Source organism: Haliotis asinina, chromosome 4 (assembly GCF_037392515.1).
Source record: "Haliotis asinina isolate JCU_RB_2024 chromosome 4, JCU_Hal_asi_v2, whole genome shotgun sequence".
Taxonomy (NCBI): domain Eukaryota; kingdom Metazoa; phylum Mollusca; class Gastropoda; order Lepetellida; family Haliotidae; genus Haliotis; species Haliotis asinina.
The window spans coordinates 60,085,907-60,198,203 of record NC_090283.1 but is presented as its reverse complement, the minus strand read 5'-3'; the positions used below and the strand labels follow the sequence as shown (position 1 = coordinate 60,198,203).

Sequence of the window (112,297 nt, the reverse complement as noted above, 5' to 3'; positions counted from 1 at the left end):
AGCCAAACGGGCTATAGTGTTGACGTCTTCATACCAACCTTTGTAAGACGACTAACGTCACATTCAAGTTAAGAATCATTTGAGGTATTTCACCATTATCGTCATGATCATCTCACCGAAAAGATATCATGAAATATGTTTTTACTTTCACAGCCCCAAGAAGGAGTAGTATACGGTATCCTATTTAGGGTAATCAGACGTAAATACGATTACAGTCATACCACGCCTTAGGTAAATAGACTTTTTACTCCTTATTAGGCGATAAGATCCTTTTTATGTCGTTGATATATCATCCTTCCTGAGTCAAGCAATAGCTGCTGCAGAAGACACAATAACTCTGTAAAGAGGCGGACGAAAACCTGCAAATGGCGGTTGTACAAGCAGTCTGTCTACTCCTGCTGCTGTTCATCTCACAAGCTGATGGTCAAGGTAGGGAAACACTGCTTATGATGAATTGTAAGAAAACTCTCCTTTAGCCCAAATTATAGTGGTTGCGGGATTCAAAGGGGTTCGGATGGAGACTTGTGGCCTTCTGAAAAGTAATAAAATTATGTATTTTAAAACGAGGCCATTCAAGGTCATTTATTTTGTTTATGTTTTCAGTGCTTTAGATCGACTTCTTGAAGGGCAGAGCCCTCATTCTCGAAACATTCGTATACTTAAGAAGTTGTAATTTTGATCGTTGCCATTGTGTTTAGATTATGCTTATGAAGTTTATAGGGCTACGAACGTTTCGACATTAGCTAGCCAGGTGTGTAGCCGAGTAGTGTAACAGTTGGCATTGTGCTCGTGGTTAGATGTTGGAACTGTCAGATAGATATGTTTGATGTTAACAATGTAATTATGTCCTTCTCATGCGTTTTTAGAAGAACCACAGCTACAAAATTACAGCCACTCAATTAAAAGGATATTGTAGTTTAGATATCGGATAAAACCTATAAATCTTTATGGAAAATGGTATAACAAGTTATCAAGTTCATGTCGGGAGTCCTTGAAATATGTAATTTGTATCTCAAAGTTAGGTTAAAACGGAAACAATATGTAGGAAAACAAGAATGAACGTCCTGTATTCATAAGTTAGAACGGACAGACGTTTTTACCAACATCCCAGCAAAGTTCATAGTGTAGCGTATGTTTATGGTTATACACTTTCTCAGTACAGTGCAGCTTCTACTATATTTTGGATACGTAAGCTCAAGTCTCAAGTGCTAACAGCTGAAGGGATGATGTAACGCGAGCTAGGGTCCATGCAGGAAGCAACTGTAACAGCACTGTAACTGTAACAGCACTGTAACTCTCCAAGGTCCCTAGTCACTCATTTAGGAGATAAACATCATGTGTTGGCCAATTTCCGGGTGTTATTGAGTATTTGAAGCACGGTAATATTTCATTTGAAACCTCCGGCGTCAGCCTCAAATACTCAATAACACCCGGAAATTGGCCAACACATGATGTTTATCGACATTGTAAACGAAAAAGTAAACCAAAGGGGTTTTACTGTCTGCACTCGTTTACATCGAGTATGAGTACAGCAGTAAAGTGTCATCAGCTGGCCGTTTCAGCTGGTTCCCATGGTAGCATCTGGAGTTGCTCATTTGTGACGTCATTCTAACTTTACGTCACAATATGATTTGAATGACGTCACCACTGTTGATGACACAACAAAACAATTGTTTACGTGTAAATACGCAGTGAATAGTCTTGCAGTTTCCGGGAATCTAATACCATTTGATCATGTTTTTCAACCAATCAAATTACAGAACACTGATTTATTTACAATCTCCGTTAACTGGGACAATTGCTGTCGCCGACATTTTGGCTGTCGGTGATTTCAAATTTGATATCAAATCGAGGTATATCAGAGCAGATATTCTAAACAATACTGTACCTCATTGCAATCAGTATCGACCTTCAAAAGTCCTATTACAGCGTCGAATGCAAACATCTGGTTCTATGATGGGAGGACATATTCTTTTCATTTAAGCTTACTACAAAAGTTTATCCAAAGAAGTATTGTTACATTCAGTGTCATGAAAGAACTAGAACATACGGGTTAATTTTCTCCTTGTTATGTCGATGGTTCAACAAGCAAAACACAAAACTCACGTTTAGATTATGTCGGTAGAGTCAGAAAATTTATGTTACTTTGTGTTTGTTCTGAGCGTTTCTTGTGGTAAATTAGATCCACAAGATAGCTTATCTTCATTGGCTTATTCATCTATTTTCAGTGTGTAAAAACATATAGTTTCGTTAACATTGATTTGTCTTACAATGTGGAAAAATATGTTCGACGTCAATAGTGATTTATTAAACACATAATCACACCTTACCGTTATGACTCAAAATCTAGCATCCTAGTTCAGCTTGACTTGATCAAGTGAATAATATTGCATTGCATGACCGTGTCACAACTGGCTGGGTCTATTGTTGTAAAGGGGTGCATGTGTGTCGGATGAGTGTTAATATGTCCGAACAGTGGAGGCAAGGTCGCCGTTTAACATTATCTGCTCCCCTATATTATGAAGTTAACTCGTCCTGCCGTGTGTGCCATTTGACCTCCCGGGTCACCCATGCATAGAGTAGCTCAGGTTTGTGTTAACAAAGACATCTAAAAATTCCAGTTGTTTAGTGGATTGTGACAAGGTTGTATTATTGAACGTTGAAGTAAACTTCTAATTGTTCAGATGTAAATTAACAAACGTAAGATGGACCTTCAGATACTATTAGTATGTTTGAGTTTTACTTTTATTCTTGTGTAAAGGAGCTTGTAGCTGAAATAATCCATCGAAAACATTGATTAATTCAATTATGTGCATTTACGAGTGTTTGCAAGCACGTCATCAATGTAACACAAACTACTTCATTACCCCGAAGGATTTAGGGGTTTTCAGAACGGTTTAATTAATATGATAAAAAAAAAACGTCATACCATTCATGAAATATGATATAATCATTATCTGTTCTCGTCACGATATGTCTGAAATATTGCCAGTGTGCAGATAAATAAACTCAATAAATAAACTAATGGCCAAAATCTGTTATGGATAAATCTTATTTCTTATTCTTTGAAACACGACGTTTCGTGGTCATTTCAGACCCCTTCATCAGGTAAATTGACAGTTGAAACTATGACGTCGAACCTATGATGTCATAACTGTGCCATGACGTCACAATGCATATGACATCACTATCACAGGGACGGGTATAGCATAAGTGTCGTTAAGAAAACTTGACCTTTCAATTTACTTACATGATGATGATGAATTAATGCTACAGTTGAAAGTCAATACACAGTGATGATGAATCATACCAGATTTGAAACTTTAAAGTTAATAATAATGTTTGCTAATTACACAATGATTTTTTAATTCACTACACTCATTAATATTTTTAGTCCCATCCTTAGTTCGAACCCCCAGACTGAAGCACTTAATCGCTGGAAAGCAAACTCAGTAACGCAACCAATGCGTCTGTCAGATGGTAGTATAGATCACTGCGTCCCAAAAGTACTCAAATCTGTACTTTCCGGAAAGAGTGTAATCCGAAATACAACGTCTATGCGTTACAGTTTTAAAACCGGCCACTTTTATGCAATAAAACAAATGACTAATAGTTGACAGTTTCCCTGATTATATGTGTCTACTTACATCAATTCATGTATTTTCAGCATGTGAAGGCGCTGGAGTCGTGTGTGTGTCCTCAAACAATTGTCCTAGCTTTGGAAGAACAAATGGTGCTTGTGCTGTGGGGGTGTGCTGTTCCGGTAAGTAACTTAACCAGTCTGTCGTCACAGCAATATACCACCAGCAGACATGTGCGCGCGAGTATTTTAGTGAACTTATGTTGCCTTGATGGGTAGGTACATCTTACCCCTAGTCAAGTTGGGTTTATTGACGTGATCCGTGAAGGTTTGAATTGATCCCTCACCACCCATGCTTGTCGTAAAAGGGGATCGGGTGGTCAGGCTCGCTGACTTGGTTGATACATGTCATCGTATCCCAACTGCGTAGATCGATGATCAGTCTTCAGTTGTCTGGCTTGTCTGGTCCAGACTCACTGATTCACGTAAAACTAATCCTACTATTCCGTGTCAACGTCAATAAAACGCTCATTTGGACGTCTTAACACTCTATTCCTTTGGCCATGGATGTCGAGCATGAATTCGTCAGAAAAAAGATCTTACTCCAAATATCGATGAACATTTGCCACTGATGCCTCTGATTTAAACGATCCAGCTAGGAACCATGCAGGTAGCAAACGCCCCACAGGTCCAAGTATGCAAGTTGTCTACAAAATGTCTGTATACTGAGGCAAAAAACAAACTTCACAAAATGTAATTTTAAAAATAATGAGTATTTTTTCTCTGATGATACATCTATGTATCCGAGATGGGATCCCTATTTTTCGACTCTACAGAACCGTTAGCTTAACCCACTCAAACCCATCCATTCCTCCTGCAAATGACGTTACTGGCAAATCAGGTTTTACACGTGCAGTCGATCAAATGATCTTCGCATTGAAGTTTTCATTTGCACGTGTTTGCATTGGCCTCAAGAATTGAAAAACCACACTTTTAAAACACCGTTCTAATGGGACTCTAAATGCCACGACTGTCAAATGTGCAACGTGAACGTGCCGTTGGCATTTTGCATGTGGGAAGATCAGTTATTGACGTCGCAAGAGCAATGGGATGCAGCCGTTGTACTGTGTATGACTTGCGAGGTCGTCTACAGCAAACTGACACCACTTCTGATCGCGCAAGGTCGGGTCGTCCACGTGTGACGTCACGAGCAGAAGACCGTCAAATCCTCCTATGTCACCTACGTGACAGATTTCTGCCAGCTTACTAGGGCTGAGATGTTTACAGGTCGACTGTCCTCACAGACCATTCGAAATCGGGGCTGCCAATCTCCATTCTCGACGTCCATATCGTGGGCCAATACTGACGCCGTTTCATCAACGTCAACGTCTGCTGAGGACTCAACGTCACCTCCCATGGACCCAGAGAGACTGGAATCGAGTCGTCTTTAACGATGAATCCAGGTTTAGCCCCAGACGGCGTGTGGTGTGTGGTGCTTTCTGTGGGAACAACCATTCTCTCAGCTGCTGCTTACCGCGACCAGGTGCTCTACCCTGAACACGTTCCTTTTATGGCGGGTCATGGCCCAGGTTTACAGTTCCAACATGATAATGCCCTGCCGCATACCGCGATGTTGACATGAACTTTCCTTCGAAACGCTGGAATCAACGTCATGGACTGGCCAAGGCCAACGTCAAGGTCCCCTGACCTTAATCCAGTAAACCACGTTTGGGATGCACTTGGGAGAAGGCTTGGAAACCAACCTCAGAATTTGCTGCCTTGCAAGAGCAATGGCGCAGAATCTCCAACCCCGTGTTCACAAGCATCGGGCAGTCGATGAGGAGACTGTGTTGGATGCGCGGGGCGGCCATACACAGTATCGAACTGAGAAATTTCGAATATTTATTCTTTTAAGTTGACACTCTGTACACCCATGTTTTGGAACGGCGGTGTAGCCTAACTGAACTGATTGTGGCACTGCCAGTGTATCGAGTGTGTATCACACAGAGCTCAGCAATGAAATAATAACAATTTAACCATCTTACCATCTCTTGTTCTTTTATAGTGCCCAGTAGAAAGAATGTGAAGTTTCTTTTTTGACTCAGTATGTATTGTATCGTCTTCAATAGTTAAGCTGTTTTAAATTTAGTTACTAGTTAATTGGCTCGTTTATGACGATACATCTTTCACAATAATCTCTATGGCTATCAAACTGAAGGTACTTCTCGAACATAAGTAGTAGTGCTTTTATTGTATTTATACCGTAACATTTTTCGACTTATCTTCTTATACGTTCGTCATATACATGGCGCGCTATCCCTCTCTCTTTTGATCTTCTCAAACAACCGATACACACGATATAGTTATAAATTTGCATCTGTGATAATTTAGTTGTTTTACTTTCTTTCCTTGCTAGATGTTTACAATTTACTTTTAATTATTATGAACCTATCACTTGATTTTATCACGATATTGCTGAAACATTGCAGATTGTTACTTGAGTCTGTTACTCACTCACTCACTCTGAAGAGTGTTGCGGTGACACGTGGCCATCGTGAACGTAAACATCGTCATCGTCATCGTCATCGTCGAAGATATCGCGTCGTCTTGGCATGTCCTCTTACTCTCGTGATTGCAAATTAATGTGTTTGCCATATACTTGTTTAATCTCCAAAATGTTCTTTAATTCTTGTCATAGAACATAGAATTCTGCTTACAGGATATCCGTGTTAATCACCAACTGTTGAAAAACCCTACATGTTATTAAACTTTCCTCATTTCAGTTGCGTTCACCTCAACTGCCACCCCGGCCTTAGATGGTGAGATATTTTTTATCCATACTTTTCATTCTAATGCGACTGTTCCATATAGCCTCTAGAGTGATGCCAGTGGAATGGTCACAGGGACGGTATACGTGTCAAAAACTCTGTTTTAATGGTGTTTTAAACTAGCTTTAAAGTCAAATGTGTGATGGCAGTTTTTAAAGAAAGATTTCCAATTTATTTCTCCAGAAAAGATAGTCAGTTGATTCTATACAAAGTCCAGACTTTACGGAATGAATGTCCGCACATTTATACTGGCATTTGTGAAATCCAGCCTTGCAGCAGTTTTCTGTCGATAACATCAAGCTGACAAAACAGAGAGTGATTTTATCACTTATTTATATTCATGACAACAATCGTTTCATTACGAATCTCCTTTGCAATACATGAGTACATGTGCAGCCAGTACCTTTAAACAGTATGGAAAATGTGGCAAAATTTAGTTTAGAACAGTTGCCTTCAGTAAGAGGCTATATGTACACCAGTGAGGCTAAACCTTTGATGGAAAGTACAGTTGTGTAAGTGCCTTTTGTTGACAGGTATTCATCATTCATTTAAGTCGACAAATATATATTTTTAACATAAAACGTTCGGACTAAGGTATGTCTGGAATAGTGGCCATGCGACTTCACATTTTAACTCACTCACATAACACAATTATTGGAGGATGCCTCTGATTTTTATGGATGGACAAAGGTGTGGTAACCCTGCGGTTTAAGTGTTCGCTCGTCACGCCGAAGACCAGGGTTCGATTCCCCACATGGGTACATTGAGTCAAAATTATTTCTAGTGTCCCCGGTCGCTATTTTGCTAGAATATCCACTCAGAATATACAACCAGGAATTATTCAGACCAAGGATATCGAACTGTGTTTAAATGATATGATGGGTTGAACAGTCACATAATCTATGTTTTTATGTGTTAAGATGTCGTTTGGTGAATGCAATATAGACATGAAGTTTTATCAGAAATAATTTCTCAGTGTTCTGGACGTGAATGAGTTGGGTCCAATACTGACTGAAACAGTATTACAATTATGAAACAGACACCCGTTAAGATTCGGGTTTGAACTGTAAACCATGCTTGTCGTAAGTGGTGACTAACAGGATCGGGTGGTCAGACACGCTCACTTGGTTGACTCATGTCATCGGTTCCCATTTGCGCATATCGATGATCATGCTGTTGCTCACTGGATTGTCTGGTCCATAGTATGATTGCCCATGCCATACAGCCTTTAGGACACGAGTGCTTGAAATATCAATAAAATAATTTCCGATTTAGTACCGAAATCGTCAAATTGGGGGAAAAAAGCCAAATCTATTTTTCAAAAATAAGGCTGGCTACCCGCCGTCTCCGCATAAGAACGCAACGTCATAGAAGAAACATGACGTCATAGCATTGTTCATGACGTCTCGTCAAAAGTCAAACTGATATTTTGAAAGATACAAACCCCGATATTTTGCATATTTTCAGCATGCAACCTCTCAGGCATCAATTGTGTTGCCAGTGGTACCTGCCCCAACCCAGTAGTTACTCGCCAGTGTCCAAGTGGTCAAGTGTGCTGCGTTGGTAAGTAATCCAAATATTTAGTAGAAAAATATTCATAGTTCTTTATTCTGCCAATTAGACTAATAAAGATTGTGTATTTATTAGTCAGCCAATCAAGCTTTTTAATTGTCATAATGTTTTGTATGGAATATAATTAGATTGGCTAGACGTTTTGATAGGTGAAAAAGTATTACTTGGTCATATCCCGTTTAATGTTGTGTTCCTTTTCAAGTTTCTTTTCTTCTCATGATAAAGCTCGTACGTTACTCACTGAGTAAATTCCACAACGTTTTATAACTCGAAGGATCTTTTCATCAGTTTCAATTGTAAACTGTAAATGTTCAACCAAACAGATTTTATCTGCTGAATTGCAGTTGATTGAAAATTGGAAAAGAAGTAGAATTGTACAGTAGCTTTTGATAACAATGTTTTAACTTACGTCGATGTGACTGACAACTGATATTATCAGTGCTAAGTAATGCAGCTGGAATGTCATACTTGTCATTACGGTATGACAGTACTTGGCAGACAACCGTCATTTTATTGCTTTCCTATTTGACATTGTTCTAATATTTGGTTAGTGTTATTTTACAACTAACAGTAAGTGATGGGTTAGCTCCTGGTTAGGATTCAGGTAGGATTCGGACAGGAATTACTTGGGTCTCTTAGAGTGAGTGAGTCTGTGCTTGAATGGACAAGTGTTCCTTTATTGTTTTCCAATTTTCTTCACAAACTGTTCGATACAAAGCTTGTGATGAAACTTGGGGATGAATAAAGGAAGCTGATGTGATCGCTTATCTTTCCCCTCAGTATATTTAACGTCACATCGGCAACATCGCAGCCATATCATGACGAAAACATTTTAGACAATACAAAAATGAAATCACTGCAAAGAGTTCACCTGTTAAAATATTAGCGTATCACAGATATGAACATAAAAGTAACATGTCAAACTGAAAACTGAAAGAAGACGATACAATATAAAACACGGGCTATAGATTGCCAACAAGTTGCAACAACTGAAGGTAGATCATCATACTCGGGTCCATGGGTACCCTAGCTGGATCCCCCAGTAATGGGTTTGGGTAGCTGGTGGTCAGTAGTTCGCATTATGATGATATTGTGCCATTTTATTGTTTGAAATGATTAGTTCGAAAGTTGTGATATATCACTAACAATGTTTCGAACAACTGTGTTGTTGACGGGACCATGTTGCGTTTTGTTGAATGTTTTCTGCTTGATTTAAAACCGTACTTCCCTTTTTGGTTTTTCATACAAATAATTTAGTACATAGTCATAACTTTCTTTGACCGGTTTAGTTAAACTTGGTAATAGTCAGTTCGATGTTGTCTAGTTACAAGATCAAGCGTTTACAAATAAAAAATATATATTATAATAAATAAATATTTCTCTCCTGTTGAATACTTGCTTCCAAGTTTCATGATTTGAAAGATCTCTTTATCAACGCCAGTTCTCATTTAATGAGGATTTTCTTTAAAAGAAGTAGCTCTGTTCCGTAGCTTTTTAATAAGTGCGCTTTTTCTAAATGTTGATGTAATTGATAACTAACATTATTTTCTGTGTAACATCATGATGGTGACTTGCAAGCCATTTTTATCAAAGTATATCCAAGACAACCGCAGTTTCATTGCTTTGACATTGTCTTAATATTTAACTAGTGTTCTCTACAGCTACCAGTGGTTTAAAGTTTTGTTTTACATCCGGATGAGGATTCGAGCGGGAAATACTGTAGGTCTCCTCGATCCCACATAATGTGGTCTAGCGATCTGTAGCTTCTATGTTGATTATATTATATATACTGTTGATGTATATGTTAAAAAGAATATTTAAATTTTTGAAATAATAGTTGTTTTTTTCTTGAAGGTTATGATGTCTCACGTAACACATAATCATATGGTATATAACATTGATGTATATGTTAAATAGAATATGTATTTTTTTAAATGATTAGGTTTTTTTTGCTCGAAAGTTGTGACATTCAACGTATGATAATGGTAAAGCGTCATGTCCTTAGGGAGATATATATTGTATTTAACTCTTTGACTGGGTCACTGTCGTTCTTGTGTAAGATCTGAACCCATGTTCCACCTGTCCTGTTGTGTTCTTTGTTGCGCTCGAGTAAAGGATCGGCTACAAATTCTGTTCATTTTAGCGATGACAAAATAACATTTATATACATGTAATAAACGTACCAACTTACTTCAGTCAAATGTTCTTGACTTGATTTGTTACAATATTCCACACTGTTTATAGGTACCATTTGCACATGACTTGATGAACTGTAAAACAAATTCGCAACGTTGAAAAGATTATATTTATGACTTCGATAACTGATGAAACTTAGTGAACTTTACAAAACTTTACGCCAAAACGCAGCTGTTCATATACACATTTGCACAGCAATTTGACGCATGATCTTCGGACACTTCATCTACATTAGGTTTGCAGGTGGTCCCCGGCGTTAGTGGAGAAATCAATCTTCGATGTAACCATCTATATATAATGCTTTAAGTGTGTCTGAATTTTAGATGGGTAGTATATAGTGCTAATACCCAGTCTTAAGAAGATTGCTCAAGTGAACTCTGAACGCTGTATGCAATGCACTGCTGCACAGATGAGATTTTGAGTTGTTAATCTGGATTCGAATATGCTGAACGTCTCTGCTGATGGAAGAAAGAAGGGTAACTTGTTCTTAAGAGTCGAACCGACAAACTGAAAAGACCCATTACAAAATGTCCTGGTCCGGCTGACAACTGTCTGGCACATGTATTTTTGTGATGACCTCAGATGTCGTGATGTTTGAAATCCTTGCACAAAGTCTGAGGGGTAACCTGGTGCCGTGTTGTGCAAGGCTTTGAACATCAGTGTCAATATTGTTTAAATGGAAATGTTGTCAGATGATTAACCAGTGTAATGTCATCAGAACAGGTGTTATAACCTCTGTCTTCTTTGTGCATGTCACAACAACGGCAAAAGTAATGTTAGTTAGAGTGTTAGGCCAGACCAATTTCATTTCTTGTTTTATGGATTTTTGTCCTAAGTCCTAAACGCTGGGACAAAAACAAATCACCAGTCAAAGCAATATTACGTTAAAACATTAAATGTACACTTTTGGTAATTTATGAAGTGCGTATGCGGCAATTGTTTTTCAAAATCTATTTTTATAATGTAAACATTGGTACGTAGGCTTACATTTTTGGCAAAAAAACCCATTAGGATTATGTTTTGTGAGCGGGAAAAAATATCTTTCAGTAAAATAAGAAAATAAAATTGGTTTGGCTGAAGCCCTCGTCGAATTAGACACCTGCAACAGAAGCTGCCCTGGAAAAATGTAGGTTTGTGTGTTGCAGATGAATGCTTTTAACATCCAAGTCATCTGAATTAATTTTTTGTGTCATTTCAGATCCTACTGCTGGCATAACAACGTTCGGGACTAATATTCCCCGTAAGTTACAACAATGTTTACTTGCATTATGAATGAGATACATAGGGTAGGTCAATTCACAAAGTGTCGTTGAAAACAAACAGCTACAGACAATCACCGAAACGTTAGAATCCGGGTTGGTGCCTAGATTAAGATGTTATTGGCACAGGGTGGGGACAGGGTGCCAGGTTAGGGAACGTGATAAGTTTATTTTGGCCTTTTTGTAGTCGATGTCTATATTCATGTTTCGCGTACATTACGAGGAAGACATATTTTGTGGATGCACCTTTCATGTGTCGTTTTAATGATTTCTGACACACGTTCACAAAAACATTTTGGGATGCGTTTGCGCGCAATACACAGCAATCACGACATGATTCCCGGAAGACAGACCTAAAAGAGAGACCGCTTGGCACAACACATTTTATGGTTGGTTTCATAAGGCTTAATTTAAGCTGTACCCTTGAAAATAATTGTATGTGCCCAGATAAATAAAACAACATTAGATTTAGAAAAGGTTATCCGACCTCTGACCATGGGAGAAGAAAAAGATATTTTGTCCCTTCATATTTCGAAAAAAGCTGTCGATAATATATGGAGAAAGGAGTACAGTCATAAATTTGCAATCTCTAATGCTCACCAAGAGCATTCTCTTTATGCGAGAAGGCTCTAAAAGCTACTAACTATATTGTATCAAAAGCTGTATGTTATAATCTTAAATTATCTATCGCCTGCCAACTTAAGTTGTTTGATTCTTTTGTGATTCCAATCTTAGAATAAGGAGCTTAAATATGGGGCTTTGAAAATTCAAGCATCATTACAAACGTTCGTGTAATGTTGTTTTTTTAAAAAGAAAACTACGTCGAGTAAACAAATGTACTCCTCATGACGTGCTGTATGCTGAGACTGGAAGGAAACAGATTTGTGTTGATATTCGAACAAAAATTGTATGCATTTGGACCAATTTGACTTCGGGCAAATCCTCAAAGTTATCTAATGTATGATTTCTTATTTAATGCTTCTTATAGACCACCAGATACTAATAAGTGGATCTCATGTATACATGATATCTTAGTTCAAATGTGATAATGTAGAATGGATAAAGCACAAGGTAAAGAATAGCCTCATTGATTTGTTTACACAGAAGTGGGACTCTGATTACCAGTATCATCTCAGGGTACTGATTAATCTGCTAATCTTAACACCGAGTGTATTGTTCCTGCACTCTGCTGAGACTCTGAGTCAGCTCATTAATTAAATAGGGGTGGACGGCATGGGTCAGCTCATTAATGAAATAGGGGTGGACAGCATGGCTCAGCTAATTAGTGCACTCACAGAGTCTATCTCATGGGAGTGAATCTTAGCAGGATTCCAACACAGGAATTGCCTCGAGGGAGATTGCTATCGAAATATATTGAAATGAGCTGCGTTTCCTTTTTGGAAGAGTGTATATATAGTACATAATGATATAGTGGTGGATTTGTTTGGACAAGACGAGTAGAACTCACTTAGTGAGCTAAATGCCAACTTTCATCCTATACTATTTAATCGGCACTATCAAAAACACACCGGCACCATACAAGACCTTCATCTTCTCAAAACAAATTTTGTGTCGAATGCAACATTCAGATATTGAACAACTTTTGGACGATGATGTACGTAAATCTGTACCCAACATATCTACATCAGTAGGGTTATTTTCTAACAATATATTTATATAACAATCAGGCGTAAGAGGAGAACAACGTATACCAATTTCTGTTCCCAAAACTACCTGCGTTGAAATCTAGCTGATTGTCTTCAGCCACTACATCTTACGTCACTGTCACCATCGAGGCGGCAAGATTGCTGGATAGCGCTGCAATGGAGACCTCGATTCGATTTGATTTTCGATACTGGATTCTCAATTCGATCATTTTCGATTCGATTCTTCCAAACAAAAAACATCAGGTTTCATTTAACTCACCGAGTTTATTAAGCATCACACTGAAAACTTTTTTCCAAGAGTTGACTAGGAAATCAGGATTGTAAATGAAGTAACCTTTTTCAAACAAATATATATATATATGATATATGACACAGAACAACTCTTTGGCGAAGTGTACTGGCAACATTTCTCAGTGGACAATTAGCCAGGCGTCAAACAATCACGTGCCGTCTTACTTCCGTGCTCTAAACTGCTCGAATAAAACTTACCCTCTTGCTGCGGGGAAATGATATAAACACATGTTCAGATATCGAATCGAAATAGTGACAATGATTATCAAAAATCGAAACTATCATGAATCCTGCAGTGGAATCGACATGTACCATCCGCACATATGTTTTAGAATTTTTGTTTTTACATCTACTTTATTTCAGAACTAACGACAGTCACAACGACCTTGGCACGTAAGTTATTCCGATGCCTACGCAAGGAAAACACATATAGAACACAAGTTCTTAGATATTTGTGTTGATTACATACTTACATAATATAATAGTTCTTGTATTTTGGTGTCAGTAACGTTTTTATATGGGAAAGTGGAAAAATATCAGTCTATAATAATGAACAGTAAACACAAGGACTGATAATTCAGAACAAAATACGAGATATGAATGATAGTTAAGTCACCCACTCAACCTTCTAAAGTAAGGAAATGAATAAATATCAGATTGTTGGTTGCTCAGTGAAACTGCCATGGTTTCGGTGTGTGTTTACTCCTGAAGTAGCTTCTTTGTTTTGTTGTTGTTTGATGATAGTTAAATAAGAGAACCACACCAGTTGACCATGATGTCATTGTATTGATTGGTTAATCCTGTCTGATGACGTCACACTAAAAATAGATACACGCCTGTTTCTAGCGATTGTGCAATATCTGGGAAAGCCCCACGTAGCTATTAATAGGAGTGCATTCTTTTAATGAGAAGTAAGTCACATAATGAACTTTGAAAGAGTTAAAAAAGCTAGGTGATTCGATACGGAGAGTCGAGAAAGTACTTATAGTGTTAGCTTATAAATATGGGTTTTGTATTCTTTTGCTTCATTAAACACGCAATCATGCCAGCTGAAGGATGGGAGGACTATTTCTCCACTATGTACTTTAATCCCAAACATCCAGCATCTTTTGCAGGTCCATCACAATTATATTACATCGTTAAAAGGGAAGGGAAAGTTGGTATATGTTTACATTGCATCAAGAAGTGGTTAGCTAACCAGGATGCTTATTCTCTACAACGTCCATTGAGATATAAGTTCAAACGTAACAGAGTGGTATCTACAGGTTTGGATTCACGTTGGGACTTAGATCTAGCCGATGTATCCAACATAGCCTCTGGCAATGATGGAGTCAAATACTTGCTAATAGCCACCGACGTGTTTACACGGTTGCTATGGTTGGAACCCCTAAAAAATAAAACCCCGGATGCAGTCAATAAAGCATTGAAGAAAATATTTTCCAGAGCTAGTCTACCACAGATTATATGGTCTGATAAAGGTCGAGAATTTGATAACAGGAAAGTGAGATAGTATTTTAGAAGCAAGGGTATCACCTTCCATGTATGGTCATACCCTTGCTATGGTTCTATCATTTAACTATCATGAGTTGTGTTTGTTCCCAATGTGTTGGATACAGGCATACAGAAGAGTATGTGTACGTAACAGGTTGCGGGTTGTATAGAGATGTAATACATTCAATGGCAATATCAACATTTCGTCTTTAAAACATTACAAAATTGACCAGGTATAACCGTATGTAAAGCCAACGACGACTGATTTTAGTACAGCGTTGAGTTGTGGCTAACCGTCAATGGAGCATGTCTTTTATAGAAAGGTTAAAAAGTTAGAAACATATCACAAACCTAACATCTGATAAGGATTGCTGAAAGCATGATGTGAAATATGTTTTTGATCCATACTGAACACAGCAAATTTTCGAAAAAAATGAAATCTCATGTAATTAAGCATTCATGTTTATGTCTTCTATTGAAAAACTTGACAAATAGCCAGAGTTGCGTTTCTTTGCTTTTCAGTATATTGTCTAACTAGTCCAGGTGAAAATGTAAATGTTTTGGATATTTGTTATTAAAGTTTTAACTTTAAAGAAATTAGAACTTAGGAAGGAAAAGTTGAAATAGAAAGTTGAAAAAGAAAGGGATTTTAGGATTACTATGCATCTAAACACATGTCATGATTACTATGTATCTAAACACATGTCATGTTAGGATTACTATGCATCTAAACACATGTCATGTTAGGGTTACTATGCATCTAAACACATGTCATGTTAGGATTACTATGCATCTAAACATATGTCATGTTAGGATTACTATGCATCTAAACATATGTCATGTTAGGATTACTATGTATCTAAACATATGTCATGTTAGGGTTACTGTGCATCTAAACATATGTCATGTTAGGGTTACTATGCATCTAAACATATGTCATGTTAGGATTAATATGCATCTAAACACATGTCATGTTAGGGTTACTATGCATCTAAACACATGCCATGTTAGGATTACTATGCATCTAAACACATGTCATGTTAGGATCACTATGCATCTAAACACATGTCATGTTAGGATTACTATGCATCTAAACACATGTCATGTTAGGATTACTATGCATCTAAACATGTGTCACTGGACTGTCCAGATTGCATCATTCACATTTACGTACTGCCTCCAAAAGACGCGGCCTACATTTTCGACCTTATTCAACATTAGTTTACGACTGTCTTAGCGCTAAGAGAGCTTCTAAAATCTGGGCCCTGGAATATTGCTGAGTGCGACGTTAAAAACAAAGAAAGTAAACAAAAGTGGCCAAAGCTCATGTTTAAATGTAATATGAAACCTGCAGTGGAATCTACATGTACCGTCCGCACATATGTTTTTGTTTTAGGATTTTCGTTTTTGCATCTACTTTATATCAAAGCACTTCTTCATTTCAGCACTAACGACAGCCGGAACGACCTTGGCACGTAAGTTATTCCGATGCCTACTTAAAGAGAACAATATAAGAAACACATGTTCTTAACTGTTTGGGTTTATTATATACTTATGTTATATGATTATGACATATACTACAGGACAGGTGGGGACAGAAGGGTAGATGGGGAAAGGAGGGTATATGGGGACGAGTTTAGGGTGGGGGATAGGAAGTTAGGTCGGGGCAGGAGAGCAGACGGGATAGTGCTAGGGTGGGGACCGGGGCATAGGTGAGGACAGAGGAGTAAGTAGGGACAGGAGGGCAGGCGCGATGATGTTAGAGCGGGGACAGGAGCATAGTTGGGGACAGTAGAGTAGGTGGATACATGAGGGTAGGTATGAATAGGAGCATAGGTAGGGACAGGAAGGTAGGCGGTACGATGCAGGGACATGTGGGTAGGTGGGACGATGCAGGGACAGGTGGGTAGGCGGGACGATGCAGGGACAGGAGGGTAGGTGGGACGATGCAGGGACAGGTGGGTAGGCGGGACCATGCAGGGCAGGTGGGTAGGTGGGACGATGCAGGGACAGGTGGGTAGGCGGGACCATGCAGGGACAGGAGGGTAGGCGGGACCATGCAGTGACAGGTGGGTATGCGGGACGATGCAGGGACAGGAGGGTAGGTGGGACGATGCAGGGACAGGTGGGTAGGTGGGACCATGCAGGGACAGGTGGGTAGGTGGGACGATGCAGGGACAGGTGGGTAGGCGGGACCATGCAGGGACCGGTGGGTAGATGGGGACAGGAGGGTAGATGGGACGATGTTAGGGTGGGGACAGCAGGCTGGGGTGGGGACAGGGAGTAGGTTATGTATAGGAGAAAACACGCCTCCGACTTTTTTGTAGACAATGTAAAACCGGAGGAGAGAGATTTCCCGACCCCGATGGTTGTACATTGTATACCAAAACCGAGGACATATATGCCGTCAATGATGGGTAATTACAATGTAGATGATCATTTAACGAACCTACGAAACAATAACTGAAGCGCGCGTAAAATCACTTTAATACCAGTAACCATAAGTAGATAAGTTAACCCTTCCACCTTCGTCGGGCCGGTGGACGTGTGGTTGGGCATCTGCCTACTGATGAGAGAATTGCCGTTCCACTGTCGCTTTGGAAAACCTTTGTATTCCGAGTTTAATCTCGAGCGATGTTTTTCAATTGATTTCAAACACTCATGATTGTATAATTTGAGTGTTGATGTTCGTATCAAGTTAGGAAAAGTAAAACCTGGGAAGCGGTCTTACTAACGAAAAGTAAAACCTGGGAAGCGGTCTTACTAACGAAACGTAAAACCTGGGAAGCGGTCTTACTAACGAAAAGTAAAACCTGTGAAGCGGTCTTACTAACGAAAAGTAAACCCTGGGAAGCGGTCTTACTAACGAAAAGTAAAACCTGGGAAGCGATCTTACTAACGAAAAGTAAAACCTGGGAAGCGGTCTTACTAATGAAAAGTAAAACCTGTGCCTACAAAACAAAAACCTCAAATGCGGTTATTCTGGGAAAACAAGAGATGACCTAATATATAGTGAGAAGCACACTTTAGGTTTATATGACGGGAGAGTTGGTGGGACGATGCTAAGATGGGCTCAGATATGTAGGTTGGGGGCGTGGCTAGGGTGGGTACAACAGGCTGGGGTTGGGACAGGTGAGTAGGAGGGACAATGCAAGGGTGGGGACACGAGACTAGGGTGTGGACATTAGGCTCGTGTGGGGAAAACATATACTCCCTCACTGATGAAATTAAGCATAGAATTCGCGCTTTTCCATCAGGGTTAATGGAACTACTGTGATTTTGGTGTACTGACAAATGCTGTTATATTTTGCTTTTTAGAGTGCAGTGGCACCGGAGTCGTGTGTATTGACCAAAGCAACTGTAACCCGCTTGGACGTGTGCCTGGACAATGTCCCAGTGGTCAGGTGTGCTGCTCCAGTAAGTAGCATCCAGCAGTATATTCTGTTACAGCTAAAGTGGATGGAATCATCCTGAAACCACCCTCCAGTTATCACAGATGAGGGGGCCGCTGCAAATGGTGGTAGCGTGCTGATTCCTGAAGCACGGGCCATTGTTAGGTTTTGTTGTCGAATGACGTCACAGCAGGGGATGTCACGCTTCATATGACGCCATAAATCTGGTTCCATGACAGCCCGGTGGTTGTTGTTTGAAGCAAACTTACAGTACAATTTATGATACTGTTTGTCAATTGTTAGATACAAATTTCATTCATTTTAGCTGTAACCGTGTTAAAGCTGTTTTTCAGGGCATTATCATCATTGGCAGAAGCCCAAGGTGTTTTTGTCGGGCAGTTAACTGAGGACCTGGGGTTTCTGCAAATGATAGTGCCCTGAAAAAAAAACAGTTGGTCAGTAGAGAAGAAATATGATTGGTTGACGGAACTACTTTTCATAAATCAAGTTCACTGACAGCTTTTTCCCATTTCATTGATAATTAGAACGCGTTATACTCATATATTCCTAGATTTAAACGGGAAACTACATAGGTTAAAGAATGTTTTAAGACATTATTTGGCAATAAACACTCTCTGACAATGGCGTACTACATGAAATCATATCCGGGCACAAAAGTATCATTAAACATTTACATGTATTCTTCAGTTAATGAAGAAGAACATCAGTCCATCAATATATTGTTGTCAGACCAGACCTTTCAACTCCATCACTCTGTCCACTTAACATCTGCCTCTGACTGCCACCATGACGTCACAGTCTCTGTCGCAAGCCGTAAATCTTCATTCTGTGGATATATTCTCAGATCTGTGGATATATTGACACGGATTCCGACCTGAATTATCCTTCTTGGAATGAGGTGATTGTAACATGCCTTTCACACAGAACGAAATGTTGTTTAATCTAACAAGTTGAGTTTCTTGACAGAAAACTTTTTCTGTCATAACTCTAACGTACTCTTCACAAGTAAAATCACATGGCCTAAGTTCACGTCGTGTTTCAAATGCACACTCAACCCTCCAGTAACTCTTACAAACTACAGGTTAATTAATGTGACATTTTAATCAAACAAAAAATACATCCTCATAACGGTATGTATAATTATCTAAAATAACGCCTAATAACTATAAAATATCCAATAAGTCACCGTGGCAACACAACAGCGACAACACTGGCATCTTCTCCGATGAAAGCTGCTATTGCTTATCTGTGGCTGACGTGAGTACTAGGATCTGACGTCACAGAAGAGAACCAGTCCCCAGACCTGAACCCAATAGAGCATTGTGGGATGAGACCCAAGGACGCCTCACTGACATTAGACCAAGGGCGACAACTACGCACATCGTTCTTTGGGGTGTGGACTCGGATTCCTATGGCCTATGTAAATCGCTTCGTGCACTCTATGATCAGGAGGTGCACTGCAGTTGTGAATGCAGACGGTGGTCACATCCGATATTGACTTCGGACCCTGAGACCTTATCGGTGAATAGGATGTGGCAAACAACACAAAATACCTTAATAAACGAATGTTTGTCAAACAGTATCTTTTTTCTCTCATTGACATCATTTGCACGAAGTTTGGTTAAGCTATCCTGATTTTTCAGGAGATATGATTCGGACCAAGTGTGACAGACGAACGCAAGGACGGATAGAAACTCGTTTCTATATAACCCGCAACGTAGTTTTTGCGGGTGATGATAAAAAAGATGAAGGCGGCCTACGCGTATTTTGCAGTGATCTAAATGATGGGAGTTTGTCATATGTACAGGGAAAACAATAAAAATGTCACAAACCTTTTGGAAAAAGCTACAAATTTGGCTTAACAATGTAGACCCTCATCTTTTATGACACCATATGGTTTGATACACACACACACACACACACACACACACACACACACACACACACACACACACACACATACATACATACATACATATGTAGTATTAAGAAAATGCATCCAAACACAACCTTGCCTATAAAAGACTCCGAAAGTAATATTCTTTGTGGAAAATTGTAGATACAAACAAAATAATAAAACAGAACACTTCAATCATAAATGAAGCCTTCTCTTCCCAGTACGTTGATGAATAAAAATATGTAATTTTTGGACAATGATTGGCAAAAATCGTACCCAACATATCTACATCAACAGGGTTATTTTCTAACAATGAAGATAAAAAGCAGGTATACGAGGAGACGAATGTATTCCAAATTTCTATATGTGTTGAAATCTGACTGATTGTCTTCAGACACTATATCTGCATCGCTGTCGACAAACTACGGGCTCATATGTATGCAATTAAAACATTTTTCTACGATTTGACAGGAATGTAGATGATGTAGCCTTCTCAAATAAATATAATATGATGTTTTGAACACAGAACAATACCATAGCGAAGTCTTTTGGCAACAATTCTTATATTGGATAACTGTAGTCAACCAACCACCAATCGCCTTGTCTCAGCGTTGGAGTCAAAATTACGTTCTGGCTGCGTGGAAATAACTCGAATAGATATTCAGATATCGAATCGAAATAGAGATAATACTTATCAAAAATCGGAACAAAGGCGTCAATTTGCGATTAATCGAACCGAATTGTTGCAGCCGTAATTATGGGATGACGACTGTTGTCATTACCTCTCGCTACTTTCAGAAATAAGAAGAAGATCTTAAATGTTTTCATTATTACATGTGTTGAGTTAATACAAGACTAGTCTGTCAGTCTCACCCTTAATTTCTTTTATATACAAGAGGCGATAGAAGACTATTATATATTATATATTAGAGAGCTCAATTCAGTGACAAATCGTGCTATTTATTTTCAGCATAGAAGCTTCTGCAATAGAGATGTTATCTGTGATCTGTATCCAACGTAGAGATATTAATGTGCTTTCAAAGATTATCTCGTGTGGATCACATTTTCTGAACACACGTTTAGGTCAGCTCTTTCAGAATCTCCTTTCAGGCTGCCTTTCAAATGATTCGATTTTCATTACTGACCGCTTTGAATTGGTACAATCACCTTAAAGTGATGCTGTAATTATAATCTCCTTCTCACATAGGGATATTAATGTGTTCCCAAAGATGGCTTGTATTCTTCATCATTTCTGAAAGCATACATATTTCATATAACTTTTTTACTAAATCAATGTATTTTAGAAGGGATCGTTTTTTACTTTACAGCTGCCCTGACGTCAACCGGCCAGACAGCACGTAAGTAAATGTTTGTGCGTGCGGCTGACAACAGGACTGTCATTTTGTTCGTTTTTTTCTCTCAATTAATAGAAGGCCTCTTCGATACTCCAGCATGCATAGAGGATACTAAACGACTTCCTGTGTAATACCATTTTCATTAAACGAGTTAATGATTTGGTATCAAACGAGAGAAAAGCTCGTTTGATACCAAATCATTAACTCGTTTAATGAAAATGGTATTTCACGGAAGCGAGTTTAGTATTCTGTTTATTACTCGCCAACATAAATCGACAGAAACTGCGGCGAAATTGCCTACAGTGTGAGGACTCTAAGCTTTCAAGTCAAGCAGGGTCTAGTAAAATCGCGACATAAACACTAGCATTGTGACGTCACAACTTTGAACCATTTTGACGTCATACGTCAAGCGGTATTACACTAGTGTAATATTGAAGTAAAAATATTACACTGCACAGTATCTTCAACGGGCGAGTAAGAACATGGGGTATTAATTTGCTGTAATAAGAGACCTAGCCAGGCGTATGCTTTTCTATCATATCGGAACGTTGCAGAAGTTCTCTCAGATCCAAACAATGAGACCATATATACGATACGGTCAGAATACAGATTATATAGTCTGACGTTGTCATGTCAGGATTACTGTGTATCTAAACATTACATTTGTAAATTTGTTTCTTGCGTGATAGAATTCTTGTGAGCATAACGTTTAGAGAACACCTGATAGTACATGTATAGTACATGTACATCAACAACAAGCCAAGCGTAGAACTGGTCTTCTAACCCATGCTTGCTGTAAGAGGCGACAAACGGGAGAGGGTAGTCATGATCGCTAACAAGGTTGACACATCATCATATCCCATGTGCATAGATTGATGCTCATGCTGTTGATCACTGGAATGTCTGGTGCAAGCAGGATCATTTACATAATGTCGCCAAACAACTTTCAATATTGCTGAGTATAACAACAAAGAAAACAAAAACATTCACAGCTCATGTTTAAATGTAAGATGAAACCTGCAGTGGAATCTACATGTACCGTCCGCACATATGTTTTGTTTTAGGATTTTCGATTTTGCATCTGCTTCATATCAAAGCACTTCTCCATTTCAGCACTAACGACAGCCGGAACGACCTTGGCACGTAAGTTATTCCTATGCAAAGAAAACACATATAGAACACAAGTTCTTAGATATTTGTGTTGATTACATACTCCAGTTATGTGATAATGCCATATTCTTGTATTTTGGTGTCAGTAACGTTTTTATCTGGGAAAGTGGAAAAATATCAGTCTATAATAATGAACTATAAACCCTGCTTCGTCAGCAAGTGCGGATGGTCATTTAACAAATTTTCAGGGCGTTGGTTGCGCACCCCTGCAAACCCTTCCTCTGGATCAGCCTCTGGTCACGTTCCCATGGCGTAAGGTCTCACTCCTGAGTTAACTCAATTCTGGATCATGGAACCAGTTCTCATTTTCAGCATGCACTATCCCGGGCGTCTCGTGTGTCAGCAGTGCTAGCTGTCCGCTGTCTGTCCCTGGTTTTCAGTGTCCAAGTGGTCAAGTATGCTGTGCGGGTGAGTAAGCCAGAGACCATAACAGATATCTTGTTCTGCCAGTTACTTCCTTTGCAGTAGATTGTATCTAACCTGTAAACCACGTTGTTGTTAGAATACAAGACATAGACGTAGATTTATTATTTATTTATTTATTATTATTATTTATTATTTTATTTATTAATATTTCTGTAAACAATTAAAAAAAATGTATAATTGTGTGTAAAGCCAACGACGACTGTGATACTAGTACATGTACAACGTTGAGTTGTGGCTAACCGTCTATGGAGCATGTCTTTTATAGAAGTTAAAACGTTAGAAACATATCGCAAACCTAACATCTGTTAGAGATTGCTGAAAGCATGATGTGAACTATGTTTTGGATCCATACTGAACACAGCAAATTTTCGAAAAAAATGAAATCTCATGTAATTAAGCATTCATGTTTATGTCTTCTTTTGAAAAACTTGACAGATAGCCAGAGTTGCGTTTCTTTGCTGTTCAGTATATTAATCCTGAAGAAAATGATAATGCTTTGGACTTGGTTAAGTTTTAATTTTAAAGAAATTAGAACTTTGGAAGGAAAAGTTGAAATAGAGTGTTGAAAAAGAAACTTTACACACACACACACACACACACACACACACACACACACAGAGAGACTCGCTCACACACACACTCACTCACAGACACACATACGCACGCACACACGCACGCATGCACACGCACACACGCACGCACGCACTCACAAAGCAACAACAGTCCAAGCTGCAAGAGATATAGCGAGGAATATGGCCAAACATTCGGACTATGATATTGAAACTGTACTGTGAAGCTGTGAGATAAAGACTTTTCTGACTTGCTTGAAATAATTCACAACCGTTGGCGCTACGTATTGACGCTGGCGTAGATAGAAATTGCAAACTCGCTTTTCACATCCACATTCCTGACAAGATGAGTTTTGTACGAGTTTAACCATATCATAATCATCTGTTCACGAATCACTATGGGTGAGTGAGTGAGTTTCATTTTACACCGCACTTAGCAACAGTCAAGCGGGGGTAAATAATATAATGAGGACAGGACGATCGAGCGATCAACAACATGAGCATCGATCTGCGCGAATTGGGAACCGATTCAACCAAGTCAGCGACCCTGGCTGGCAACGAGATCTCGTTAGTCACCGTTTGTGGCAAGCATAGGTTGCTGAAGACCTATTCTATCCTGGATCTTCACTCGCACGAGGAAGTAATGACATCAGGCTCCTGTAGAAACATGAGCACATCATGCTACTGTTGTGAACACATGAAACAGGATGGTCAGTTGATTACGTATGGTACAGGAAGTCAAACAGGAAATTGCATGAGGCATAATATTTGTCACTGATTTGTCAAATAGTCCTGCACTTCACTCTTCATGCAGAAGTCGCATGTGGGTAAATCAGCGAAAGAAATGAGCTATCTGTGATTACTGAAGATCAGATCACTCATTTACCTGTAACTTTACCACCTTCTGTTGTCTTCAGTTGACCATCTTGAACCACAGTTCAAAACGTACACTCTTGGATACTCATAAACTGCTCTTGTCCGCTAAAGGTTAAGCCTCTTTCCATTTGAAGGAGAGTGGTAGTTCAGTCAAACTGAACTTTGTGATGGTGTTTTGCCAATTTGCAACGAGTCAACAGCTACATGTGAAGTTTTGTTAGAGGGTTTGTGACTTTGTAACTGATGTGAATTTGAAAACAGATGTCTGCGTTAAGGTTGGGATTGACGCAACGCTAGCTTATAAAAGAAAATCAGTTGGCAGGGTTAAATATTTGAGTGAACCTGCTGCTTGCCATGACCATTATGCCTAATGCCATCTGACAAACAATAATTTGATTTGTGTTGTAAACCGTAAGCAAATGTCGCCTGAGAATGATCCCAGTTACTGTTTTGTTTTTCTTGTCACATGGATAATTGTGATAACACTATCAACTTTTCAGCTAACAATTTTTACAAAGGGGATATTAAATAACCATCACAGGATAAGGAGTTGTAAGTGAAGTAAATGTGGAAGAGGAAGATTCTTGAAAACATTCACTTCAAGGCTAGCATTTAGATGAGGTAATTTGCACAGCCAGATGGCCCTCTGGAAAGGAATGGGGACTTTTCATGTTCCACATTCACAGTCAGTGAAAAGTTCATTGATGAAACTAATTTGGCAAGATGTTTGAATCAAATGGTTGGCAAACAAGATTTTATACACAGCACTGAAAACCCATTCCAGTCTTGCAAATTTTAATACTTTACACTTGTATTATGTCACGTAATGAGTTTATGCTATCATGTGGAATTCAACAAAGCTTCCAACAGAGTTAAAATTTTCCCGAATTCTAAACCAAGAGTCACCGTGTTCTGTAATTTGACTGGAAAATCGAATGTATTCCATTCCCAGAAATTGTTAGACTTTTCACTGCGTATTGACACGTATAAATATCGCATACAATTGTTTGTTCGTCGTCAGCACTGGTGACGTCATTCAAATCATGTTCTGACGTAAAGTCGGAATGGCGTCACATGGTTACCTTGACTGGGTAGCATCTGGAACTGCTCATTTGTGGCGCCATTCCGACTTTGTATAAGGATGTGACGAATACTACTGAGACTAAGTTTACGTAGACTGAAATGCAACCGTGGGAATCAGGTGAAAAGTCAAGCTGATGACACTTCACTGCTGTACCCGTACTCGAAGTTAATGAGTGCAGAGAGTAAAACCCGTGTGGGCCTTTTGGTTTACTTTTGTGTTTACGGCGTCGGATTCATATGAATTCCCGTGCTTCAAATTCTCAATAACACCCTTAAATTGGCCAACACATGATGTCTATCCCCCAAATAGACCGCGAAATCAGCGAAAAATGCTACACTGACTACGTGCTTAATACAGATATACCATTTGAAGAATTAAATTCTCCAATTGAAATTCGTAAACACAACATAACTCAAACTGAAACTGATTGTCTTATAGACGTATTTGATCTACTTGGGCCTACATATGTTGAACATTTTGATTTGATTTTATCAATAGGATTATTACCGGAAACATGGTTGACGGGCTCTGTCAGACCCGTGTACAAAGTAAAGGGAGTAAATCAGATGACTCCCATATCGATCAATTACGATACTCAACTGTATCGGTAAACTGTTTACTAGCATACTGAATAACAGACTCAACACTAAAACAAATAATCTATTAACCCCGTTTTTTAGGAATGACCACTCAACAAATGATCACAGATGTTCTGTGCCTTTTACTGATTTTTCGAAAGCGTTTGTATGGAGGGACTATGGCATAAGCTTCTCAACAATGGAATTAATGATAGATTCGTAACACCTGTTCAAAATATGTATGTTAATAACAACTCTTGTTGGATTACGTCTTTTTTCACTCTTGCGTGCGCCAAGGTGAAAACCTTTACCCTCTTTTGTTGTGTCCTGGACCTGGAGGAATACCTTGCTAATTATGGCTGGTAAAGTCGTGGATATTGATATGAACATATGTACTTTGTTTATGTCATTTATGATACTACTTTATGCATATTGTAACAGGTGTCATCTCTAAGTAAACCTAGATAAGACACAGGTACTTGTATTGATGAGCGGCCCAGTATAACATTCCAAGCGAAAGTTCCACTTTGGAAATAATTTGATTAAAAATGTAGATGACTTAGAGTGACTTTCAGCCGAAACAGAAGATATAATAAGCAATAAAAACCTTCAGAAAGCGCATCTAAAACTATGCTTTACCTTTTGAAAAAAATAAGAAATTTTAATGCATAATTGTTTACTGAAAGTAGTTTACTTTATGATTTCACCGACCTTTTTTTATGATACATGAGCATATGAAACTTTACAAGGTATTGGGGAGATTCATTTCTGATTCCTTAAATTATCTTTTGGTCTACCAACTCTACCAAAATATATGGCATTTGGAGAACTAATGAACATTCTCATTAATATGTCAGCCGCTAACAGTGTAATCTGGTACTGGTATAAACAGAAATTCTGTTGGACGTTCTCCATACTATCAAAAATGGTTTATGATTATGCACTTATCCGAATCCCTACAGAATACGAACATGATATTTCGTCGAAATATATTAAAAGTTTACTTGATAAATGTAATCTGGCGTCTATATTACAAAATCCTGCAAATATTTCATGACAGGGTTAAGTTCTCAAGGTTAATCAGTTCTGAAAGATCATTATCACCAAAGCTGGTAAGCTGAGATAGAAAATAGCCCCGAGAAATTAAATATCTTTCGATTTTAGAAAATTATCTCCCACTGTCCGCTTACTGTACCACTTTTAAAATATTGAACATGGAACCGTAACCTACCCCTGGAAGTTGGCCGATCCCGACACCTCAATCTCGCTGGATCACTAGCCTGGCGCCAGAGCCAGCTCGCCCACCTCTGCATAGGATTGGTGTTGTGGTAACTGCTTTGAGGAGATGTTTCGTATGTTTAAAGAAAATGCTTTCTCACTTTGAGGTCAATTAGACACATTTGTTACCACATATTAACTCTCTCGAGCAAGAACATATAAGCGGCCACCTAAACCACCTTCTCTGTTTCCTATCCAGAATGAACAAAATCAACCCCACAAAGTTGTGTGGCAAGCATGAATGCCTACAACAATGCAGCCACAACTTGTGCACAAATTTAAGGACTTTTCTTGAGTCTGTTATGCAAGACTTGCATTGAACATATTTTGATCCGGTTACAGGAATAAAAAACAAAATAATTCTTTAAACTCATTTTGAGGTAGACATGCGGATGACATTAAATGATGTATCAGTGGATAAATAGATGCCTGCTGACATTCCAAAGCGTTTCATCACTTACAACTGCCACCACAAGCAACTCATTGTGATTCCAAACCCTCATGCTCATGATATGGGTGGAAGCGTAGAATACACTCATTGAGGTGATATTTATGATGATTATTGAAAAGAAAGTATATGTTTCATATGACATATATGTTGAACGGATGAACTCTTACCATTTCAGAATCTATAACAACAACAACGACCATGCCACGTACGTTATGAAAATATCTAAAACGTATTCATTCAGTTGTCAGATAGGTCAGGGGGTGCTTAACTAAATGGACTAATGATCATGTATTCCATTCATACAGAACTACATGGGAGAAGTTCTTTTACATTTCTTAATTCTAAATGACACTTGGAAGCATTGAGGAGATGTCAGCACTGAGAAATGGTTAAAGATGTAGATGTATGTGTATGTAACCATTCTTTGATTCACATTAATTCAATGTCACATAGTTCCGTTCATGACAGTAATCCTTATTATCAGCCTGCGTTGTCCCTGGCCTCGTATGTGCTGCCAGTGGCACCTGTTCTTTTCCCTTACCACTTCGCCGGTGTCCAAGTGGTCAAGTTTGCTGCGTCGGTAAGAACTCCTACGATACGAAGTTTACCAGTGGTACATGGAAATTTATTCCGCTAATCACTTTGCTAAAACTGATTAAAATTTAGAAGAATGAAATAGACAAGATCATTTGCTAGCGATCTACTCCATGTAAGTTAAATGCAGTAACATTTCTAGGTGCGGGCGTTGAGGCCTTGTCAGACCTATGCACCAGGGTGAACATGTTTTGCTTTAGATTTAGATTCTTAAGTGTAAGTGAGAACATGAGACATTAACTCACGTGTGTGTTTTTAGCAGCTAATCCTTATGGATGTAGTAACCTTATTTTTGTCACTTGATGAGGGAGTTTTGGAGTTTGGGTTCCTTCTATTTTTTGTTACTTGACGAGGGTATTTACATAATTGACGGTTCAGTGACAAAATGATGTTGGATGCCATTCCCTATTTGGCTTTGTATCATACGTTGTCCTCGAATAGCCGGTGTCTTTATTTGATGGTGCTTCCTAAACCCATACTGGTAAATGAGTCAGTGAATAAGTGTGGTATATGCCTCTTTAAGCATAAATGCAGCAATATCGCGGTTAGTAAAGGCTGGGGGTTGGGGGTTGGGGGTTGGGGGTTAACCAGGACACAGTGTCACACCCATGGCGGGAGTCAAACCCGGGCATGATAAGCGAACGGCTACCCAACCGCTCACATAGTGATGGATATCTTATGGATATGGTATTGGTTTTGGTCACTTTTATTTTCGTTACTCTTTGAAATTTTAACACGCTACTGAATAATTGGGCTGTATGTTTTTACCGTGTCATGAGCACCCCCGATCACAACGGAGATAACATTTCATATTAAAAACAATACTCCGGGAATATTTTGCATCTTGACATTTCACCAAGATACTAGTAACCACAAAGGGCCAAGATAAACATAAATATCACTAGTATTCATCTGTGATAAATATGATCCTGATAAAATTCCACCAAGGCTCCATGACATAATTCATTTTTATTACTCTCCCGTGGAAGATACTGCAGTGTAATATTTTTACGTCAATATCAAACTAGTGTTATATCGCTAGACATATGACGTCATAATGATTCCCAGCTCTGACGTTACAATACTTATGCCGCTGTCGCAATGATTGTAGACCTGACTGGCGGAAAACTAACAGTCCTTACACGGTAGGCAGTGTAATCGCAGTTTCTATCAATTTGCGTTGGAGAGTAATAAACAGATTACTAAACTCGCTTCCGTAAAATACCATTTCGCTCGTTTGATAACTAATCATTAACACGTTTGTTAAAAATGGTATTATACGGACGGTCGTTTTGTATCCTCCCAAGGATTGAAATACAGGAATCTTTATACCATGTTTAAATATTCGCTGAATTGAACATTTTTGTCAAAAGTGATCTTCAAGAGAACCCTGGCTTCTGGTTATGAAGAAAAAGTCATCAGCTGTGAAGGAATAGACGTGTCACGCATCCATGTCCTTTTTTTGTTGGTGGTGTTTGGTCTTGTTCGTAGAGTGCAGGTCAGATGAAGTTAAGCGAGGTTTGTGTACGCCGAGTGTCCCTAGATTGGTGATCGTGGTTGGGAGCTTGAGTCTTGAGAGTTTTTAGGACTTCTGTCCTGTCCCACAACACAGCAGCTATGCGATCATACGTTAGGCAAATGAGTTTGTTTCAAAGCTGTCCCTGTTCACCCAGCGGAAAATGAGTGTGTCGTATGAACATTAACAATCTAGCGCCTTACTGGCAGTTTGGGTTATCCAGGGTTTCAATGCCCATCATGTAGTATGCTCTCAGAGCATGCCCCTGCAGGCTTGCAGTTCAAACCTACAGAAGTGGCCCATTGTTAATTATCACTGCCAATAGTGTGTGTATGATGTTCCAACTGCGTATGTTAACATTATCCGAACATAGCACTATCTGAATATAATACTTAACAGAAGCTTAAAGAAACTTGGAAAACCCTTACAAAAAGTAATAGAAATATTTTTAATGATGCACCTGATAAGGTTATCTTTTTATCGTTTTAAAGATATTAATGGGAAACAGAGTTCAGATTATCCCGAAATAGACCGCGAGGACACAATGACTCTGTGCTTAAAACAGATATATTATTTGAAGAAACAGATTTTGCAACTGAAATTCTTAAAAGCAACTAAAGCTTCTAGAACAGACCAAACTGAAACAGATTATCTTATAAATTTAGTATAAATTTAGATTAATTTGATCTACTTGACACTAAATATGTTGAATATTGTGATTTGATTTTATCAACGGGAATATTACCGAACGCATGGCTGACAGGCTCTACCAGACCTATCTACAAAAATGCAATAGAAAGGGAGATAAAAGAGAACAAAACGTATATCGAACAAACAGGTGTTTCAATCAACTGTTCACAACCGACTAAACACCTTTCTTGAAACATGTAATATGTCAACCACTGACTAGACGGGTTTTAGAAATGATCACATAACAAACGATAACATCGTTGTAGTGACTTTGTTGTACTCAGTTATTGATTTTTAAAAAGCGTTTGATAATGTTTGGAGGGTTGGGTTATGACATAAAAGCAATGTCATGTTTATAACACTTGTTCAAAATATGTAAGTTAATAGTCAACTCTTGTGTACTGTGATGTATGTCGGATTACTTCCGGTTTCACTCTGGCGTACGCCAGGGTGACAACCTTTTCCCTCGTTTGTTCTGTGTAGTGATAAATGGCCTGGAAAAATACCTTACTAATAATGACTGTACATTTGTTTGTCGTGGTAAAGTCTTGGATATGAACGTACGTATTTCATTGGGATAGTACTGTAGATGTAGATGACAAAGTCCCATTTGCTGATCCACTCCCTGAACTAAAAAGAAGAGACAAAACCCTTTGCTCATTAATAAGAAATTCCTACCCAAATCCCGTTGATTTTACAACTGTGCCTGTACCATTTTCATATATTTGATGCAGGAGTATTGCATCTGTATGTTGTTGTAAATAAATCGTTTCTGAACCAGACAATCCAGTGATTGTCACAAAGCGATATAATGACAGAGATGTGTTTACTAATCACTATGAAATAGTGATAATACCAGGTGTTCTCGAAACGGTGAGGATGTCCTGAACCACCGGTGGCACCCGTCATAAGCATATGTCTAGTCATTTGGTGCACCTGAAATAAATCGGAAATGTATGGTGTAAGCCTAAGAGGAAAATAAATCTAACATCATTTCTGTCACTCATGCATGGAATTTGGAAATTGTCTCCACATGTCTACCATACCTCAAAAGGTTTATTGAGGCGTTAAATGTTGCATCCTTGATCTAGCAACTTCTGAGCAAGAGTGGCACGACGCTCTTTGAAATCCTGATACAGACAGCACGATTGTACCTCAAAAGGTGTGAAATGTAAACAGCAAAAACTGGAGATGTTTGAACATTGCTCGATATGAAAGGGAAGTTGACCATTGGAAAGTTGAAATCATTGCTTTTGCCATACAGTCTTGTGGAGATTTGTTTTGTCACTCTGAATCTATACACATACATATAAATATGAAACAACTCAGGTGGTGTCACTTATCTGCTTAATTTCATGTTCAGGTTGGGCAAATCAGTGGTAGGCAGGGACAGTTCGATGGTTACGGAACGACATTAAATCATCCATGTATCAACAGTTTAAGTTAAACGTCATGGCCAGATGTAATTGTTTGCATTTTGCCAGTCTAAGCAGAAATTGTGATCGATATGCATAAAGAAACAGATCCGCGTGGATGGGAACTCAATCAGTGAGGACTCCTGCTGCTGACCACATGTTTTATCCCCAAATGTCGCAAAGGTGTTATCAATGAAAAAGTTCAGCATTTCAAATATTGTTTACGCGGTAAAGATTTTGACATCTTGTCCTGAACTCTGAAGATAGAAATGTAGCTATATACTTGTTTACCACAATTGTTTGCAGATGTCTCCAAAATCAAGGAATAAAGTTTTTCTTCAAGTTTGTTTTGTGGGATAGTGGTATAAATTTTGAAATATCAAATGTTTTGACAGAATTTAACTCCGTCCGTTTTCTAAGATTCTAAAAATGTAAACAAATCCTTTGAATGTTTGAGAATCTATAATGGTGTCAATGAAACCTGACAGGATATTGAGATGATTCATGTGCCATTTTTTACTCTAACTAGTGGTCAACGCAACTCTACTCCACGTTAAATTATACGGTGTATGGTGAACCACAGAGAGTTCCCCTTTCTATATTAACCACTAAAAGGGTAATCTGTTACGGGTATAAGCTACATTCTTCTGGAACTACTCCCAAACTATCCAAAATTATTCATAATTATGCACTTATCCAAAGCGCTACTGAGGACAAATAAGATATTTGGATACAAAAATATGCTAACTGTGGTCTATCTTTTATATTTCACAAGCGTGTAAATGTTACATGCTCATCATGGAGTATCAACTTTGAAAAGGCAATTTCACCAAAGCTAGAAAGTTGAGGCAGAAAATAGCTCGAAAGGTGTCTATTGCAACATTTCCCGATTTTACAGATTTATCTCCCCCTGCCCATGTTACCAATTTTATAATACAGACCCTGTAACTATAACCTACCGGTTGCATTTGGCCGTTGGTATGAGACTGATAGTGAAAGTAGAACCTGCAGTCTCTGTACATCCCATGCTGTAGCAGATGAATTTCATTATTTACCTAAATACCAAGGTTTTTTTAGAACAAAGAAATAAATCTATTCCTATTAAACACTTACCTTTTCCAAATCCAGTGACTTGTGGAAAGAAAATTACTTTTGAAAGCAAAATACCTGAACGTATTTGATAAAAGTGTTAAGAAAGATTAAAAAATTATGTTCTAAACTGAACCCACTTTTGTATCAATTTGTACTTTCTGCCAACTTGCCTTCATGCATTATAAATGTCAAATAATCTTTCCCATGTGCCACCAAGACTGATTCCCCTTGAGAAGAAAAGAGTTTCTGTGAACGAATGCCAGTGTCCATATATTACCAAAGTAACACTGTGTGGTGCAATACTTCATATTTTATATGTGACAATTCACAATGGACAAAATCAAACCCACAAAGTTGTGTGACAAGAATGGATGCCTTCACCTCTGCAATAGCAAATGTGTCCCTTCATTTCAAGCAATATCTTTTTTAGCAACAACCTCTGCTGTTTTAATTTCAAACATTTTAAGGACATTCCAAAAAAAAATCCACAAAGTTGTGTGGATAGCATGAATGCCCGCAACTCTCCAATAGTCAGTTTTGATCTTTCATTTAAAACTATATCACTGCAGCCACAATCTGTGCTGCATTCATTTCACACCTTATAGGACTTTTGATAAGCGTGGTATGCAAGACTTGCATTGAACATATTTTGATCTGGTTATAGGAATCAAGAGCAAAGTAATTCCTTAAAACCATGTTAAGGTTGACATGCGGAGGACGTTTCCTTACCTGATGTATCAGTGGGGAATTAGGTGTCTGCTGACATTCTCAAGCGTTTCCCCACTATAGCAAACAACTGTAATCATTACTAACTCATTGTGATTCCACAACCTTATATATGATATGGGTGGAAGCGTAGAATGCACTCATTCTAGTGGTATTTCTTGTGATTATTAAGAACATATCTGGTCAATATAACATATATTTTGAATTGATGACTGCTTACCATTACAGAATCTGTAACAACCACCACCACAACAACAACGACCTTGCCACGTACGTTATAAAATGCCAGAAAATACTCATTCGAGTATCAGATAGGTCAGGGGTTTCTTAACTAAATGGACTAATTATTATGTATTCCATTCATTTACAGACCTACGTGGGCTAAGTTCTTTTACATCTCTTAATTCTAAATGATACTTGAAAGCATTCAGGAGATATCAGCACTGAGGTGTGGTTAAAGATGTAGATTTATGTGTATGTAACCATTCTTTGATTCACATTAATTCAATGGAACATAAATTTAGTTCCGTTCATGACAGTAATCCTTATTATCAGCCTGCAATATCCCTGGCCTCGTGTGTGCTGCCAGTGGCACCTGTTCTATCCCCTTACCGCTTCGCCGGTGTCCAAGTGGTCAAGTTTGCTGCGTCGGTAAGAACTCCTACGATTATCAGTGGTACATGACAATTTACTCAGCCACTCTGGTTAAAATGTAAAAGAATTAAATGGAAAAGATCATTTGCCAGCGATCTACTCCATGTAAGTTGAATACAGTAACATTTTTAGGTGTGGGCATTGAGGCCTTGTCAGAGCTCTGTGTACCAGGGAGAACATGATTTGCTTCCGATTTAGATTTTTCAAAAGCTATACCGGCGTGTAGGTTAGAATATGACTCAAGAATAAGAGAATATAAGTCACGTACGTGTTTTTAGCAGCTAATCTTTATGGATGTAGTAAGTTAGTTGACAAGAAGATTTACAAATCTGACCGTTCAGTGACAAAAATGATGTTGGATGACATTCCCTATTTGGCTTTGTATCATACGTTGTTCACGAATACCTGGTTTTATCTTTATTTGATGGTGCTTTGTCCATCTTGGTAAATGGGTGTGTGAGTGAGTATGGTTTTATGGTTTCCGTTAGCAATAATCCAGCAATATGTGTGTGTGTATGTGTGTGTGTGCGTGTGCGTGGGTGTTTGTGTGTGGGGAGGGGTGGGGGAGGGTGTAGGTGACTGGGAGGGGTTGATGGACACTAGAGAGAACCACATGGGGAATTGAGTCCGTGCCGTCAGCATGGTAAGCTGACGCTTTATCCACTGGACTAATGATATGTTTGTATTTGAGCAATCGGATGTACCTTAAGCATTATTTATTCCTTATGTATATGGTATAGGTTTGGTCATCACTGCTGAGGAAATAGTGTGTACCTTGACTTTTGTTCACAATTAGCACCATGAGAATAGATAATAGTCTGTCCTTAAGATAATGTAAGTTCTTCATTGTCACCAGGGGGACATGGGTTGATGTACCCTCGATGTTTGTTTACGAACATAAACAAACATCGAGGGTACATCAACTCTTAGCGAACATCTCAGTCTTAATTTTGAACTGTTTGAAGCATGGTAATTCAATGTTATTTGAGATAAAGAAGTACGACCACGAAGTACCGAATGAGTTGCCATTGGCATCTTGGTACAGAACAGTTTACCTCGATTGTAAATGGGGTATATTGAAAATAACAGAAGAGCGTTCAGCCAATCAGAAGGCGACATTTGTCTGAGGTAAGATAAATATTGTAATCATACATGTCAACAGTATTCATGATTGGCTTCTTATGGACCTAATAAAGAAATGCCACCATGGCTCCAAAGTATGACATAAATATCCTTTTTTCTTCTTGTGGTGTGTGTGTGTGTGTGTGTGTGTGTGTGTGTGTGTGTGTGTGTGTGTGTGTGTGTGTGTGTGTGTGTGTGTGTGTGTGTGTGGTGCGTGCGACTGGATATTCTAAGAATCTAACAGTACTGTTACGCTTTATGCATGTGATCATTAAGAGAACTCTGACATGGATCCCATCCATAATATGCAGCACAATTCATGAGGTGTGAGTCAAAGGTCGTGTCACTCATCTTATTTATCATTGGTGCTGTGTGGTCGTGTGAAGAGAGCTTAGGTCACAAATCAGGTGAAGTCAAGCAAGGTTGGTCACTTGGAGTCCTTGGATGGGTTACCGTGTTTGGAAGCTTGACTAGTGAGCGTTTCTGGGACACCTCTGTGAATCACCTCTGTGGTCACACACTCGGCAAATTAGTTTCTTCAAAGTCCCTGTTCACCCAGCAGAAAATGGGTACTCGGTGGTATAGGTCACATCACCATGCGGTGCTTCACATGCAGTTTGGGGTATCCAGTTAGTAATGCCCATCATGTTGTATGCACTATAAGAGTTCAGCACTATAGAAAAGGCCAATTATTACTTCCAATAATTTGTGTATAATGTTCCATTCATATGTGTTAACATACGAGTAGCCATATCCGAATGTAACACTCAAATCTACGTTCTGCTGCCAATAACAGTCTCAAGTTAGAAAAGTTCCAAGTGTCATTCTATAATAATGAGAAAGAACTATGACAGGCTACTTACCTACTCTCTTGAAATCCGTTTGAAATAATGACAAATAAACACCAATGCGGTGTTTGGTGAGTCTGCAGTGTCCATATACTGTCAAGATAATATCGTGTGTGTTGCCAGTGGCACCTGTTCTTTCCTATTAGCTGCGGCCGTTGCTGCTCCAAAGACACCATGGTTATCTCAAGTAGACCTCTTGATGACCTTTGTCTGTCATCAACACAGTATTGTTGTATCGGGCCCATAGGTTTGCGATGGTATGTGTGGGCACACTGAAGTGCCCAGCCACCTCTTGCTGCGATGTCCGTCTGTGTAAATGGCCGATGGCCTTGTTTTGTTGAGCTTCTGTCAGTCTTTTCTTTCGCTTGTCGTCTACAGGGACTTGAAACAATGCATGTGGTGTACCGTTGATGTGGATTTTTAAAGCCTACAGTCATAGGCTTCAGCTTAGGGCGATACAGAATTTCACAATGCACACGTATTTTTCAGGTAGGGTTTTTCCAAACGTTATGTCGTCGGCAACCAGTGCCCCACATGTTGGGATTTAGCATGGAATGGTTTGTGTCACATATCTTCCTAATTTTGCCGAAGTCAAGCTTCTTTTTTGAGATCATATAGGTGGCCGTCATAAACCCCTTCTCTCCTTCATAGTTTATAGGCGATCATTCAAAATGAACTAAGCTGTGTGACAGGAAAGTCTTCAGCTCTGCAATAATACATTTTGTCCATTCATTTAAAGGCACAGTGTCTCGCATATTTGACAATATTTTGGTCCATATGCTCTCACTTTAGGTTCGCATCGATCCAATAACATAGTCATTGAAAGTTCGAGGTGAACAGCTGCTAAAGTAATAACAGCTGCCATAAATGTAACTATGTAATGGAATGTTAACTATTGCTCCGTACATCAAAAGCATTTGTCGGTGTTTGCCGAACTGACCTTAATCACAAGTTGCACTATAGGATAATCGTTGAGATAAGAGACTTCCACTATCAGTTCACTTGGAACAAAGTTGGGTGGCTAGAGGGCCAGAGAGTCGATTTGATGCAAAGTTGCATTAATCCATTCAAACTTTCAAAGTTAATATCTAAATACGTAATATTTTCCGCAATGCATTATCTGGTAACTTCGATGTGGGTTGAAAACATTAATAAGAGAAATGCAAATGTTTTAGAGAAGTGTGGCGTGAAAGCGTTCCTTTTATTGCAATTTTATATATACCTCTGATGTTTTCATTTCACACATTTTAAGGACATTTCATAAGTGTGGTATGCCAGACTTACATTGAACACATTTTGATCCAGTGACAGGAATCAAGAACAGGAAACTACTTTAAGACCATTTTAAAGTTGACATGTGGAGAACGTTTACATAACTGATGTATCAGACGGATATAGATGTATGCTGACATTCCTTGGAGTTTCCCCACTTTAGCAAACATCTTTAATCATAAGAAACTCATTGTGATCCCAACACATTATTATATCGGTTGAAGCGTAGAATGCACTCTTCAGGTGATATTTCTTATGATTATTAAAAAGAACACATCTGGGTCATATAATATGTATGATGAACTGATGAAATTTTACCATTTCAGCTACAACAACAGCAATACCAACAACAACGACCTTGCCACGTACGTTATAAACATGTCTAAATGATAAATAAATAAATGGACTATGTACCATGTATTTTATTCATACACAGAAATACATGGACAACGCTTATTTACATTCCTGAATTCTAAATGACAATCAGAAGCATTCTGGCGACATGAGAGCATGATCTTGAGGAATGATTTATGCGGAGTCTTTGATTCAAACTAACTCGATGAGACATTGTTCCGTGTATCACACAAATCCTCATTTTCAGCCTGCAATCTCCAAGGCATCGAGTGTGTCACCAGTGGCACCTGTACTATCCCCTTACCGCTTCGCCGGTGTCCAAGTGGCCAAGAATGCTGCGTCGGTAAGAACTCCTACGACACGAAGATTACTTAAGTTAAATAAATTATTATTTAGCTGATCACTTTGTTTGAAAGTGATTAGATTTCCGAAATAATGAAATTGGCAAGCCTGATCGACGGCGATCTCTATTACAATTACATGGAGCAGGCGTTTCCGGTTTGACACAGTGTGTACCAGGTTTGAAATATATATATTTGCTTTATTTCGGTTCTTTTTCTTGTACAAATTCAGTGTATATTGAAAAGCACAAAGTCCAGACATTTCCGGGAATGTTTATAATAATCATCAACCAGAGTATAAGAGAGTATGAAAGAAATACAAAGAGTCTGAAATAAACTGAATTGATAACATTTTCAACTAAAGAGCATATGACATGAAGACGAAAAATGTATAAATGATGGTGTGCTACAATTTATCTACGAGTTGTAATTATCTAAACTGTATCAATTCTGAAAAAAGGCAGCAGTAAAGCCCTTCCTAAATTTCCAAAACGTTCCAAGCCTGATAAACATCATCTTACCAAATTCGGATTTTTTAAAAACATATTTCGAAACTTGGAAATTTTTGGAAATATGTTATTTCCAACTTGTACACATTTGGAAATCGCCATTTTTTCCTTGTGGAAGTTTCGACCTCTTTTTAATGTGTAAAATTTTTGCTGGTCTGTTTTGCTAGTATTGATTCGAAAATATTGTACTTTGTGATAATAATGATGCTATGGAAGGGTGAAAATAATGGGTAGATACTGTGGCAGATCGTTTCAACTTGGCACTTCAAGCTGTGGAGGTGGAATACTTATCAGGACGATTTCGATAAGTGTCATGCAACACCTAAAAATGTGTGATCATGGTTTAAGTAAAACGTTTAAGGTGTAAGCGAAAAAATGAGACTCTTACAAAAAGTTGTTTTTTGGTGGCCGCGCGGTGAATTCGAACTTCGCCATTATTTTGCTCCACTAACAATAGTATGCCGTTCTCATCATTATCTCCCCTGTCGTTCGACTGGGTCATGTGATGACGCCGCAGCAGATGTGATATCGAAAGCTGATGCGACACATTTATATGAACTAGTGAGCAAATCAGTCCAGAAGTTACGGAAAATATTGGTGCTTCCTCGGAGTACCATTATCGACTTATAGCCAGACTTCAAGCTGTCGGAAGTTTTCAGCGCAAGCCGGGATGAAGACGTCTCGTAAACTCTCTGGAAATGACAGACGACGACTAGCACAACTGACGGCGGTGCATCCAAACTGGTCGACTGAACAACTGGCTTTAGGAGGTACTGGAGTATCCGAATGGACTTAAGGTGGAGTTTAAAAGAATCATGCGTAAGAGGAACGCATGCGTACACACGTCCGCCCAAACCAAATCTTGCTTTCATCGGAACTGCATTCAGCAAGTGGAACTCCCGGCCGCTTCACCACATCTGAATCCCATCGAAAATGTCTGGCAAATCATCCAAGAAACAGTGAAATAGTTGGAATCGAAATACATTGCAGACAGGAAACGACTGATTCTTGAAACGTGGTATGAGCTATCTCACAGAAAATCTTGTAAATTCCATGCCTCGGAGGATTCAACACGTACAGAGCTTGAAACGAAAGGATGGACTGGCTCACTACTGACTTGTCATGAACGATTTAACAATGCATTGTCTACACCAGTGCCAATTTTCAAATGTCTATGTCAATTATTAAATCAAGACGTGGAATCAAGACTTCTCTCATTATTTTTTGGCTCGATACTGTGTATTATCGAAAGGATGTAAAATGAACCGCGAAGTCTCAATTTGTTTACGTGAGTGCATGTTTGTATTTATTTACAACAAACACGCACCATTCAGCAAACAACAGCAAACGCATTTTCAGAATTTACGAAACATGGGGATTTATAACTCCAGTAACCGTATTTTGCTGTGTGAGGATTTAAAATTGGGATCAAAGAGACCATACGTGGGATGCATGCATCCAGAGTGACAAATCCCCGAGATCACTTTATCTGTAGGTGTCACAAATTCAGGATGGCGTTCCACTGCTTTATTCAAGCTCATTACAGTCACGGTTCTACAGTTACAACTCACATTCACGATGTCTTTCTACTATTTCAGCACAACCTACAACACCTCCGCCAACTACTTGTAAGTATCAAATATGTCAACATCCAGGGCATTTAGAAAAATACCTTGAATAGTCATGCATGCATTTTTACAGTTACAACTCACATTCACGATGTCTTTCTACTATTTCAGCACAACCTACAACACCTCCGCCAACTACTTGTAAGTATCAAATATGTCAACATCCAGGGCATTTAGAAAAATACCTTGAATAGTCATGCATGCATTTTTCGATCCTTAATAGCACTAAGTTCAAATCAGATATTCAGCAATTGATGTAAATTACTCAAATTAAACACCCCCATTCACAATGACTATAGAATTGAGCTCAATGTATTTTACCATTTTAGCACCGCCCACGACCGGACCATGTAAGTTTCACCATTATTCTATTACATATCAACCACGGTATGTCTCTGGTGATGTTTTAAACAATGCATGTTTTTTTATAAATGTGTTGCAAGTAACAAGCAAGGTCTAGATTTTCGAAGCTCTCTTAGCTCTATGACAGTCGTAAGTGCCATACATTAGCATTAACTTATAACGATCTTAGCGCTAAGGGGGCTTCAAAAATCTAGGCCCAAGACTGTTACGTCTCGTAGTTCGTTGGGTTCACCTCACTCCAAAATGTGTCCAGATATATGATATGTAACTGACACAAATGTCAGATTATTGAAAACTATTACTGCTGATGAAATAAAGCTATCAATACATATTTGAAATGTCACAGAAGTATCTATCCTGGTTGTTGTGCAAATGGCAAAATGACACGGAAAACATTATTTAGAAAACACAGAATAGGAAAATAAATCCAAAGGTTCCTCCAATTCTGGTTCACCTGAAGAAAAAGATAAGCAAAAACACAACAACATGTTGGAATGTTCAGTATCTGTTCGGTAACACTTTTTTTTTTTTTTAAAAAAAAAAATATGAAAACATCTTTCCTTTATCATACATGGCTGCTTATATGTGAGAGACACTTATGAGTCCAGGATTGAATGACAACACAATGTGATGAACACTTTGGTATGTGCCTCATAAACTGACGTTGCCAAACAAACATTACTACAGACAAAATATGAATTGTAAATACCAAAATACATGGACTATGTTCATTTACATTTCTAAATTCTAAAACACAGCTGGATGGATTCAGGAAATATGAGCATACGGACTCTATGGCACCAGAGCTTGCACAGTATCCATTAATGTTTATACAGAGGAATGGCAAAGGGTGTAATTGTAAGTAAATGTTTGCATTCTTTGATTGACATTAATCCGAAGTAACCGATTTCATTTGTCATAAGAATTCTCGTTTTCAGCCTGCATTGGAAGTACCATCTCATGTGTTGCCGCTGGTACATGTCCCTTCGAAGTCCTTCGCGATTGTCCAAGTGGTCAAGTTTGTTGTGCCAGTAAGTACAGAAAGGAATGAGTGAGTGGATTTAGTTTCACACCACTTTTAGCAATATACTAGCAATATAATGACACCATAAATGAGTTTCACACATAATACCCATATGGGGAATCGAACACGAGTCCTCGGCGTCACACCATAGAAAAGGAAGGTTACTAAAGTTGCATAAGATACTATTGAGGTGTCCATAGTTCTTGAAAGTGACAAGATCGGATCGGAAGCAACCATCATCATTTGGGTACACGTCTATTCAGTTTTGGTAGGACTAATGTCGTCATGCTCGAATTGCACCACATTGTATGTTTCATGGTATCAGTGAGTGAGTGTGAGTGAGTTTAGTTTTACGCCACACTCAGCAATATTCCAACTATATGGTGGCGCTCTGTAAATAATCGAATCCAGTGATCAACAACATGAGCATCGATCTGCGCAAATGGGAACGATGACATGTGTAAACCAAGTCAGCCAGCCTGACCACTCGATCCCGTTAGTCGCCTCTTACGACAAACATAGTCGCCTCTTATAGCAAGCATGGGTTGCTGAAGGCCTATTCTACCCCGGCACCTTCACGGGTCCCACAAGTTACGAATTGAACTGAATGAGTTTTCTACCATTTCAGTACCACCTACGACTACACAAACCACGACTACGCCACCCCCGACTACACCACCCCCGACATGTAAGTTTAAACAATGTCAGCATCCAGGTCATTTAGAAATATTGGTAAATTGAACTGGAGTAAATATTCTACCGAAATTAGGCAGATTGTTTAAACATAATTGTGTACTTAATACTACGTCTCACTCCCACGCGCACTAAGATCATTTGTCACATCTTTGAGATGTGGATCTCTAAAACTAGCCTTAGGAAGATTTACCGTCCCTCCAACGCCAGAGGATCAACATTACTTCAAACTATGCAACACTCACCGTGACGAGAAGACGAGAAACGTTTTGTCACATGTCGTCCGTTCTATGGTGACATTAAGTATGAACTTCTCTCCTGATTATCCAAAGAAATGCCTTATTTTGATCATTTGGATCCCAATGACAGTTTCGCCTATTTATTGTGGAATATGGATGTTAATAATAAAGACGTTGATCCATAAAGTTTGTCCTTTTCTGATTGTAAAACATGCCACATGAAGAAGATATTAAAATGGCTAAATTAATTCTTCGAGTAGTTTTAAGAAGAAAAAGTGTCTTCTTAGTGCTATGCTTCCATCGTCTGTTAGAATTCTGAATGTGTATGTGGTACGGTGTTTACAGTGTCCTAAAGGTCAACGTTGGCTGCATGTTATGGTATGGTGGGTTATATGTCTAGATTTTATGGATGTTCGTATACATGCTGACACTCCACAAATGAAATATCTCTCTCTCCCTCCCTCTCGCTCCCTCTCTCTCTGTGCTCTCTCTCTCCCTCTCTCTCTCTCTCTCTCCCTCTCTCTCTCTATATATATATATCTATCTATCTTAACTTTTGTCTTGACTATAGTACCCGGAGACATGTACATTCTTCTTTCATACTTTGTTACAAAGAACCACAAAATAAAGTCAAAAGGTGTCATGTTATATATGAGCTACGAACAGAATGTCTCACAAAGATAACAAATCATTATACATTATACTGTCAAGACAGAAATTTTGTTTTGAAACATGATGATTTCAAAAGTGTTTACCACTGTCTTACAATGACAACCTCAGAACAAAACGTTCATTCCTCTAGCATTCACGTACTTCCTGTGAGATTGAGGACCATTCGTCAGAAATGATAGAAATTGTGAATGAAGTCAACTGGGAAAACATCATGTGAAATGCGGCTATGTACATAACATCATCACAGCATTTAAAAGTAGAATCATTTAGGCTAGAACTAAGCATTCCTATTCACAACGACTGAAGGATTGAGATCAATGTGTTTTGTCTTTTTAGCACCGCCTTCGACCAGACCACGTAAGTTTCACCATTATTCTATTACATATTAAACATTGACATGTTTCTGATGATGTATAAACAGTGATCATTTTTAGAATGAGTTGCAAGTAACATTCAAGACTGCTGTTTCTTTGTAGTTCATTGAACTCATGTCACTCCAATGGAATGTGTCAATATGTATGACAAGTAAATGACACAAATGTCAGCACGAAGGATAATTTATAAGTACATGGGCTATTCAAATTGACATGTTGCAACCCACAGGACATTATAATAAAACTGCAGACTATCTGAAACTATATCTGATGGTGAAATTAAAGCTATCACTACACATTTGAAGTCTCACAGAAGTGTCCTTCCTGATTGTCACACAAAATGCCAAATTGACCTGGAAGACATTATTTCAAACACAAAGAATAGGAAATTGAATCCAAAGGTTCCTCCTTTCCTCGGCTGACGTTCAGAAAGTTGGGAAACATCTGAAGAAAAAGATAAGCAAGAGCACAAAAACAGGACAACACAACAACTTCTTGTAAATTTCGATATCTATTCGTTGACGATTGAAAATCTGGTATTACATATTATAGCATCTTTCTTTTGTCATAAATAGCTGCTTCATGTGAGCGCTGTATCAGATCTAGCTATGAATGACAATCCAATGACGAGGTGTGTGTCAGAAACTGACTTACCGGCTGACGCAACGTTATTACTGCAGACAAATCATGCATTCTTACTAACATTCTTAATGTCCATTAATGTTTATATAGATGAATGGTTGAGGATATAACTGAAAGTCAATGTTTACATTATTTGAGTGTTGTTAATCTGATGTAACTGAATCCCATCTGTTTTGAGAATTCTCATTTTCAGCCTGCATTGGAAGTACCATCTCGTGTGTTGCCACTGGTGCATGTCCCTTCGAAGTCCTTCGCGATTGTCCAAGTGGTCAAGTTTGTTGTGCCAGTAAGTACAGAAAGGAGTGAGTGAGTTGGTTTAGTTTTACACCGCTTTTAGCAATATTCCAGCAATATAATGACACCATAAATGAGTTTCACACGTAATACCTATTTGAGGAATCAAACACGATGAGGAGTCATACCATAGAAAAAGGAAGGTTACTAAAGTTGCATAAGATATTATTGAGGTGTCCATAGTTCTTGCAAGTGATAAGATCGGATCGTGATAAGATATTCAAAGACATGAAATGGATAGGCCCATTCGGAAGCAAGCATCATCATTTAGGTCCACGTCTATTCAGTTTTGGTAGGACTTATGTCATCATGTTCCAATTGAAACACGCTGTATGTTTCAAAGTATCAGCATGTCATAATTATCTGTAGAAAAGGAACTGATTCAAACCTGGCATTAACTTACCACATGTAGCACTACAATCTCCCCCTCAACTAAAGTTATTAATTGTATGGAAAATCAAGCTACAAGATAATGAGAAAAACTCGGTTTATTCTGATAAGCAGACGTGGCAAAAAGTGAACTTAAAAAAAGGAACAGATCCAAACCTCACGTTAACATACCACATGTAGTTCTACAAACTGACCCTCAATGGATAATTAAATGGAAAACCTAAACTAAAATATATCGAAATTATGTTTATTCTTAAGAGCATGTCAAAAGACCTGATTTTGTCGGGACGAGTACTATGGTAGTTTGATGATATCTACTAAATTCGTTTAGATCACGTTTAGATCACTTTCCACCCATCCATCCCTTTATATGGCCCCTACTCATAGGTGCGAAAGGCAAATCTTTCAAAACGTTGATGAGGCCATTTACAAAATTTGTGGTATCAGTGACAGAATTTATGTTAGGGGTCATTCGCTATTTGAATTAGTACAATACCTTCCACGTTAAAGATGAACGGTTGACTAGCCTTGCATTCTTTTATCACAGTTGCCAAAGCTTGGAAAGAACATGCTAACCTTTCCGTAACCCCCTCCCCCCAAAAAAAAAAAACCAAAAAAAAAAAAAACCAAAAAAACATGGCACATCAGCATTTGAAGGTGATTCCTATATGTATGTTCATGATATATTCGGAATAGTACTGTCAACTGTGCCTTCAGTGGCGATTCCTTAGGGATGAAGATAATGTTTGGTCTCTTTTACTTTGGTTACTTTTAATTACAACTTGAACTGAATGGATGTTCTACCATTTCAGTACCACCTACGACTGGACCACCCACGACTACACCACCCCCGACATGTAAGTTTCAACAATGTCAACATCCAAGGAATACAGAAAAATACATTGAATAGAAATGCTTACATTTTTCAATCCTTAATAGTACTAATTTCAACTGAGATATTCAACAATTGGTTACAGGTGGACGCTTAAGTGACATACCATGTTAGTGAAAGTGAGGAAAACGTTTCAAACAAATACATCATGAACTAAGTATTATAAGTAGGCACCACTGCATTGATTGATCAGTACATCAAACAAATGGATTGGTGTAAGTGACAGAGTCACTGAAAGACCAATGCGTTAACAGAGGAAGTAATGTACCTCAACCATTGCTTAGCAGCAAGAAATCAGCTAATCCGGCAGTCCGAGGCTACACGGGGTGACTAAACCTCCAGTACAGTCTACACTGAGGTAGCTGTTTTGTAGTGCAGGTTTTGAACGGATGGAAGGAAGTAGGCTCGATAGTGTTATCCACCTGTGGTCTAAAACTAGAGGAAATACTGGGAAAGGAAAGTAGTGAAAATATTTGAGGGAATTGAACTAACAGACGTGCTAACACTATCAACGCAAAGCACATGCTGGGTAATCAACAATATTAAAGGATATCTTTCAAATATTTATAAACTCAGCAGGAGTAAATGATATACCAAAATTAACACACACAGATCACGCGCACTAAGATCATTTGTCGCAACTTTGAGGTGTGGATCTCGAAAACTAGCCTGAGGAACGGGAAGATTTGTCGTCCCTCCAACGCCAGAGGATAAACGTTACTGCTAACGATGCAATACACATTGTGTAGAAGACGAGAAACGTTTTGTCACTTGTCACACGTCGTCCGTTCTATGGTGACATTAGGTATGAACTTCTCTCCCGATTATCAAAAAAGATGCCTTAATGTGAACATCTGGATCCCATTGACATTTTAGCCTATTTAATGCAGAATGTGGATGTTAAAATAGCTAAACTACGAGGCGATATAAAAAAGGTTCTAATTACCACCAAGACGTATTCCGAGTCGAAACTGTATTTTGATTTCTTGTCCTTAAAACGTCTCTATCCAGAGTGACATATTTCTTCCAACATGCCTTGACCTTGAGCAGACCGCTGAAATAGGGCCCCTTAATTTCAAGGAAAACTACCACTCCACCTCTTTAATGACCTCACTGGTATCGTCAAAATGGAGGCCACATCTTGGCTCATCTGTCAGGGACATACGATCGGTTTGAAAATTCCTTTTCCATCTCACAACGGTATCATAAGATGGGCTATATTCACCATAAACAGATTTCATCTCCTGTTGATTCTGTCGGGCAGTGCAACCCTTCAGTTGCAAAACCTTGATAACACTGCATGACCCAATCTTCTGCAAGCATGGGATTACTCGAGTTTAGGATCAACTACCAGAAGATTGAATAAGGTTAAGTATGTAGTTTCTGGTACCCCAACTAGAGAGGGATCACTGATGTTACCTTTTAATTTTCAACATAAGTCCTCAATAAATTCATGGCAATAATTAGAATTTTTGGGAAACCCCACAAAATCATGCAAGTGACCTACTTAGTGATATGCTTCAGTTGTCTGTTAGAATTCTGAATGTGTATGTGGTACGGTGTTTACAGTGTCCCATAGGTCAACGTCGGCTGTATGTTATACTGTGGTAGCTTGTCAGTGTAGATTTTATGGATATTTATGTTACTGCTGACACTCAAATCAATAATTTCTTTCTCTCTCCTCCTGTTCTCTCCCCAGTTCTCTCTCTGTCTCAACTTCTGAACTTTTGTCGTGATTATTTGACCTGGAGACACGCACATTCTTGTTTTGCACTGGATTCCAAAGCACCACCAATAGATAGTCAAACGGTGATATATCGTAAATGAACTACGAAGTGAATGTCTCACAAAGATTTAAGACCCTAATGAATTATACTGTCAAGTAAGAATTTTCTGTTTTGAAAAGTGATTTTTCAACAGTGTTTACCACTGCCTAACATGACAAACTCAGAACAAAACGTCCAATCCTATAGCAAACACGTAGTCAAGCTTCCTGTGAGGTTGAGGAAATGTTTCAGAAATGAGAGAATGTGTGAATGAAGTCAACCGGGAAAACATTATGTCAAATGCGGTTATATACTTAACATCATTATAGCATTTAAGAGTAAAATCATTTGGACTAGAACTAAACATTCCCATTCACAACGACTGAAGAATTGAGATCAATGTGTTTTGTCTTTTCAGCACCGCCTTCGACCAGACCACGTAAGTTCCACCATTATTCTATTACAAATTAAACATTGGCATGTTTCTGATGATGTATAAACAGTGATAATTTAGTGATAATGTAGTTCGTACTTCACTGAACTCATGTCACTCCAATGGAATGTCTCCACATGTATGACAGGTAACTGACACAAGTGTCAGCACGATGGACAATTTATAAGTTCATGGGCTATTCAAACTGACATGTTGCAACCCACAGGGCGTTATAATAAAACTGCATATTATCTGAAACTGTAACTGATGGTGAAATTATTCTATTCGCAAACGTTTTTTAAACCAGGTGTTGCATATGACAACGCGCTTCTTTTGTCATAAATTGCTATTATATGTGAGAGCTCTAAGACGTCTAGCTATGAATGACAATGCAACGACGAGTATGTTGAGGTGTGTCTCAGAAACTGAGTTACTGACTAACGCAACATTATTACTGCAGACAAATTATGCATTCTTATTACCAAAGTATTTGGACTATGTTCATTTACATTTCTAAATTCTTGATTTGATTTAGGAAATATCAGCTTAGGACAATCATCGCACCTAAGCTTCACTGTATCCATTGATATATAGATATAGATTAATAGATATAGATGAATAGCCGAGGATGTAAATGAAAGTGAATGTTTGCATTCTGCAAATGGCATAAATTCGACATAACTGAAATCTATCATCCATACAAATTGTCATTTTCAGCCTGCATTGGAAGTACCATCTCGTGTGTTGCCACTGGTGCATGTCCCTTCGAAGTCCTTCGCGATTGCCCAAGTGGTCAAGTTTGTTGTGCCAGTAAGTACAGAAAGGACTGAGTGAGTGAATTTAGTTTTACACCGCTTTTAGCAATATTCTTGCAATATCATGACACCGTTAATGATATTACACGTAATACCCATAAGAGGAATTGAACACTTCGCATCACACCAAGGAAAGGAATGCTACTTAAGTTGCACAACATATTATTGAGGTGTTCATACTTCTTGAATGTGACGAGATATTCAAAGAAATGGATATACCCATTTGGAAGCAACCATCATCATCTGGGTAAACGTCTATTCAGTTTTGGTAGGACTAATGTCGTCGTCATGTTGTTATCTGTATAAGGGTGAACATAAGCACATGGAAAAACGAATTGCAACACTGTATGATTCATAGCAACTTAACATATACTCACGGCTTTGGTGTGGACATTTCAAAACTGTGGATAGTCAATATAAAATTTTCTTTGAAGGCAGTTTCAAAGACACTCATATTTGACACTCAATTGTACGTTGTGATGTGAAGTGGGAAGCAAAAGGCTTAACTAAAATAATAAAAAGAGGCATAGCACGAAACACTGCCACATAAATATGGACACATCTTATGCTTGGGGTACTTCAGCAAAAGGACCCTAACAGGCAATTTACCATTCAGTCGAGCTATTTATTGTTATGGAGAGTGTAGTAACAGGTGACATTTATGTTAATGAAAATAATATAACCCATTCGTAAGTTACTCAAATAAGGCTCCAAATGTTATCGTTTAGCAACAATTCCATAGTGACTTCCCAGTTGAACCAGTCTCCGCTCCCCCCAGTCACACTGGTTAATATTATCACTTCAATCTTATATACCCTCTACAAAAAATATAAAGATATTTTACCTACCTGTATAACTTTACAGACCCCAATGATGTTATATATAATGTCTTTTATGTCATGTGTAAGTTATCTGGGAAATGAAATGGAATAAACAAAATATATAACATACAATTAAATCTCTGTTGATCATGGTGATCTACCTTCAGTTGTTGGCAACCTTTAGCTCATTCTTATATAGTATTTTCCTCTGTGGATATATCGTTTTAGGTCTAACCACTAGTTTGTCATTCTACTCTGTGATATTCAAGTTAGTTTTACTGTCCTTCTTTGACAGTGCGAGTGCTATTAATTCATTTGTATTTTTACAATTAATCGTTCTCGTCACGATATGGCTGCAATACTGCCGATGTGACGTCAAATAGTAACCCCCTCCCTCACCCACTCACTCCCTCCCTCACTCACTCATGAAACAGAGGAAACCAGTGAGGTCGCTCCAAGTGTTTAGGAGTGAAAAAGTCTTCACAGCGCTGTGTTACAAGGGGAATGACTACAACCTTTTGTTACACTAATAATCAGAATTTAAGAGGCCAATAAAACTGAACATTTTATAAAGGTTTATGTTAATTCTTATGCAGAGAAAACAAATGATTCTCTGATTGAGAAAGAGAGTAAATTATTATGGTCTTATTATGACACGAGATATATACACATGCACAAAAGGTAAGTGCCACTATTTTCATAGTGTCTTGATTTCACCACTGAAGATCAGAAATACAAACTATAAATGTTTATGACTGAATCAGCCTTCCACAGATTCTTGAACCTAAGATTGTCAAGATATGACAAGGAAAACGTTCTGCACGTGCAACTCCATTTCCCTACCATCTGAATCTTAAAATCAAGTTTCTGTTGTGAGATTCTCCTTTCACTTTAGAGTTAGAAAATCAGTCATGGTGAGGAGAAAGTTAACTACCGCTGAGAGATGGCGGATGATAGGCATGAACAATGCTGGCTAGGATATTAACAAGATGCATTTAAGGACAGCGCCAGGAGTCATTTGTGAAAGGAAGGAACGCAGGCACGCACGTCGTTGCAATCAACGGTTTTCCACTTTGATGATTAGCCACTTGTTGTCTTATTTCATATTTTTGAAGGAAAGTTTCTTCCTGTATTATTTTAGTTTGGGTATTCCACCCTGCACTTTTTACCGAACACGTTAATGACACATTTTGAATGTATGTACCTTGGTAGGTTTGTGCCAAATATTACAGGCAGAGGGGAAATCGGAAAGCACTAAGTGAAAGTTTATCTATACAATATGAAAATTTAGGTTAAATAATAAAAGAAAAGGTTAAGAATATTGAATGTGCATTATCATAACATACTTAAGCCTGTATGTTGTTATCAATACAAGTTGGCAGATAAATGATGGACACTTAATGTTAGAAATTTAGCCTTGGACATGTTTGGATAGAACAAGGTGATGAATTAACGTCTAAATGTACAGGTGGTTTCTAAAAGATGTGTGTTGATATTAATGGTCAAGTGTCACATAGCAGATGTACAAATATATTCTAAGTTAAATTTTATCATACTGTCCAATCGTATCCTTCGTCTGAATCATATTTATTACGTGTCGATGAGAAAACATATGGAGTAGATGTAGTAATCATGGATGAATGCCTGAAGAAAGCATAGAGCAAAATATACTTATAACTTTCTAAAATATAACTTTAGAAAGGTTGTGTCCTGAATCAAACCCGGAAAAAGTGATCTTTTTAGCTGTTTATATCAAAGATTAATGTCCATCTTATACATTCGGTTAATTTAGATTTACCGAAATCTCTAAGTTATTTGGGTGGAATTGACATTTAAATTTTAAAATTAATTTAAATTAATTGGTACCGTTTGCAGATAAATCTTAGTCGTAGGTACTGGGACATGATAGAAGAATCCTTTAGTATTGCTTGCGACTTGGGTGCTAAAACTGTTATACTGGAAGATGCCGCCATCTTTAATATGACACAAACCCGGACTGAAAACGTTACGAAAATGTTTAATTTCACCCAGATCATCTCTGAACCCACAGGTTTACCGGCACTTCACGAAACCTGATCGATTTAATGTAGCCTAACAGAACTAATTGTGGCACTGTCAGTGTATATATCACACAGATCTCAGCAATGATATAATAACAATTTAACCATCTTACCATCTCTTGTTCTCTATGGTTCTCTTACGAAAAAATATGAAGTTTCCTTTTTGACTCAGTATATATTTCCTGTCCGCTAATTGCTCATATCAGACATAACCAGTACTTCTACCGCAATGGATTTTTTGTTGATGAAATACTCTATGACGAAGGTGACTTATCCAGTACTGACACAGAATTACTTCTTGAATCCATTTATCATTTCATAATTAACTCCAAACATGTTGTTAATAAGGCACAAAATACAATAAGTACTAACTCGTTTTGTTCGTTTTGAAAATTTTCTCGTCGGATTACATCTATTTTTTGCACTCTCTTAATGTGTTTAGTAAGTACTTTTCCCTCTGGAGAGTTTCGTGTGTTTGTAATATGGGCCGTGGGCCTAATTACGGAAATGATTCTGGATTCCTAATTTGATTTGTACGACACATTCCTTGTTGTAACGGTGAACAACGGACTAGCTTTTCCATTCACTTATCCATCACGCCCACCCGGTATCATGATAATTTGATAGAAATCAAATACTTGATAATATCTTTTTTTAAATTCAAGATTCATTCTTAAGATATATTCGGAATTTTACAACCGACTGTATTTTTGTAAAAGATTATTATGGATGTGGTAAATGTTTGTTCACTTGTATTAATGTCACTTTTAATGAACACACAGAGTAAGAAGTGAACTGAATCGTTTTTTCATCGTTTCAGTTCCGCCCACGACCACAACGACCACGACAGGTAAGTTTCAAAACTGTGTACATGAACGGTAGCCCAAGAGCCGGAGATAGTTTACAGATATTTCGACAAATCTCTCTAAATACATAGATAAGTAACTGCATGAACTGTGAACACGCCAAGTTGTTCCCATTGTCATGTCCTCATATAACAAACACGTGAAGATCCGGGTTAGAACTGATCTTTAGTAACCCATACCTGTCGTAAGAGGCGACTAACGGGACTGGGTGGCCAGAGTCGCTGATGTAGTTGATACGTGTCATCGTATTTCCATTGTCCATTGTGTATATCTATTCTCTGGGATTGTCTATCCCAGATTTAATTATTTACAGACCGCCGCCATATAGCCGGAATATTCTGAGTGCGGCGTAAAACAAAATTATCATTACATCAAAGCCGGGATTCCATGTGCATGTGCTTAATGTTTGGTACCTTTTAGTTTCGTTACCTTAACGTCAATATTTAATATTCGTCTTAAGAATTGAACTGTATCGTTTTCACATTGTTAAGCACCGAGCTAAACGACGACCACAACGACACTGTCTATGTAAAGGATAGTTAGAAAAAAGGATAGTTACGACACTATTTTCAAATTTGACATTTAACAATTGGTTGCAAATTGTGCTGTAAAATCTGTTTCCGCAGAAGGACTTGTTGTAGTTTATAGATAGTCTCGACAAATCTTCTGCAAACAGATACGGAAATATTGTATTGTAAATGTGCACTTGCTAATATTGACAAAGTTTACGCATCACTTCATTATTAATCAGAACATCTAAGAATTGGTAAAACCGAAGTCTGGGATTCTTTGTGCATGTACTTTTTAGTATTGTTTCAGATGAATTAAAATGAACATTTGTCTTAAGGTTAGAATCGTTTTTATTTCTCCGTTTTAGCGCCAACCACTGCTGCAACGACCCCACCAGGTAAGAAGTACTGTGGACATAAAGGGCAGTTGGACAAATACTTGAATGTGTACACTTACATTTCTCAGTTGTTGGTGACACCAATTTGAATAATGAGATGTTTAGCAACTATGGTTACATGTTACATAGTTACGCATGGTTACATGTTACATATTTACACATCACTTCATAACATGGTTACTTTATACAGGGGACGGGTGTCCGGGGTGCACAATGGACGGGGGTCCGGGGCAGATAGTCAGGGGGCAGTTGTTAGGTGGGCACTATTCCGGGGAATGTTAGCCTGATACCAAAGCCATCACACACCCGTGAAGACCGGGTTAGAATGTACCTTCAGTAACCCATCCATGCCGTAAGAGGCGACTAACGGGATCTGGTTTCCAGGCTCGCTGAATTGGTTGACCAATGTCATCGGTTGCCAATCGCTCAGGACGATGCTCATGCTGTTGATCACTGGATTGTCTGGACCAGACAGACCCGCCATAATTAAGGCTGGGATATTTCTGACTGCTGCGTAAAACTAAGCTCCCTCCCTCACTCACTGAAACCAATCATTAGATTGAACAACTTTCTACTAGACTGTGCGACTTGAATACATGCAGTTGTCTTTGTTTATTGGGTTTCAAATCAGGATAATTTAGGTATTGAAGACAAGTACCATTTTGTATTCATTCATATGTACATACCATATGTATATCGTGAAAATCCGAACATGTATTAATTTAGATCTATTCTATCAACGTATAGTGTACTATTTTTAAAACGTTTACCTAAATTCTTACGTCGTAGATATGCATTAAGAGAGAGTATATGTAAATCCTGAGTTGATACCATATATATACACACACACACAGACACACACAGACACACACAGACACATACACAGACACACAGACATACAGACACACACACATATATATACACACAATTTTGGTCGACAATAATATACATAATGTTATGTTTGGTGAACTACGACAATATTCCAATTTATCTATATATAAAACTGTATATATTTTCGTATTCTCTTGTATTTGGCACGAGTTTGATCTGTCATTGATGCTATCCCAGCAGTAAAAGATATATACCCTGCAAATTGGCAAGTCATCTGTATCCAAAAGCCGCTTAAACATTTGATCATCAAGTCATCACGTCCAGGGGGCGAGTGGGTAGTGTAGTGGTTAGAGCGTTCGCTCATTATGCCGAAGACCCGCGTTCCATTCCCCCCATGGGTACAATGTGTGAAGTCCATTTTCTGGTGTCCCCCGTCGTGATATTGCTGGAACATTGCAAAAAACGGCGTAAAACTAAACTCACTCACTCACCCACTCATCACATCAGTTACATCCTATAAAAAATAGGTTGATTATGTTGACGGTGATGTACTGCCGAATGGTACAGCATTCGGAATAAACCAAGGTGACGTTATTCACCAAATCTGCCATTCTGAGAGACCATTGCATCATGCGTACATGCAGTGTGTGGAACTGAATAGCAATCCAACCGACACTTTCGGATGGATGAAGTCGGACGGTCTCAAATGTGAAACTAATGGCTTTCTTATTGCTGCTCAAGGTCAGTTACTTACCAATTTACGGAGACTGTCCAACACCTTGTCAGTGGATGCACTTCCTTGGCACAAACAGCATATCTTAAGCAATATGATGGCACGGCTCGTTGCTTTCAGTATCGTCCTCACCATGCCTGGGCCCGAGGCCCATCCACGGTACAACCCTGAACATGTCCAGGGCGTCATGGAAAATGACAGCTTTAGACTTCATGGGAATGGGCCCATATTCTACCTGAGAAGAATTCCACCCAACAAACCTGATCTTGTCCTTTTTGATAAAATCAGCGACTGTATTTATATCATTGACTTTTCTGTCCCGTTTGACAGCAATGTGATTGGCAAGATTCCGGTAGAGCATGATAGATATGCGGACCTCGCCCTGGTCGCTTGGATGCCAAGTACATTGTTGTGAGACTCTCCATTAGTTGGTAACTTCTGGGCGCGCTTGCACAGAGCAGTCTTATTTACGATCAATCTTAAACCCCACAATCATCTTTGCAATCACCATACAATTACCCTAATCCACTTGTCTTAAGACAGCATGGATTTAAGATCGCAATCTTAACTAAGATCGAACTCTTCAAAGTTGGAGGTAGGAATTTCTTAAACTCGACTCCTGTCTACAGTTGTCTGTAAGTGCGCATAGCATGTTGCGCAGACGAAAACGCGGAACTGGTTAATACACACGACTGACATTCCTTTCACAAATCTTTGGAGGTAATGATAATGTGGAAGATAACATATATAATCACTCGTGCCTCGTGGGTTAATCTCGAATTTGTCTACATTCTAATTTTATTTCTGAACTTAGTATGTGATACTGCGCCCACAGAAATATCACGTTTTATGATATTGAAATACAAACAAATACATTAACAAACTTTGGTCTTGAGTTATTGACCTAATAATCGTAGAAATTAGAAGATACCATATAAACAAAATTTCGTAAGATATAACACCTCAGTGTACCATGATATGTCAATGGCTGTCAATGGAACATAGTTTGATATCTGGTCGGTGTTATTTGGAGTAAAATCCCAAATATATCCCACAAGGATTAGATTTGTAAAGATATGAAAGGATGACATGATGTGGGAGTGTTTTGGAAAATGCATGACAGGGAAATATGAAAACGATATTACTTCGTGTGTGTTTTATGTGTTATTAAGTATTATCCACAGTATGCTAATTACTTTACGCTATTTTGTTGATACTTAGTTCTTCTTTTAGTTAAAACACAAACACAAACCAAAAAAGAAAAAAAACAAAAACATTTTACGCTACGCAAATTTCACGTGCCTCAGCAAGTGTGTCTTCCTGTTTGAAGAATACTTGTATTATGTTTAAAATGCACAAATTAAAATTCTTGTCGCTCATCAGTTTTGATTTTAGATCTTAGAATTAGTAAGAAACATAATTTTGTACGTTATTATCCAACTGTAGATTATTTTAATAATAAACTAAGACAAAATCATTGACACGAACATGACCGAAAAGAAATATATGTGGAGATCTGCGACATAATATTCACTGCGTTTGGGCATGGCAGATTTTATGGCAACATCATGATATGCAAAGGGAAACCACTCCCATCTTGCGTAAAAAACTAAGATTAGCTGTCCTTGATTTATTGAAAATGGCATGGCCCCTACCAATCGCGTGCAGAGAACTTTCGTTACTACCCTTTCCTCGATAATCAAAAACGTATGGCGTTCATACATTTTCCAACACTGAATGGGGTGAGAATTGTACTTTATGATATCGACTCAATAATGCTTTTGTTCACTACCGCAAATAACGATATTGCTGACTTTAAATCGATGTTGCATTCTCCGTGTCGCTGAAGTGTCGAAGCGAATCATACAGTTTTATGCAGTATAAAAGCAATCTCCAAACGTAAAGCTAATTATTTGCATGAAACTAACACCAACTTTTGCTACAGACTACAATGATCATAGCTCCTTAGAGTTGGTTCAGACCGACTGAAGGTTTTGATTGTAACTTACAATGACCTTAGCCTACAATTCTTTTGTGGAAAAGGCGATTGTAGCCGAAGCCTAAGATCGAGATATTTTGATGTACAATAATTGTAGCGCTTTAAGATCGTTTTGGGTCCTGATCTCTTGGCGCAGATCAGCAGTGTCCCTGGGTTCTCCACCGGGAGCACAGCCCTTCTGACACTCTGGGTAATGCAGAAGGCTGCATTTTTGGGAGTCTACATGTTCTCCGAAAAGTTCTGGGTTCAAAGTGGGATCGACTGCGTTTCCTGGGAGAAGCCCCATTCGCTTTCTTAGCTGCGTTTAAAGGGGGCACAGGCCCTGAGTTGATGATGAGCCTAACCAGCCTGACTGCCAGGTTGACCCGAACCATCTCTGCTGCATTTCCATTTTAATCTGTACACATACAATGTCAAAATGCCCATTCGTACCACTACTGCCATCAGTAACATGTCCAGATATCTCAGTGCTTTCCATACACATGATAAATCCTTAGACATTAAATTCCTCAGTAAATTTAATAAAGTCATGGTTCCTCCAATCTTAACTCGAGAAGTTGTTGGCGGTCTATAGCCTGTTTTCATATTGTATCGTCCTCTATAGTTGAATTGTTTTAGATTTAATTACTAGTTTTAAAATCTGTGATAGTCTAGTTGCTTTACTGTTCTTCGTTGACAGATTTGTTACCATTCTCTATTATGCATGACATTAATGGTGCTCGTCACGATGTGACGTTAAATGTTAACTCACACACTCTCTTAACTATGGAGATTCGACACTTGTTTGAAGACTGAAGGGAGCATCAGATGACCATAGTTGCTGACTCGGTTAACGAGCCTGTCGTGTTTCCATGTGTTCACTAACTGACAAATCTTCAATTCCAGATTGCAATATGCCCGGGACGTTCTCGTGTGTTGACAGGGCTTTGTGCAATACGAATGGAATCCTTTCGTTTAGACAGTGTCCCACTGGACAGGTCTGCTGCGCTGGTAAGTACTACTGTCACAGATACCACCCCACAGGGATACCAATGTGGTAAATGTTTGCAAAGAACGGTCATAAAAATAACTACTATGAAAGCAGCCAATGCACACCTTGGAGACGTCGAAATTGGTTATTGTCCTTCACAAAGACTGCTTATAGTAAGACCTACGGTTAATAATTTGCCGTGACAAAAGGTATAAGAAATTCGCTCAGCAAAATGTAACACAGACAAGTCGAAAATATTCAATGTTATGTATTGAGAAGACGGACAGAAAGATAGAACGATTCACAATAGAGGTTTCTAATACAACGCATCTGAGTCAAATCTAAAGTAATGGGTCACAAATATAATATCAACTCACCAAAGTCTTTGTTTTCAGTGAGAAACAGTTCCACTAAATTTTTCACAGCGAGCTGTCATAAATGTAGGCCAAGCGTTGAGGAAGAGGTAGACAAATGTAGGTAGGCGGAATGATGACACAGCTCCAGTATTACTCCGAGCGTAAGTCCGTATGTGTGTCGTCAACACAACAACCGGCCCTATATATACAGTCACTGATTCTTGAACGTTCGAGCACTTACTACATATCATGGTATTCCAGCTGCGTGGACAGATTCGATACGTACACATCGAATAGCCTTGACAACAGTTGCGGCGTTGAACAGCGTAAAATCAACACATGGATGTTGTTATCCATTAAGTTCGCCTGAGACACATGAAATTTGTTATCCATTAAGTTCACCTGAGACACGTGGAAGTTGTTATCCATTACGTTTGCCTGAGACACGTGGAAACTGTTACCCATAAGTTCGCCTGAGGCATGTGAATGTTGTTATCCATTAAGTTCGCCTGAGACACGTGGAAGTTGTTATCCATTAAGTTCACCTGAGACACGTGGAAGTTGTTATCCATTAAGTTCGCCTGAGACACGTGGAAGTTGTTATCCATTAACTTCGCCTGAGACACGTGGAAGTTGTTATCCATTAAGTTCGCCTGAGACACGTGGAAGTTGTTACCCACAAGTTCGCCTGAGACACGTGGAAGTTGTTATCCATTAAGTTCGCCTGAGACACGTGGAAGTTGTTACCCACAAGTTCGCCTGAAACATGTGGATGTCGTTATCCATTAAGTTCGCCTGAGACACGTGGAAGTTGTTATCCATTAAGTTACCCTAGACACGTGGAAGTTGTTATCCATTAGGTTCGCTTATTTATTACATTTGACATATGGAGGCAGATCATCACTGATATCACTAACCACGGTATGTGAATCTTCATGCCAATAAGGCTGTGTCATTTCTTTCCACAAACTCGAATCTCTTCTCGATGACAATGAACACATGCTATTCTCATACTCTATTGTACTGTAATATGGTTCATTCTATTATAAAGGTGCAAAAATGCCTTGTCCCTTTTAAACGTCCTATTCTCGTATCATATTTGGCAAATATAGTTCACTCTTCCCCAGTGTGCTTTGTAATAAAGTATACTTTTGCCCTGAACTATCATAATTAAAGCTCGAGGACGGTAGCCCATGGTATTGTGACGTAATTCAAATGTGTTTGATTTCGAGAGGCAGACTAGAATGGCGCAGTGACACGAAGGCATTGTGACGCAACGCAAAAGTGTTTGATTTCGCGAGGCAGACTAGAATGGCGTAGTGACGCCAAGGCATTCTGACGCAAAAAAGAACATATCATCGTCTGACAAAGTACTGTCGGCGCCTTTGATCTTTCACCGAAACATCTTAGAATGTACTCTATATTGTTCATTATATTATAATTGTAAAACGATGTCATGTCCCTTTTAAACCACCAACTGAACATTGCTTTGTTATATCCAAAACAATTTCATTTCTGCTTCAGATGTCTTCACTTTATCACCGTTCACTACAACAACGACTTTGGCACGTAAGTTAAATATAGAACAACTCACATCAGCATTTCGTATGTCTCCAAACACCTTATGTATTGTTTCGGAAGATATGTCACAGTGAACATGTTTTTAGGAACGAATCTATCATTTCAGCATGCAACATGCCCGGAACCTTGTCATGTGTTGCCCCCAATGCCTGCAGCACCGGTGGAGTCCTTATGTTCCGACAATGTCCAAGTGGTCAAGTGTGCTGCTCAAGTAAGTCAGACAACACACGAGTGAGTGAGTGTATGTACGTGCGTAGGTGAGTTCAGTTTCACGCCGCGCTCTGCAGTATTCAAGCAATATGATGGCGGTTTGTAAATGATCGCTGCTAGGTCAGACAATCCAGTGACCGACAGTACGAGCATCAATCTACGCAAATGAGATACGATGACATGTGTCAACCAAGTCAACCCTATTAGTGATCCCGTTAGTCGTTTTTTACGACCAGCGTGTGCTACTACCAGTGAGATCAGGGTTAGAATGGGTCTCTATTACTCACCCGTTGATATCACTTTTTAATAATTTTACAAAGTGATTACACATTGTGTAACACCATTACATGATGTCGTATGTTTGACGTCAATGTTATGACGTCACAATGCTAATACCTCTGTCACAGTAATATTAGACCTTGGTTGACTCGCGGATTGCAGATGGTCATCACACTCGTTGAATTCTTAGGAAAGGAGTACTTTGCTCGATATTGTTTTCCTAATGTTGAGTGAGTAATAAATAAAATACTAAACTATGCCCAGTGTGACACCATATTTATGAAACTCATGAATGGTATCGGTATCTATTCACTTGTTTCATAAATATGGCACTACTCGGGGCATAGTTTAGTATTCTCTATTTAGCAGCTCATGCCTGCCCTAAAAGGCGGCTAACGGGATCTGGTTGTCAGGCTCGCTGACTTGGTTGACTCATGTCATCGTATCCCCACTGAGTAGATCTATGCCCATGTTGAGGTTCTTGAGAGCCATACATGAGAGCCATACATGAGAGCCATACATGAGAGTCATACATGAGAGCCATACATGAGAGTCATACATGAGAGCCATACATGAGAGCCATACATGAGAGTCATACATGAGAGCCATACATGAGAGCCATACATTGGTATTCAACTATAAAACCAAGTATTATGGACACCTCTCTTTATTAAATGCAGAACGTTCCTGGGCTTTAACATGCCCCTTCGTCAGGTGAACGTTGTGTATTCACTAAATAAGAAATTGACATTCATAATATTTTGTTCAATGCCAGATGCTCGTGATGTTCCACTATGTAAGAATACCCCAGATGCGAATCCTCTTATACCAACAAACAACGGCATGAGACCATGTCCAGACGGGATTCCAGTACTGATGCATTATCAGCATATTGTGACAACAAATTAAAAAGATAAATATCCATGTTTGTGGAACACCTAATTGAAGAATATCTCATACCCAGATCATCTTCCGTTTCAGATTTTTTTACTATCGCAACGACAACAACGACTTTGGCACGTAAGGGAAATCAAGAGAGATGAGTATCGAGAGATTTCAATATTAAGTCTGCTATAGTGGAAACATTGTTTGTCTTTGATAACGCGTACACCTTAAGCGTTGTTTCGAAAGATTTCACTCTGTGTATTATTAAGAGACCTGGACAGACCTTCTTTTCTTGAAAGAATCTCTCATTTCAGCTTGTAACATAGCGGGAATCGTTACTTGTGTCTTCGATGATTTCTGTCCCCCTGTCGGACGGTTACCTCGGCAATGCCCAAATCAGCAGGTTTGCTGCTCCAGTAAGTCCTGTATTTCTATATTTGTAGTAAGCGCGCGCGTGTGTGAGTGTTTGTGTGTGTGTGTGTGTGTGTGTGTGTGTGTGTGTGTGTGTGAGTGTGTGTGTGAGTGTGTGTGTGTGTGTGTGTGTGTGTGTGTGTGTGTGTGTGTGTGTGTGTGTGTGTGTGTGTGTGTGGTATGACTATGCAAGAGAAACAATTCTTGTGGTGGCGACAGTCAACCACGACAGCGATTGCAACATACTGTGGTAATGAGTGCCGGTTTAGAACGCATCCAGCGCACTTACTTTAGTGTCGCCATCACCACGGATGTGACGGGTCGGTAAGGTGGAATTGTGGCTAAAGCGTCCGCACGACCCTAATCCCACATGCGTATAATCTGTGATGGTCATTGTCGCTGTGATGTTAGTGTAATATTGCTATAAGCGATATGAAGCCCACCTCATGGCCATGTGAAGGCGATATGTAAGTTACTTAGTTTGGACCAGGCAATTCAGTCACTGACTTCACGAGCAGGCGAGACTTTCATGTTCAAAACAGAAACAAACATTCAATGTCAGACCGAAAAGAAATTTTAATGTTTCTTCTTGTTCAGATTTGGTTCGACAGATATGTATCTGCGCATCCTCGAAACATTGGCGTTTGTTTTTTAGTTACCTACGAGTCCGAAAATATCGGGATTCTTATTTTCCAGACGATACACTAGGGCAAAATATCACTGTCGTGGTGACGTGACGTCATGAACAATGCTATGACGTCACGTTTCTTTTGTGACTTTGTGTTCTACATATCGCGACAGCGGACAGCCAGCCTATATTAAATTTTGAAAGTGGATTTGGGTATATTTACCTCAATTTGACGATAGATTATCATATTCGCGCTTAAATATCGGTAAATCCTAACAATTAGGCACTCGTATCGTAAACAGTGTGTAGTGTGGGCATTCATGTAATATCCTCTATTTATGACACTCCCAGTCGTGAAAAATATTTACAAATGAAGAGTAATCATTTTTTACAAATGAAGAGTTATCAATTTGACCCGACGGAAGCCGTTGAGGTATCTTGTTAAGGAGTCAAATATTGAACCTGTTTTCCTTCTATCAGTTCGATTTACAGACAGAATGATTGATTATTATGTTTCATCATTAAGGATCTGGGGTGGCCTAGTGATTAAAACGTTCACTTGTCCGGCCGAAAACCCGGGCTCAGGCAACCGCTCTCACTCACTCAGCACCAGTTGTGCCGAGTGTTGGTTCTCGTTTCAAGTTGACTGTGGCGTTAGATTACACATATTCACAGTACTGTAACACTATGTTTGATGTGTACTTTAAAATTTAACGGTATATTTCAGCTGCCTTTACTGTTCCGGCATTGTAAGTAGAACCATTCTTGTTAAAATTTCATTTTTTATTATAATTGTTTTTCAATGATCCGAACAAAATAGTTCACTGATAGCTAAAGCAATCTGGACCGACACGTCACCAAATGTTGTTAACTATGGAGACTTTTCTTTGCAAGGATATTAGTACATCGGTGTTCATTAGAGACCAATGAGTTTTCAGACAACTTTGAGTATATGTGTAAATACGCACACAATATCCAAGATTAAAAGGGGCAGTGGAGTAGCTTAATGGTTAAAGCGCTGGCATGTCACGCTGAAGATTCGGGTTCGATCCCCCACATGGGTACAGTGTGTAAAGTTTCTGGTGTCCCCGTCGTGATGTTGCTGGAATATTGCTATAAATATTTTATATATTCACAATGCATTTACTTCAGGTGATCTCTGCCTCCACGGGACAAAGAACCCAAATACAGGTACGAACTCGTACTCATCTTGGCTATGCATGGGTCGATTTGAACTAATATACTGTTGAAAGTCTATTAGCGTTTTGCGTGAGACACCGTTTTGCTGAGGTCAGTTACAGTTACATCACAACAGAGGCCTAAATAATCGCTTGTTAGGCATCAGTCGTCATATAGCTGGAATATTGCTGAGTACTATACTCGTCAGCTCGCCATGAATAAATTGCAAAAAGAATTATACTCTGTATAAACGTACGTGTTACGCACAAATACATTGATAAATGGAGTCCTGTTCGTTTCGCAAGTCACCATTCCAGCTAATTTAGTTTGGTTGTAGTTTACCGAAGCCCCAGCGATATTCCAGCTTTACCCTTGGTTGTAGTTTATCGAAGCCCCAGCAATATTCCACCTGTAAGCTTGGTTGTAGTTTATAGAAGCCCCAGCGATATTCCAGGTTTAAGCTTGGTTGTAGTTTATCGAAGCCCCAGCAATATTCCAGCTTTAAGCTGTCACAACTGAATAAGTTTATCATTGCTAAGGGGGCGCACCTCTCTCAGTTGATTTGTCAATATGTCCGAACAGCCGAAACAAGGTCAGCGCTTGTCCTCGCAGTGTCGATAAATCTCTAACGATGTCCTATCTTTCTTTAAAACGAAGTTAGCAGGGAGTGATATCAAGAGTCAATCGGACTGTGGAAGAAACCGAAGTCTGTATGTTGTAATGTTAATTCTCCAAAACTAGATTGTACATGACTTTAGAAATAATTCAGTTGAAACATGAAATCATTGTTTTTCCTGAAGTGTTGTGTTCCGGGACAAGTTCTGTACGAATGTATATGTGCATGTTTTGCACGAACGCAACATCAATAACATTTATAACTTATCCCCTATGTGATAAAGATAACTCGACCTGCAATTTGTACTGTTTGACCTCCCGGGTCATGAATATGTAAAGTGGCTCAGGTCAAGCTGCAAAAAGCTGTAATTATCATTCATAACACACCGGATAATCGGGTTTGAATTCTCGTATTTTTCAGCAACTCAAACAACGGTTAAAGGACTGACAGCAGCAATGCAAACCCAAGATCACACGCTATTGATTGTCTGTATATACATACCTATGAATAAAGAGGTATATCTCAGTTACGTCCTTTGTGTTGATGTTATCACCCTTGTTTAACACTACAATCGGCAACATCCTTTGTGTTGATGTTATCACCCTTGTTTAACACTACAATCGGCAACATCCTTTGTGTTGATGTTATCACCCTTGTTTAACACTACACTCGGCAACATCCTTTGTGTTGATGTTATCACCTTTGTTTAACACTACACTCGGCAACATCCTTTGTGTTGATGTTATCACCCTTGTTTAACACTACACTCGGCAACATCCTTTGTGTTGATGTTATCACCCTTGTTTAACACTACACACGGCAACATCCTTTGTGTTGGTGTTATCACCCTTGTTTAACACTACACTCGGCAACATCCTTTGTGTTGATGTTATCACCCTTGTTTAACACTACACACGGCAACATCCCTGTAATATGGTGGCGGGCTGTCATTATGAACATCGATCTACACAGCTGGGATAAGATAATGAGAGTGCCAGTGAAGTCAGCGGGCGTGAACAACTAATCGTGACAGTCATCACTTCCAACACTGGCGGTTCACCGACCCAGCCATGGACTGAACAATGGTGGTCTTCACAAATTGTTTTCTGTTTCTTGTATTTTGTTAATACGATTTTTTATGCCTCGCATATTACCCAAATATTTTTTTATGAAAAAAGAACGTCGACAGAGGAAGACCTTTTCCAGCATACAGTAACGTTAGTTAGGATCAAAATCGTCGAAATATTCGTCATCCAATATACCCAAATTTAGATCTTAAAGATTTCAAATTAATTTGGTTGCTCAGCTGTGCGGTGTTCAAAATCTTTAGACTTCGCCTCTGTAAAACAACTTTCGTGTCTCGAAACTGCTCAAATAAAGTTTTCGTTATCCAAAAGTAAAGATGGACATTGTTTTGGTGATATACACTGTAGGTCCGATGAAAATACTAACATAAAATTCTAATCACGTGTTCACGGACGTTTCTACAGTAGGTGAAGGCGCAACATATGCCGGGAACCAGGATAGAGATACAACTTGTAACGGTTTTTGTGAAGACCTGTCGTCATGGATTCATAATAAACATCTCACATTGTACATGTCTGTTTGTCCAGCTGAATGTTTAAATTCTTCCGATCAAGGGACACAACCCGTCCTCGCATATCGCCAGTTATGAAGAAAGCACTGCGAAATAGTAACACCATAATATAAATCAGCAATCAACATTACACAGCTCTTCTCAGAATCACACTTTTACATCTACATTTGTCCAACAGAACGGTCCTATAATCAGCCGTTGCAACGTTTTTGCGTTGTGGGTAGGGTGTAGATTGGTAACGTCATGACAACGTCATCACAGCGTTAGTATTACGTCATTTTACAACGCTATGTCACAACATTATGTGAAAACGTTGCAAATTTACATGGAAACGGTACGCTTTGGGCTCATCCAATGTTATAACAATGCCACACTTTGAGATTCTTCATTTACTTTTAAGCTACAACTTCAGAAAACAAAACCAAAACAACATGCAGATTGACGAATAAACAAGTGTGCTTTATTTCTGATGCACTGTTCCCTACTGGGACAACTGTTCAGTTGTTAACGTTAAATAGAACGTTAACCCCCTGGATGCCACAGGGACATATATGTCCTTCCTCTACATACCTCACTTGGAAGTCCAATAAAATTCTAAATATACCACGCAGATATAAATACTTCACAGTTTTGAATTCTGCGGAAAATTCCCAGTTTATTGATACATCCACTACCATCTCAGACCAAGCTAAAGTGCTGAAAATCGCCTTTCAAAATAGGCTTCCTCGTAAATGTCGCCATTTTTCAAACTGTACAAAATCGAGATTCACAGCGTTATTTGCAGTATGTTTTGAAATGTGAAAATCGGATAATTACTGGGAGTAATGAATTTCAAAAATAGCATATTAATGATCACTGATATCAAGTTTTCATGTAACCAGGAATGATAATTCTGAAACGTCACCGATGTACCCAGAATCGGTTGGGATGTTTTCGAAAATACACTTACACGAACGCCGAAGTGCGCTTTCCGCCATATTGGATAGTGTTTACAAAATCACGTTTCGAGAAGGCCGGTGTTGAGAAGCCCATTACATCATGTATACTTCATAGTTAGCTGCGACAAATGCATCATTGAATTCCCCATATATCTTAGAATCAAATTACAAATGGTCTTTGTCACCAATATCAACTGTCTAAACAAAACGAAACGAAATACATTTAGTATGAAAACGAACGCTGTGCTCGAAAGACAGCGCTTGACTGAAATGTAAACAAAGAAAAATTCCAATTTTACACTGCCTAGCATTTTCGGAAATTTCCCAACATCCAGCCCTCTAATCATTGCTTACAATGGCTCAATACGCTTAGTATATTCAGGGGAAGAGTACCGTGGCACAAAATAGCAAATTGAAAATAGATACAATGAAATAATTTGGTAATTCATAAGAAACTGTCAAACTTTTAGTGCAGCGTGACGCCATGACTGACGCAAAATCACGCAGAACAACGGTACTTATCGGCATTTCTGGCTTGTTCCGTCATTTACAATGTAAACGATAAGAACATATAACAATACACAGATAGTCAGAATAATTCTGATTACTTACATCTCACATTTATATACAAAAGATCCCTGAATCAAGCAAAAAGTCATCGCAAAATCCCGTGTACCCTTCTCAGCGAAGCCGCCATTTTGAAAGAAATCGGTCATCGGTAGTGATGTCATACGTCAACATTTTTGCACATATTAGGCAATTTCTTTGAGGTGAAGGTCGGTTGAACAAGAGTAAACACAATGCCCATACCATTCCGATTGCACTTATAGTATTGTGATGTATATTTTTCAGATATTTTTTCATGAAACTGATTTTAGTATCTACATATATCCATGTTCAACACCATATCATGTGTGGATATAAGGTATCCGTTTTTATTCTTTGAAAGCTTTTGATTGTTTGAATAATATCTACATGGGAAATTGACTCAGTAAGTGTATTATACCACATTTTAAGCCTCTACACAAGTGTTGGAAGATCACACGTAGCCATTACTGCAACATGTGCTTTAGTTCACGTGATGTGCAATATTCAATACGTTGGGACAAATATTGCAGTTACATATGAACAGGTTAATAAACAGCGATTTAATTCCAACTTAGAAGTAAAACGGATAATATTAATGAAAATGATTTGTACATTTTATCAAATGTACGGGCACACATACTACTGTTTAAAGGAATTGTCTTGTTCATTGTATTGGTTTGTGTCGTTTTTATAGACAAAACTATTATGAATATTAATTGACCAGGTGCGACTTTGTCAAAACGTTTCATGATTCATTATCATTGTTTTTCGATAATAAAGTCAATTCAAATGCGATTAAAATATATCTGATGGCAGAATGTCTAACTCAAACAATATTTATACGGAAATTGTTAAAAATATATACATCAGGTCAAGTCTTAATTTGGACAAGCATTACGTCCATTTTCTAATACTTCTTTACTGAAAAAGCGATCTCTTTGTACCTTTCATTGCATGCTTATGAAGGGAATTGATTTCATAATCATGAGAAGAAAAGTCTTTTTCCTAAATGAATACTCAATGAATATTCAGGTGTTGTGAAATTTTCATTTAAGCTAAATTGATGCTAGGCAGGTGCGCGTGTTACTCACAATAAGATATGTAGTAAAACCGTGTAATTGTTGATATATTCAGGACACTATTTCAGTGATAAAACCATTCATTTTATATTTTGGCTAAAAAGTGTTGAATTCTGACACAGAAGCCGATATCTTTTACACATTGAATGGAAATTAGGTTAGATATATACTAATCAGAAACCAGAGTAGTCTTTTTCCGACGTCACAAAATGCACAAAACATGCTGTGACGTCAACTAAAATGTCGCATTATTTTCAGTTATTTCATAACGTTTGAAAATGTGGCTGTACATGTTACTCCGTTAATAATGATGGAAAATTAATAGAAATACATATACACAAACAGGAGTATATGGGAATCTAAGAACTAAAATATGTATCGGATAGGGACATCCAAATCGCTATTGCCTGCTTTTTGATGTAGTACACTGGCATCTTTTCTTACAAATTGTGAAACTATCAAAAGGTATCCTCTCACATTGGGGAAATTTGTAGTGGAATAGTTTGGTTCACTGTGAACAAAACATCACGAAAATATACTGTCCATATCCACAGCAAATTCTCTCCATGTGATCGGAGTTACATTGACCTAATGTAAACCATAGCGGAGTTATGCCCCCTTATCTTTATACGTGCATGACCTCTCTGTCGACGTTTGACGTCATAGTAGAAAATCGATTTTTGACATGTATTGCGGGTCATTTTTGATTTTGTGAGTATGACGTTATGCATTAGCACATACATCCATTTCATATACACTCATGTCGTTCAGATATCAAGCTGTATTTTCTTCGTTCACACTTTCCGTAAAGATGCCAAATTAAAAAAATCGTAGCAGAGTGCTTTTATTGGTGCACGATAAAAAACTGAGAAATTTACTGTTTTTGAACACACACAAAAGTTTTGGACAACTTTTAGCAGTGTCTAGTTCTCAAACCCCTGAGGTAGCCGCGATTATATTTACACCAACGGATAGGAAATCAAATATTCTACATGTCTGTGCAATTTCATAGCCGTACGCAGAACCTGGGCCACGCGATATTTAATTTCCTATCCGTTGGTATAAATATAATTGCGGCTACCTCAGGGGTTTGAGAAATAGACAGTGCTAAAAGTTGTCCAAAACGTTTGTGTGTGTTGAAAAACAGTAAATTTCTCAGTTTTTTATCGTGCACCAATAAAAGCACTCTGCTACGATTTTTTTAATTTGGCATCTTTACGGAGAGTGTGAGCGAAGAAAATACAGCTTGATATCTGAACGACATAAGTGTATATGAAATGGATGTATGTGCTAATGCATAACGTCATGCCCACAAAATCAAAAATGACCCGCAATACATGTCAAAAATCGATTTTCTACTATGACGTCAAACGTCGACAGAGAGGTCATGCACGTATAAAGATAAGGGGGCATAACTCCGCTATGGTTTACATTAGGTCAATGTAACTCCGATCACATGGAGAGAATTTGCTGTGGATATGGACAGGATATTTTCGTGATGTTTTGTTCACAGTGAACCAAACTATTCCACTACAAATTTCCCCAATGTGAGAGGATACCTTTTGATAGTTTCACAATTTGTAAGAAAAGATGCCAGTGTACTACATCAAAAAGCAGGCAATAGCGATTTGGATGTCCCTATCCGATACATATTTTAGTTCTTAGATTCCCATATACTCCTGTTTGTGTATATGTATTTCTATTAATTTTCCATCATTATTAACGGAGTAACAGCCACATTTTCAAACGTAATGAAATAACTGAAAATAATGCGATATTTTAGTTGACGTCACGGCATGTTTTGTGCATTTTGTGACGTCGGAAAAAGACTACTCTGGTTTCTGATTAGTATATATCTAACCTAATTTCTACTCAATGTGTAAGAGATCTCGGCTTCTGTGTCAGAATTCAACACTTTTTAGCCAAAATATAAAATGAATGGTTTTATCACTGAAATAGTGTCCTGAATATATCAACAATTACACGGTTTTACTACATATCTTATTGTGAGTAACACGCGCACCTGCCTAGCATCAATTTAGCTTAAATGAAAATTTCACAACACCTGAATATTCATTGAGTATTCATTTAGGAAAAAGACTTTTCTTCTCATGATTATGAAATCAATTCCCTTCATAAGCATGCAATGAAAGGTACAAAGAGATCGCTTTTTCAGTAAATAAGTATTAGAAAATGGACGTAATGCTTGTCCAAATTAAGACTTGACCTGATTTATATATTTTTAACAATTTCCGTATAAATATTGTTTGAGTTAGACATTCTGCAGCTGCCATCAGATATATTTTAATCGCATTTGAATTGACTTTATTATCGAAAAACAATGATAATGAATCATGAAACGTTTTGACAAACTCACACCTGGTCAATTAATATTCATAATAGTTTTGTCTATAAAAACGACACAAACCAATACAATGAACAAGACAATTCCTTTAAACAGTAGTATGTGTGCCCCTACATTTCATAAAATGTACAAATCATTTTCATTAAGATTATCCGTTTTACTTATAAGTTGGAATTAAATCGCTGTTTATTAACCTGTTCATATGTAACTGCAATATTTGTCCCAACGTATTGAATATTGCACATGACGGGAACTAAAGAACATGTTGCAATAATGGCTGTGTGATCTTCCAACACTTGTGTAGAGGCTTAAAATGTGGTATAATACACTTATTGAGTCAATTTCCCATGTAAATATTATTCAAACAATCAAAAACTTTCAAAGAATAAAACGTATACGTTATATCCACACATGATATGGTGTTGAACATGGATATATGTAGATACTGAAATCAATTTCATGAAAAAATATCTGAACGATGCGCAAAATATACATCACAATACTAAAGGTGCAAATGGAATGGTATGGGCATTGCGTTTACTCTTGTTCAACCGACCTTCACCTCAAAGAAATTGCCTAATATGTGCAAAAATGTTGACGTGTGACATCACTACCGATGACCAATATCTTTCAAAATGGCGGCTTCGCTGACAAGGGTACACAGGATTTTGCGAGGACGTTTTCCTCGTTTCAGTGATCTTTTGTACATAAATGTGAGATGTACGTAATCATAATTATTCTGACTATCTGTGTATTGTTATATGTTCTTATCGTTTACATTGTAAATGACGGAACAAGCCAGAAATGCCGATAAGTACCTTTGTCGTTCTGCGTGATTTTGCGTCAGTCATGGCGTCACGCTGCACTAAAAGTTTGACAGTTTCTTATGAATTACCAAATTATTTCATTGTATCTATTTTCAATTTGCTATTTTGTGCCACGGTACTCTTCCCCTGAATATACTAAGCGTATTGAGCCATTGTAAGCAATGATTAGAGGGCTGGATGTTGGAAATTTTCCGAAAATGCTAGGCAGTGTAAAATTGGAATTGTTTTTTGTTTACATTTCAGTCAAGCGCTGTCTTTCGAGCACAGCGTTCGTTTTCATACAAAGTATATATTGTTTCGTTTTGTTTAGACAGTTGATATTGGTGACAAAGACCATTTGTAATTTGATTCGAAGATGCATGGGGAGTTCAATGATGCATTTGTCGTAGCTAACTATGAAGTATACATGATGTAATGGGCTTCTCAATACCGGCCTTCTCGAAACGTGATTTTGTAAACACTATCCAATATGGCGGAAAGCGCACTTCGGCGTTCGTGTAAGTGTATTTTCGAAAACATCCCAACCGATTCTGGGTACATCGGTGACGTTTCAGAATTATCATTCCTGGTTACATGAAAACTTGATATCAGTGATCATTAATATGCTATTTTTGAAATTCATTATTCCCAGTAATTATCCGATTTTCACATTTCAAAACACACTGCAAATAACGCTGTGAATCTCGATTTTGTACAGTTTGAAAAATGACGACATTTACTATGAAGCCTATTTTGAAAGGCGATTTTAAGCACTTTAGCTTGGTCTGAGATAATAGTGGATGGTATCAAGAAACTGGGAATTTTCCGCAGAATTCAAAACTGTGAAGTATTTATATCTGCGTGGTATATTTAGAATTTTATTGGACTTCCAAGTGAGGTATGTAGAGGAAGGACATATATATATATATATGTCCCTGTGGCATCCAGGGGGTTAAGTATAAACGTCTAGCGCTGAACAGATCCTTCCAATAATCTGTCCATGTGTCCATTCATCCGTCCAAAGGTTTATTATCTCACATAACATCAATATTTCTTGCCAGAATAAAATGAATCTTGAATGTTGGCAGGAATATGATACGAAGTAGTGCAGTCAACACAAATTTGAGTATGGCCTCTTTCCTGGATAAATGTTTGTCTTTGTGATTTGATACAACAATTATGCCTATGACAGAAGAAATTACTACTAAAGAAAATGATAAGAATTAACCCATCAACGATAGTTATGTAGTAAATGTAAAATATCGTTTTCAGTGAGACCAAAGAGTCAGATTCTGTTGTTGGAGGAGAAGAAGGTGACCGTAAGCAGGAGCTACTCGCAGTGCAGAACCAAATTCTGATGGTGGAGACACGCCGTCTCCAGGTTGAGGAGGATCGCCTGGCACTGCAAATGAATACAAGTCTAGCACTGTCTCCTGTAATTAAAGTTTATTAATGAAATCATTGAATAACAAGTGCAAGTGATACTAAATAAAATTACATTGACAGTTGTAGTTGTAACACTTTTTTCATTGACTAAATATAATTGTTTTTATCTATTTGAGCCTTGGCTGGTTCTTACTACCCCTTGAAATTCTTGTCCGGATCAGAACTCCTTTACGTTTGGTTAGATTCTCAATACATTTGGTAGGAACATGTAAAGATTTGTCGTGGTAAACACATTTTGACCAGAAATGGTTAATTCTTTAAGAATTTTTAAAGATATAAAAAAATCAGTGACATGTTGGAATGTCAAGCGGACTATTGTTAATGTACCTGCCTCCATTCAGATTCCATTCAGTTTGGTGTGAAAGCGTCTCGAGAGATCTTTTATGATTGGTCATATAAAGCAAATTTTGAACTGAATTTATCAGTATGTGAATTGGTTTTGTGTAATAAGTCCAGTAAGTGAATTTTACAAGGGATGTGGTTGTTGACAATTAATTTGTTAGTGTGTGCACTTGTGACATTCATATGAAGACATTGGTTACAAGCTGCCTCATTGTATTTAACCCATCTTGAGGTTGAACAGCAGCAGCAGCAGCAGCGTGGATTTGCTGTGCTTCTTCATCAACATTCTCATCATCTGCCTCAGGTGGAGGTGGAAGTCTCAGGTCGATGCAAAGATTATGAAGGTGCGCAGCGACATACACTATCTTGTGGCTAACCGTCATACTGTACCACAGTGCGCCTATCAGCTGTCAACAGTTATTGGCACTTAATTATAATTCATGATTAACAACATCCAAGCATATTAAACGCTAACATCTTCTACTTCAACTTTTTAAAAGAAAAAATGACCTTCTGTCATTAACTGGAGATGATGTAATTATTGCTCATCCATGGGTGCCCTTGTCGGTCTTTTTACTATGATATTTTTAACACAAAACTTCAGTTGAAAAATCTGACCTTAAATCTGCACTCTCAGAACACATTGTTAAAAATCAAAATCACTCTTATCAACTGGCAACACTCAAATCTTAGCGTCCAACGTCAATAATTAGCGGAAAAGAAAACTTCTTGAGTCAATCTTCATTAGAGGATTAGTACCGGAGATCAACAGAGATCTAGGGGTTTACCTCCCTAGTGTCTGGTGCATCACCAAAAATCATAGTAAAAAAACCAACAAGGGCACCCATGGATCAACAATAATTACTTTACATGCTACACATGCATCATATCATGTTGTCATAGCATTGTGACGTCATAAGCATTGTGAGGTCATGGGCAGAGTTAACAGTTAAGCCTTACTTCTATTCACGTCAGCTCAACCTGGCCCCGAGGTTATAAAACTTTCCTGAGTACGATCTCGTGCACAAATCCGGTTTCGTGCTCAACTCAGAACTCAGACTCAGTAAATGGAGGTTATAAATAAATCTGAGTACGTGTTCGTGCTCAACTTGAGCATGAAACCCTTGTGATCTCAAGTATGCTAAGGACCGTGCTCAACGCTGAGTTCGATGTCAACAATGGCAGCTCACCTGCGTCAGATTCGGCAGGCTCGGCGGAGATCGCGCGTACCGAGAGTATTTGGAGATCGTTCGAATCCGCTCGAAGATATGGGAGAGGACGAGGGCTTCGACAGATATCGTTTTAGGCCGAGAACGATCATTTATTTGCTCGGTCTACTGAATTTACCCAGGCACACAGCACGGAACTGTTCACTGCCACCACTTTTGTGCCGAAGGCGCGAGCGTGCTCTATAGAATACATTTCTACTTCCGGGAGCCTGCCGAAGGCAGGAACCCGTAAAATGCAGGTGTCCCCAGCTACTCATCTGTCTCCGCTTTTTGGCGACTGGAGCTATGCATCTGTTGGTTGGGGATAGCCTCAACATTTCCAGATCAACTGACGGCAGATGCATATGGGCAGTATCATTAAAATAGCACAGCTTTCCAGAAATTTCATCAAGTTTCCAGTTGGAAGGGACGCCGTTCGTGCAAAGGAGGCATTCCGCAACATTGCAGGTACGTACATTGGGTTTTCCCCAATATAAAAATACCTAGATGATTTCATTGGTGCAGTATGCGTCAGTGGCATTTCTATTGGCCAGTGTATTGGTTCAAGGGTCGAGGACGTGTCACACATCGAAACATTAACGTACGTGAAATTTATGTTAGCGATAAGTTTTACCTTTGCAGAGGGCTTTGGTTGTCAATGAAAACTATTTTATCACGTGAAAATGAAATATGCTATCTGTGTGAGACCATGCCATTGTTTTGTACTTGCAGGTTTTCCAAATGTTGTAGGGTGCATCGACGGGACTTTCTACTGCTAACGAGGGAGACTTCGTGAACCGGAGAGGTTACCATTCTCTAAATGTTCAGGTAACTATCGATATGAACAAATACAATCCGTTAATGTTTAGCTCGAAGATGGTGTAGGTGTCGCATGTGTTAAATTCTGTCTTCTCTTCTACAGATGTGCTGCGATGCAAATTTTAAGATCACCAGTTGTAATGCCAGCTGGCCCGGGTCAGTACACGATAGCCGCATCTTCCGGACATCAACACTGTGCCGTATGTTTGAAAATGGTATCATGTTTTTCTCAAACGTTACCTAGCGTGAAACCCATAAATATTTTAGGTTGCCAAAATATCAAGATTAATGGTACTGTTATTTTGGTGTTAAATTGTAGAATAATTGCAGTAATGTGTTAATTTATTGCTTGTAATGGGTATTCTATCATAAACATTGTCTTCAAGTTAAATGAAGATGAATGTATCATTCCAGCACCAAGCATAATATTAATATTGCAATTATTTTTTGCTGAAATAAATATCACAAATCATACACCTACAAATTTAATTAATACACTATGCTGTCATCTTATATAAGTTTCCGTTTGTTTGTTTAAGGACAGTACACTGGCTTTCTACTCGGGGACTCAGGCTACCCATGTCGTTGGTTCCTCCTGACACCTTTGCTGAACCCAACCACTCGAGCAGAGGAGAGATACAACGTCTCTTTGTGCAGGACAAGGGTGCTTATTGAGCAGACATTTGGCATTCTGAAACGGCGATTTCAGTGCCTGCATAATGAGCTTAGAGCTCAGAATGCTGTGCAATATGTTATAGCATGTGTTGTGTTACACAATCTTGGCATTGAAAGGGGAGATATAATTAATAATGAAGACAATCCTGTACCTCCAACACCAAATGTTAATAATTATGTACCATTGAATACAGGTCAAAATGATGGTTGTGACGTGAGACATCACATTATTCGGACATTTTTCAGTCATTAATCATAAGTACCATTAGTTTATATCAATTACACTCATAGCAGTAATACACTGCATTAATGATTGTCACCCTGAAAAACATGGATAAAACTGACATTGTATAACAATATTCCTTTGACAGAGATTTATTTCAGACCACTGGCTCAGACTAAGATAGTATTTTTTTTAATCACTGAGATTTCCTCAGATACTGAGAGGCAATGTACATAACATTATCACTTGTTGATGATTTCAAATGCACAAAGTATTATCCAGATTGACAATCATTCTGTGTAGAATTTCTGATGGTAAGTTTTTCCACTGAACTGTACCTATGAAATATAAGCAATTTAGGATATTCATCCTCAATATCAAATTCTGCTGATGTCATGATACAGAAGTTTTATGAATCAAGATGTATCACAATACCCATGTGAAGGTTTGATATGTATCACGATATCATTTTTCGCTGCATTATTCTATAAATGTTGTTAAAATTTCAATGTTACTATTTCATATTTTATAATTGTCCAAGAACATATCGACATGTTTGATTATCAAAGACTGGACAGTTGTAATCATCCATCTTTGTGCATCATAATGATCAGTTGAAACATTAAAAAACATTTTACAACTGCAAAATGTGAATGATACATAAATATATTTAAATCAGTAGTTTGAACACTAAATATCGATACAGTTTTCATTGTATCAACAATTGTATCTTATTAGAAAAAGTGTTGATGCATCGGTGTAAGTGGCAACCCTGTGAAATTCCTAATTCATTTTACAAAATCTTATTAAATGCACAAAATGGACAATATGTCATAACACTGGAAAGGTAGTCTTTAGTGATATGTATGAAAAAGTCAGCAACAATATTGAACAATTGTAGTGATATATACAGGCATAAGTGGGATTCCGACACAATCCCCTATCCCCACACAACCAGTAAGTACATGTGCATAACTCAGACTTGTTAGTTAACATAGGAACAATACAATTAAGAATACTAGATAAATCACAAGAAGACATACCGTCAAATCCGTTTCATTGTCATACATGGACCCAAGTGCTTCATTTGCCAGTCTACTCATACAAAGCTGTGACTTACACAGTTCAGCCAGTGTTTACCATTACTGAAATCTTTGCAGTGACCCACCATTTTGAGAAAGAAATCCCATAGTTTCAGTGTTATGGGTATTGACATTCATACCAGTTACAGAACAAATATTTTCCAAAGCACCTAATGTTTGTTTAATCTGTACTGTAGATTAAGCAAGAGTGGAAACGTTACTCAAGCATATGAGCAAATACATGTATCATGAAATGATAATTCATACCCAAATCCATATTTACTTGTAACCAGTACAAGCAATACATTAGTATTCAAATATTAGGAAAGTATGGAATATTAGTTTCATCAGGTATCAGTAATAGCTTAGACAAGACTCCTGTCAAAAGCAGTAAAACTTATTTCACAGGCATTCTGTTGAAAAAGGTGTAAGTCATGACCACACGATTTTACAGATGTTCTGAAGTTAAAATCCTAGCCTGAAGTAATCAGAACTCAATGTAAGACAAACAATTCACTAGACAGGTTAATAAATTGCTTTGATGAGGTAAACATGCCATCACCTACAATAAAATAACATTATGCTAACACAAGTTAAGGTCATTATGCAAACACCAGTTAAGGGTCGTTAAAGATCCAGCCCAGAGTAAGTAATCAAGCCTCCAGTAAATGTACCAACAAGATTAATGCCACTTTCAATGGGATTAAAAGATGAAGTACTCCTTCTGTCTGGTCATTGAAGTTGTTCTGGTAGGACACACCCCAGTTTGTTTATTCTGTATTTCATTGCCTATTGTAGGTTACACACATTTTTGTATCAGTCAGCAAATCATAATCTTTGTATTGTTTCAATTATAGTTAAATAGTCTCCACCTTCATTTGTCCATCAGTAGGGTTTAGACTCTCAACACAGGTCAGCTCTAGCCCCAGCCCAGAGGGTTGTATGGACTCTCTGTGGCCACCCTTGTTACTCTATCTCTTGTAAATAAAATTGTAATTAGCTTCTTGTGACTTCAGACTCTTTGCTGAGTTAATTCCTCCAAGCAAACCAGCACGCCAGTTAGATAAGGGATTTCACTGGTACCCTCACTTGGACCAAGACCCATATCATAACACATACCGAAAACAGTACACTCTGATCACTTCCATAGTCTTAATTAATTGATAATTGAAGTTGAAGAATATCTGTGCACTTAAAATTCAGCACTGATAAGTGCCAATCTGGCAAGAGAAATAACCTGAAGAGTGAGTGAGTGAGTTAACATTTAACGTCACATCGGCAGTATCTCAGCCATATCGTGACGAGAACATTTAATTCTGAAATGAAATATATGCCTATTATAAAACCTGTCAACGAAGGACAGTAAAACAACTAGAATATCACAGAGTAGAATATAAAAATAGTAACTATATCTAAAACAATTTATCTATAGAGGACAATACAAGATAAAAATGGGCTATAGGTTGCTAACAACTGAAGGTTGATCACCATACTAGGGACCATGGGGACTTACAGTACCTTGGCTATCTGCATGGACCCTAGATGGATTTACATCATCCCCCCAGGCGTCAGCAATTTGGGAAATCTAGCCATTCAGTAAAAAGACACTTATTCTACGATTAAAAACATGGAAGGTTTGAATTTACTTTGAATGTTTGTGGACTTACGTACCCTCTCAGGAGGACAATAGTTTTACAGTACTGCAACCCCCTTTGAGGATACAGCCACTAACAAGCACAGTTACCAATTTAAACTTCCGATAATAAAAAATTATCTATTTACAATTCATTTAATAAATCTACTTCTTTTAAAAATCCAATAATTAAAAGAGAACTGATATTAGTAAAAAGGTCCTTCATACTACGTGATTTAAAATAGGTATCCCTTGTGATGGAATATTCCACGCAGTCAAGCAAGACATGCTTGACCGTGATTCTTTCATCACAAGGGATGCAAAATGGAGGATCCTCACCTTTCAAAAGGTATTTATGCGTATATCTGGTGTGACCAATACGACATCGTCGCATAATGACCTCTTCAAATCTGGACTGACAACCCAAGTAGGTGTAACCAATATACGGTTTTAGTTCATGTAATTTATTTATACCTACTTGGGTGTCCCACTTCTTTTGCATCAGATCACGTATATAAGTTCTAATGTTCGCTTTGTAATCTGAGTATGGAATAAGAAGTGGTGTCACAGATTTGTTGAGTGCTGCCTTGGCAGCAAAATCGGCCATTGTGTTCCCAAAAATGCCTACATGGCTAGGTAACCAACAGAAGACGATGTCGTATTGGCCAGTAGCAAGATTATTATACAATTCAATAATGTCAATTAAAAGTGGATGTTTACATGATAAATTTTTAATCGCCTGAAGACAAGAAAGGGAATCTGAATAGATTATATATTGTTTACGTTTAGGGTGCCTTTGAATATATTTAAAGCTGTTAATATGGCGGTAGCTTCTGCTGTAAAAATAGAACTATTATCTGGTAATCTAGAAGATATTGTTCTGGATCCAATGACAGTAGCACAAGCCACAGCGCCACCGTCCTTGGACCCATCTGTAAATAAGGATTTGTAGTTGTTATATTTATGTTTCAATTGATTATATTCTTGTTTATACTGTAATTCATTCGTTTCTGATTTTTTAAATGTAGTTAATGTAAGGTCAACCTGTGGTCGAACCAATTGCCAAGGAGGAGAAGAAAGAAGACGGGAAGGAGCTATATATTCCAGCTCAATGCCGGCTGAAGAAAGAAAGGGTTTAATTCTTAAACCAAGAGGCGGAACAAGAGAAGATTTCTTTTTGTATACATCCTCATACAGAGAACTGAAAACACAGTTATATGCAGGGTTTGACTCACTGGAATATAATTTTGTTACATACTGTAAAGCTAGTTTTACACGTGGCTGCTCAAGAGATGGCTCATCAGCCTCAACGTACAGGCTGTCAACAGGTGAAGTTCGAAATGAGCCAAGACAAAGTCTTAGACCTTGGTGGTGAACAGAATCTAAAAGTTTTAGGTTGCTTTTACAGGCTCCACCATATACAATGGAGCCATAATCAAGTTTTGACCGGATCAGTGATCGATAGAGCTGCAGGAGGGTAGCTTGATCCCCTCCCCACTTAGAATCTGAAACGACTTTCAACAAGTCAAGTGCCTTCAGGCATTTAGTTTTGAGGGATTTGATATGTGGTAGAAACGTTAAATGCGAGTCAAAAATTAATCCCAAGAACTTTGCCTCCTTTACGACTTTTATGGGAGATCAATTTAGAAACAGTTCAGGATCTTTATGCGGTTTATATTTTCTACAAAAGTGTATACAATTAGTTTTGGATTTAGAAAATTTAAAGCCGTTTTCTAGACACCATTTATTTATTTTATTTAAGCACAGCTGCAGTTGCCGTTCAATGGTATGCATATTTTTACCACGACAAGAAATATTAAAATCATCCACTAATAACGATCCATCAATTGAATCGTTTAAAACATTTGACATACTATTTATCTTGATACTCATGTAAATCTCTCAAAATGCCATATTTCCAAGTTGTGTCATATGCTTTTTCGAGATCAAAAAAGATAGACACAGCATGTTGTGTATGAATTAGTGTGTTTTTAACAAATGATTCTAAACGCACTAAGTGATCGACAGTACTTCTATTTTTACGGAAACCACATTGTATATCTGTTATGAGGTTATTAGTTTCCAAGTACCAAACAAGTATATTATTTATCATGCGTTCCATGGTCTTGCAAACACAGCTAGTTAATGAAATCGGACGATAATTGGACGGATCCGTGTGATCACGTCCTGGTTTAGGTATTGGTACTACTATGGCATCACGCCATGAAGAAGGAAATTTCCCGGAAGTCCAAATATCATCAAAAATTGATAAGAGCGTCTCTAAACAGGATTCTGGTAAATGCTTCAGGAGTTGATAATGTATGTTATCAGCTCCAGTAGCAGTGTCATGAGCTTGATCAAGAGCAGTATGGAGTTCATGAATGGAAAACGTTTCATTATAGTCTTCCCCATTATCTGAATTGAAATTAATAGTTTTCTTTTCTTGTTGCTTTTGATACTGCTGAAATTTAGGTGTATAATTTGAAGAGGAAGAATGTTTAGCGAGGGTTTCGCCCAGTTTATTCGCAATATCTGATTTATCAGTAAGTAATTGATCTCCATGTTTAAGATGATGGATAGTAGATTTAGTACCTTTACCTTTAATTTTCTGGACCATGTTCCATACCTTGGACATGGGTGTCCGAGAATTTATTGTAGATACATAATTTTGCCAAGACTGGCGTTTGTTCTGTTTAAAAGTACGCCGTGCTTTAGCGTTTAAAATTTTAAATTTATTTAAATTATGCACCATAGGATGGCGACGGAAATAATGTTCTGCTTTTTTCCTTGCCTTTCTAGCTTGTTTGCATTCATCGTTGAACCATGGTTTTCTTATGTGTGGAACTGCAGAGGACTCTGGAATACACTCATCAGCTATGGAGTTCATTTCATCAGAAAAGCACTTAATAGCATCGGGAACGTCAATAAAACGTTCAGGTTTAAGTTTTTCAGCACACAGTGTTTCATATAAAGCCCAGTTAGCCTTTTTAAAATTCCGCCTTGATGATGAAGGAACAGCAGATGGAGTGACAGATTTTAGTATAGTAGGAAAATGGTCACTTCCACAGAGGTCATCGTGGACTGACCATTCAAATTCATTAAGTAGATTGGAGTCTGCTAGAGACAGATCCAGAGAAGAGTAGGTGCCTGTTGCAGGATGCAGATATCTGCTCGAATCATCATTACATATACACAAGTCAGTATTGAAAATAAAATCTTCCAGTGTTTTACCTTTAGTGTTTATATTTGTACCACCCCACAGTGGATTATGACCATTGAGATCGCCCATTATTATACAGGGTTTTGGAAGTTGGTCATAGAGAGCTTGCAAATCAGACAGTTGAAGTGTTGAAGAAGGCGGAATATACGAGCATACTGTGAAGGCAACATGAAGAGTAAGTCTCACTGCAACGGCTTGAAGATTAGTTGTAAGTGAGACAGGGCAGTGTATAACATTCTGATTTACAAGGATTGAAGATCCTCCAGTGGCCCTATCACCTGGAGGAGAAAGAGAATGATATCCAATGAACTGACGTAAGTTAAAATTGTCTGCCTGCTTCACTTACATTTCCTGTAAGCAGAAAGCTGATGGTTGTAAATCCTGAATCAACAGCTGTAATTCATTAAAGTTGGTTTTTAGTCCTCTACAGTTCCACTGGACAATACATGGAGAAACTGTTTCTATGGGGGATTGATTGGGGATCTACCCCTTGTCTTTTTTGTGGGTGACAAGCTACGAGCTCTACACCGGATGTTGTCAGAAACATCCATGTCTTCAAGAGAACCAAACTTATTATAAATTTGGATTGTATTTTCTGCCGCTTTTGAGGTTCTGCCCTTATGGTATTTTTTTGCAGACTCATTTATTGGTTTGATATTTTGTTTTGGTAGTTGCTTCCCATTATTCCCAGAGGAAGGTTTGGAAATGGGCTGTGATGATGATTGTTCCTGGGAAGATGGCGGAGACTGAACTTCGTCTCTAACAGTTGTTGATGTAGATACAACAGTTTGCGTTGACTGGTCAGGACAGTAGATTTCAGGTGCAACAGTGTCAACCCATGTCAAATTAGTTTGGCATTGCGTTGATGAAGTGGACACTGTTGAAGTTACAGTTTGCTTTGTTGATGTTCTCGCAACTGAAGCATAGGACTCGTTTGGTTCTGATGTGTGAACAACAAGTTTCTTTGCATCAGCAAAACTAAGATTCCTTGTGATTTTGATTTTATTAATTTCCATTTGTTGTTTCCAGATCGGACATTCTTTTGAAAAAGATGAATGTGTTCCAGAGCAGTTGGTGCATTTTTTAAAGTTGCTGTCACAGTCTTCAGTAACATGAGTTTTTTCGCTGCAGTGAGCACATGTAATAGTATTTGTGCAGTTCGTAACACCATGACCATACCTTTGGCATTTGAAACATCTCAACGGGTTAGGGATATAAGTATCAACATTGAGATGACAATATCCTGCTTTAATTGCTTTTGGAGCAGTTGGAGAAGAAAAATGGAATAGGTAGGTGCTTGTTGGTTTTTTCGGGTTGTGAATCGTTTCACAAAAATCACTCCTTGTTCTTTCATTTCTGTGGCTATATCTAATTCACTCATATCGGCAAATAGTTGATCCCGGTCTCTGACAATTCCTTTGCTAGTGTTCAAAGTTCTATGTGGAGATACCGAAACCGGTATTCCAACCAAAAGCTGTGTTGACATCAAATTTGTTGTTTGTTGTTTCCTGCTGCATTCGATGAGCAAAGAGCCTGATCGCAGTCGTTTGATGTTTGGGACTTCACCTGCAATACCTTGTATACCTTTTGATACTGCAAAAAGGGTTTAATTTTAAAGGTAACTTGTCAAGTGTCTCAAGAACTAAAAATCGTGGCCAGTATTCAGTTGAGTTAGAAGGTCGTTGGTCATCACTGTCCAGTTGACGTTTGTTTCGTTTTTGGGGGTTTTTGTATTCCATAGTTAGTGTAGAAGGTTCATCATCCGAGCTCCCCACCCACCACGGAGTATCACAAGGACAATGCTATAAAAAGTGGGTCTCCAACTTGCAGCACCAAGGATACCCGGATGATATACTCCAGTAGAATTAGAAATAATTAGTCTACCAGAGTGGCCCATGAGCCATCGCCTTCTAGCATAAGACTCTAGGCAAAGTTCAAAGCAATATAATTCAACATCAAACATGTTTTAGACATTAAAGCCAAGACCAAATCAATCAAAATCAGTTCCAAATCATACTTGTGCAATGATAAATAAATTTTATAGTCTATGCACAGGGCTTGGCATGACCAGCCGGTTGGTTGAACCGGGCCCATTCAACCTCCCGTCTAGGTGAAGTAAGGGTCGAAGGGGTGTGTTGAGCAAAGGGAACACAATTACAGGCCCCCATTGCCCTCAACCCCCAGACTCCCGTCCTCCACCGACACAGGGCCGCAACCCACGGCAAACGGGTTGGTGGACCAAATATCCCCCCGGGTCCACAACGGGGGTGTCGGCGAGCTCTTAGCATTACCCAGCACCCACCACGAGGAGGTGGCTCGCCACGGGTGCCCTAACCTGAAGAAAGTGTGTTTGTCTTATCATATGCACTAAATCTGGAATACACAGATATGATAATGAGAAGAAACAGACCTTGTAAATTCTGAAGCAATGCCATCTTAACCTGGAGACAGGTGCAAATACGGTTTCAAGTCATTTTTCTGCTAACGACATACTACAACTTACATCTTTTATACAAAGTAGTTCTTACTTTCCTATTTCAGAACCATCTACTTAAAAAATCATGAGTGCATTTGGATGTTATTTATTCTTCAGTATCACAATGTTCCAACGAAACTCCAAATTCTGCATTCATCTTTAGATGATAATAAACTGATTTGACATGGAGCAACTGAATTTCTGAATCTAATTTCTTTTGATTTTTTTCTAACATTTGAATTTCAAGTTCGAGCTTTTTTTGTTCAAGTTTGATCCTCTTGGTGTCCTCAATGGTATTTTCATACGTAGCCTCGGCTTGATTGCGTCTTTGCTTCCGGCTTTTCTTTATCTCTGTAAGCATAAGGACACATGTATTTGACATGGTAGTGTACAGTTGTTCTTCTAACAATGGTCCAACTTATCTTCTGTTTGGGTGACAACTTTCGATGATATTCTGTGCAAATATTTTACATTTTGGTAGTATTGTACTAGTATAATGGTAACCACATTACAACTGTGACAATAATGAAATATGCAGATTACTTATTTGTTTGTTGGTTTACATACATAAGTAAACTATTTCAAATGTACCATCTGAATTGCTTTCCTGCTGCTGCACTGCCCTTTCATCTTGTGTTTCTTCACCTACTAGGCCTGTAAAAGATGGAATCATAATTTTTTAATTCAATAATTTAAAAGAAATTTATATTTTATCCGAACACTGATATATGTTTTTTTTTCAAATTAAAGGAATTAATAATTTAACAACACAGGTAATTGATAATGTTTTCAGTTGAACACAATGAAGACTTAATGTATCATGGTAATGAAAATTCTGAGTTAAGGGAGACAGTTCCCCAACTACTACAGATGTTTGATGTTGTGCATGAGATGTATATACTTTTACATGTAAATAGTACACAGAGACAAACAATGTTTGGTTTACCTTGTACTGCAGTGCCAGTTTCCTCACCAGTGGCATGGGCATCTGAGAAAAGAAAAGCAAAAATTATTTTTAACATATTTTAAATTGCTTCAAGTCAGCACATTTGAATGCTATGAATGAATAATTTTCTTCAAGTTTATTCTTTGACACACATTAATCGTTTCCTAAATACTTTGGCACAGATGCTTATTTATAACTTTCAGCATAACCACCCACCTCCAACCCGCAGCCATTAATTATGAACGACGCGCAGAAATTATTCCTTGTTTGCAAAATATGTCTTGAATTTTCCCGAACAGATTATTTGTTATTTGCTTCAAGAGACTGGTTGTTGTGAAAACATGGTAGCTAGTGAATCAGTGATGTGGTGATATTTCTGGGAGGAATAGTTAATGTGCAGAGCCTGAATATGGAAAGATGATGAACAACTTCCGCGGTTAAGGTGTTCGTGACTTCTTGCCACCCATCGCTACGCTGTCGATGGATGGACTTTGCTCCACACCCTTTGATGTCTCCAAAGAGAGTTCTCTCTCTGTGGAGTACCTCTTGTATGAGGCAAACCTCCTCAGCCTCCGACCATCCTTTCCCACGTTTTTTCAAATCGGGCACACCCTCGGTTGCCATTGTAAACAGAGCAGACGACAACATCCGAGTCGTTCTTCTTACCTTTCCTGACGGAAGAGTTCCAAATTGCCGCTTGTATCATAAACAAACAGTACATTGAGCATACTCAAGCCGAGCTTGAGTTGTACTCAGCTGAGTACGTGCTCAAAATGTTTTATAACTCGGCTGAGTGCGATTTTGAGCATGAGCACGAATTTGAGCATAAACTTGAGTTGAGCACGAAATTTTGTTTATAACCTCGGACCCTGATGAGGGGACTAGGATAAGCCCCGAAACGTCGTGAAAATAAACTCAACAAGTTGCTATTGTTACGAGTATGTATTTCCTGTGTATTTTGTTATTAATTCAGTATTAATTATTATTGGGTCACAATGACCCACTGACTTAGATTTTGTCTCTCTTGAAATGTATTTGTAATCAGCATTGATATATTGACTTGTGACTCTGTATATCTCGCTCTCTTGGTTTAACATTATATTATTTGAACGTAAACAACTTGTCTTGTTCTGTTTTGCTGGTTTACAAGGGGATTTGTCACGGTAAATTCTTAACCGTAACACTATCCATAAAAAACTAGGCTAATTTCATGATTTAAACTGACCTTTATCATGAAAATATTGGCCATTTATGTCCCGATTCGAATAAATAAATACCACATAAGGAGCCCGTTTCCTCATGTCTAATTTCATAACCCAAAGCAGGTCCCCCAAATGTGACTGGTTACGGGACCAGGAATGTGGGTCAAGGTGCATATTGTTTTGAAGACGAGATGTTCACGTGGCGTGAAGTATTTTGCAGTTGTCGATGTTTTATTATGTTTGTTTGAAGCTGTCTCCAGTGGGTATTTTCAAACACACTTCATATCTTTCTGCACCCCTTTCTGCTTCCTCGTTGGCTGGAGGCCTCTTGATGGAGATAAAGACAACGTCAATAGCTAAAAACTAAAATGTAAAAACATGTGATTTCATTTGCCAGAGATCATGACACTAAACTTCCTGAGATGTGCCCGCATATCTGTGACGTCACAAATATGTGCGTAGTAATGCGTGATGTCACAAGCTCGGTGACGCAGTTTTCTATTGATCACTCATTTGACTGCGTTACGTCATGTAGTTCTCAGTCAGCTTTTATGTTAAAGAGAGTATTGTTGTCAACAAATATTAACATAGTTTGAAAAATGACCCCAAAAAAATAAAATAAATAAATAAAATAAAATATAAAATAAATAAATAAATAGCAAACAAATTTTCTCTCATCAAGGCACGCAAAGTACCGTAACCACGTAACCAATCTGGACACGGTCGCCGATAGATGGGCTTGACGCCATGTTTTTTAACAGGAAGTAGTCCCTAATATTTGCATATGACCTCTCTAATTTGCTGAAAATAATACTAATACTGAAAATATCCGTTGGCTTTATCCTGCCCAGAACACTACCCATTGTATGATAAGTGTAGAATTTTTAATTTCCAATCCGTCGGTATAAATTTGACTACGACTGCCTCAGGGGTTTGAGAAATAGACACTGCTAAAAGTTGTCCAAAACGTTTGTGTGCGTTAGAAAACAGTAAATTTCTCCGTTTTTTATCGTGCTCTCTGCTACGATTTTTTTAATTTCTTATCTTTACGGAAGGTGTCAGCGAAGAAAATACAGCTTGATATCTGAACGACATACGTGTATATGAAATGGATTTATGTGCTAATGCATAACGTCATACGCACAAAATCAAAAATGACCCGCAATAAATGTCAAAATCGATTTTCTTCTATGACGTCAAACTATTGACTGGGAGGTCATGCACGTATAAAGATAAGGGGGCATAACTCAGCTATGGTTTACATTAGGTCAGATCACATGGAGGGAATTTGCTGTGGATACGGTCAGTATATTTTCGTTATGTTTTGTTCACAGTGAACCAAACTATTCCAGTACAAAGTTCCCCATTGCGAGCGGATACCTTTTGGTAGTTTCACAATTTGTAAGAAAAGATGCCAATGTACTACATCTGAAAGCAGGTAATAGCGATTTGGATGGCCCTATCCAATATATATTTTAGTTATACTTAGATTCACACATCCTCCTGTTTGTGTAAATGTATTTTAATTTATTTTGCATCATTATTAACGGAGTAACATCCTGATTTTCAAATGTAATGAAATAACTGAAAATAATGCGACATTTTAGTTGACGTCATGGCATGTTTTGTGCATTTTGTGACGTCGGAAAAAGACGACACTGGTTTACTGATTACTGGTATATATCTAGCCTAATTTCCGCTCAATATGTAAAAGACAAAACATGAAATGAATGGTTTTACCACTGAAATAGTGTCCTGAATATATCAACAATTAGACAGTGATACAACGTATCTTAATGTGAGCAACACGCGCACCTGTCTGGCATCAATTTAGCGTAAATGAAATTTCACGAAACCTGAATACATACTGAATATTCATTAAGGATGTAAACTTTTCTTCTTATGATGATGTAGATATTTCACTTCATAAGTATGCAATGAAAGGTACAAAGCGAACGTATTTTTAGGATGGAACTATTACGATATGGACGTAAGGTTTGTCCACATTAAGACATGACCTGTTTTATATATTTTTTAAACAATTTTCGTATAAATATCGTTTGAGTTAGATATTTGGTCATCCAAATATGCTTTAATCGAATTTTAATTGACTTTATTACCTAAACCTATGATAATGTGTCATAACACGTTTTTGACAAACTCACATCTGGTCTATCAATTTTCATAACTGTTTTGTCTATCAAGTCAAGTCAAGTGAGTTTTATTGTATCAAAGGCCATCGGCCCATATACAGGTTTACACAAGTACAGTGTTCGAAGTTTGTAGTCTCAGTGGAAATCACAAAAAAAAACCATATAACATTCGTTTAACAATTGGTGGTAATCCGGAGCACTTAGTGTGGTAAATGTGTGGTAAATGTGAGAATCCATTTAACAAGTTATTTCTTAGGTCCATGTTTTACAAAGAGAGATAATTTAAATATTACATCGACATCATTTGGGGATAAAATAGAAACAAACCCTATTTTACTCGTCTTTAGATAGGAAGCGCTCTGGTATATATTTAGTTCGTAATTCAGCATAATAAGGACATTCAAAAGTAAAATGTATTTCGTCTTCTATAGCAGAGTTACATAATGGACAAATTCTTTGCTTTCTTTCAAGTGATATGTTCCGTCCATAATTAATCATTACTTCTGACAAGCCAAGTCTATATTTGATATATATATTTCTTAGGTTACTATTTGTCAAAACAGATAGATATTTTTCTGGCTCTAATACAGTTTTAAACGTTTTGTACAGATCATAACGTGAACTGTTTTCTAAGTTAGATTGCTATTTATTGCTACTTTACGAAAATCATTTAGAAATAGGTATAGATCGCCAACAGATTGATTTAGCCTAACAAACCCATAACCATGCGAAATTAGTAGTGTCCCTACATGCGAAACCCATGTAACCTTACCGATGCTATCTAGATGAATAAGCATGTTATGGGCTATTTTCGGAAGCCGATGTTCTGGCATATAGATGATACTAAACCAGAATCTTAGACATTTTATTTGCGAATTTATATAAAGTGGGTATCTTCCACATTCTCCATATATCAAGTTATTTGGAGTTGCTAATCCAACATAAAGACACTTTTTACATGCCAGTAGGTGGATTCTTTCTATGCATTCAAATCTTTGGTAACCCCACACTTCGGATCCATACAATAAAATCGGCTGTATTTGGGTGTCAAATAATTTGAAAAATAAAGCAGGTGTAATAACTCCAAGTTTATACGAAATCGACATCATATTAAGTAAAGATCGTTTCCCTCGCAGTGCCAAGTCAGAAACGCATTTGTCCATATTTAGTGTTGAATTAAACATTATGCCAAGATATCTATAGCCATTTACTACATTAATTCGTTGTCCATTTAAGTACCATCTCTCTTCAAAAGTCAAAGGACCTCCCTTTCTGAAAACAATAATTTCCGTCTTATTCCATTCTTTAGTGTATTTATCTAATACATTCAACTGATTTTCTAGGCCAATAACTGTATCAGAAAGTAAAATAACATCATCAGCAAAAAGGAGCATAAGGATTTGTAGGATGTCGGGATACATCTGTACACCATGCTTACCGGCGCTTGAAATTTCATGATATAATTCGCTAATGAACAACGAGAATAGAAGAGGACTCAATATGCATCCCTGACGTAAGCCGGACGGGCAATCGAAAAAGTCAGTAATGCCACATGAGTTAATATTTGAATACATTGATTTTAATACACTTAACATTTTCCCTTGTAGCCCAGCCCTTTTCAAACAATACCATAATTTATGACGATCGACTGTATCAAAGGCTTTTTTAAAATCAATAAAAGCAACATATAATTTGTGTTTACGACGTGATAAACATTTTTTGGACTACTACATATAACGTAAAAATGTGATCTACGATTGAATATTTATTTCTAAAACGTGCTTGAATTTCAGGTATCTTATCTCTCATATTGGCCCAGGTAGTAAGTCTATTATTTAGAACAGTAGTAAAAACTTTCCCAAGGGCACTCATGAATGAGATCCCCCATAGTTGTCAGGGTCTCTCGCATCGCCTTTTTTATGTAAAGGGACTATTTCTGAACATGACCAGCTCCTTGGAAATATTTGATTATCAAAGAGTTTGTTGAAACATTTACAGAGAAATGGCATTATATCAAGAGAAGACACAAACTAATGCAATGAACAAGACAATTCCTCTAAATTTGTGTGCCTCTACATTTCCTAAAATGTACAAACCATTTTACTTAGTATTATCAGTTTTACTTATAAGGTTGAATTAAATCTATGTTTATTAACCTGTTCATGTGAGAGTGCAATATTTGTCCCAATGTACTGACTCTGGTACATCACAAGAACTATAAAGCACATGTTGCAGTAGTAGCTACGTCTGATTTTCTAACACTTGTGTAGACGCATAAAATGTCGTATAGTACACTTACTGAGTCAGTTTCCAATGTATATATTATTCAAACAATCAAAACCTTTCAAAGAGTAAAAACGCATACCTTATATCCAAATATGATATGATCTGTTTCATGAAAAACGTATCTGAACGATACCAAAAATATACATCAGAATACTGAAAGTGCAATCGGAATGATATGACCATTGTGTTTACTTTTGTTCAACCGACAATTTTAGGCACTTTAGATTGGTCTGAAATAGTAGTGGATGGTATCAGGAAACGGGGAATTTTCCGCATAATTCAAACCTGTGAAGTATGTATATGTGCGTGGTATATCTGGAATTTTATTGGACTTCAAAGTGAGGGATGAGGAGGAAGGACATATGTCCCTGTGGCATCGAGGGGGTTAACTCTTTCAAAAATAGAAAAACACGTCACAATTCTGGACTCAGTCTGGCACCCGTGGCGAGCCACCTCCTCGTGGTGGGTGCTGGGTAACGCCAAGAGCTCGCCAACACCCCCGTAGTGGACCCGGGGGGATATTTGGTCCACCAACCCGTTTGCCGTGGGTTGCGGCCCTGTGTCGGCGGAGGAGGGGATCCTGGTGGTTGAGGGCAATAGGGGCCTGCAATCGTGCTCCTGTTGCTCAATACACCACTTTGGCCCTGACTTCGCCTAGACGGGTGGTTGAATGGGCCCGGTTCAACCAATCGGCTGGTCATGCCAAGCCCTGCGTATTTGAATGTTTTTTTAAATATTTCTTCAACTGCTTGATATACTTTTCAAATGCTTTAAAAATCACACGATTGCAAAATGGAATAATTATTTTGCCTAGAGTCTTAATGCCCAGAAGGCGGTGGCTCATGGGCCAATCTGGTAGAATATATCTTCTCAAGATATGTTTCTACTTGAGTATACCCTCCTGGTATCCTTGGTGCCATCTGGTGGAAATCCACAGATATGAGGCATTGTCCTTGTTGACACTCCGTGGTGGGTGGGGAGCCAGGAGGATGAATCATACTTAAAACAACCATGGCACCCCCTTACATCTGAGGATGATGATGCTTCACCATCACAAAATAATCAGAAGAATTGGTCTAGGTTTCTGGTCATGTCTGCTGCAGATGGAAATCCACTCAAGTTGAACCCTTTAGTTATAGCAAAGGGTATTGAAGGGTTAGTTGGAGAAGTAAAGGAGGTTAAAAAGCTCCGTTCTGACTGCCTTTTGATTGAATGTAAGAAACAAATACAATCAAACATTCTCCTTTTAACTAAAGTACTGGCTAATGTTCCTGTCCAGGTTTCCCCTCACAGGACATTGAATTGTAGTAAAGGCATTGTTCGTGACACAATACGTTGCCTCTCAGACATGCCTGAAAAAGACATTCTGTCAGAATTGACATCACAAGGAGTCACTGATGTTAAACGCTTCACATTTAAAAGGAACAATGAAATTTTAAATACCAATACTTATTTATTCACATTTGGTGTCCCAACTCGTCCAGACTCACTTAAAGCTGGCTATTGTAAACTGAGAGTGGATGCTTTCATCCCTAATCCCTTAAGATGTTACAAATGTCAAAAATATGGTCATGGATCAAACTCCTGTCGTAATCCAGCTGCTTGCCATCGATGTGGTGGAATTTGTGAAGATAGTACACAATGTGACAAATCTCCTTCTTGTGTTAACTGCTCGGGTAACCATCCGTCCTCGTCTAAGGAATGTCCCTCATGGAAACTGCAGACTAAAATCTCTCAAGTCAAACATGATCGTAATATAGGTTTTATGGAAGCAAAGAAAATTGTTCTTGCGCAACAACAACCAGGACCTACATTTGCCAGTGTTGCATCAGGTGCGCTCACTCATCCAAACCAAACCTTGCATCTCTCAAAACCATAGGTTGCCAGACTGATTACACATGGGCGAAGACATCTGCACCCACGTTGTTATCTGCTGTAGTGAAAGTGTCACCTTCACAAGAGACGTCCAGCTCACAGACCGTTCTTACATCACAATCAACTCTTCCTTCTCAGAAATCTTGTGATACGGATTCGTCTATAAGTGAGACGCAAACGTCATCACAGCCAGTACGGCTGTCCAGATCAGAAACAAATGTACAACATATTGCAAAAAACAAATCTAAATCAAAAACCGAACCTCCAAAACAGTGTCAGAGTGGTAGAACCTCTAAAGGGGCTAAAAATCAGGTCCAGCTGTTCAATAAATTTGGATCACTTGAAGTGATGGATGTGTCAGACGCCGGCCATTGTCGGACACACAGCTTGTCACCTTCAAGAAAGGTGAAAGGCCGATCTCCTGTTCATCCGCCTAAGCCATAACTTCGTCACCACTAGTCCAGTGGAATTGTAGAGGACCGAGACCTAATTTTAATGATTTACACCTTTTAGTTCAGGACTTTAACCCGTCAGCATTCTGCTTACAGGAAACTTAGTTAAAGCAGAATAACAATTTTGAGATACGGAACTATATTGCCTATCATTGTTTTTCTCCTCCAGGCGATAGGGCCATTGGCGGATCATCCATTCTAGTCAGACAAAACGTTATTCAAAGCCCTGTTTCACTTAATACTAATATGGAGGCTGTTGCAGTGAGAATTACTTTACATGTAGCGTTTACGCTCTGCTCTCTTTATATTTCACCGTCTTCGACGTTTGCCAAAACTGATCTTCAAGCCCTGTATGACCAACTGCCGAAGCCTTGTATTATAATGGGAGATTTAAATGGGCACAACCCACTCTGGGGTAGTGTAACTACAAACACTAAAGGGAAATTGTTGGAAGACTTTTGTTCTGACAATGATTTATGTATTTATAATGATGGTTCCAACACATATTTACACCCTGGTACAGGGACCTATTCTGCTCTCGACTTGTCACTCACAAATTCAGAACTACTTAATGAATTTGAATGGTCAGTCCACGATGACCTTTGTGGAAGTGACCATTTTCCTACTATTCTAAAATCTGTAACTCCATCTGATGTTCCTCCATCATCAAGGCGGAATTTTAAAAAGGCTAACTGGGCTTTATATGAAACACTGTGTGCGGAGAAACTTAATCCTGAACGTTTTATTGACGTTCCTGATGCTATTAAATGTTTTTCTGAGGAACTAAATTCCATAGCTGATGAGAGTCTACCAAAGTCCTCTGTAGTTCCACACATAAGAAAACCATGGTTCAACGATGAGTGCAAACAAGCTAGGAAGGCAAGGAAAAAAGCAGAACTGTATTTCCGTCGGCATCCTATGGTGCATAATATAAATAAATGTAAGATTTTAAATGCTAAAGCACGGCGTACTTTCAAACAGAACAAACGCCAATCTTGGCAAAATTATGTATCCAAAATAAATTCTCGGACACCCATGTCCAAGGTATGGAACATGGTCCAGAAAATCAAAGGTAAAGGTACTAAATCTACTGTCCATCATCTTAAACATGGAGATCAATTGCTTACTGATAAATCAGATATTGCTAATAAACTGGGTGAAACCCTTGCTAAACACTCTTCCTCTTCTAATTATGTACCAAAATTCCAGCAATATCAAAAACAAGAAGAAAAGAAAACTATTAATTTCAATTCTGATAATGGGGAAGATTACAATGAAACGTTTTCTATTCATGAACTAACATACATTATCAACTCCTAAAACATTTACCAGAATCCTGTCTGGAAACTCTCCTAAATTTTTTTTGATAATATTTGGACATCGGGTAACTTTCCTTCCTCATGGCGTGACGCCATAGTAGTACCAATACCTAAACCTGGACGTGATCATACGGATCCATCGAATTATCGTCCGATTTCATTAACTAGCTGTGTTTGCAAGACCATGGAACGCATGATAAATAATCGACTTGTTTGGTACTTGGAAACAAATAATCTCATAACAGATATACAGTGTGGTTTCCGTAAAAACAGAAGTACTGTCGATCACTTGGTGCGACTGGAATCATTTGTTAAAAACGCACTAATTAGTAAACAACACGCTGTGTCTATCTTTTTTGATCTCGAAAAAGCATATGACACAACCTGGAAATATGGCACTCTGAGAGATTTACATGACTTTGACTTGCGAGGTCGTTTGCCTGAATTTATTGCCAACTTTTTAAATGACAGACAATTCCAGGTCCGAGTGGGTTCTACCCTGTCTGATCATTACAATCAGGATCAGGGTGTTCCACAAGGCAGTATTTTGTCTGTCACACTTTTTAGCATCAAGATCAACAGTTTATCAAAGGTTTTAAACGATTCAATTGATGGATCGTTATTTGTGGATGATTTTAATATTTCTTGTCGTGGTAAAAATATGCATACCATTGAACGGCAATTGCAGTTGTGTTTAAACAACATTAATAAATGGTGTCTTGAAACCGGCTTTAAATTTTCTAAATCGAAAACTAACTGCATACATTTTTGTCGTAAATACAAACCACATAAAGACCCTGAACTATCCCTAGATGGGACGCCCATTAAAGTTGTGAAGGAAGCCAAATTCTTGGGTCTAATCTTTGATTCACATTTAACGTTTTTACCACATATTAAATCACTCAAAACTAAATGCCTGAAAGCACTTGACTTGTTGAAAGTTGTCTCAAATTCAAAATGGGGAGGGGATCAAGCTACCCTTCTCCATCTCTATCGATCACTCGTTCGTTCTAAACTTGATTATGGCTCCATCGTATATGGTGGAGCCTGCAAAAGTAATCTTAAACTTCTTGATCCTGTCCATCACCAAGGTCTAAGACTTTGTCTTGGGTCCTTCAGAACCTCACCTATTGACAGTCTTTACGTTGAGACCGATGAACCATCTCTTGCACAACGCCGTATCAAATTATCTTTACAATATATCACAAAACTGTACTCTAACGAATCTAACCCTGCATATAACTGTGTCTTCAGTCCTCTTTATGAGGATATATATAGCAAAAAGTCTTCTATTGTTCCACCTCTTGGGCTCAGAATAAAGCCGTTTATTGCTGCTGCTGGAATTGAGCTGGACAATATAGCTCCCTTCCGTCTTCTTTCCTCTCCCCCTTGGCAGTTGGTTAGGCCACAGGTTGACCTAACATTAACTACATTTAAAAAATCAGAAACGAGTGAATTACAGTATAAACAAGAATATAATCAATTGAAACATACATATAACAATTACAAATCCTTATTTACAGATGGTTCCAAGGACGGTGGCGCAGTTGCTTGCCACTGTCATTGGATCCAGAACAATATCTTCTAGAATTTCAGATAAAAGCTCCATTTTTACTGCCGAAGCAAATGCAATATTAACAGCTCTTCAATATATTCAAAGACACCCTAAACGTAAACAATATATAATCTTTTCTGACTCTCTCTTGCCCTCAGGCTATTAAAAATATTTCTTGTAAACATCCACTTTTAATAGAAATGATTGAATTGTATAATGATCTTGCTACCGGCCAATACGACATCGTCTTTTGTTGGTTACCCAACCACGTTGGCATTTCTGGGAACACACTCGCTGACCTTGCTGCTAAAGCAGCACTCAACAAATCTGTGACACCAATTCTCATTCCACACACTGATTATAAAGCTACCATTAGGTCTTACATTCGTGATCTGATGCAGAAAAGGTGGGACACTCAAGTCGGTATCAACAAGTTACATGAAATGCAACCCTACATCGGTTACACCTACTTGGGTTGTCAGTCCAGATTTGAAGAGGTCATCATGCGACGATGTCGCATTGGCCACACAAGATATACGCATGAATATTTGCTTAAAGGTGAAGATCCTCCGTTCTGTATCCCTTGTGATGAAAGAATCACAGTCAAGCACGTTTTGCTTGACTGTGTTGAATATTCCATCACAAGGGATAACTATTTTAAATCGGGAACTATGAAGGATCTTTTTAGTAACGTTATTAATCATTTAATCTTTGCGTTTTTAAAAGAATTAGATTTATTACATGACTTGTAAATAGATAAATATTTTAAGATTGGAAGTTGAATCAGGAACTACGATTGTTAGTGGCTGTATCCTCGAAGGGGGTTGAAGTACCGTAAAAATATTGTCCTCCTGAGAGGGTACGTAAGTCCATGGTCCCTAGTATGGTGATCTACCCTCTGTTGTTGGCGATCTATGGCCTGGTTTTATATTGTACTGTCCAAATAATGATACTGTTATATTTTTATAAGTTTCCACACTAGTTTTAATATGAACTGTGATAGTCTAGTGTTTTTACCGTCCTTCGTCGACAGGTTCTACATAATATGCACATATATATATATATATATTTTTTTTTATGGCACGTATGTTCTCGTCACGATATGGCTGCAACATTGCCGATGTGACGTTAAATCTTAATTCACTCACTCACTCTGGACTCAGTCCAGAAACTCTCAGCACGGTGGCCACTCTGTCACAAGGGATTTGGCAAAATTAAACATGCAGCTGTTATGTACATGTGCTAAGGATGAAAAAATGAAAAAAATGTTTTTCGAAAACTCAAAATGTAACCCCCTGGATGCCACTTAGAAATACCCCGTGCGTCATCGCTGTGCCAAATTTATCTGAGCGAGGCGCTATGAAAACTGCACACATTGGACTAAATTGTACGTCAGATAGCAATGGTGTTACCCACTATGATAAAAATCCACACTGTTAAAGTACAGTCATTTCCCGTTCTGTTCATGTAAATACTTTATATTATTTGCCTCTATAAACGTAAGAAATTGCTCGTCCAAAATGCATAACATGTTAATTTTAGAGAATTTTCCACGGCAGCCATTTTTTGTGCATGGCGCATCGGGCCAATCGTGGTCTCGTTAAATCTTTAATTTGCAGTAATAAACAGAAACGAAAACATCTTACGGTAGCCAGTTTGATTCACAACTACCATGTTGAAAATGAAATATCTAGCGAAAAGGAAGCCAGCGAAATCGTCGATTACAAATTCGTTAAAATATGTGTGACGCCATTTTTCACGAAAATTGGTTACACTGCAGTGTTTTCCCATGAGTGTCTTGCCGGAAAACACTTAAAAACGAAAAAAAACTGTTCGTGATATATTTATAGGATATTAAACGAGGGGAACGAGTTTTGTATCCTATTTATTGCCCACGTTCTAAAAAGTGAAAATATCTTTAAAATAAAGCAATATTTTGCTTTCTTATATAGAACCATGTAACGCGGATTAATACATCATATTGGTGATTGGAATGTCAACCGCTTCACTCCAGGAAAACGTACGCTGCGTAGAGGCAATGTATTTCCTATACGGCGCCTAATCACAAGAAAATAAACAAATTAAGACAGAATTAAGTCGTAATCAGAATTTAATTCTTTCCAGTTGAGGATTTGTTTTCAAAAGGAATAATCTAATTCATCAAAACACTTGTGAAGTGTAACTGTTTTTAACTTGACAACGTGACCTAAATCTTGCCTGAACGTCAGTCGGCCATCACTGTCGGGCTAGTCCTCATGTTGAGAAGTGTTCACAAAGAAGAAGATTCTAGGGAGCATTTAATTAGGAGTGGCAAACTCAACAGCAAAGGTGAATGTGAATAACAGGGAACTGTATGTCTCAAATAGTTGAGCTTAATGTTTTTCATCGGAGGGCGACTGTAAATAATTCGGCGACGCTTTGCGCAGGATGCCAGTGACGCCCTCTCATCTCGGCTTGGGATTCCCACTTGTCGACATTCGATGTTTATGTTGAAGACTCCGCCGAAAATTGGGTCTGAAAACACAGCCTACAAACTCGAGCGAAGACGATTTCATACCTATTGTGTTCAGATTCTGGGAAGTGCCTTTGACCCCTACATGAGAAACCACGGGAGGCATGGCGGTGACAATATGTTTGTGCGGGAGGACGCGATGGATGCGGCTGACAGTGGCAGTGATACAAGAGCGCCGCTCGTCGTTTGATGTTGTGTGTTACTGTGCTGTCCTGACAACATACACGCAGAAGGTATTCAATCCCTTGATAACATTCACAACTCTTCCAACCAATAGTCCGTCAATTTTGACGAAATCAATAACATTTACGGGCGACGCCATATTTGTTTACACTCATGAGAGGCCTACTAGACGTATTTGTTTACGTATTTTTATAGATTGTTTTATTTTCGTTTTTATTGCAGAAACTTGAGTTATCATAGATTTGGAAAAAAAATGCTAGTAACCACACTAAATGAAATAACTTTTATCTAATTCCATGGAAGTGTTTTCGTTTTACATGCTCTCAGGGGTGAAAACATGAATGAAAATCATGACTGGAATGAGTGATGAAAGTAGTACCAGTAATGTCAAAGTTCACGTATTATCCAATCAAATCACTCGAAGGTGTTATGAAACACCTTTACGAAGTACCACGTGGGTAATAAGAATGGAATCTTACACCTGAAATCTGTAGAGAAGTGTCTTCGTTCCCATATGAATATTGACGTAAAACATGAACCGGGAGAAAATTATTGACGTTTTTTCAAGAAAAACTGAAAGGAATCTACAACTTAAAATATTTAGTAAACAGTGCAAGAATATTTTTAGGTGCAATGAATCTAAATTATTCGTGCTATTTTCATAAAATTTTATTCTGTAAATTTCACAAATAATCATGCATCATAAACATATTTTTATTTTACTTTCTTGCCCACCAGAAGCATTTAATATGGTTCCTGTGAAGTTAGCTCAAAGCACTCCTACCGTGCGATGGCAGTCACGTCATCGAAATTTGCGTACAGACGAATGAAAGTGTTAGTCTCGTATCTACTTGTATAGAGAAAGAAGCAGTTGTAGTTTCATTCAAAACTATTATGAAGAATAGAAATGGAAATGTCACAAATAGAAAAAATAACTGAAGCATAAATCTTTGGAAAGAGCTAGATCTATTGTGATGTCAACAGCTTTGCATATTTGAAAATGTCGCCGGCAATGTTCACCGGTGTGTCTGTTTTCGAATTTACTTTATTTTGTCCTGCAGTTTACAATTCTGTTCGACAGCAACTGAGAAAGTACTTGCCAGAACCATATGTCGTAATCGTTGGATAAACGTGAATGATTTGGCTTGGTAATGCATGGAATCTGCCATACCGCCGTATTTTATACATGATAAACGCAGTGACCTCAACGTGCTGGGGCCTGTTTCACAAAGCTCTCGTAAGCCTAAGATCTCGTAACTTTTCTCGTAGCATCCGTAGCTCCTGTGTTACAGTATAGGAGACACAACGGCTACGAGAAAACTTACGAGATCTTAGGCTTACGAGAGTTTCACAAAACTCTCGTAAGCCTAAGGTCTCGTATCTTTTCTCGTAGCACAATCTTACAATTTTATGGGCGGTTCACGAAACTCTCGTAGGCTTACGATACCTTAAATTTACAAAAACAATTAAGGTAAGTATTTGCTTTCGTAAATGAGCATTATTCTCGTAACTCAAGAACAAAATGGCGTACTACCTTTTGTTAAATGAGAAACTTAGCAAGAAAAGCATTGAAAAACAGCGTGTTTTTCGGGATCGCACCTGTCTCCTGGACATCGTAAGTGATGACGATCTCTATGTTAACTACAGAATAGACAGGGCATCTTGTTTTGAGCTAATTGATGTCACGCGTCCATACCTTCAAAGAGACACTAAGCGTTCCGTGTCGATTTCGACAGAAACACAAGTGCTCTCCACTCTGCGATTTTTTTCAAAAGGAGGTTTCTATTCCGAGATCGGCCAGTTGCATGGTATCAGCACTCCTAGTGTTTCGCGTATCCTGCACGCTACCACAGAGGCCATATGTAACTCGCTGGACAACATCCACTTTCCGATCGCTATGAGTGAGCAGCGCGTAGTGAAAGAAGGTCTTCCTCAACTGGCAGGTTTCCCACGAGTTCTCGGGTGTACTGACGGCACCCTCATCCCCATCCAGGCTCCGACTGGTGACGAGGAACCTGCCTACGTGTGCCGCAAAGAATACCATGCCATAAATGTACAGGCTGTGTGTGATGGCAACCTCAGGTACAATATCAACTATTTACATTACTTCAATGTACATTACTACACAATGTTTGTGTCGATCTTTCTTTTTCACTGTAACATTAGATGCCCCCCAAAACAAATTGGAGTAGGTTCCCCTGGTTGTGGTTCATATAAAAAAATGGATTTCTTAAAACGAAAAAATATCAATTATGCCATAGAAAAACAACACACCAGTACTGACCAATCAACTTTTTATGTCATATTTACAGGTCACAAGCCCGTAATTACATACCATGTATATGAAAACAAGTTAGGAATATATTTAGACTTAAGTGCATTACAAGTTGCTGAAAAGATACAAGCAGGAATATATGGTCATTTACATGTTATGGAAACAATGAATTGATGCAAAAGAAGTAACAATTTTCTTCAAAATTAAATGCTAATTGTACAATGATTTAGAGTTGATTATAACATGAAAATTGTTATTAATTGTGAAAAAATGAAATTGAATTTTAAATAGAAATGTAAAGCACCGTCATGTTTTTACCAGTGGTCACTTCCAATGAAATAACAAACATACATGTTTCATGTCTAGATTCCTCAGTGTGGTCAGCCAATGGCCAGGGGCAACTCATGATGCAACAGTGCTGTCTTACTCTGCCCTTGGACAACACCTGGAGAATAACCCTGTCGATGGTTGGCTACTAGGTGACTCTGGGTTAGTGTCAATACATTAATTTTTACCTGAGGAACATATGTCTAACACATTAGATAATTAGCATTAGTTGTCTTAATTATTCAAATGTAATTCATCCCCAAGCAATCCCTTATATGTGGTATTAATATCTTAAAGATGAAATCTAAAATAGTTTGAATTCAGTTTCATTTCATTTTGATTTGACATAAATATAAAAGACTATGTTCACTTTTCCATGAATGTATTTCTTTTTTTTTTTTTTTAAGATATCCAAATCGTTCATGGCTATTGACACCAATCCCAGAAGCACAGACACGCCCAGAAGAGCGTTACAACACCTGCCACTGCAAAACCCGAAATGTAATAGAAAGGGCTTTCGGTGTCTTGAAATCAAGATTCAGGTATGGTGTCGAATACTGCAAGTGGATTGAATACATGAAAAAATTAAGATGCGTCAGTCAAGAACATGTCCACTTTGGCAGACCAATCAATGAAATATGCATATTCTTGGACAAAATTAACAAAATATCCTCAATGTATTTACAATTTGATTGTATTTTATTTCATTTCAATTATATATATATATATATATATATATAATTTCATTAAACTGAAATTATATTATAATGATATGTTATATTCAAATGAACACACAAGCTATCCTAGAATTAATTTCCTGGTTTCAGATGTCTGAATAAGAGCACTGGCTGCCTTCCCTTCAACCCGGCTAAGTGCTCCAGAATTATCATGGCCTGTTTCAAGTTACATAATTTTTGCATCAGTAGAAATATGCCCTGTCCTCTAGACTATGACCTGAATGATGATGAATATGATGATGATAATTGTTTTCCTGTGGCTTCACCACAGAATGACGGACAGAGCGTCCGCAGAAATTTAGTCAGGAATAGGTTTTCTTAAAAAGGGGTAAAGACTTTGAGGTATAAGATGAGCATAACCAATAGTAAAAGGGAAGGTAATGCATCTAGAATTTTTTACACAGAATTAGGAGCAGGTGTCTACTCTTGAGTAATTATAAACTTTGCATAAAATGGTTCACAACTCCATGAAACTACAGTCTCTATTCACAAGATATGAACATGTGACACCTGCCTCACACCTCCATGGTCCTCATCCAGTGTAGAATTACATAGCATGCAGTTGTATAGCAGTTAATTTCAATGTTTAATGGCCTTGTACAAAATGCAAGGCATTCATCACACAAGTTTTGAAAGAATTATACTTACATAATAAATAGTTGTCATTATCAAATTGCTGCTATTTTACTTTATAGGTATGTACACATCGATTCAATATTAATGCCAGTGGTTATAATACCTCCCAATACACATATTTAAGATTGTCTTACCAAAAGTTGTCAGTGTTTGGCCACTTAGTATGTTGTTCAATTCAAAACTTTATTACAGGGTCAATGCTTAAAACTGATTCCAACTTCATTCTCCTTTTCTTCATTTCTAGCTTTACTCTCTCAGTGATGTTCCGTTCCTCCATTGCCTGAGCTAATCTTCTTAAGAGTTCCAATTTTTCTTTTTCAATTTTTACAATATTCTGTAAGTCATCATCATCGGATGGAGCAACAGCCACTGTAAATAAGAAATGTCTTGAAATTAAACTTAAACTTGCAACTAAAAATCAACAATTTTCAAATATATAACGTAAACTGGATTCAATAGATAGTTACATTTAAGTGACTAACCTGTGTGAGTTTTCTTTTTTGTTTCCTTGACTGATGGTTTTACTGCAGCATTGGGAGGTGCTATAACACTGTGCAAGGATGATATCATATCTGTTGACAAAATGTAATTATGATGGATTGTTACTTTGCAATATTGCAATACTAAGTCAACTGAGAGAGAGAGAGAGAGAGAGACAAAAAAAAATGCTTTGCGATTGTTAGCACATACTGACTGATACAAAAATGGGTGTAACCTACAATAGCCAATCAAATACAGAATAAACAAATATGGGGTGTGTCCTACCAGAACAACTTCAGTGACCAGACAGGGGGAGTACTTAATCTTTTAATCATATTCTAGGTGGCATTAATCTCATTGGCACATTTACTGGATGCTTGATTGCTTACACTGGGCTGGATCTGTAACGACCCTTAACTGGTGTTTGCATAATCTTATTTTACTGTAGGTGATGGCATGTTTACCTCATCAAAGCAGTTTATTAACCTGTCTAGACATACCCTGGTCTTAGTGAATGGTTTGTCTTACAGTGGAGTTCTCAGGCTAGAATTTTAACTCTAGAACATCTGGGAAATTGTGTGGTCATAACTTACACCTTTTTCAATAGAATGTCTGTGAGATAACTTTTACTACTTTTGACAGGAGTCTTGTCTAAGCTGTTACTGATACATGATGAAACTAAGTCTATATTTATATTTTCCTAATATTTGTATTCTACTGTATTGCTTGTACTATAAATGGATTTTGGTATGAATTATCATTTCATGATATTGCTCGTAAGCAAGTAACATACAGTGTTCCTAGAAATTATTGAGGAAATCTTTGTTTTTTTTTCTAAAGATGCTAAGATTGGAAAAAGGACTTTAACTATGCACTAAGCATACTAAATAAGGGAGACACCTCTTGAAGGCTTCTCATTACGTCAAGAGTTATCTCCCTTGTCTGAGCAGACGGCTTCCTGTGTTGACATGGCAGAATTTACAGCAAGAGAGAAAAGAAAGCTCATTCTAGATGATTTTGAAAGGGGTGAGGCTGATGCTAAAGTGTTAGCTTTTAGACATGGTATTCCTCTGTCTACAGTTTACAGAACTTTGAAGAATATTCAAACAGGAACCGGGATAGAGCACAAAGCAGGGGCAGGTCGGCCTAGGAAATTCAGTGTTGTGGATCGCCGAAGACTTGGGCAGATTGTGAGTAGGGGCAAATTGAAAAGTGCTGAGAACATCAGAAATGAAATGATTAGCAGAGGAAGTCCTCAGGTATGCAATGAAACAGTTAGGCAGGAATTACAGAGACTTAATTGGGTGAAAAAACGTGGAATTCCCTCGCCGTTGATGAAAGATGCACAAAAGGAAAAACGTTTAAACTGGTGTCGGGCTCATGAAAATCAAGATTGGGATAATGTTTTCTTTTCGGATGAAAGGTCTGTTTGGCTTTTCCCTTATTGTGTGAAAATTTGGACCAAAGATACTGTCAAACCTATCTACCAGCGACCAAAACATAGCCCGAAGTTTCACATGTGGGGTGGCATATCGGCTCGCGGAGTGACGCCATTGTGTGTTTTCACGGGAAACTTGACAAAAAAAGATACGTTGACATTCTAAATGGTCACCTTCTTCCGACAGCACAAACATTGTATGAAGATGATTGGATTTTCCAGCATGATAATGACCCCAAACACACTGCGCGCTATACAAAACAGTGGTTGTCGGGCGAAAATGTTCAAGTTTTAGACTGGCCCAGTTACAGCCCAGGGGTCCGTTTCACAAAACTCTCGTAAATATAAGGTCTCGTAACTCCTACGATACATCTTACGATACTATGCTAAGGGCGTTTCACGAAACTATCTTACTACTCTCGTTGCTACGAGAAAACTTAAGGTAACTTGTAACTCTCGTAACGCGAACTCTTTTGCTGAGAAGACCTGAAAAGAACATGGAATGCGAGTTACGTCCCTTTGTGCGAACAGACGACAACAATCCGCCTTATAATGGAGGACGTCAAGGCAAAGGCAAGGGCGAGAAAAAGTAATTTCTCGTCCTTCGAACTGGACATTTTGACAGCTGAAGTTGCCCAAAACAGCAGCTACCTTTTTGGGAAATTGTCAGCTGCAGTCACAGCTGCAGGCAAGAAGCGTCTCTGGAATGAGATCGCAGAAAAGTAAGTGATGACCGAGTCTTTCGCTCGTGAACTTCATCCAATATTCGACTCTGATTTCAGTTCAATTAAATAAAGTGAAATTCCAGAAACACAACGACTAGAGAAACACAGCACTTCATCTTTATTTGTAACACGTATCATCAGTGTATATTATTAAATACTTAGTCCGATATAACATCATAACAAGTAATGACTACCTCGATGTACAGCGAAATTAGTGGGCGTGACAGGTTCCGGCGTCCCTAGATACAAAATGGCGATGTTGCCGGAAAATTATTTGTTTAATTTTTGGTATGTAGATATATGTAAAACGTTCACATTTCCAAAATTATTTCAGACTAATTATGATATCATCATGAAGTGGATATCATCTGTCGTTGTATTATGAACATGTATCCCTTACAGGATCAATGCAAATGCCAACACCAAGAGGGATGGGGATGAGGTCCGAAAAAAATGGACTGATTTCAGGTGAGGATCGAACCATTGATCTTTTCAAGACTGAACCGCTGCATGTCTTGTAACTTTACTATGGACATTCAAATCCTTTCCATGTCATAATTTGCTTAGCCATAGTGAAAAAATAAACATCAATAACATTTTGATCCAGGTTTGAGGACAATTGTCCTTAATTATTTCCATTACAATTTGTAACATAAGATATTTAGGTAACAAATAAATATAAGTAATTTGTATTTAATGTACAAGAACACTGCCACCAGTTATTTCACTTGATACGCTGACGTAAATGTTATAATGTATATATGTCTTCAAATTGGACATAAACATTGCAATTAATTACAGCTACAAGTACTTAACATACATGTATTAACAGCAAGTCCAAGATACTGGTACTATCAAATTATTTTAAATTTGCATGATAAATCATGTCAATTAATTTTTGATATATCATGATCATGTACACATGATTAAATTTTCCCAGGTCTTCAGTCAAGAAAAAAGAGATGAGATGAAGAAAACTGGTGGGGGTCCTTGTCCCCAACAGTTGTCAGAAGTTGAAGAGAGGGTATGAGAAGAATTCAGTGTATAGCAAAAATGTTGCTGAAAATTGTTGTAGACTTTCTCTTTATAGACAACAATTTAAATTCACAATGACCAAGTTTTTAAATTTCAACCCTAATGGTGTGAAGTAATTATTAGTGAATATATTGTTTGATCACTGAAAATACTTTTTAGTCAGTACAATGTATCAACCATGACAATTTTCTTAACCTTTAGCCTGCTGAATTAATTTCAGCATAAGGCGCTGAGAAGAGGGTGGGTGATTTCAAACAGTCCGTGTGTCACTAAATAAGGAACAACTGAAAAAATATTCAGCCCATTAATACTAGATAGAAAAATAAACATTATTATCAAAAAATATCCAGACAATTTCAAACGTACAGATATTAATTGCAAGACAAACATAAATAAAGTAAATTTTATTGAATTTAACTGAACTGCTCGATTGACAGCCGGATGCATTTTATATTAGGAGCCGTATAAATTGTTCAATTATCGCAAACCGATTTCAATATTCTTACTACTGATATTTCATAAGTATCTGACTTTAATTTCGTATATTTGTATCGGCAAATATCCGCGCGACGACCAATTAAAAATTAATTCTGAAAAAAATAATCGAAAACGTTCGTCGTAAACAACTAATATTTTCGATGCCATGACAGGTCTCACTGAAATGGCACGATTACGTTTATTTAAACGTGTCATGTCATGAAAATAGCAGAATAAAATACATGATTTATAAACATTCATGAGTGCAAATTTCAAGTGTTATGGTTCAATAAGTTTTGCACAAACCCGCAAAAAGACGGTGTTAGATCGTGTTACACGTACGAAAAACAAACATGGCGCGCTTCGTCCAACTCCTTTATAAAATATAGCTTTTTTAGTCAGAAGAAATATTACAGAACTCTTCTGTGTAAGACCTGGCGAAAGAGGGAGCATTTCTCATTCTACAAGTGTTCCATGTATCATTTTCCGTTTAGTATGACGAGAGACATATGAAAATTAAGATCGTGAAATCTAACTTGTTTTCTAGTAAATGCAAAGGTCACCGGATGTGATGTCACAGACAGGGATTGTCTGAGGAAATTCATTCGTTATTGAATATTAACAGAAAAGTTGGAGATATTTCGTCTAACAAACCCAACTTTAGCACAAATAACTGTCTAAAATGATTAATCAGAGCTCATAGATTTTTCTTGGTGTATTTTTTACTATATAATTCGCAAATAGCCGAACCAGTTTGACCTTGTATGCTCCCGTGACCCGGAAACAGTAGTCGATCAACACTGCCGATGCAAGTTTTTCAGTATCTTTATTTGAATGTTTGTTCATATTAGGCACATTACTCTATTGTCCACTGAATATAATGACAGCAAAGATATAATTGTGATGCATGTTGATCCTAGCTCATTCTTTTTTTGACATGGTCCGACACAAAAACGTTTACAAACATCATTCTCAACAACAGGTGCGCGGATATGGGCGTGGCATTTGTGTTTCAAAATAACATTCATGCTTTTCTTTTTGTGACGATTTAGTGTAGTAGCAACTGCAGTATACATGTTTTATTAACTAAAATATATTTTCAGTTATAGTTTCACATAACATCGAAGATGATTTGATAAATATTGCGTTCAAATTACATGATTGGAAAAATTATATGTCTCACTTCAGAACAAGTTGAATTACATTCATAATTTTATGCAATAAATTAACGTTCTTGTTGAATAATTATGATAGATTTGTCAATGCTTTATGTTTCATAACTGGTTACAACTTTAAATCTTTTCATATGTTTTCAGATGTTAATTGATATTAATAATATAACAATTATTTTTCTCTCCAAAATACACAAGGGCAAAGACACTTAAAGTCTGTCAATGCATTAGCAACGTGTAAATAACCAAATTATAATTAATGTCTTTCAGTAATGTTGAAAACTGACAATTTTACACAATTCTTAAATACAACTACATGTATGCCATAAAATATATGGATAGATGTTACATATTATTTTGTGTATTTTATTTCTTTATAATATCATGCCAAAATGTACATCAAATACAAATGGGTGATGAGCTATTTTTGTTTTCAACAGTACCACTTTGTTTACTGAATTATTTTGAATCACACATGACTAATGTCATTTATGTTGTTGCAGTAACAGTATATTTATCAGAAAATGTTATCATTTGATAAAAAAGGAAACCATATACATATAATAAGTTATATTGTCTCTGGTGAAAGTAAACAGGCTTCATGTTCTGTAAATATATATTACTCTACCTTATTGTCTTTTCCTGGGTTTAGGAGCAATGTCACAATATCAAATGAGTCTATTGAACTTTCAAGGATTGTTTCTGTTTGCTGAAGTGTCTGATGGTGATACTCCAATTATTTAGTGTTCAATAGCCTAAACCATCATAAAACAAGAAACATCAAGAACAGTCTTCTTTGAATAACAAAATGCCAAGGTCTTTGGTTTAAGATCTGGAAGCATTTGATATATATGTCTTTGTCATATAAGTATTGCAATGAAAAAAATCTAAATTGAAATCATAATGAATAGTTCCAAACTGGACAACAAAAACCACTCACCGCAGAGCTCAGTATTAGGAAAAAAGAAATCTACTTGTCCCTGGTGCCACCACATGATTACCTTGATGCCACAGACTAACACAGGTTGCACCTCCTGCTCAGCACTTAATTATCTGTCACTTGTAGTTTTGATATTCCATATTCAAAACATCACTACAACAAAATTATTCTAGGTCTGGTATGATAATTTCATATTACGTCATGAAATTTCATCACAAGAAAAAAATGAGTCTGTCTTTCAATCACTGTCAATGTAATCACTGCTCCAAGAGTTTGGATCATCAGTCTGTTATAACAGTAAAATAAGAACATAGACACTTTAAAAAGTATGGCCATAAACATGAGGTACATTTTGCAGTTCAGATTGCACTAGTGCAATATCTAAAAGCTTTATGGAGCCACGGACTGAGACACATGACATGATTTTTTTTACACAAATATGCACACACGTCAAACAATTTGATCTGAAACATTACCTGCATTATACTAGGTAGAATTAACTCCGAAAGCTCTGCCGTTTGGAGTAACAAAATAATTTCAATTTTGCTCCAAATTCGTGAACAAAAGATGTGGTGTTTAGCTGTTTTAATGTCTAAAATAAATACTGATTCTCTAAGACGATGACAGTTGTTTTCTAAGCAGTAATTAATTTTTATGAAATACATTTACTGTACGTTACATTCTCACACTAGCTCTGGTTTCGTTCGTTTCTGCACAAGGAAAAATGATTTTTTTCATGACATCTTCAATCATCAAAATTGTACTTCTTGTGACGATATACACAGAACATTATAATGTTATTGTTACGACACACTGACAATTTATAAGTCTCCCCGTGTCAGAACATTCTTCGAAAAAAATAGACCGCGAAAATCATCGACTTCGGATTTGCTAAACTAAAGATCAACACATCGACGGCTAACTTGAGGAGAAATACTACAACACAAGCAACAAATGACAACTGCTATTGAACACAACTAACAGTAAATAACTGAGGATGACTGAAAGGTAATTCTGGTGTATAGTATGGATCTTACGGGAATTTGAATCCGTTTAGAAAATGTATCAATGGTCGTTTTCAAACTCGTTCATATTTTACTTCCACGAGTGCCATGCCGTGTACGTGCTTCCGGTTCATCAAGGGTGGGTACAATTACAAATATTGTGATATTGTTTCATGATCTGCATTATATAGGTATTGAGTCGTTTTCTTTCAATGTACAGTATGGTTCAAAATTATTGAGAATAGCTAAAGCATTTCATATTATTAAACGAGAACAAATCAGATAAAATTGAATGTATTGTGAAAGTGAACTGACCTTTTCATGTTGTGTAGGTAACAATTTAATATTTTATCAAGTCTCCTTGAGCTTCACGGCACAGTCTAAGACGGGTAGGCATACTTCCTATCAGAGAGGTTAGTGTCTCGTGAGTTATGCTGTCCCAGTATCGGACCACTTCTCTCTTCATGTCTTCAATTTTTGTCAACCCCTTTTGATTCACTCATTCCTTCATCATCCCCCAAATGTTCTCAGTGGGATTTAAGTCAGGACTATATGCAGGAAATGGTAATGCAGTCACATTTTTCTCCTGAAACCACTGCTTGGCATGTTTTGCGGTGTGTTTAGGGTCATTATCTTGCTGCAAAATCCAGTCATTTCCATAAAACACATGTGCACTTGGAAGGAGAAAATTATCTAATATGTTAGTGTAGCGTTGACTTGTCAGATTTCCCTCAAACACACACAGCGGGGTCGTTCCTAATAAGGATATCCCTCCCCATACATGAAACTTTGGGATGTATTTAGGTCGTCGATACAACGGTGCTGACGCAGACTTTGTCCATATTTTCACATTATTGGGATATACCCATATTGAGCTTTCATCAGTAAAAATCACATTTTCCCAGTCAAAGTTTTCATGTGCCAAACACCACTCAACACGCCTGTCTTTATGTTCTTGTTTCATGAGATGAGAAGGAATTCCAGTCTTTTTCTCCCATCCAAGATCAATCAAATTTCTTCTAACTGTAGATTTTGATACAACTGTTGATCCCCTTTCTATCATTTCATACCTGATGTTGGAGATGCTTGCCCTTTGCTTTTTAGACGCTAAAATTCCCAGCCGGACGCGATCTGAGAAGTCCAATTTTCTGGGTCTCCCTGCTCCTTTCTGGTGCCCAAAATCCTTTCCCTCTTTAAAATTCTTCCTAATCCTATACACAGTAGAAAGAGGAGTTCCTGTTCTCTCTGCCAATGTATTTACATCATCAATTCCTTGATTACACAACTCAAAAATCAACCTTCTTTTATCTTCAGCAGACATTGTTGACAGTGCTGAGGAAAATGACGTCTGCTACAAATTCAGGGGAGGTAACTCTAATTGTACTATACTCAGTAGGCCA

General features: G+C 38.0%; 2 protein-coding genes, 1 long non-coding RNA gene and 1 pseudogene across 3 annotated transcripts; all 4 read left to right on the top strand.

The window, feature by feature from the left end:
• The first annotated feature begins 347 nt into the window (after positions 1-347).
• Positions 348-42,156, top strand: LOC137281064 (protein psiR-like). Its single transcript, XM_067812208.1, has 16 exons — positions 348-429; positions 3,668-3,763; positions 6,364-6,399; positions 7,876-7,971; positions 11,375-11,416; positions 13,757-13,786; positions 16,330-16,359; positions 18,203-18,301; positions 21,523-21,552; positions 22,663-22,692; positions 23,032-23,127; positions 38,237-38,275; positions 38,512-38,607; positions 40,713-40,742; positions 41,072-41,092; positions 42,044-42,156. The coding sequence occupies exons 1-16, from the start codon at positions 366-368 to the stop codon at positions 42,154-42,156; spliced, it is 948 nt and encodes a 315-aa protein (XP_067668309.1). The 5' UTR covers positions 348-365.
• A 618-nt stretch (positions 42,157-42,774) lies between these two features.
• On the top strand, positions 42,775-45,012 carry LOC137282633 (uncharacterized). The gene is made up of 3 exons (XR_010956827.1): positions 42,775-42,817; positions 44,070-44,090; positions 44,943-45,012. It is a non-coding gene; the product is annotated as an uncharacterized lncRNA (long non-coding RNA).
• Positions 45,013-75,010: 29,998 nt separating this feature from the next.
• On the top strand, positions 75,011-76,787 carry LOC137281063 (putative nuclease HARBI1; annotated as a pseudogene).
• Positions 76,788-101,173: 24,386 nt separating this feature from the next.
• Positions 101,174-107,240, top strand: LOC137281062 (putative nuclease HARBI1). The gene is made up of 7 exons (XM_067812207.1): positions 101,174-101,733; positions 102,293-102,415; positions 102,661-102,795; positions 103,081-103,291; positions 106,076-106,266; positions 106,672-106,737; positions 107,210-107,240. The coding sequence occupies exons 1-7, from the start codon at positions 101,174-101,176 to the stop codon at positions 107,238-107,240; spliced, it is 1,317 nt and encodes a 438-aa protein (XP_067668308.1).
• The last annotated feature ends 5,057 nt before the right edge of the window (positions 107,241-112,297 follow it).

Bases quoted from the DNA above. Each gene is read 5' to 3' on its own strand.
- LOC137281062 (XM_067812207.1), top strand. From the start codon at position 101,174: ATGGCGTACTACCTTTTGTTAAATGAGAAACTTAGCAAGAAAAGCATT. The intron at 102,416-102,660 runs GTTAGTGTCAAT...TTTTTTTTTAAG, and splicing joins TGGCTACTAGGTGACTCTGG to ATATCCAAATCGTTCATGGC. The intron at 103,292-106,075 runs GTCAGGAATAGG...TTGTGCGAACAG, and splicing joins AGAGCGTCCGCAGAAATTTA to ACGACAACAATCCGCCTTAT.
- LOC137281064 (XM_067812208.1), top strand. From the start codon at position 366: ATGGCGGTTGTACAAGCAGTCTGTCTACTCCTGCTGCTGTTCATCTCA. The intron at 6,400-7,875 runs GTGAGATATTTT...GCATATTTTCAG, and splicing joins TGCCACCCCGGCCTTAGATG to CATGCAACCTCTCAGGCATC. The intron at 38,608-40,712 runs GTAAGAACTCCT...CTACTATTTCAG, and splicing joins TGGCCAAGAATGCTGCGTCG to CACAACCTACAACACCTCCG.